The 144,179-nt window shown below is 42.6% G+C and overlaps 1 protein-coding gene across 4 annotated transcripts; it reads right to left on the bottom strand.

Moving 5' to 3' along the window:
• Window positions 1-58,557: 58,557 nt before the first annotated feature.
• Window positions 58,558-138,838, bottom strand: npr3 (natriuretic peptide receptor 3). 4 transcript variants are annotated; one of them, XM_078222114.1, is made up of 9 exons: window positions 137,353-138,838; window positions 115,396-115,518; window positions 112,981-113,153; window positions 77,843-77,978; window positions 73,583-73,677; window positions 70,919-71,057; window positions 68,872-68,956; window positions 61,819-61,874; window positions 58,558-58,690 (listed from the first exon to the last, which is right to left on the bottom strand). In XM_078222114.1, exons 1-9 carry the CDS (start codon window positions 138,002-138,004, stop codon window positions 58,602-58,604), a joined length of 1,548 nt encoding a protein of 515 aa, XP_078078240.1. In that variant the 5' UTR covers window positions 138,005-138,838; the 3' UTR covers window positions 58,558-58,601. The 4 variants fall into 4 exon arrangements, with proteins under 4 accessions (XP_078078240.1, XP_078078249.1, XP_078078268.1 ...); XM_078222123.1 differs by having other exon boundaries at window positions 70,928-71,057; XM_078222142.1 differs by lacking the exon at window positions 58,558-58,690 and having other exon boundaries at window positions 59,096-61,874; window positions 70,928-71,057; window positions 137,353-138,830.
• Window positions 138,839-144,179: the final 5,341 nt, after the last annotated feature.

Here is a 144,179-nt window from a genome sequence, read left to right as displayed (position 1 = left end):
GGAAAGACGTGGAGGCTTTAGAGAGAGTGCAGAGGAGGTTTACCAGGATGTTGCCTGATATGGAAGGGCTTAGTTATGAGGAGAGATTGGGTAAACTGGAGTTGTTCTCCCTGGAAAGACGGAGGATGAGGGGTGACCTAATAGAGGTGTATAAAATTATGAAAGGCATAGATAGGGTGAACGCTGGGAAGCTTTTTCCCAGGTCGGTGGTGACATTCACGAGGGGTCATAGGTTCAACGTGAAGGGGGAGAGGTTTAACACGGATATCAGAAGGACGTATTTTACGCAGAGGGTGATGGGGGCCTGGAATGCACTGCCGGGCAAGGTGGTGGAGGCGGACACACTGGGAACATTTAAGACTTATCTAGATAGCCACATGAACGGAGTGGGAATGGAGGGATACAAAAGAATGGTCTAGTTTGGACCAGGGAGCAGCGCGGGCTTGGAGGGCCGAAGGGCCTGTTCCTGTGCTGTATTGTTCTTTGTTCTTTGTATCTTGAACCATGTGCTGGCCGTATAGTCAACATGAGATTTTTTTACACATTCATGGGACCTGGGCGTCACTGACTAGACCTGCATTTATTGCCCATTCCTAGTTGCCCTTGAGAAGGTGATGGTGAGCTGCCTTCTTGAATCGCTGCAGCCCACGTGCTGTGGGTTGATCCATAATGCCATTAGGGAGGGAATCCCTGGATTTTGACCCAGCGACTACCAAGGAAAGGCGATATACTTCCAAGTCAGGACAGTGAGTGGCTTGGAGGGGAACTTGCAGGTGGTGGTGTTCCCATGTATCTGCTGTCCTTGTCCTTCTAGATGGAAGTAGTCGTGGGTTTGGAACGTGCTGTCTAAGGACCTTTAGTGAATTTCTGCAGTACATCTTGTGGATAGTACAAACTGCTGCTACTGAGCGTCAGTGGTGGAGGGAATAGATGTTTGTAGATGTGGTGCCAATCAAACAGGCTGCTTTGTCCTGGATGGTGTCAAGCCTTTGAGTGTTGTTGGAACTATACATATCCAGGCAAGTGGGGAGTATTCCATCACGCTCCTGACTTCCGCCTTGTAGATGGTGAGTAGGCTTTGGGGAGTCAAGAGATTAGTTACTCGCTGCAGTATTCCTAGCCTCTGACCTGCTCTTGTAACCATTATGTTCATATGGTGAGTCCAGTTGAGTTTCTGGTCAATGGTAACCCCAAGAATGTTGACAGTGGGGGATTCAGTGATGGTTACACCATTGAATGTCAAGGGCCGGTGATTAGAGTGTCTCTTATTGGTGATGGTCAATGCCTGGCATTGGTGTGGCGTGAATGTTATTTGCCACTTGTCAGCCCAAGCCTGGATATTGTCCAGATCTTGTTGCATTTGAACTTGGACTGCTTCAGTATCTGAGGAGTCGTAAATGGTGCTGAACATTGTGCAATCATCGGCAAACATCCCTACTTCTGAGTGAACTGGCCCTCTTGACATAACTATAGAGAACAGAAGTCTAGTAGTCAAAATACCGGGCTAGCAACCCAGTTGCTGGGCTGGGCAGAATCTTACAGACTCACTGGCACAATGGCAGTGTTAATGTAAGCCTACTTGTGACTAATAAATAAACTTTAAAATAAAATGTTGTCACCAGGATTCCAGCCTGATGACATTTTTTTCTATTTTCCTTAACCGCTCACCCTAATCCCACCTCCACCAGCCCTGGAAAATTACACCCCATGAGTTCAAATTCCACGGGCTGAGTTCTGTAGGACATTGCTTTGCTCCAACTGACCATCAAACAGCCCTTGTGAAGACACTCACCATTTTCCAGTAAGACACGAATATAGTAAGAACTAAATGGAGCCGAGGAAGGATAAATCCTGAAGTCCAAAACTTGACTGAATTGTAATGGGAAACATTACTTTGGAGCTTTTTGATCGTAGTCCTCATGCTCCTTCCTGTACAAGCAGCAAAACTCTACCACCTGAATCCTGTTCTCCCCCATTGCTCTGCCCCATTCTCACTTACCGCCACTGGCAATTCCCTCCATGGTCCCACCCCTTCCTACCTCTGTAAGCTTCTCCAGACCTACATTCCAGCCTGTGTGCTTTGGGTATTTGATTCTGGATTCAAAATATCCCTCCCCCTTACCCAGTCTTCCATATTTGATGGCAACGTTTTTATCTGCCTGTGTTCTGCCTTCTTTGCTCTGACACGCCCCACCTTCAATTGGCTTCTCAAAGTCTATATCCGCTACACATTATGATGACCATGATTGGAATATGTACTTGCAAAGAATCTATTTAATATTTCTACCATTTCCTGACTATCTGTAACAGTTTATTCAATTTATCCCTAAACAGACCTATCTGTCCAATGACCTGGTACTTCATCTAGTAACATTGTTTGGTTCCTTTTGTTACTACTGCAATTTAAACCTAAGAGTGACATTTCAATGGGGTTTCTCCCAATCATCTGCTATAAACTTGGCAGAAAGTATTTTCTTGGGTCTCTGCCGATAGAGCTTTGCCTTGGTCCCAATTTCCTAATTGTGCCCAAAGCTAAACTCAATCTTTGTATGTTTATAACACAGAAGGAAGTAATTTAGTTCATCAACTTTGTGCTGGTTCTATGCTAAAGTAAAGTTTACTTGTTAGTCACAAGTAAGGCTTACATTAACACTGCAATGAAGTTACTGTGAAATTCCCCTAGTCGCCACAGCTCAGGTCAACGCACCTAACCAGCACGTCTTTCAGACTGTGGGAGGAAACCAGAGTACCTGGAGGAAACCCACGCAGACAAGGGGAGAATGTGCAAACTCCATACTGTGACCCAAGCTGGGAGTTGAACCTGGGTCCCTGGCGCTGTGAAGCAGCAGTGCTAACCACTGTGCCACCATGCCACCCCCACCCCACTAGAGCATCCAAAACTAGCCCTTTTCACTCATGCTAGTCCTATATATTTTACATATCCCATAGTCCTATATATTTTCTCAATTTAACATATTGTTTTGTTCTTCGTTTAACAACTCTGGTCCTCCTTGCAGCAGGCAACTTTCTCTTTGCACTGTCTCAGTGACAATATTAAGCTGATGACGATTCATCATTAAGATAAAAACAAAATACTGCGGATGCAGGTCACGTACCAACCGACACAAGAACTGCTTCTTCCTTGCTGCCATCAGACTTTTGAGTGGATCTACCTTGTATTAAGTTGATCTTTCTCTGCACCCTAGCTATGATTGTAACACTACATTCTGCACTCTCTCGTTTCCTTCTCTATGAACGGTATAATTTGTCTGTATAACGCGCAAGAAACAATACTTTTCACTGTATACTAATACATGTGACAATAATAAATCAAATCATATCAAATCTGAAACAAAAACAGAAAACGCAGGAAAATCTCAGGAGGTCTGACAGCATCTGTTGGGAGAGTATTGAACCAATGTTTCAAATCTGATGACTCTTCGTGTAGACTCGAAACATTGGCTCTTTTCTCTCCTCACAGATACTGTCAGACATAAGAACATAAGAACATAAGAAATAGGAGCAGGAATAGGCTATCTAGCCCCTCAAGCCTGCCCTGCCATTCAATAAGATCATGGCTGATCTGATAGTGGTTTAGTTCCACTTACCCGCCCACTCCCCATAACCCTTAATTCCCTTATTGATCAGAAATCTATCTACCTGTGACTTAAACATATTTAACAAGGTAGCCTCCACTACTTCAATGGGCAGAGAATTCCAGAGATTCACTACCCTCTGAGAGAAGAAGTCCCTCCTCAACTCTGTTCTAAACTGACTCCCCCTTATTTTGAGGTTGTGTCCTCTAATTCTTGTTTCCTTTCTAAGTGGAAAGAATCTCTCTGCCTCTACCCTGTCTAGCCCCTTCATTATCTTATATGTCTCTATAAGATCTCCCCTCAGCCTTCTAAACTCCAACGAGTACAGGCCCAATCTACTCAATCTCTCCTCATAAGCTAACCCCTCATCTCCGGTATCAACCTGGTGAACCTTCTCTGTACTCCCTCCAAGGCCAATATATCCTTCCGCAAATAAGACCTGCTGATTTTTCCAGCATTTTCTGTTTTGGACTATTCTTCATTTAGTGACTCGAACCTATTATGTTAGAGGTCTGATATTGAAGACCACAAGATCAGTGGTGGTAAACTAATGGAACAGTTTATTACACATCTATCTCCTGGCACAGTGAGCTCAAGATTGCCCAGGCAAGCTCCACCCAAGGTGAAGCTTGAGTCCTGGGTTATCTGATCTGTTCTCTTCGCCACCAACCCTCAGGAACAGCAGTGTGTACTAACTACAAGATTCACTGCAGCAATTCACCAAAGCTCCTTATACAGTACCTTCCAAATCCACGACCACTTCCATCTAGAAGAACAAGAGGAGCAGATACATGGGAACACCAACACCTGCAAGTTCCCATCCAAGGCACTCACTGTCCTGACTTGGAAATATATTGCCATTCCTTCACAGTCACTGAGTCAAAATCCTGGAATTCCCTCCTCAACGGCATTGTGGGTCAGCCCACAGAACATGGACTCAGCGATTCAAGATGGCAGCTCATCACCACCTTCTCAAGGGCAACTAAGAATGGGCAATAAATGCTGGCCAGCTAGCAACGTCCATGTACCATGAATGAATTAAAAAAGGGGCATGCCCCAACATAAATAACAGGATTCTATCTCATACTCATTGATATTTTATTCTTGTGTGAATTTAGATTTGCAAATATTTCAGTTATGGCTAATGCTTGTGTTGCGGAAGTGATCCATACTGTGAAAAAACAGTTGCTTGACCACAAGAGATGTAAAAATTTTGTCGAGCAAAAATACACAAGAAGAGTCAATAAAGAATGCCATGAGCTTGGCTTCCTTACATGATGCTAGTTTGGAGTTAAATATATACCTCAGATATACTAGTGAGCAATTTCACAATTGCACGATCTTAAGGCAGTGGAATTGTGTGTGATTTGATTTGATTTATTATTGTCACATGTATTAGTATACAGTGAAAAGTATTGTTTCTTGCATATTATATAGACAAAGCATACTGTTCATTGAGAAGGAAATGAGATAGTGCAGAATGTAGTCTTACAGTCATAGCTAGAGTGTAGAGAAAGATCAACTTAATGTGAGGTAAGTCCATTCAAAAGTCTGACTGCAGCGGGGAAAAAGCTGTTCTTGTGTCGGTTGATACGTGACCTCAGACTTTGGTATCTTTTTCCCGACGGGAGAAGGTGGAAGAGAAAATGTCCGGGCTGCTTTGCCAAGGCAGCGGGAAGTGTAGACAGAGTCAATGGATGGGAGGCTGGTTTGCATGATGGAATAGGCTACATTCATGACCTTTTGTAGTTCCTTGCGGTCTTGGCCAGAGCAGGAGCCATGCCAAGCTGTGATACAACCAGAAAGAATGCTTTCTATGGTGCATTTGGGAAAGTTGGTGACAGTCATAGCTGACATGCCAAATTTCCTTCATCTCCTGAGAAATTAGAGGTGTTGGTGGGCTTTAATATAGTGTCAGCATGGGGGGACCAGGACAGTTTGTTGGCGATCTGGACACCTAAAAACTTGAAGCTCGCGACCATTTCTACTTCATTCCTGTTGATGTAGACAGGGGCATGTTCTCCACTGTGTTTCCTGAAGTCGATAGTCGATGACAATCTCCTTCATTTTGTTGACATTGAGGGAGAGATTATTGTCACCACACCAGTTCACCAGATTGTCTATCTCATTCCTGTACTCTGTCTCATCATTGTTTTAGATCCGACCCACTACGGTTGGTGTCATCAGCAAATTTGAAAATCGAGTTGGAGGGGAATTTGGCCACACAGTCATAGGTGTTTAAGGAATATAGTAAGGGGCTGAGAACACAGCCTTGTGGGACACCGGTGTTGAGGATGATCGTGGAGGAGATGTTGTTGCCTATCCTTACTGATTGTGGTCTGTGAGTTAGGAAGTTCAGGAGGAGCCGAGGCCCAGGCCACAGAGTTTGGAGATAGGTTTCGTAGGAATAATGGTGTTGAAGGTTGAGCTGTAGTCAATAAAAAGGAGTCTGACATAGGTGTCCTTGTTATCTAGGTGTTCCAGGGTTGAGTGCAAGGCCAGGGAGATGGTGCCTGCTGTGGACCTGTTGCGGCGAATGGTAGTGGATCTAGGCAGTCCAGGAGGCTGGAATTGATTAATGCTATGACTAACCTTTCAAAGCACTTCATAATGATGGATGTCAGAGCCACCGGACAATAGTCATTAAGGCACACTGCTTGGCTTTTCTTTGGTACCAGGATGATGGTCGTCTTCTTGAAGCAGATAGGGACCTCAGATTGTTATAAAGAGAGGTTGAAGATGACTGCGAATACCCCTGTCAGCTGATCCGCGCAGGATCTGAGTGCTCATCCAGGTACCCCATCGGGCCGGTAGCTTTCTGTGCGTTGACCTTCGAGAAAACTGTACTGATGTCTGCATTGGTGACCTCAGATACAGGTTCATCCAGCGCTTCCAGGGTGGAGGGTTTGCTTTCGCTGATCTCTTGCTCAAAACGGGCGTAGAATGCATTGAGCTCATCAGGGAGGGGTGCGTTGGAGCCAGCAATTTTACCTGCTTTCATCTTGTAGCCTGTTATGTCTTGCAGACTTTGCCATAGTCGGCAGGAGTCTGTGTGGCTAGCCTGGGACTCTAGCTTGGTCCAGTGCTGTCTTTTGGCATCTTTGATGCATCTCTTTAGATCGAATCTGGCTTTCTTGTATAGGTCAGGGTCACCTGACTTGTACGCCTACGCCTCAGACCTGGATTTCAACAAGCAGTGGATATCCCTGTTCATCCATGGTTTCCGGTTTGGGAACACACGGATTTGCTCCCTTGGCACGCAGTCTTCTGCATACTTACGAATGAAGTCAGTTACTGTAGTGACGCATTCGTTCAGGCTGGTCGCAGAGTTTTTAAATACTGATCAGTCCACTGACTCTAAGCAGTCTCGTAGGAGATCATCCGATTCCTCAGACCAACACTGCACAACTTTCTTTGATGGATTCCACTGCTTCAGTTTTTACTTGTAAGCTGGGGGCAGGAGCACAGCCTTGTGGTCTGATTTGCCAAAGTGCGATAGAGTGGTAGGCATGTTTGATATTTGTGTAGCAGTGGTCTAGGATGTTTGGGCCTCTGGTGGAACAGGAGATGTGTTGGTGGTAACTTAGTAGTACATTCTTGAGCTTGGCCTGATTGAAGTTCCCGGCCACGATGAACAAGGCCTCGGGATGTTTCGTCTCAAGGCTATTTGTAGTGATGTATATTTCGTCCAGCGCGATCTTCATGTCTGCATGGGGTGGGATGTAAACGGCTGTCAGGGTAACAGAGGTGAATTCCCGCGGAAGGTAGTCGGGGCGGCATTTGAGAAGTTAAGTTTAAGCTCAGCACATTTATGAGAATAGTAGCTTAGTTAAAATATAATTATCTACAACCAAGGAAAATAAACAACCATATGACCTAGCTTCTCCAGCCAAATTATAACTCATCCCCCTAATTTAAGGTTCAGAAATTAATTATCATTCCTACATATTTGTTATGACGAGTAGTAATTAGAACAATAGTTGCAATAATGAAATATATTCCTGCATTAAATGCATAGATCATCTAGCCTTGAAGTGGTTATGCTGACAATAAATTGAAAATGTGAAACATTAAGATTTATTTGTAATCATTTTACTGTGAAATGGTACAAAGATAGAAATATCACACCAGTGCAGTAAGTTCTAGGATTGCAGTTAATATTCAATACCAAGACACCATGGACAATGGTGTGTCCAATTAGTTTGTGATGAAAATTGGAATGAAGATTATATAAACTCTGTTACCAAAAAACAATCTGCCTGTCTCTTGTAAAAAGATGAAACCAAAAAATAATATATAAGGCCAAATTCTAAGTGCCACTCTGCTTCTAATTTTCTATACACTAAGAATGAACATGGGCGGCACTGTAGCACAGTGGTTCACACTGCTGCCTCACAGCGCCAGGGACCCACGTTCAATTCTGGCCTTGGATAAGTGTTTGTGTGGAGTTTGCACATTCTCCATGTCTGTGTGGGTTTCCTCCGGGTGCTCCAGTTTCCTCCCACATGCCAAAGATGTGCAGGTTGGGTTGATTAACAATGCTGAAGTGACCCTTGGTGTCAGGGGATTAGCAGCGTAAATTACATGGGGCTATGGGGATACAGCATGGGTGGGATTGTTGTCAGTGCAGACTCGATGGGCCAAATGGTCTCCTTCTGCACTGTAGGGATTCTATGATTCTAATTTTCATTACACTAAGAATGAGCTCCACATTTCTGGTTTGGACTTCTGAACCTGGCCTCTTCATGAATGAAGAGTATACCTGTTCTCGAGTGCTTCCTCATAGTGCAGAGTCGTTAGAGGAAGCCAAGCAATGTCCCTTTCAATGGCATTAGCCAAGTCTATTACACTGAAAACCTTTGGGATAATCTTTGGGACAGCTTTTCACTGTGTTAATGAATAAGTGCAAGTGAGGTAAATGGGTAGGGTAGAAAAGCAAGTAGGGCTTCAAGGTATTAGGGGGCAAGGTGGGTTTAGTGTTAGTGGGTTCGGCAGCAGGGTGGGTAGGGTGTTGGGGTGATGAGCTAGGATCAGGTCGGGTGAGGGGTGTCAGAAGGTTGGGGAGTGCTTTGAATTGTCAGGTGATCAAGGGTTTAGAGGGTTGAGGGTCATGAGGAGTTGGGGTCAAGGGAGGTTCAGGGGGTCATGGGTCAGAGGGTCAAATTAATAGAAAGACAGGGGAGTTGGAGGGTCGGAGGGTTGGAGGGTTGGGAAGAGTCGAGCGAGGGTGTCAGTGGGGCATTAGGGGTGGTGGGGGAATCAGTTGTAGTTACTCAGGAATTAGAAATGTTTTTTCTGTTGAACAGTTCCTGGGTAGCTATTCAAGTAAATAAGTTGAAACCCTCCGAAGTCTCTGCCTCTATCTTAGAGTCAGAGATGGAGACTTTTTCAGAGGGTCCCAGGGAGTTGGGGAATTGCCCACTGGAAATTGAAACTTCAGAGGCAATTCCCACATAACCTTTGTGAAGGGACATTTGAAAGGACGCGCAGAGCATCCTCCAGGGTACGTCCAACCCTCAATCATCTGGAGACTGGGAGATCTGGACCATACAATTATAAACAGCACAGAAAGAGGCCACTCACTCAAAGTGCCTGTGTTGGCCCCTTGCTTGAGAAATCTAATCCCACTACTTCACTAACTCCTCATAGCCCTGTAACTCTCTTGCTTCATAAATTCATCCACATTTCCCTTAAAAGGTGTAATTGTCCCTGCCTCAACAATTCCCTGTGGCAAAGCAATCCATGTTCAAGCAACCCTTGGCATAAACACATTTGTCCTAAGCTCTCTCGTTAGTCTCTTTGCAAACATTTTCAACATTGCTGATTCCCCAACTGGAGGAAACTGTCTTTCCCTATTCACTCTATCAGAATTTCTAACATTGTAAACAATATTTAAAAGCAAACACTCAAGATTAAGGAACTAAATTAGTTTGACAAACAAAATGTTTATGAAATCCCAAGTGAATGAATATTTAAGGCACAGACAGATACAAAGTTAAGAGAAACTATGACAGAAATTGGGCTCTATTACATTCATTTTGTAGGTGCTAATTAACCTCCAAACGCACACAAAGAGCATACGAGATAGACGCACACACACACTCACACACACACACACACTCCTCACACACAAAGACACACACACTCACACACAAAGACACACACATGCACACACACTCTCACACACAAAGACACACACACACAAAGACACACACATGCACACACACTCTCACACACAGACACACACACACAAAGACACACACATGCACTTACACTTTCATACACAAAGACACACACACAAAAAAACACACAGATGCACACACACTCACACACATGCGCACATACTCACACACAGACACATATATGCACACACACACATGCACACACTCACACACATGCGCACACACTCACACACAGACACATACATGCACACACACTCACACACATGTGCACGCACTCACACACAGACATACATGCACACACACTCACACACACACACACACACACGCACACACACTCACACACACACACATCCAAAGTGAAGTGCACTGGATGCCATCTAAATAAAAAGGTTGTAAGTGATTATGATATCAATCTGTGTGTAGTGCTGATTTGATACCAACAATGCCATTTTGGAATGTCACGCTCCAACTTATCCCCTTGCTTACCCACAGCGAGAAAGAACATTAAATGACACGGAGGACAAACAACCTGGCAGCACGACTTGAAGGGAACATGAAAAACTTAATAAAAACAGAAAAATTCTGGAAATATTCAGCAGGTCTGGCATCATCTACACAGAGGGATGTTGGTGGGCTTACATCAAAGGCTTGAAATGTTAATTTTTCTTCTCCATTGGTGCTGCCGAACTTCCTGAGTATTTCTGGCATTTTCTGTTTTTATTTCAGATTTCTAACATCTGCAGTATTTTGCTTTCATGTTCACTAAATGCACATTAGTTGCTGGGTTATTTTTTCAGGCAGCTGGTGCAATTGCACACAAATATGAAACTTTCCTATTCTTGTTTAAAGACTGAATCATTTGCAGGGTGTGATCTGAATAGTGTCCATGTACTCCTTGGTGATTTAAAACCTCAGGAGCTCTCAACAGGAATTTCCCTTCCCTCAAATTCAGCAGGGGCCAATCCTAGAGATTACATCAAGCAGCCTGAAGTCAATGGGAATCGGGAGAAATCTCTGCATTGACTGGAATCATACCGAGCACAGAGGCAGGTGGTTGTGGTTTTTGGAGGTGAATCATCTCAGTCCCAGAACATCACTGCAGGAATTCCTTAGGGTAGTGAACTAGGCCCAACCACATTTAATTGCTTCACCAATGACCTTCCTTCCATCAAAGGGACAGAAATGGTGATGCTCGTTGATGATTGCACAATGTACAGCACCATTCATGACTTCTCAGATACTGAAGCAGTCCATGTCCATGTGCAGTAAGACCAGGACAATATTCAAGCTTGGGCTGATAAGTAGTAAGTATTATTTGTACCACACAAGTGCCAGGCAATGACCATCTCCAACAAGAGAGGATCAAACCATCTCCCCTTGACATTACCATCGCTGAACACCCCACTATCAACATTCTGGGGGTTGCTATTGACCAGAAACTGAACTGGACTAGCCATATAATGATTGTGGCTATAAGAACAAGTCAGAGGCTGGGAATTCTGCAGAGAGTATCTCACCTCCTGACTCCCCAAGGCCTGTCCACCATCTACAAGGAATATGATGAAATGCTCTCCACTTGCCTGGATAGGTCCAGCTTCAGCAAACTCAAGAAGTTCAATGCCATCCAGGACAAAGCAGTCCACATGATTGGCACCCTATCTACCAACTTTATATGCTCTAATTTTTGTTGGGTCAACTCATTCCTAAATAATCTTGAAAGCTCCCTCTAAGGGTACTCTACTCACTGTACTTAAACATTCCATTATTATATCCAAGTCCACTCTGATGATTTTTCTAATTCTATTCCTTAAGATATCCAATATCACTGCCCCCATTAAACCACTATGGCTCATATTGCCATGTGGACTCAAACATCTTAATGAAGTCTAACCCCATGAAAAACCCAAATGTCAAAGTTTCAGAATTACTACTGCGCCAAAATTGTTTGAACTCCTGCTTTCCTGGTCTTGTCCCCTGCTGGTGATCAGACAAGAAACATAAGGTATGAAAACTCAGAGGAAACTGCTGTTTATATTCCTTAACTCGCCCTTGGAAAATAATTGTCCCTTTTATCCTCATCCTGCTGTGGTTACTGCAAACTGAAGGTTTTGGGCTCTATACTCCATTCTATAATGAGGAAATTCTTGTTGAGATATGACCAAAAAGGACAATCTCTAATTTAGAATGTGTCACAAAGTGCTGGCTGCCTTGAAGTAGCACTAGCCACTCATGACATGAGGCCTTCTACGAGGATATGTGCTCTGAATGAACAATGTGGGGAAGGTGACTGCGCAAAGGTATCTTTTAAAAGAGCAAGTATCAGCAGCTTGACATGATGCCTGCAACATAATGGATGGGCATGGGTTAATCCCAAATGGCAATAACTGAGTGTTTTCCAAATATTCCCCCAAAGTTTTTAGTTCTTCATGCTGATCTGAATAAAAAACGAAAAAATAATAATCGGTTAGTTCTACTGGAGATTATGATTGAAAAATAGTACTGGAAACCATTCTGCACTAAATAATTATAAATAGCTAATATAGCACGCTACTTTTAGATCATTCCTATAGTTAAAAACAAAACAAAATGGGAAGACTCCAAAAAGGCTGACACTGTATCTGTACAAAAGGTTACCCTAACATTCTTTAAGGCCAGCTGGCATAAATTTACATTTCTATTCACTTTATGACCCCGCAATTGGAGACTCAGTTCTCTTTTCAGGCCATTCTGATAGAGATTAGCACTGAATGTGGGTAAAGGGTTATGAAATATAGATGGCTAAAGAGTATTGCAGTGAGAAACAAATGAAGTGGGAGAAAATAATAGCCTTAGATTGGAGATAAAATCGGGAAACATCACAGGAGGTTGAATTCACCCAATAGTAATGCACGCATCTTGGGCGACAAACAATCCTTTCTAACCTTAGTGCTGGTTGTATATAACATCTAACTTTTAAAGAACAGCAGGTTTTGACTCCATGTACAAGAACTAATTTTTAGCCTAGAGGCCTTTGTCTACTTTATTACAAAATGCAAATTCCTACCAATTCAATTGGTGCCATTTGTTGGTAGCTTTGAAAAAATTTAAGCACTGTCATTGATATGAAAAGCATTTATCTTAAGTTTATTTATTAGTGTCACAAGTAGGCTTACATTAACAATGCAATGAAGTCACTGTGCAAATCCCCTAGTCACCACACTCTGGCGCCTGTTCGGGTACACTGAGGGAGAATTAGAATGGCCAATGCACTTAACCAGCACGTTTTTCGGATGTGGGAGGAAACCGGAGCACTCGGAGGAAACCCACACAGATACGGGGAGAGTGTGCAGACTCCATACAGACTGTGACCCAAGCTGGGAATCGAACCCGGGTCCCTGGCACTCTGAGGCAGCAGTGCTAACCACTGTGCCACCATGCCACCCATATAGCTATATAGAAGCAAACAGATTGAAATATGTGAATTATAAAATATAGGATTGATATATTTATAAATATAGATGGATATATGTAAATAATATATAGGAGCCTGAATTGAATTCACTCAAGCATATTAATTTTCACAGAGTTTAAATTGGATCCTATGGCTCTAATACCAGCAATGCCAAAGCATGCAGTCAGGAGGAGGGCATCTCATTTTACTATTGTCAATAGGTGCCATCATTATTAACAATGCCACTGGGAGATAAGGTAAGGTCAGAAGTGGGGATGTTCACTCATGACCTTACAACATGATCTTACAGCACATTTGAAACTTCTCAGATTCCATAGCCCACACCCATATGCAGCTGGACCTAGACAACATTCAGATTTGGGCTGATAAGTGATAAGCAGCATTCACTCCAAACAAGTGCCAGGCATTGTCCATCGCCAACAAGAGAGAATCCAATGATCTCTGTTTGACATTCAATGGCATTACCATTGCTGAGTCCCCACTATCAACATCTTGGGAGTTACTATAGACCAGACACTTAGCTGGACCAGCCATACAAATACTGTGGCTATAAAGCAGGTCAGAGGTTAGGAATTTTGAGGCAGGTAACTCACCAAAGCCTGTCCATCATCTACAAACCTCAAAAACTAAGTATGATGGAATACACTCCATTGCTTGGATGGGTGCAGTTCCAACAAAACTCAAGAAGCTTGAGACCATCCAGGACAAATCAGCCCACTTAATTGGCACCTCAACCACCAACTTTAACATCCGCTCCCTCTACCACTGATTCACAGTGACAGCAGTGAGTATCATTTACATAATGCACTGTAACAACTCACCAAGGCTCCTTGGACAACACCTTCCAAACTTGCAACTTCTACCATCTAGAATGACAAGGGTAGCACATGCATGGGAACACCACTACCTACAAATTCCCTTCCAAACCATTCACCATCCTGACTTAGAACTGTCACTTGATCTTTAGTTTGGTTTTCATTGAGCACTGACCTTTGTTTTCCCATTAACACATTCTGATATCTCATCTTTATGCCACTGTTAGCACCTTACATAGCCCTTCACGCTGCCATTAATGCTTCCTCTGTCTCATGATCTACACGTTATTGTTACAATCTCTCCTAGCTCCCATCTATCACTAACTTTCTACTCTTCGTAAGAGTTTTAACAACACCAGGTTAAAGTCCAACAGGATTATTTGGTAGCAAATGCCATTAGCTTTCGGAGCGCTGCTCCTTTGTCAGATGGAGTGGTTCATTTTGGTAGGAAGAACATGGAGAGACAATTTAAAATAAAGGGTACAATTTTAAAGGGGTGCAGGAGCAGAGGAACCTGGGTGTACATGTGCATAAAGCCAGGGCAGGTTGAGAGTGTGGTTAGTAAAGCATACAATATTCTTGACTTTATCCATAGGGGGGATAGAGTACAACAGCAAAGAGGTTATGATAAACTTGTATAGATCACTTGTTCAGTCTCAGATGGAATATTACATACATTTCTAGTCACCACTAAAACGTAAGTAAGAATGTAAGAGCATAAGAACCAGGAGCAGGAGTAGTCCATCTGGCCCCTTGAGCCTGCTCCTCCATTCAATAAGATCATGGCTGATCTTTTCGTAGACTCAGCTCCACTTACCCGCCCGCTCACCATAACCCTTAATTCCTTTACTGATCAAAGATCTATCTATCCTTGTCTTAAAAACATTCAATGAGGTAGCCTCAACTGCTTCAGTGGGCAGGGAATTCCACAGATTCACAACTCTTTGGGTGAATAAGTTCCTCCTCAACTCAGTCCTAAATCTGCTCCTCCTTATTTTGAGGCCATGCCCCCTAGTTCTAGTTTCACCTGCCAGTGGAAACAACTTCCCTGCTTCTATTTTATCTATTCCTTTCATAATCTTATATGTTTCTATAAAATCTCCCCTCATTCTTCTGAATTCCAGTGAGTATAGCCCCAGTCTACTCAGTCTCTCCTCATAAGCCAACCCTCTCAACTCCGGAATCAACCTAGTGAATCTCCTCTGTACCCCTTCCAGTGCCAGTATGTCCTTTCTCAAGTAAGGAGACCAAAACTGTATATAGTACTCTAGGTATGGCCTCACCAGCAGCTTATACAGCTGCAACATAACCTCCCTGTTTTTAAACTTCATCCCTCTCGCAATAAAGGACAAAATTCCATTTGCCTTCTTAATTCCTTGCTGTAGCTGCAAACTAACTTTTTGTGATTCATGCACAAGGACACCCAAATCCCTTTGCACAGCAGCATGCTGCAACTTTTTACCATTCAAACAATAGTCCATTTTGCTGTTGTTCCTACCAAAATGGATGAGGTCACATTTACCAACATTGTACTCCATCTGCCAGACCCTTGCCCATCACTTAGACTATCTATATCCCTTTGCAGACTTTCAGTGTCCTCTGCATACTTTGCTCTGTCACTCATCTTAGTGTCTTCTGCGAATTTTGACACACGACACTTGGTCCCCAACATCAAATCATCTATATAAATCGTAAACAATTGCAGTCCCAACACTGATCCCTGAGGCACACCACTAGTCACTGATCGCCAACCAGAAAAACACCCATTTACCCCATTCTTTGCTCTCTGTTGGTTAACCAATCCTCTATCCATGCTTTACCCATAACACTGCATCTTTATCTTATGCAGCAACCTTTGGTGTGGCACCTTATCAAATGCCTTCTGGAAATCCAGATACAGGTTCCCATTGTCCACCACGCTTATAATATCCTCAAAGAATTCCACCAAATTAGTCAAACATGACCTCCCCTTCATGAATCCATGCTGCGTATTCCCAATGGGACAATTTATATTCAGATGTCTCTCTATTTCTTCCTTGATGATAGATTCAAGCATTTTCCCTACTACTAGAAGTTAAGCTAACCAATAGTTATAGTAACATTTGCTGTTTTCCAATCTGTGGGAATCACCCCAGAGTCCAGCAAATTGAGACAAATTACCACTAGTGTATTTGCTATTTCCCCCGCCATCTCTTTTAGTACCCTGGGATGCATTCCATCAGGGCCAGGAGACTTGTCTACCTTTAGCCCCCATTATCTTGCCCAACACTATCTCTTTCGTGATAATGGTAGTTTCTAGGTCCTCAACTGCCATAGCCTTCTTGTCATCAATTTTTGGCATGTTATTTGTATCTTCCACTGTGAAGACCGACACAAAATACCTGTTCAATGCCTCTGCCATTTCCTCATTTCCATTATTACATCCCCCTTCTCATCCTCTAAAGGACCAATGTTTGCTTTAGCCACTCTTTTTGATTTTATTTATTTGTAGAAATTTTTGCTATCTGTTTTTATATTCTGAGCTAGTTTACTCTCATAATCCATCTTACTTTTCTTTATAGCTTTTCTCGTGGCTTTCTGTTGATCTTCCTCTAGTTTCCCTCTAATCTTTGCCACTTTGTATGCATTTTCTTCCAATTTGATACCCTCCTTTATTTCCTTAGATATCCATGGCTGATTATCTCTTTTTCTAGTCCTTCCTTATCACTGGTATATACTTTTGCTGAGCACTGTGAAAGATCACTTTGAAAGTCCTCCATTGTTCAATTGTCCCTCCATAAAGTTTTTGCTCCCAGTCTACCTTAGCCAACTCCTTCCTAATCCCATTGTAGTCTCCTTTGTTTAAGCACAAGACACTGGTATTGGATTTTACCTTCTCACGCTCCATCTGTATTTTAAATTCAACCTTACTGTGATCACTTCTTCCGAGAGGACCCCTAACTGTAAGATCATTAATTATTCCTGTCTCATTACACAGGAACAGATCTAGGATAGCTTGCTCCCTCGTAGGTTCCATTACAGACTGTTCAAGGAAGCTTTTGTGGATACATTCTATGAACTCCTTCTCAAGGCTGCCTTGACCAAAGAACAAAGAACAAAGAACAGTACAGCACAGGAAACAGGCCCTCCAAGCCTGTGCCGCTCCTTGGTCCAACTAGACCAATCGTTTGTATCCCTCCATTCCCAGGCTGCTCATGTGACTATCCAGGTAAGTCTTAAACGATGTCAGCGTGCCTGCCTCCACCACCCTACTTGGCAGCGCATTCCAGGCCCCCACCACCCTCTGTGTAAAAAACGTCCCTCTGATATCCGAGTTATACTTCGCCCCTCTCAGCTTGAGCCCGTGACCCCTCGTGATCGTCACCTCCGACCTGGGAAAAAGCTTCCCACTGTTCACCCTATCTATACCCTTCATAATCTTGTACACCTCTATTAGATCTCCCCTCATTCTCCGTCTTTCCAAGGAGAACAACCCCAGTCTACCCAATCTCTCCTCATAGCTAAGACCCTCCATACCAGGCAACATCCTGGTAAACCTTCTCTGCACTCTCTCTAACGCCACCACGTCCTTCTGGTAGTGCGGCGACCAGAACTGGACGCAGTACTCCAAATGTGGCCTAACCAGCGTTCTATACAGCTGCATCATCAGACTCCAGCTTTTATACTCTATACCCCGTCCTATAAAGGCAAGCATACATTATGCCTTCTTCACCACCTTCTCCACCTGTGTTGCCACCTTCAAGGATTTGTGGACTTGCACACCTAGGTCCCTCTGTGTTTCTATACTCCTGATGACTCTGCCATTTATTGTATAACTCCTCCCTACATTATTTCTTCCAAAATGCATCACTTCGCATTTATCTGGATTAAACTCCATCTGCCACCTCTCTGCCCAATTTTCCAGCCTATTTATATCCTGCTGTATTGCCCGACAATGCTCTTCGCTATCCGCAAGTCCAGCCATCTTCGTGTCATCCGCCAACTTGCTGATTACACCAGTTACACCTTCTTCCAATCATTTATATATATCACAAATAGCAGAGGTCCCAGTACAGAGCCGTGCGGAACACCACTGGTCACAGACCTCCAGCCGGAAAAAGACCCTTCGACCACTAACCTCTGTCTCCTATGGCCAAGCCAGTTCTCCACCCATCTAGCCACTTCTCCTTGTATCCCATGAGCCTTAACCTTCTTAACCAACCTGCCATGTGGGACTTTGTCAAATGCCTTACTGAAATCCATATAGACGACATCCACGGCCCTTCCTTCATCAACCGTTTTTGACCAACCTGGTTTGTCCAAGCAACATGTAGATTAAAATCCCCCATGATAATTGCTGTACCAGTTTTACATGCATCAGTTATATTTCTTTGTTTATTTCTTGCCCCACCATGACGTCATTATTTGGTGGCCTATAGACTACGCCTATCAGTGACTTTTTCTCCTTACTATTTCTAATTTCCACCCAAATGGATTCAACATGTTTTCCATAGAATCTAAGTCAGCTCTCACTACCACCCTGATGCCATCCTTAAATATCAGAGCTACACCACCTCCCTTAACTTCATGTCAGTCCTTTTGAACAGTCTGATACCCCTGGATATTTAACTCCCAGTCATGACCATCCTGCAACCATGTCTCTGTAATGGCCGCCAAATCATACTAGTTCGCAATGATTTGTACCATCAACTCATTTACTTTGTTTTTAATGCTACGAGCATTCAGATAAAGTGCCTTTATGCTAGTTTTTGTACCTTCTTTTTGAATCCTGATGCCTCCATTAATAACATCTCCTGAATTCTCCTTCCTTTTAACTTTTTTCATGATTTTCGATGTAGTTGAAACCTTCTCTCCACATGCTAACCTGCTGCTTTGTTTTCCATTAACCATTATACTTCCCATAGTTTTACTCTTCCCTTCCCCCCAACTTGCTAGCTTAAAGTCCTTGTGACCACCCTATTTATCCTTTTCACTTGGTCCCAGATCAGTTCAGGTGAAGATTGTCACAACGGTACAGATCCCTCCCGTTCCAATACTGATGCCAATGCCCCATGAAATGGAACCCCTCTTTCCCACACCATTCTATTAGCCATGTGTTAACTTTCCTAATTTTCTCAACCCTATGCCAATTTGCACGTGGCTCAGGTAGTAATCCAGAGATTATAACCCTTGAGGACCTGTTCTTTAATTTAATTCCTAGTGCTTGGTAATCCCCAAACAGATCCTCTTTCCTAGTCTTGCCTATGTTGTTTGTCCCAATGTGGACCACAACAACTGGATCATCCCCCTCCAATATCCTTTCAAGCTGGTCAGCTGCCCTTGCTGGGTGTTGGCCTTCACTCGGACATGAAGGGTATCTTCTGAAGATCCATTTGCTGGAAGCAGTGATTGCACCTATGCAAATTTTACCCACAACAATCAATCAGCGTCACCCCTCCGCTGCCCTTGCTGGATGCCTGCCTTCATTCGAACACGGAGGGTGACTTCCAAAGGTCCACTTTCTGGAAGCAGGGACTGTGCCTATGCAAATTTTACCCGCAACAGCCAATCAGCGTCACCGTTCTGCTGCCCTTGCTGGAAAATGTGAATACATTGGAGAGAGTGCATTAACGATCCACAAGAATAGTTCCGGGGGTCAGGAGAGATTAGAAAAGGAAAGACTGTTCCCACTGGTTGAAGGATCGAGAACAAGAGGGATTTAAGGTCATTGGCAAAAGAAGCAATGGTGACATGAGGAAAAGATTTTACCTGTAGCCAGTGTTTAAGATCTGGAATGCACTGCCTGAGTGTGTGGTGGAGGCATGTTCAATCAAGGCATTCAAAAAGGAATTAGGTTGTTACCTGAAAAGGAAGAATTCTATGGAGATAGAAGGGGAACGGCACCAGGTGAACTATTCATTCGGAGAGCTGGTGCAAAAATAGTGGACTGAATGGCCTCCATCTGTGCTGGAACAATTCATAAAATTCTGTGAAATCCAGATCTTTAAGGCTACACAGTTCACATAGCCCTGTGATGGCTGTCTGCTCCCATTTCCGTTACAATGTTTATCTGGAGGGCCTCCTGATACCCTTTGCATGGAGCACCTCTTCTCTCCTATCGGACTTTTGGTTAAGATCAAGCATAAGATCATGAGTAATGCCTGTTCTTGTCAGTTTGGATCTAGTGGGGTGAATTTTACCATCCTGCCCACCACGGGAATTAGAGCAGGTGAGGGGTGGACCGCAGAAAGGGCAGTTGACCTCGGGTGGGATCTTCCAGTTTCAAGATGAATGAGTCTGGAAAACCCCACCCTGCATGTCCCTTTTTTGTTGACCATGAATTGAATTCAACTTAATTTGGATTGTTTTTGGCACAGGTAAGGAGATGGATTAGGGCTTGCCCTGTCCATTCTTCTCAATAGCTTTGCAACTCTGAGAAAGGAATGCATTTTTATAAAATATAAGGAAAAAAAATAATCTACCAAGGTCTTCAGTGCTGCATTGGAGAAACCTGGAGCCCACTGTTTGCCATGCTGCGACATTCTTGTGTGGTTCCCAGGTCAAATTACATTCTAGAATACATCTCCAGCCCCTTTAAGAGCTTATGTTTGTTTTTCATAATTTTCCACCTCCTAGTCAGGTGTGCAGCCACTTCACTGCACATTTAGCACTGGCTGGATACTGCAAACATGCAAATAAGCAAGCAGCGCCAGGTTTGCTTTATCAAATGTTGCATTATTTGTGTTTATATATCCCATCCTGCCTTCAGAAACTTCCCAAAATTATTTCCCTTCGACCGAACCTTTGCTCCTTTCTTAAACCTTTCCTTCTTTCTGGAACCTTTTGCTCCCTTGTTAAGCTGTGTAAGATTTTTCTTTGTTCGAGGAACACTGTAGAACAACTGTAAGCTGTAAGTTGCTCGGATAACATCTGAGAGGAACTGGAGCGCTGGCTTACAGAAACTGACATCATTATATAGGCAACAGACATTCATGTCACAGGTTATCCAGGCAGTATGCCTTTTATTTTACACCAAAACATTAATATCATCATTTACTAAATCAGTACTTTGCCTGTGTATGTCTTCACATGAAATAATAGTTGTAGCACTTTGCTTTGGCTCTTGTTCAAGGGACTTGATTTCTTTAGTTTGAAGTCATATAGCACCACAAAATGCAGCATCAAACTGAATGCTATTTGAATTACTGCAGGCATACACAGGAAATAATGTCGAAATGGTTTCCCATACATGATCTGCTCACAGAGGTTACAGTCTGCAGGTAGACAATGAGTCCATTAGCCTTTTACTGCTTGAATGGTTTGTTGCTTCTGATACTCTGGTATGCCTGTCATCTGTTTAAACAGGACAAGCTTTACACAGCAGTACATTGCTAAATAGCAACCGAGAAACCTTACAATACTGAGATGTTTGGGAAATCAAGAATAATTTTTTAAAGGCCAGGCAAAACTGGCAGAAAGGTTTCAGTTGTAATACTCTTACGCTGTTCTTGGGTCAGTGAATATAAAGACCCTTTCATCCAGATAAGCAAAGTCGCCCATTTCCTTGTGTTGAATTAGCTGATCTCAATTGGAGTGGTGGTGAAGAAACTATTGCAGACCTTGATGTGACTGAACTAGAGTCAGGGAAAATCATCCAAATGTTCTTGATTTTCTTCTAGTGAGAAATCAAGATGAAAGACCAAGATTCATAATCCAGGAGACCACCAAGGCAGATAAGAATAAAAGAGAAAATAAGGCAAATCAGACAGTAGTGAGTAAATGAGTCATATAACTTAGACTTTGAAATTCTCACCATTATATTTAACACACATGAAATATGTTGGTCCATATGGCTTGTTTCTTCCACACTGTCACTGATATTTCGGAAACAAATACACTCACTAAAATGAAAGCCTGCTTTGTTCTGACATATAATAGCCTTTGAGCAGACACGACATCTGTGTCAAGTGTCCAGGAAGGCTTTAGTTCAATGACAATTATCTTGTGGGTTTCTTTGAATAGAGCTGGCAACTTTCTTTTCTGAGTTTAAGATTCAAATTTCCTTTGTACTGCTCAAATTTCAAGTATGGCCTCAAAATTATTTGTCAGACCTTTTAAACCTGACCTGGGTGAAGGTGGAGCACATGCAGGTCCGCATGGACTGTCCCACTTTCAAGGGTCAGAGGTACTTGCATGGATATGGAGGGTGCCCACCCCTTTAACAGCGTACCTACAAAGTCAATGCAAGGCATGGGCACAACGTAACAGTGCCAGCTCGAAGCAATTGCAAGGTTAAAAAGTTCTCATTTGTTTGAGAAGCATGTTTTGTACATCAAGCTGAAGGACGTAACTTGTATGAAGCAATATGGATCTTGTGTTTTTAGAATTCATAAATGCTGCAATAGATGTTGTACATATTCTATACTTATGATTTACCACTTTAGAGATTAATTGCTAGACCGGCAATGCATTGATTCCGTGCTGCAGAGAACAAGGTGGAGGTTTTAGTTTGTGGATGCAACTTGCTTATGGAAATTGAAAGTTCACAAAATAAAATATTGCTGAATAAGTCTGACCCTCAATAGTTGTATTTAGTTTCTTCAAACCAAATTAATAATCCTATTTCTTCAAAAGACAAAGAAATGTAGGTCCGATTGATAATAATATAAAGATTTACATGATTAATACTATAGTTTCTAATTCAAAGTTCAATTACTATGTAATGGAATTCAGTAAGTTTCACTAAAATTGGAGTTCTTTCCATAATAGATAGGGATTGTATAACAAGCAATATATCGGTGAATCTGATCTGTTCACTTCTATGTCATAGCTGCTTTGATCAGAAGCCACCATCAGGAACTCATAATGGATATCAGTAATTTGATCCCTGGCTCAGTTGAGTTCTCTGATCTTCTGTCTAGTTTTCACTTGTAAGTGGATGGTGATGCTTTTTTGAAGCAGGTTATTAATGTGAGCCACCTGCTTCTCATTAAACTGATGCATTGCATGCTAATATCACTGGTTTTCCTTTAATCCTCATCTGTTTTACATTTTGAAGCATTTGGGCCAATTTCGTACCAATCAATTCAGTATCTTCTGCAAAACAAACTGTCCCTTTACATGCATCATTCATAACTGTGAACAAGGAACAGTACCGGAGACGGGGGAAAAAAAAACATTTTGCATTTAGTTACAGCATCAAGGGCTCCCAGATAAAATATAGTTGAGAAAAGAGGCAAAAAAAAAGGTTCTGCTGAATATGCCAAAATCTGAATCTCTCGAGAGTATCCATAACATCCATCCGGCACTTTCATTTTCCAAATTGTCTACTTTTGTGGGACTTTGCTAAGTGATGATACACTGATTGTGCCACATTTCAGGACATTTTGTGCTGTGGATTTATGTCCATTTGGAAACGGGCTCAAGTTAGTCAAAACAATCAGAGGGAAGAGAGCGTTCTCCAGTTCCAGAGCTGATTTCAAAGTTAGACTGGTTGTAATGTGATATTCTGTGATTTTATACATGAAGCAATTTTCCTCTTAAACGTTTTAATTAGGCTGGAATTTTCCGGTCTCACACAACCCCCTGCCGCTGCCGCTGTCAGCGAGAACGGAGAATTTGGCATTTAGCCAAATCTCCATTCACTGCAGCAGGACCAGATAATCCCAACCACAGGTGAGGTCGGAGAATCCGACCCTCAAATGAAAGAATTCACAAGAATATTAAGCAATATTAAAATTATTTCAGGTTAATTAATTGAGTTATAGCTTAATTAATGTAATATTAATAACCATGAAACTGATTATTAATTACTTTCTGATACAGCAAAATAAACACATTTGAACATTCTCAGAGCAGAAAGAGGGCACTAATTGTGATGGCCTTGGAACCAGCAGCAGTAACAGTAAGAAAAATTTGTGATTTCACGAAAATGTTTTGGGGAATCTGTAATTGCTTTAAAAATATTTGGAAAAGACTCAATTGGTGGGACAAGTTCATACTAATAGAGAACAGCAGATATGTAGAAGTGGCCTCCCAGCAGACTTCGAAGGGTGAGGGACTGAGGTAACTGGGGTAGGGTGGGGTGTGGGGGGTGAATGTTTCCTTTCTGATTGTCACATGACCCACGTAGGAGTCAAGGGACAGCAGTGATGCCATTGGAGGTTGCAAGCCTCTGACCACCTGCTTGGCCCCAAAAAAGAAATTCTTGCACACTCTTCAAGGGCACCTCCAGATGGATGCACTCGTTCCTTCTCCCTGCATCCTCAGCGATATCCACCTGTATCGGCATGGCACGCTGCCATTCTTAATTGGACAGCAGTTGCAGCAACAGCCTTTTAATTAGTGATCACTGATAAAATTGCCCCCTCTCCTGCCACCAATACAAGGAAGCTCAGGATCCACTTTAATCCTGGTGCTGTAATTGAATCATAGAATCATAGGATTCCTGCAATGCAAAAGCAGGCCATTCGGCCCATCGAGTCTGCACCGAAACTCTGAAAGAGCGTCTGACCCAGACCCTATCCCTGTACCCAAAATATTTGCCCCACTAATCCTCCTAACCTACACATCTTGGGACACTAAGTTGCAACTTGGCCATTTGGTATATATAAAATTCAGGCCTTGCTGTCCAATACATAGTAGGATTTTGTAGGGTTTTTAATCATTTTGTCCCACTACACATAGAGCTTCCACTCTGCTCCCCTGACTGTGAAATCATCATGTACACAACCACCATGCAATGGCAGGGGGAGGCGATGGCCCAGTGGTATTATTGCTAGGCTGTTAATCCAGAAGCTCAGCTAATGTTCTGTGGCCACGGCAGATGGTGGAATTTGAATTCAATAAAAAATATCTGGAATTGAGAATCTACCGATGACCATGAAACCATTGTCGATTGTCAGAAAAACCCATCTGGTTCACTAATGTCCTTTAGGGGAGGAAATCTGCTGTCCTTGCCTGGTCTGGCCTACATGTGACTCCAGAGCCACAGCAATGCGGCTGACTCTCAGCTGCCCTCTGAAATGACTTAACAAGCCATTCAGTTCAAGTACAACTAGGGATGGGCAACAAATGCTGGCCAGCCAGCGATGCCCATGTTCCTCGAATGAACAAAAGAAAATTTTTAAAACACAGTTCAAAAGGTTTACTTGTACTTTCACTTAATATCTGATTTCCACTTGCAAACAGGAAAGAAACTTAAATGTTACAAGTGAGCGTGGGATGCTATCACCAGGCTCACTTGCCTCTGTGGCTTCGCCGGTGGACGTTCTCTCCAATGCGGCAAAATGGTAACATCAATGGGACCAGACGTAATGGCCTCGCCAGTAGAACCGGGAGCTCCGGGTTCAAGTCCAACACCAGGATTGATTGGCCACAGAAGGAGCATTCAATGTGGTCCAATGGGCTGCTAATCAGCTCAGAAATCCTTCCATCACTTCCCCACTATCCCCAAAAAAGGTATGGTATAAAGTTTGTTTATTAGGGTCACAAATAGGCTTACATTAACACTGCAATGAAGTTACTGTGAAAATCCCCTAGTCGCCACACTCCGGAGCCTGTTCAGGTACACTGAGGGCGAATTTAGCATGCAATACACTTAACCAGCATGCCTTTCAGACTGTGGGAGGAAACAGGAGCATCCGGAGGAAACCCACGCAGACACGGAAGAATGTGCAAATTCCATTGAGACAGTGACACAAGCCAGGAATCGAACCTGGGCCCATGGTGCTGTGAGGCAGCAGTGCTAATCACTGTGCCATCATGCCCACCCATATGGCTTTGAAGATACGCTACAATAAATGTCACAGGGACAAAATCCTGGAACTCCCTTCCTAACAGCACTGTGAGGGTTCCTGCAGTAAAACACATGCACTGCAGCGCTTCAAGAAAGCAGCTCACCACCACCTTCTCTCAAGGGCAAGTAGAGATGGGCAATAAATGCTGCTCTAGTCAGTGACACCTACATCCCATGATCATAAAGACCAAATTGCCTCACAGCAGTGTGGTTATTTGATGAGTTAGCAAATGAAACCGGCTTCATATTTCATTCTCTTAGGCCAGAGAACCCACTTCTGTCCATCATTTGCCACATACAGTTTACCCTGCATAAGCATGTCTTAAACTTCTGTACACCTTCTTGGCAACATGTATCGCCTGCTTAAGCCTATGTACCAACTAGTACGGTAAGCATGCGTTTCTGAGGTGAAAAATTGAAGTTAACTCCCAATGCGAATATTGCATGTCTTAGCAGATAAAAGGAGTTGATTTATATGCTGTGTATGGGCCTAAACATGACTTTTGGCAGCAAGAAAATAGTGTTGTCTTATATGCCACCATCTATGGTAATTAATTAAAAACTAGCCCATGTAACATCAGAACTTCTTTCACACTATGTAAAGTAAAAGTATAAAATTATCTAGGAGATTCTAGAGATTCATTGTTATTTACTGTGACTGTGATCATTCCTGCAAAAACAAAAACATTAAATAAAGCTACAATTGCACTATTCTTCACAGCAAATTAAATCCAGATGTTCACCACCAGGAACTGTAAATGGGCTACAGTTGTGTTTGGTGGTGACAAATCATGAAAATCTCTTAAATTCCAATCCCAGTTGGCTAGATTCAACAAACATGGAACATTAAGCCAAGCCATTCACAAAGTAGGTGACAATAAATAATAGAAAATTTAATAGTATTAAAAATTGGACAGAATAATACGATGGAATTCACAGAATGCCATGAAATAGTGTGTAAAACAAACACTGCCTTTCCAAAATATAATTCTTTATATGCTGGAACATACAAGATTCACAATGGGGAAATAAGCAATTTTCCAGCTTTGTTATTGATGAGAAGTTGACTTTTGAAATCCATGATATTAAAAAGAAAGCTTCCCAAGCTTTGCCTACTTAGTACAGTCATGTGGCTGGAATACATATCCGGCTTGCTTACAGAATAGGCATGTTTTGGACATAATCACACACAGATGGGTAAAGTTTCCACTTTGCACACAACTGCCAATTCATGTTCGAATTCTACCCAAAATTGCATCCATTTTAAAAATTGCTTGGGCTGGTATGTGGCAAGTAACATTCAAGTATCAGACAATGACCATCTCCAAGAGAGTTTGACCACCTCCCCTTGACATTCAATGGCACTATCATTCGCTGAATCCCCCCCTTCCACTATCAACATCCAGGGGGTTACCACTAGGCAGAAACAGAACTGGACCATCCTTATAAATTGTGGCTACAAGAGCAGGTCAAAGGCTGTGATATAGACAGGTTGACTGGAATTTTACCACGGGAATTGGAGCAGGCGAAGGGCGGACCTTGGAAAGGTCGTTGACCTCGAGCAGGGTTTTACAGTTTCAGGACAAGTGAGGCCGTAAACTCCCACTCACGACTAAGTGAGTGGGCAAAATCTTGGCAGGAAGAATAGAAAAGCATTATACTATTTAAATGGAATAAGATTGCAGAACTGAGTGGTACAGAAGGATCTAGATGCCCTGGATTCACATGAAGTTATTATGTAGATATAGCAAGTGATTAGGAAGGCAAATGGAATGCTGGCATTTTTTGGAGGAGAAATGACATATAAAAGTAGAGAGGTTTTACTGCAGACGTACAGAGCCTTGATGAGACCCCACCTGAAGTGCTGTGTACAGTTCTGGTCTCCTTATTGGAAAAAATACATAATTGCATTGGAAACAGTTCAGAGAATGTTCAGTCGACTCATTCCTGAGATGAACCAAGATCAAAGAACAGTACAGCACAGGAACAGGCCCTTCGGCCCACCAAGTCTGTGCCGACATAGATGCCTCTCTAATCTAATATTTTATTGCCTCTATGTGGTCCATATCACTCTATTCCCTGCCTATTCATGTATCTATCCAGATGCCTCTTGAACGTTGTTATAGAATCTGCTTCCACCACCTCTTCCGGCAGCATGTTCCAGGCATTCACCACCCTCTGTGTAAAGGGCCTAACTTATGAAGAAAAGTTGAATGAATTGGGCCTATACCCTCCGGAATTTAGAAGCATGGTGATCTTATTGAAACACATAAGATCTAGAGGGGACCTGATAGGGTGGATACCTGTAGGATATTTCCTCTTATGGGAAAGACTAAAGCTATGGGACATAGCTTAAGAATAAGACATCTGACTTTTAAGACAGAGATGAGGATTTTTTTTCTCTCAGTGGGGCGGTTAGTCAGTGGAATTATCTTCCTCAGAAAATAGAACCATAGAACCATAGAAAATTACTGCTCAGAAACAGGCCTTTTGGCCCTTCTTGTCTGTGCCGAACCATTTTATGCCTAGTCCCACTGACCTGCACTTGGACCATATCCCTCCACACCCCTCTCATCCATGAACCCATCCAAGTTTTTCTTAAATGTTAAAAGTGACCCCGCATTTACCACTTTATCCGGCAGCTCATTCCACACTCCCACCACTCTCTGCGTGAAGAAGCCCCCCCTAATATTCCCTTTAAACTTTGCTCCTTTCACCCTTAACCCATGCCCTCTGGTTTTTTTCTCCCCTAGCCTCAGCGGAAAAAGCCTGCTTGCATTCACTCTATCTATACCCATCAAAATCTTATACACCTCTATCAAATCTCCCCTCAATCTTCTACGCTCCAGGGAATAAAGTCCCAACCTATTCAATCTCTCTCTGTAACTCAGCTTCTCAAGTCCTGGCAACATCGTTGTGAACCTTCTCTGCACTCTTTCAACCTTATTTACATCCTTCCTGTAACTAGGTGACCAAAACTGTACACAATAGTGGAGGCTGGGTCTTTAATTATTTCCAAGGCTGAGTTAGACAGACTTTTGATAGACAAGGGAATCAAGCATTATAGGGGTTAGACAGGAAAGTGGAGCTGAGACCATGGATCAGTTCAAGCCATGATCTTATTGAATGATAGTACAGGTCCAAAAGGCCAATGGCCTCCTCCTCCTCCTGTGTCCTATGTTAATATGTTCATATGAATTCTGCAGAGAGTTATTCACCTTCTGGCTCCCCAAAGCTTGTTCACCATTTACAAGGCACAAGACAGTAGTGTGATGGAATACGCTTCATTTGCCTGTGTGAGTGCAGTTCCAACAACACTCAACAAGTGCAGCACCATCCAGGACAAAGCAACCCACTTGATTGGCACCCCATTCACCACCTTCAACATTTACTCCCTACAACCACAGCAATGGCAGAGTACATTATCTAGAAGATATACTAAAGCAATTCACTAAAGTTCCTTCAACAACATCTTCCAAAACCGCAACCTCTACGATCTAGTAAGACAAGACCACAAAATGTGGGCACCGCTAGCTAGACCAGCAGAATCATAATTGCCATTGAGAAGGTGGTGATGAGTCATAAGGCCATACATTCCAATGACTGGCAGATCATATCAAACAAAGTAAAGTTTATTTATTAGTCACAAGTAGACTTCACACTGCAATGAAGTTACTGCGAAAATACCCTAGTCACCACACTCTGGCACCTGTTCGGGCACACTGAGGGAGAATTTAGCATGGCGAATCCACCTAACCTGCACATCTTTGGACTGTGGGAGGAAACTGGAGCACCCAGAGGATACCCACGCATACATGGGGAGATTGTGCAAACTCCCTCTGACGGTGACCCAAGCCGGGAATCGAACCTGGTTCCCTGGCGCTGTGAGGCAGCAGTGCTAACCACTGGGCCACTGTGCCGCCCCAGCACATCCCTTCAATTATTTGCAACAGGCAAAGTGCTGATCATACTCAACCAGCTTGTGCTTTCAAAGCTCAGACCATAGTGTCAAACATTAGATATGATTTCACCATTGAACAGCACTTACTAAACTTACAGTGCTAAGAATTACACTGACAACCAATTGAAAAGTATTAGCAGGGCTCGCATTGTGGCTCACTTACACATGCTAGAATCTACAGATATTCACGCACAGGGCCCTGTCCTTTGCAAACATAAAGAACATGTCCTTGCAATATGCATTTTTCAACCAAACAAAATCTGGGGCATAGCCATTCCTTGGTTCATTCCCCATTACAATTCCTTGATCAATCAGAGTTGATCTGACTGGTAAGAATTTGAACAAAGGCTTGGCAGTTAACTGTTCCCCGGGTATGTGTTCCATGACAATGCCTCTATAAATCAGAGTCCACTTGCCACACAACAGAACCCTCTTCTCAAACTGTATAAATTGATGCTTCATTAGAGATTTGGCATTCTTCGATCTGTTCTGATGAGTGAAAGACAAAAGCTTTGACAGCATGTCTCCATTTTTCAGCAATACTCAAAATTACACTGTTATTAATTATCAAGGGGAGGTTATTAGACTCTCAAAGACAGTGAGAAACTGCAACTTCAGGCACAAAGTGACTTAAATTACTCCGATTCAGGTAATCACACGCATTTTACCCAATTGCTGTACTTTGTGTTTTGGTTGCTATTATTTCCTCGATTCTGCTGTACTTCTCTGCTATCATAGTGCATGGGAGATGAGCAGCTGTTATCTATGCCTGCAGCCATGGCAACCAAGGTAAATGCACTTTTTTGTAATATGTGGTTGATGTTCCAATTAAACGTGTCCCACTCTGGCAGTTTAATGGATCCTATGTGGTTTCCATCGAACCTTATTGTGTGCCTTTGATTCTTAATGGATTTGGCCAAATAGACATTTTATTTCTCTCTCTAACAATATATTATTTGATAAAGCAGCTTTTTATCTTAGGGGATGCAACAGATCTAAATCTCATAAATTTACTTTGCCCTTCAAATGATAAAAAGAAAATTGTGCAACAACGGCAATGAAGACAGATGTGTTATGTTTTTGATTCTGGTGGTTGCTGGGAGCACAAGAAGCTGGCCAGATATTATACCGAGCAATCGATAGTGAAACCAGGAATCTCTCTTTGTCGAATGCCCTATTCTGCAGCCTGATTTAGCTGGCGATGGTTAATTTTGTCATTTGGCCTATTGTGTGTAAGAGGCAGTGTTTCAAAGAAATGTGGAAGTAATTAATGTGTAGGCGAAGCAACTTGTTGCTGGTAATTCATATCCCTGCCCCTCCCTCCCCCCCACGACCCTACACTCCACCATGACTGTGTAGGAAGGTAATGCTCCACCTTGCAACATTTTACCACACCAAAGTTCTTAGAATCTTAGAAACCCTACAGCACAGAAAGAGGCCATTCGGCCCATCGAGTCTGCACCGACCACAATCCCACCCAGGCCCTACCACCATATCCCTACATATTTACCCACTACTCCCTCTAACCTACGGACACTAAGGGCAATTTTAGCATAGCCAATCAACCTAACCCGCACATCTTTGGACTGTGGGAGGAAACCGGAGCACCCAGAGGAAACCCGCGTGGACACGAGGAGAATGTGCAAACTCCACACAGACAGTGACCCAAGCCGGGAATCGAACCCAGGTCCCTGGAGCTGTGAAGCAGCAGTGCTAACCACTGTGCTACCGTGCCGCCCCTCTGGCATCTATGTAAAGTTGTTACATAGATGCCAGTTGTTACGATTGTTATGGAATTCCAACATTCATTTAGGTTGATCCCAGCACTACCTCAAATGGTATGGACACCCGCCACAGTTAGGCAAATAATTTCAACCCCCTGAGTTGGAGTGTGGCTCAGACCAGGGTAGGCAGGTAGGTGGAAGTCTTTCCCTGTCGTATTTCGTGTAACAAAGCAAGGCAGAGTGGGCGGCATGGTGGCAGGCTGGTTAACACTGCTGCCTCACAGCTCCAGGGACCTGGGTTTGATTCCCCGCTTGGGTCACTGTGCGGAGTTTGCACATTCTCCCCGTGTCTGTGTGGGTTTCCTCCAGGTGCTCCGGTTTCCTCCCACAGTCCAAAGATGTGCGGGTTAGATTGATTGGCCATGCTAAATTGCCCCTTAGCATATGTTACAGGGGTTAGCAGGGCAAACACATGGGGTTTCAGGGATAGGGCCTGGGTGGGATTATTTGTTGTCAGTGCAGACTTGATGGGCCAAATGGCCTCCTTCTGCACTGTAGGAATTGTATTTTTGAGCTCCTAAGTCTCAGATCAGATCAGTTCCAGTACTGAAAGTTGGCAAGGCACCAGGGCTGAGTGAGATGCATCCAAGGATATCGAAGGAAGTGGGAGTGGAAATTGCAGGGGTGCTGGTCATAATCTTCCAGTCTTCTCTCAATTCAGGGGAACTGCCAGAGGATTGGAGAATTGCAAATATTATACCCTTGTTCAAAAAAGTTGTAAGGATAAACCCAGCAATTACAGTCAGTTAATTCAACTGCATGGATGGGGAAGCTTCTAGAAACAATTATTTGGGATATAATTAGCAGCCACATGGAAAGAAGGACATGTTGATGGACTTTCAAAAGGTATTCAAAACAGTGCCACACCACAGACTTGTGAGAAAAGTCAACTCCCATGAAATAAATGGGACAGTAGCAATGTGGATACAAAATTGTCTGAATAGCAGGAAGCAGAGAATAATGGTCAATAGATATTTTTCAGGCTGGAGGAAGGTTTGTAGTGGAGTTTCCCAGGGATTGGTATTAGAACCCTTGTTTTTCCTGATATATACATTAATCATCTAGATCTTTGTGTGCAGAGGACAAATTGAAAGTTTGCAGATGACAAAAAACTTGGAAGTACTGTGAACTGTGAAGAGAACAATGTGGAACTTCAAATGGAAATAGACAAGTTGATGGAGTGGGCAGATGGGTAGCAGATGAAGTTCAGTGCAGGTAAGGTTTTGCTAGGAAGAACATGGAAAGACAGCACAAATAAGGTGTACAATTCTAAAGATTCTGCAGGAACAAAGGGACCTGGGGTATATGTGCATAAGTCATTGAAGGTGGCAGGACAGATGGAGAGAGCAGTTAATAAAGCATATGGTATCCTAGGTTTTATAAATAGGGACATAAAGTACGAGAGCAAGGAGTTTATGCTGAATTTGCACAGGGCACTGGTTAGACCTCAACTGGATTATTGTGTACAGTTCTGGTTGCCACACTTTAGGAAGGATTTAGTGCAATGGAGAGAGTGCAGAGAACAGTTCTGTAATTCTGTACAGCATGTGTGCATGTATCAGTCTGTAAGAGATTGTACGTATATGAAAGTGGATGTACATGATTTTATGTCTGTGTTGATGAGTGGGCAGATGTTTCTGTGGCTTCCGTATCACTGTGTGCATTTTTATCTATCTACGTGTGCATGTTTAAATTAGATAAATGCGAGGTGATGCATTTTGGTAGTTTGAACCAGGGCAGGACTTACTCAGTTAATGGTTGGGGAGAGTTACGGAACAAAGAGATCGAGGGGTACATGTTCATAGCTCCTTGAAAGTGGAGTCACAGGTGGACAGAGTAGTGAAGAAGGCATTCAGCATGCTTGGTTTCATTGGTCAGAACATTGAATAGAGGAGTTGAAGTTGTACAAGGTATTGGTAAGGCCACACTTGGAATACTGTGTACAGTTCTGGTCACCCTATTATAGAAAGGATATTATTAAACTAGAAAGAGTGCAGAAGAGATTTACTAGGATGCTACCAGGACTTGATGGTTTGAGTTGTAAGGAGAGGCTGGATAGATTGGGACTTTTTTCTCTGGAGTGTAGAAGGCTGAGGGGTGATCTTATAGAGGTCGGCATGGACAAGTTGGGCCGAAGGGCCTGTTTCCATGCTGTAAACCTCTATGACTCTATGCATTGTGAGCACATATTTCCCACAGAGGTGCGAAATGGGTGCAAGGATGCCCTTATTAATAGAGTTGGAAACATATCCAATTGATTAGGGTGCTGGATAAATATGGTAAGAAGCCTAACACTAGTGTGTCAGATTTGTTTGTTTCAAAGTTCAAAGATCCCTCACCCTGGGCAGAGTTTCCCTGTCTTGCCTGCCACGGGAATTGTAGCGGGCGGGACATGGATCGTGCAAAGGTCCGTTGACCTCGGGGTGAGCGTTGCCATAAAATCCCACCCCTTGAGTGAGAAATTTAGAGGAAGAAGATCATCGAGTGGAGAATCACGATGAACATCACTCAGTGACGCTAGAAGCGGCATCAAAACTCAAATTATCAATGAAATATTCAGCAGTCTGTCCGATTGTACCTATTGCCTCCATACCCTTTTTTTCACATGCACATAAATTCAGATTCCTTTAAATTTGTACCTGTCTGAGAACCTCACCGCATATTGGACTACTATCAGTTTGAAAGACGTGCTGGTTAGGTGCATTAGCCATTCTAAATTCCCCCTTGGTGTACCCGAACGGACATCGGAGTGTGGCAACTAGGGGATTTTCCACAGTAACTTCATGGCAGTATTAATGTAAGCCTACCTGTGACACTAATAAATGAACTTAAACTTACTTGGATCCAAAATGGCCGCACCATCCTTAAATGACTGAACTCAAAATAAGTGCACCATTTATTTTATTACAAGCAAATTGTAGATTAACAAAAGCCACAATACTCCTTTGTTATGTCTTCCCTTTCTTTCTCTTATTAGTTCTTCCATCAGCAGGAGCAGAATGCTTCTCACGAGGGGTGTTGCCTGACCCTCGGCTACAATGGACCTGTGAATCACCTGGTGTCACTTCCTCAGTAATAGTGTCGAGTATCTCCTTTTCCTGATGCGGTGAAATTAAGGCATATGTCACTAAAGAAGTGTAGAGAGTGGTTGGGAGAAATACATTTATGCAGCAGGTTGTTGGAGTGTGGAGTGCTTTGCCACAGGGGATTGTTGAGGCTGATACCATTGCACTAGTCAATAGGAAGAATGGGCAACAATAATGCATTAGAAAAAAAAGATTTAGCAATTTCAAATACTGCTGTCTGGTGTTAATGTCATTAATCAATTGAAGCATCAGAGATGCAGCAAAGTGCTGTGCTGACAGGTGAAAATACTTAATTGTCTCTGTGCTGCTAATGTTTTATTTGGTCTCTTATCCCTAGAAATAATTGTTAGTGTTGGTCTTCATAAGAACATAAGAACATAAGAAATAGGAGCAGGAGTAGGCCATCTAGCCCCTCGAGCCTGCCCCGCCATTCAATAAGATCATGGCTGATCTGACGTGGATCAGTACCACTTACCCGCCTGATCCCCATAACCCTTAATTCCCTTACCGCTCAGGAATCCATCCATCCGCGCTTTAAACATATTCAGCGAGGTAGCCTCCACCACCTCAGTGGGCAGAGAATTCCAGAGATTCACCACCCTCTGGGAGAAGAAGTTCCTCCTCAACTCTGTCTTAAACCGACCCCCCTTTATTTTGAGGCTGTGTCCTCTAGTTTTAACTTCCTTACTAAGTGGAAAGAATCTCTCCGCCTCCACCCTATCCAGCCCCCGCATTATCTTATAAGTCTCCATAAGATCCCCCCTCATCCTTCTAAACTCCAACGAGTACAAACCCAATCTCCTCAGCCTCTCCTCATAATCCAAACCCCTCATCTCCGGTATCAACCTGGTGAACCTTCTCTGCACTCCCTCCAATGCCAATATATCCTTCCTCATATAAGGGGACCAATACTGTACACAGTATTCCAGCTGCGGCCTCACCAATGCCCTGTACAGGTGCATCAAGACATCCCTGCTTTTATATTCTATCCCCCTCGCGATATAGGCCAACATCCCATTTGCCTTCTTGATCACCTGTTGTACCTGCAGACTGGGCTTTTGCGTCTCATGCACAAGGACCCCCAGGTCCCTTTGCACGGTAGCATGTTTTAATTTGTTTCCATTGAGATAGTAATCCCATTTGTTATTATTTCCTCCAAAGTGTATAACCTCGCATTTCTCAACGTTATACTCCATTTGCCATATCCTCGCCCACTCACTCAGCCTGTCCAAATCTCTCTGCAGATCTTCTCCGTCCTCCACACGATTCACTTTTCCACTTATCTTTGTGTCGTCTGCAAACTTCGTTACCCTACACTCCGTCCCCTCCTCCAGATCATCTATATAAATGGTAAACAGTTGCGGCCCGAGTACCGATCCCTGCGGCACGCCACTAGTTACCTTCCTCCAACCGGAAAAACACCCATTTATTCCGACTCTTTGCTTCCTGTCGGATAGCCAGTCCCCAATCCACTTTAACACACTACCCCCAACTCCGTGTGCCCTAATCTTCTTCAAAAAGCACAACATGCATTCAACTGGGAAAGTAATTAGTGCAAATTGGGTCCCCATTTCAAAACAATATCTAGAGCTGCTGTAAGGAAGTCAAGTGTTAAAACATGGTTATAATAAAAGTAAACTATGTGGATACTAGAACTAGGGGTCATGGCCTCAAAATAAGGTGGAGCAGATTTAGGACTGAGTTGAGGAGGAACTTCTTCACACAAAGGGTTGTGAATCTGGAGCGCAGGAGGCTGAGGGGTAATCTTGTAGAGGTCTATAATATAATGAGGGACATAGATCAGCTAGATAGTCAATATCTTTTCCTAAAGGTAGGGAAGTCTAAAACTAGAGGGCATAGGTTTAAGGTAAGAGGGGAGAGATACAAAAGGGTACAGAGGGGCAATTTTTTCACACAGAGGGTGGGGAGTGTCTGGAACAAGTTGCCAGAGGTAGTAGTAGAGGCAGGTACAATTTTGTCTTTTAAAATGCGTTTAGACAGTTACATGGGTGAGATGGGTATAGAGGGATAGGGGCCAAATGCGGACAATTGGGACTAGCTTAGAGGTTTGAAAATAAGGGTGGCATGGACAAGTTGGGCCGAAGGGCCTGTTAAGAACATAAGAAATAGGAGCAGCAGTAGGCCATCTAGCCCCTCGAGCCTGCCCTACCATTCAATAAGATCATGGCTGATCTGAAGTGAATCAGTTCCACTTACCCGCCTGCTCCCCATAACCCTTAATTCCCCTACCGATTAGAAATCCATCTATCTGTGACTTAAACATATTCAACGAGGTAGCCTCCACCACTTCAGTGGGCAGAGAATTCCAGAGATTCACCGCCCTCTGAGAGAAGAAGTTCCTCCTCAACTCTGTCCTAAACTGACCCCCCTTTATTTTGAGGCTGTGCCCTCTAGTTCTGGTTTCCTTTCTAAGTGGAAAGAATCTCTCCACTTCTACCCTATCCAGCCCCTTCATTATCTTATATGCCTCTATAAGATCACCCCTCAGCCTTCTAAACTCCAACGAGTACAAACCTAATCTCCTCATAATCTACACCCCTCATCTCCGGTATCAACCTGGTGAACCTTCTCTGCACTCCCTCCAAGGCCAATATATCCTTTCGCAAGTAAGCATGTTTCCATGCTATAAACCTCAATGAATCTGTGGAATTCCCTGCCCAGTGAAGCAGTTGAGGTTATCTCATTGAATATTTTTAAGGCAAGGATAGATACATTTTTGAACAGTAAAGGAATTAAGGGTTATGGTGAGCGGGCGGGTAGGTGGAGCTGAGTCCACGAAAAGATCAGCCATGATCTTATTGAATGGTGGGGCAGGCTCGAGGGGCCAGATGGCCTACTCCTGCTCCTAGTTCTCCTTGTTCTTATGCTGGAGATCTGAAATAAAAACACAAAGTGCTGGCAAAACTCAGCAGTTCTGGCAGCATCTGTGGAGAAGGAAAGAGTTAAATTTTTGAATCTAATATGACTTTTCCTCAGAATTGAAGTGGGGGGGGGGGGGGGGGGCGGGGGCAGAAATGTGATGGGAGGGATTTTCCGGCTGTGCTCATCCCGAAACTGGAAAATCCCACCCGAGCTCAACGGACCTTTTCATGGTCCGCCCCTCACCCGCTCTGATTCCCATGGCGGGCGGAACGGGAAAATTCACCCAATGGGTTTTCATGCTGTTGAAAAGCAAAAGGAGCAGTTGGAACACAAAAAGGGAAAGTCAGGGATAGGTTAGAGGACAGGGGAGATTCAATTGCAAAGCTATCATGGAACAAAAGAGAGTGGGAATGGTAGTAGGAAAGTAACAAAGCATTGGTTTAGAGTAGGTGTAAATAGCAGAATAAAGATCAGCACCCCATTGCAGGGCCAGGTTGTGGAGGGTGTAGCACACCACCACAATGTCATCACGAGCTCCAATGGCTCCATCGCAAAGCTATCAACAAATCTGTGAGGAAATGGAGAGAGAGAGAGGTTTGTGATCTGCTAACAGGTCCTTTCCATTCCCTGGCCCATTGGCCATCTTTACCTGGGAACAGCCAGGTGTGAACCATTGTCCACAGCACTCACACACTCACTAATATCAATTCCCATCCCATTTCCAAAACCAGGCGGTGATTTAGCCCTCGTCCACTCAGAGGGACAGATGGACAAAGGGACATCACTCCAGGGCAGCCTTCCCTTGCACATGGGACGACTGAAGAATCTTTCGGGAGAGATTTGTGTTTAATCATCACACCTGACGTGGGCATCTGGATAATGAGGTGTGTGCTGGGAAGTTGGGAGGGTCGGGGGGGGGGAACAAGAAACTGTACTCGCGGGAGTTAGTGACCCCAAAGAGATATGAGTCCCATGGTCATTGTTCCCGAGGCACTGGCTGCCAGGCCTGGCACCTAAAGCTGAGCCTCAGCCTTGGATTCCACTCTGTGGGGAGCTGGTGCTGCAAGGGGTTAACTCCTGAGGGCCAATCAGTGTAACAAGCATTCATCTCAGTATTGTAATTGGGCACAAGTGGTTCCTCCTTCAGGGGAATGCAGTGCTAATAGGCATCCTAGTTACTCAAGTGACATGTCAGTCAGCTCACTGCTGCCACGTTCCCAGTTCCCAGTACCTGTGCCAGATCGCTGACTGCTGTGGCACTTCAAGTGTTCACTTGAAAATGTCATTTGGATCACAAGGTCACTGGCCCCTATCATTGATGAGAGGCATAGAAATCATAGAAACCCTACAGTGCAGAAGGAGGCCATTCGGCCCATCGAGTCTGCACCGACCACAATCCCACCCAGACCCTACTCCCACATATTTACCCGCTAATCCCTCTAACCTACATGTCTCAGGACTTTAAGGGGCAATTTTTAACCTGGCCAATCAACCTAACCCGCACATCTTTGGACTGTGGGAGGAAACCGGAGCACCCGGAGGAAACCCACGCAGACACGAGGAGAATGTGCAAACTCCACACAGACAGTGACCCGAGCCGGGAATCGAACCCAGGTCCCTGGAGCTGTGAAGCAGCAGTGCTAACCACTGTGCTACCGTGCCGCCCCTATCCCAGCTGGCCCCCAAGCAGTCCCAGCAGTGGAGGCCCTGTAGGCCGTCAGTGCCAGCCTAGCATGGCATCCTCATCACCCACCAGACCCTAGAATCAGTTCCCCCAGCACCACTCCTCTATCCCCAGGGCTTTGGGCTACATGGTGTTGCCCCCAACCCTCACTCAGTCATGGGCCCAGGCGCCAACTTACATGTGGGGGTTGGAGCTAGTGGACCCCATGCCTCCGACTGGGAGAATGTTGCTATGATGAAGGCCTCCATTACAGTCCAGCCCTACTAGATCCTTGCCACCGTCTATGTTCCTCCTCGACCTCATCTTCCTGGGCCTCCTCCTCCTCATGGGCATCTGCCTGGTCCCCCTTCTCCTGCTCCAGGATGTCTCCCAGCTGCTGTGCCAGGTTGTGGAGCATACAGCAGATCATTATGATGTGGGAGTCCATTGGGGACTCTGTTGGAGCGCCCTGCCAGTGTGGTCCAGGCCACGGAACTGCATCTTCAGGAACTCGATGCATCATTCGATGATAGACCGGGTGGCAGCATGGCCCTCATTGTAACAGGTCTCCACATCAGTCTCGGGGCTTCGCACTGGCGCCGTCAGCCATGACCTTTGTGGGTACCCCTGGGCTGCACCTCGAAGTGTCCGGGGATGTCTGAGCTGTCATGCATGCTCCCTGCTTGTCATGCACACACCTGCATGATATTCGCCCGGTGGTTACAGACTTTCTGGACATTCAGTGAGTGGAACCCCTTCCTGTTGATGAAGGGCACCCTTTGATCATATGAGGCCCATGGGGTCACTAACCCCCACAAGTCTCCTGCACATGGGGCTTCCTGGTGATGGCGGCAAAGCCTGCAGCCCAGGCTTCCTGTTGGGTCTGGCCCATGTCAAAGTGGATGTAATTGGTTGCCTGGGTGTACAGGGCTTCCATCACCTCACGATGCAATTGTGTGCAGAGGACTGCGAGGTGCTGCAGAGATCTCTGCTAGAGGCCTGGAAGGATTTGAGGGTCGCCATGACCTTCACTGTCAGGGGAGCGGGTGTCCTCCTGCCCCATGAGGTGCCAAGTCCGTGAGGATATGACACGGGTACTGCACTGTCTCCTGGATGAAACAGAGTCTGTGGCAGTACATGGCGTCTGGCAGCCCATCAAAGGACATGTGTGTCCTGTAGAGCCTGGATCTCTATCCCCATCGTCCTCTGGCCTCCCCCTCAGGCCGATAAGCAGCCACGTCCTGGCCCCAATGCAAAATCCAAATTCACTCTGCTTGTTGGGGGGAGTGGGGGGGGGAGGCATGTGAGCTCACTAATTGTATAGAAATCCAGTCAAATTCATGGGAATCAGCTGTGCGCTCATTTTGGGTGTGAAACGGTTTGCACTATTAAAAAGGGGCTGGGAAGAGAGCTAACTGTTTGACGCCAGGTCCGAGTGGAATTTTTCATCATTGCACGCTATTTTCCCAGCTCATTACACTGATCGCGGGCACTGCGATGTGGGAAAATCCCGCTTGTTATCTGCATCCATCCTGCCAGGGCCTGTAAGAATTTTATAAATTTCAATGAGATCACTGCTCAGTCTTCGAAACTCGAGGAAATAGAGATCCAGTCTTCTCAATCTCTCCTCAGGAGACAATTCCACCATCCGAGGGATTAATCTGCTGACCCTTTGCTGCACTCCCTCTGTGGCAATATATACTTAACTACGACCCCTGCCTCCATGCGTAAATCCCATTTTTAGTCCATAATCAGCCCTACTCCTTCTACCATCCATTTTTCTATTTGTATGACTACTGAAGACTTTGACATTCCCTTTTATGTTTGCTGCCAGTCTCTCTTTATACTCTCTCTTTATTTGTCGTTTTACTTCCCCCTTTGAACCTTCTATATTCAGCTTTGTTCTCCATTGCATTATCCACCTGATATCATGCCATATGTATGGTTTCTCTTCCTCACCTGAATCTCTAATTCCTTTGTCATCCAGAGAGCTCAGGATCTGTTTGCTTGACCTATCTTTCCCTTTGAGGGCATTTACCTCAATTACCTCTTATTTAAAGCTATCCCATTATTCTGGTAATGTCTTCCCTGTCAATGTTGGATTTCCCCTAATTAATTATTCTTACTCAGGATTGTTCTTTGTCCTTTTTCTTAGCCAACCACACCTTATGATACAATGATTACCAGCCCCTAAATGCTATCCCACTGACACTTGATCCACTCGACCCACCTCATTCCCCAAAACCAGGTCTCACAATATCTCTTTTCTCATTGGACTAAAATCTTACTGCTATTGAAAATTTTCCTGAACACACTCTTGCCCCTCTCTGCCTTTCACACGACTAGAAATGAGAAAGAGTGCAGAAAAGATTTACTAGGGTGCTACCGGGACTTGATAGTTTGAGGTATAAGGAGAGGCTGGATAGACTGGGACTTTTTTCTCTGGAGCGTAGGAGGCTTAGGGGTGATCTTATAGAGATTCATAAAATAATAAGGGGCATAGATGAGGTAGATAGTCAATATCTTTTCCCAAAGGTAGGGGAGTCTAAAACTGGAGGGCATAGGTTTAAGCTGAGAGGGGAGAGATACAAAAGTGTCCAGAGGAGCAATTTTTTCACACAGAGGGTGGTGAGTGTCTGGAACAAGCTGCCAGAGGTAGTAGTGGAGGCGGGTACAATTTTATCTTTTACAAAGCATTTAGACAGTTACATGGGTAAGATGGGTATAGAGGGATACGGGCCAAATGCGGGCAATTGGGACTAAAGGAGGTAAAAAAAGGTGCGGCATGGACAAGTTGGGCTAAAAGGCCTGTTTCCATGCTTTAAACTTCTATGACTCTATGACTATCACTGCTATCCCAAGCTCAATTTTGATAATTAAATCATTATAACTATTCTTTAATTCTTGTGCTTCTCTGCAATTTCCTTGCAACTTTTTCCCTCCACATCATTCCCACTTGTTGGTGGTCTATAGACCACACTGAGCAAAGTAATTGCACTGTTTTTTTTCCATAGGTCCAGCCAAATAGGTTCTGTCATTAATCCCTCTGGAACATCCTCATTCTCTGGAACTACAATGATCTCCTTAATCAATACCGCCACCCTTCCCCCTTTTCTTCCTTTCCTATCTTTCCTGAACACCTTGAATCATAGAATCCCCACAGTACAGAAGGAGGCCATTTGACCCATCAAGTCTGCACCAAAAACAATCCCACCCAGGCCCAATCCCCTGACACTATGGACAATTTACCATGACCAATCAATCTAACTGGCGCATCTTTGGACTCCAAAAGTATTGGGGGAGTTTCTCCCAAAAGTGCTGAATTGGTGGGAAAACTGGTCTAGATCACAACTGTTTTTTCAGTACAACTTCAGACCTGAATCTCCCCACTCTGTGCAATGCAGAGGTCCCAATTGTGAATATCATTAAAAACCCGGGGGGGCGGGGACGATTCATGCCAGAGTCTGACAGCTCCAGCACAGTAGTCCCGATCTGTCAGTCTCCCCATTTACTGGCCAGCTTCATCACTGGCAAGCCCGGGACCCCCACAGTGCTGCCCCTCTATTCCCCCCCACGGCCCAATTGCGGCCCCCACAACAATTCCTGGGCCAGCCCCGACTGCCCCACCGCCCCAGGGTGCCCTGATGTCCAGGCCCCACCCCCCCAGCAGTGGCGATCCCCCCACCCTCCCCTCAGCCCAGCAGACCGCCCCCCCCTCCCCACCCGCTGACACCCCCCGGGGTCAGACACCAGACACCTCCCCCGGGGAGGCAGAACCCACCCCCCGGCATACCACCCGCCCAGCCAGCCCCAATCCACCCCAGACCGATCCCCATGCAGAGTGGCAGCAGGACCCCTCCACCGCCACCAATTGCTGCCTAGGCCCCACCCCCTTGGCACTGCCCGCATGGGCACTTTGCCCCTTGGGCAGTGCCAGGGGGCACAGGCTGGCACTGCCAGGGTGCCCATGCCCAGGTGGCACCACCCCCCCACCGCCCCACCCCCTAGGGTGCCCCAATTGCCCCCCTTCACTCCAGCGGGGTCTCCCGCAAATTCCCTGAACGTGCGGAGCTACTCTAAATCCTGCTGCGCCAGGCCTGATAATCACATATAAAATCCGTTTAAAATATATTAAAAACAGATTTAAATCACTTATCTCTCTTCCTGCCGGTTTCCAGCGTGGTCCCGACTGCGACCGTTCTCCGGCTCTGGAAGACGCGCATGCATCGGGAACACATGCGCGAATCCCACGAAATGGCCGCCACGCGATTCTCCGGACCGGACCCACCAGAAAATGTGCGGATTGCAATGGGAGAATCGCCCCCATTGTATCCAGAAATATTGAACAGCCAGTCCTACTCTTCTTTGAGCCAAGTCTACACGCCAAACTGTGCCTTTAACTCACGAACCTTATTAGCCACACACGGGCCATTTACATACAGGCACACTGACCCAGATTTAGACTTTATTATTTTCTCCCTTATCCTGATCCCACCAACTCCCTTCTCGAGTATTATCTATCCCTCCCGATACTCTGTGCACCTTGGTATTCCTCTGTGATATTTCCTCCTGGTTCCCATACCCAAATTTGATTGGCTTATGTTCTTATGCTTCTCATGTTTCATTTCAGCAGCCTTGGAACTGCTTCTCAGTTTCAGGGACCTGGGTTCGATTCCCGGCTTGGGTCACTGTCTGTGTGGAGTTTGCACATTCTCCTCGTGTCTGCGTGGGTTTCCTCCGGGTGCTCCGGTTTCCTCCCACAGTCCAAAGATGTGCGGGTTAGGTTGATTGGCCATGCTAAAATTGCCCCTTAGTGTCCTGAGATGCGTAGGTTAGAGGGATTAGTGGGTAAATATGAGATAAGGGGGTAGGGCCTGGGTGGGATTGTGGTCGGTGCAGACTCGATGGGCCAAATGGCCTCTTTCTGCACTGTAGGGTTTCTATGATTCTATGATTCTCATAATCAATTAGCTTCACTTTGTCAGGATTTAAGCTAATCCTTATGCCCGTTTCAAGCAAATAAAGGGGATAACTTTTCGACAACTAAAACAATTTCTTTACCCTTCTCAAGAAATAGACAACCAAAATCAAAAATGTCTGTAATACCAAACACCGTGCCCCTTTTGCATCCGTTGGCTTCATGACAAAGTAATTAAACTGGTGTTCAACACTATTGTGTTTGACGAAATGACCTAATGCCCCAGCAAACAAAACGCAAGCCTAAACAAAGTCCTGCGATTCCTTCAGCACAGTTGCTAACATTTAGTGTCATTCAGAAGCACTTTCTTTTTCACAGTGGTGCAAGAATCACAGTATGACTTCAGCTGGACTGGCGTCAGTCTGGGACCAGAGTAAGTACAACTGAGTAAAGCCAAGTTTTTAAACTTTAAAACCAAAGTTTAAAAAGAAGGCAATCATTAAATATTTCATATGAGCAAAGTGAGAACATAATAAGTCAAAAGTTTAATGGTGTTCTTTATTATCTAATACACTATGAACACTGATGGTAAAATATCATTCTTACAGGACCAGTCATAGGTTGCTGCAATATATTTTCAATTAAAGAATTACAGAAGTTTAAAGTGTCTTGGCTTGTACTGTTAGGTGTTGGAGTTACAATGAAACTGTCTATTTATAAAACAAATTATGACATGTAATAAAAATGACTTCAGAGTAGGCCTTCTGGGTTGTATCATAAGTACAATGAGTTGAGTTATTTCTCTGGTGCTCAAGTCCTGCTTTCGGGGCTGAGAGAGGGTGCCAACCTCGTGTCGGCAAGCATTGGCACCCTGGCGAGTCATTTTGCTGGGGGCAGCCAATCAAAAGGCCACTGCCAGGATCAACGTCAAAGTTAAGATTGCGTTTAAGAGTTGCCTGTCCAATCAGCTCAGTAGCACTATCGTTCAGGGTGGTCACTGCTGAGACTGCGAGATGAGGGGGAGGCTGCCTCCCATGTTGTGGTGCCCTCAAAGACAAGGTAAGTTCTTTTCAGCAAGCAAGGGCGAGATGGTGTGTGCTGACAGCGTGCAGGGGAGGAACTGATTTGTTGTGTAGCAGAAGCGTTTGTGCTGTGAGGGCATCTTTTGCCACTGTATCTATGAGCATCCATGAAGGGGACCCTCGGAACAAGATATTCAAGATATCAACAGGAAAGGCATGGTAGATAGAGATAAAGTATTTCCACTGGTTGAAGATTCTAGAACGAGGGACCATTGTCTAAAATTTAGGGCCAGACCATTCAGGAGAGATGTTAGGAAGCACTTCTACACACAAAGGGTTGTGGAACTCTCTTCCACAACAGCAGTTGATGCTTGATCAGTTGCTAATTTTAAATCTGAGATAGATAAGTTTTTGTTCAGCAAAGGTATTAAGGGATATGGGCAGGATTGCCACAGAAATGCTACAGATCAGCCATGATTTCATTGAATGGTGGAACAGACTCGATGGGCTGAACGGCCTACTCCTGTTCCTATGTCCCTATGTCTAATGTAACATATTGAGAGGTATGCTTCCCATATGGTGGGGGCTCTCAGAATGCGGGCATTATGTCCACAGAGCCAGGAAGCGATTCTTTATTGGCCACTCTCGTGGTTCAATTACCCTGCTTGGATGCCTAGCGCTGGCAATATGCCATAGAGGCAGGGAAGTATCAGGTTTCCTTCCCGGGACCTTCCCCTGCTATATTGCCAGTCCCCCTGCCTCCCAGCTCTTGAAAAATGCGCTGTGAAAATTGAGCCCATTGTCCCTGAATAACTTGTAGATATTTAACGTTTTGTTGGCCATTCAAGTTGCTTTAACATTCTGGTTGAATAAAAATTACATTTTAGCCATTTAAAAGATGATACATTGAACCAACCATTTCTAAAGTGGATATCCCAACAAAAATGATTCTACTTTAGACGCCATGAGCAGAAGTGTTTCTTGGCTGTCTTTTTATTCCTGGAAAATCGAGAATTAAAGGCACCCATTTACATATTACTTCTTGCAAATACATTTTAAGGCTGTTTGATCAACCGTGGAATTTTCATTCCAGCACCAAATTGTGAAGTCCCTTTAGCAGCCAGTTCCATCGACACTGTGATTTCTACTGCTATCTGTAAAGTCAAAGCATGCTCGGTAAGCAATCTTCTTTGGAAAACCTTATCTTGGAGACCACAAACTAGACAATCTCGAAGGGTATCTTCTAATGACTCACCAAACACACATTTTTGTGCCAGCCATTAAGGCTGCCACAAGCTGAAAAATGTTTTACCTTCTACTTAATTCCTTTGGTGGAATGTGAACGACGATCTGTGGCTTTGGAGAGTAATGCTTTTCAAGTAATGCTTTTCAAGGATCTTTGTCAAGTCATCAGAAGTTTTAGCTCCTGGTTTTGCTGGATGAACCAAGCACTGGAGAAAATTGAAGATTTTACTTCCTAATGTACTGAGAAAGTTTGGTACAAGCAGCTTGTTTGCAATTTTATTTGCTGGTACAAAGGACTGAAACTGTTCCGCATAAGAAATCCATGATTGACTTTCTTAATTGAAAGGACCCATGGCGCCTAATTGACCCACCATTTCTTTTGCAGGCATTAGTGACTCGAGACTGCTTAGTATATATTTTTTTATTTTACTGACTTCCCAGTACTTCCCTTGTTACCCTGGAGACCAGTGACTCGATGGAGTTTTTTTTAATGGCTCCAGCCGTACAGCAAAGCTTCCCTTCTTTTCAAATATGACAGATAATGCCTGGAATCTTACCCTTCTCTAATCAGAATAACCCCATTTTTCAAAACCATACAGAGAACTTCCACCCTTGTTCAACTGTGTAGTGAGTCTCCCGCTCTGTTGCTACATACTACAACACATGCACGGACTCTGCGGTTTAGAGAAATCTGCCCAATTTATTTCCGGTGAGAAACGCAATATATCTTTTTCTTACTTGGTCTTTCTCCACCGGCACTGAATCTTTAATCCTGTTGTTGATTTTCCCCAGTCTTCTAATATTGGTAGCACAAAGACCCAGGAGGACCTTTTCTCATTGTACTCAACAAAACAAAATCCCAACTTTTGGCAATTGTCTTTTTATAATGTCCTAACTATGGGCCCTCTTTTACCATTTTGATTCTAAGTGCTAGGTGGACTTGAAACTGCGAGTGTTTCAGGTCTAACTTTTAGACCCAAACTCAGGCGCCCCCATACGCACTCTGCCTGCAAAAATATCAGCGATTCTGAATCGTGCTGCACAAACCTGTGGGCGGAGCTTAACAAGCACAAAATCCTGCAGCTCTGATCGGCGTCTCCAACTGCACATGCGCAGAAAAGAAAATGATAAGAATGCTGCTCCCCTGCCACATCCCTCCCAGGCCGGATAATGTCCCCCCCTGACCCCCACAAAAATTGCCCCACCCCCACAACATTACTGACCCCCTTATCCCCCCCCATCATCCAGACTGATTGTGGGCCTCCCCCCTTCCCCTCCAATGATTTCAGGCAGAGAGGCAGCGGACCCCCTTCCCCCAGTGATCTCAGGCGGAGTGGCAGCGGACACCTCCTTCCCCTCCACTGATCTCAGGCGGAGTGGCAGTGCGTCCACCTGATATGGTTTGCACACGTTGATTCAAACTAACAACCACAAATTTATTCTGGAAACTCTTGCCTCTACAGAGTATATTGAATTGTATTGATTTATTGTTGTCACATGTATTGGGATACAGCGAAAAGTATTGTTTCTTGCAAGCTGTTACAGGCAGGACATACCGTTCATAGAGTATATAGGGGAGAAGAAAAGGATAGAGTGCAGAATATAGTGTTGCAGCTACCAATAGGATGAAGAGAAAGATCAGCTTAATGTGTTTTAGGACCATTCAAAAGTCTGATGGCAGCAGAGAAGAAGCTTGAGTCAGTTGGTATGTGTTTTCAGACTTCTGTATCTGTTTCCCGATGAAAGAAGGTGGAAGAGAGAATGTCCAGGGTGCATGTGGTCTTTGATTATGCTGGCCGCTTTGTCAAGGCAGCAGCAAGTGTAGACAGAGTCAATGGATGGGAGGTTGCTAAGCATGATGGACTTGGTCTTGGTCAGAGCAGGAGCCATACCAAGTTGTGGTGTAACTAAAAAGGATGCTTTCTATGGTGCATCTGTAGAAATTGGTGAGAGTCATAGTGGACATGTCGAATTTCCTTAGCCTTCTGAGAAAGTAGAGGCATTGGTGGGCTTTCTTAACTATAGAATTGACATGGAGGGATCACAAAAGGTTGTTTGTGACCTAGAAACATGAAGCTCTCGACCATCTCCACTTTATCCCCGTTGATGTTGACAGTGGCATGTCCTCCATTATGTTTTCTGAAGTTCATGACTATCGCCTTGGTTTTGTTGACATTGAGGGAGAGATTATTGTCATTTCACCATTTCACCAGATGCTCTATCTCTTTCCTGTACTCTGTCCCATCATTGTTGGAGATCCAACCCACTTTAGTGGTGCCATCAGCAATATTAAATTAAACAGTAGACTGTGAAACATCCCATGACATCAGCAACAAGTCATCTGATCAGCTCTTAAAACAATCATGCAATCATTTAAACACATGACAAAAATAGTAGCAAGTGGTGGGTTAGTCATATAGGAGAATACTCTTTTTTTTCTGTCATGAAAACCTTTCAGTCTCCTTCTCAGGCTCCACTACAGAATCAATTTCTTCTTTGGCTCAGGCACTTTTATTATGTTCTACTGCTCTTATTATTTCATGGACCCTGCACATTTGGGACAGAATTTCAGATAGCTCTAATGGCTGGTAGACACTCTGCAGTGCCACATTTCTGGCAAAACAGTGCTGTGGAGCCTCTTCATTGCCTAGAAACTTTTAGACCATATGGATCATTCAACTGATGGAAAAAGAACACTTGGCTCAAAAAAGCTGTCCCCTTACATGGACTTCTAAAGGGCTTGAGTAACTTGAGGACACGTTTGATGTTTGTCACTTTACACATGCAAATATTATTAGAGTAAATCATAACTTATCCTGTGCTTAACTGATGAATACAGTAAGAAGTCTCACAACACCAGGTTAAAGTCCAACAGGTTTATTTGGAATCACTAGCATTCGGAGTGCTGTTCTTTCATCAGGTGAGTGGAGAGGTAGGTTTCACAAACACGGCATGTATAGACAAAGACTCAATTGCAAAATAATGGTTGGAATGCGAGTCTTTTCAGGTAATCAAATCCTTGCAGGTACAGACAGTGGAGAGAGGGATAATCACAGGTTAAAGAGGTGTGAATTGTCTCAAGCCAGGACTCCATATCCTACTATCCTTCATATCAGCATAACTGATGAATGACTAAATGGACAATTTTAATAACCACATTTAAAAATCTGTACAAGTAAAGAATTTGGAAGAAGAAACCGTCACACTGGAAATGTGTATGAATGTTTAAACTTCCAATTTTGATAGAAACCCTACAATGCAGAAGGAGGCCAATTAGCCCATCGAGCCTGCACCGACAGCAAACCCACCCGGCCCCTATCCCCATAACCCCACATATTTACCAAGCCAATCCATCTAACTTACGCATCCCAGGCCACTAAGGGGCAATTTAGCATGGCCAATGCATCTAACCCGCACATCTTTGGACAGTGGGAGGAAACCGGAGCATCCGGAGGAAACCCCCGCAGACATGGGAAGAACATGCAAACTCCACACAGACAGTGACCCAAGCTGGGAATCGAACCCAGGTCCCTGGAGCTGTGATGCAGCAGTGCTAACCACTGTGCCACTGTGCAGTATGTCATATTTGAAAAGAAAGAATGATTTGCTGTACGACTGGGGCCATTAAAAAAATTACATCAAGTCAATGGTCTTCAGGGTAACAAGGGAAGTACTGGGAAGTCAGTAAAATTTTAAAAAATATACTGAGAATTCTTGAGTAGTTAATGCCTGCAAGAGAATTGTTGGGTCAAATAGGCGCCATGGATCCTTTCAATTAAGAAAGTCAATCATGGATTTCCTATGCTAAACATTAGGAAGTAAAATCTTCAATTTTCTCCAGTGCTTCTCACAGAGTTGATGGAAGTGGCTGCTAAAGAACCTTCACAATTTGATGCTGGAATGAAAATCAACAAGTTTTGAACTGCTCATATGAAGTTAAAACAGCAAAAAGCATGTCACAGATGTAGCAAAATGGGCCATTCAGCAAATGAATGCTGGAGCAAGGATATTCAATGCAAAAATTGTGACAAAATGCACCGCATTGCAAAAGCTTGGTGGGCTAGTCCAACTTCCCCTGAGAAGAATATTCAGAAGAAGAATCTAGATACCTACAAGAAGAACAAGTTGATTTGATTTATTACTATCACACATATAAGCATACAGTGAAAAGTATTATTTCTTGCGCACTATACAGACAGAGCATACCGTTCATAGAGAAAGAAACGAGAGAGTGCAGAATGTAGTGTTACAGTCATAGCTAGGGTGTAGGAAAGATCAACTTAATGCAAGGTAGGTCCATTCAAAAGTCTGACGGCAGCAGGGAAGAAGCTGTTCTTGAGTCGGTTGGTACGTGACCTCAGACTTTTGTATCTTTTTCCCGACGGAAGAAGGTGGAAGAGAGAATGTCTGGGATGTGTGGGCTGCTTAATTATGTTGGCTGCTTTTCTGAGGCAGGGGGAAGTGTAGACAGAGTCAATTGGTGGGAGGCTGGTTTGCATAATAGATTGGGCTACATTCACGACATTTTATAGTTTCTTGCGGTCTTGGGCAGAGCAGGAGCCATACCAAGCTGTGATACAACCAGAAAGAATGCTTTCTATGATGCATCTGTAAAAGTTGGTGAGAGTCGTAGCTGACATGCCAAATTTCCTTAGTCTTCTGAGAAAGTAGAGGCGTTGTGGGCTTTCCTACTTATAGCGTCAGCATGGGGGGATCAGAACAGGTTGTTGGTGATCTGGGCACCTAAAGATTTGAAACTCTCGACCTTTTCTACTTCGTCCCCATTGATGTAGACAGAGGCATGTTCTCCTTTACACTTCCTGAAGTCGACGTTGCATTCTACAAAAAGAATTTACAACATGGAAGAAAATAATAATGACTGTGAAGGAGAGAATAGAATTTTTTTATAGGATCCCTACAGTGCAGAAGGAGGCCATTTGGCCCATTGATTGTGGACCAATGACAATCTCACCTAGACTCTATCCCCGTAACCCCATGTATTTACCCTGCTGGTTCCCCTGACACTAAGAGGAAATTTAGCATAGCCAATTCACCTAACCTGCACATCTTTGGACTGTGGAAGGAAACCAGAACACACCCACGCAGGCATGGGGAGAACCCCCATTGTATCTGTCATGAAACTCCACACAAGCAATGACTTGAGGTCGGAATTGAACCCGGATCCCTGGCACTGTGAGGCAGCAGTGTTAACCACTGTGCCATTGGGCTGCCCAGGAATATGATGTAGTGTTCCAACTGAATGCATTATCTATACAGACAGAATCAGATAGATTCTCGGTGATTCCAAAGTTAATTGGTCAATTTATCAGGATGGGCTTTTATACTTGTGCTGCTGCAACTTTAATTCCTGAGACTACATACCAACAAAAGCTGAAGCATCTTCCTTTAAAACCAACTAATGTTATTGTAAGGACATACATGGAAGAGATTGTGTCATTAAAATGTTTCATCATGGTCAATGTAGAGTTGAGTGAACAAATCATGGAGGTGCCTTCCCATGTGGTTTGTGGTCATTTTCCAGCTCTATTTGGGAGATCATGTTTGGAGAAGATAAAGGTGAACTGGAGTGCTTTCAACAGATTATTCAATGTCAAAACAGATCTACAGCACCTTTCAAAGAAACACTTGGCTCAATGAATGGAGTTCAAGTGAAACTCAAGATAAAGCCTAATAGTCAACCATGAGTGACTGGGCTACCCCCATTGAACCTGTCATGAAACCAGATGGTTCAGATCATACTTGTGGTGAGTTTAAAGCAATCATAAATCCAATGTTGTGTGATGATCATTATCTGTTTTCTTTAAGTGAAGATTTGTTTGCTGGATTATCAGGTGGGCAGAAATTCAGCAAGATTGATCTTCCGCAAGCATTTTTACAGATGAACGTAGCCACTGAATCTCAACCAAATCTTAGCGTCTTTACTCATAAAGGTCGTTTTCATTATAAAAGGATGCCTTTTGGAATGACATCCTCACCAATCCTATTCCAAAGTTTAACAGATCGGATTGTAACAGGTCTCTCTGGTGTGCAATTTTACCTAGATGGTATTCTAATTGCAGGGTCCAATGAACAGGAGTACTTGAATAATTTAGAAGCAACATTGGAATGTCTTCAAGCTCATGGACTGCATATCAAGAGAGAAAAGTGTGACTTTTTCAGGTATCAGTCCAATATTTGGGTTACATTATTGATAATAAAGGCTTACATAAAACATCTAAAAAAATGGATGCTATTTTAGAAGCACCATTTCTGGAATGTGACACAATTGAGGCCACACCAGGATTAGTAAATTATTTTGGCCAATTTGTTCCTAATCTAGCTACATTATTGAAGCAATTGCATAATTTACTATGTGTGGAAAAAGTCTTGAGACTGGACAACAGAATGTGAGAAAGCATATAAGGATGCCAAAGATGCTTTGCAGAAGTCTGAAGTATTGGTTCATTTTAATCCAAAGCCACCATTACTGCTTGCTTGCGATGCTTCACCTTATGGAGTAGGGGTTGTCATTTCACATATAATGCCTTCAGGAGAAAAATGATCAATAGCTTTTGCTTCGTGTAATCTGACTAGTTTTGAATCTAACCATGCTCAGCTGGAAAAAGAAGCATTGAGTATAATCTTTGGCGTGCAAAGGTTTCATCATTAATTAAATGGTTACCATTTCACATTATGGACTGATCATCAACTCTTTACCAATTTTGGGCCGTAAAATGACATAACTTTGTTAGTTGCAAGTCAATTGCAAAGATGGTCACTAATCTTATCTGCACACTCTTACAATATATAATATTGTCAGTCAGAGTGCCATGCTTATGCATTATCACGCTTACCTTTACCTATTCAGTAGACACCACCATCTAGTTTTGTTAATATTCTTTATTTTTCACTGGTAGATCATTTGCTTGTGACTGCTTCTCAAGTTCAAAGACTAACCAGAAATGATCCCATGATGGGGAAGGTGATGGACATGGTATTGAAAGGAACAATATCTGGGATGCATCCTGATTTGAAACCATATGTGTCAAGATAACTTGAGTTGGTGTCTAAGGTGGGTGACTATTTTCAGAATCTGAGTGATCATTCCTCCTAGTCTGCATGAAAAAGTTCTTAAACAACTACATGAAGGACATCCTGGTACAGTCGAGATGAAGGAGTGAGCATGTAGTTATGTTTGGTGGCATACATAATTCAATCTGCTCAGATTGAAGAAAAAGTGGGATTGTATCAATCTTGTGCACAAATAAGAAATACATCACCGTTGTCTCTTTTACACTCTTGGGAGTGGCCTAAAATGCCATGGCAATGATTGCATATAGATTTTGCTGATCCGTTTTCAGGTTACATGTTCTTTGTCATAATTGATGCACACTCAAGGTGACCAGAAGTTATTATCATGAAATCTACTACAACTGAACAAACCATTGACAATTTTAATGAACTTTTTTGTAAGATTTGATAAACTGTAACAGATTGTTAGTGATAATCGTTCACCGTTAACTTCACAAGAGTTTGAGGATCATCTCAAAGTAAATGATATTCAGCTCATAAAATCCACATCTTATCATCCATCAACCAATCGATTAGCTGAAATGCATAGAACTCACTACCACAGAATGTAGTTGAGGTCAAAACATTGTGTGATTTCAAGAAGAAATTAGAGATAGCTCTTGGGGCTAAAGGGATCAAAGGATATGCCGGGGAAGGAGGCATCAGGATATTGAATTTGATGATCAACCATGATCAGAACGAATGACGATGCAGGCTCGAAGGCCTACTCCTGTTTCTAGTTTCTATAACACGAACAGGGGATAAAGCTATCCTTCACCCCAATTTTTATTTCCAATGTTCAGACCAACAGAATTATAAATCTATTTGTCAGTTTCTTCATGGGGAGAACCATGATGTTGTGCATGTCATTGAGTTGCAAACTCTGCACAATCTCAAAAGTATTATTCTAATTCAATTCATTGTTAAACTGTGAATCACAACTTCCACATATCTTTACACACCGTATTATTTTTCTTTCTCATGTACTGTTTTTCAGATCCATATCTGAGTTATTTTGATCACAGAATGTATTTCTTGTCAGTGGTGCAAGAAATAGATATGTGGTTCCCACTGATAGATTTTTGTTCAGTTAGACTAAACTATATTTTGTCCCGATTAAATCAAATTCATTTAATTTGCATTTTCTTTTCTGAAGTTCTGCAATGCATTTAGATGATTAGCTTTTGAACAAAATGTATATGTAATTCCATTTTCATTTCTGAGGAAGAGATGCTCTCTCAAACCAATGCAGTCTGTTGATTTTCCTAACAGACATTGGCTGGCCTACTGTATATTTACGGCACTTTCTGTTTTTATTTGTGTAGACCATTATTTCACTTCTATTTGGTCTCATCAAAAAAGCATGGCAGTTATTATTTCAGGAGTTCCAAACGAATATTTTCACAGGTCAATGCCAAATTCTATGGTTTCAACTGATTTAAAAGCAAATTGGTTTCCATATGGCTGATCTGGATAAGGCACATTTCCATTATCATTTACAAATAGTTGCTTGGTGTACAGAACTTGAATATTCCTGAAAAAATAGATTTTTTTGTCAAAGTTTTCCATCTTCAGGACCTTTGCAAGAATACAAGGAAAATCAATAAATTTATACTGTACAAGGAAACAGTGCTGATTGCTTGTCAAGTGGACTCTGATTGGCAGATGTGTTGTCATGGAGAATGCACCAGTTGATGGCGACTGACAGTTGCCAAGCATTGTTTGAAATTTAAACCAGACAGCTTGACTCTGATTAGTCAATTCATTGGCATTAGGAATGGACCAACAAATGGCTATCACTTATTTTGTTTGGGTGAAACAAGCACAATATGTGTATCTCTTCTTTCTGTCTGCAAAGAACAGGGTCCATTGTATAAATATATATATCCTCCAGTGCACGCAAATGCACCATACTCTGAGCCTGACTAACAAAATTAAATTGGCTGTCAGTGTAATTCTTAGCTCGATTCCACTGATAACACTGAGTTCTACTTCACCACCTCGTTCGACCCTTCAACTGCCTCTAATTTGTGACACTTTTGTACAATATCCAATATCGGATGAGCAGAAATTTTCCCTAATTAAATTGTCTTCTGTACTCTCCATGAACTCTTGTTTCCTAATCTCCATCTCAATCCCGCTTCCTGATCGTTTTCTGAAGCTGAATCGGAATGTTCACAATCCAGGTGTTCTTATTCACTGCGTTTCCAAGTTCATATCATCACCAAGATCACCTCCGTAGCATCATCCTTCTCTGTCCTTGCCTCTACTCATCTGCTGCTGAATACCTTATCTGTGCATTTGTTACCCTTGGACTTGGTAATTCCAATGCTCTTCTAGTTGACCTACCATCTTGCATCATCTATAAACTTGAGCTCATCCAAACCATGCTGACGGTATCCTAACTCATATCAGGTTCCATTCATCCTCTTGTGCTCATGGCTAAGAAATCTAGAACATGGCAGTGGAGGTTCAGGATAAGGGATTTATCATACAGAAATGAGATGAGGAGAAATTTATTTGCTGAGAGGCTTGTAGATCTTTACAATTCTCTATCCCAGAGTGCTACAGATGTTGAATTATTAAGTATATTCAAGGCTAAGTTGGAAGGACCTTTGGTCTCTCAGGGAATCAAGGGATATGTAGATTGGACAAAAAAGTGGAGCGAAGACAGCCATGCTCCTGGTAAAGGGTGGGAGCATGTTTGAGGGGCTGTTTAATCTACTTCTGCACCTATCGCTTAAGCAATGTAAGAAACAGGAGCAGGTGTAGGTCATATTGAATGGCAGAGCAGGCTCTGGAACTATAAGATTATGGCTGAATTTCTATGACAAATCTACACCTTATTGACGATTGATGAGGGAAGGGCCATGGATGTCGTCTATATGGATTTTAGTAAAGCGTTTGACAAGGTCCCTCATGGCAGGCTGGTGCAAAAGGTTAAATCTCACAGGATAAAAGGTGAGCTAGCTAGATGGGTGGAGAACTGGCTTAGCCATAGAAGACAGAGGGTAGCAGTGGAGGGGTCTTTTTCCGGTTGGAGGTCTGTGACTAGTGGTGTTCCGCAGGGCTCTGAACTGGGACCTCTGCTGTTTGTGATATATATAAATGATTTGGAGGAAGATGTAACTGGTGTGATCAGTAAGTTTGCGGACGACGCAAAGATTGCTGGAGTTGCGGTTAGTGATGAACATTGTCAGAGAATTCAGCAGGATATAGATAGGCTGGAACATTGGGCGGAGAAATGACAGATGGAATTTAATCCAGATAAATGCGAAGTGATGCATTTCGGTAGATCTAATGTAAGGGGGAGCTATACAATAAATGGCAGAACCATCAGGAGTATAGACACACAGACGGACCTGGGTGTACAAGTCCACAGAAAGGTGGCAGTACAGGTGGAGAGGGTGGTGAAGAAGGCATATGGCATGCTTGCCTTTATTGGATGGGGCATAGAATATAAAAGTTGGCATATGATGTTGCGGCTGTATAGAACTATGGTTAGGCCACATTTGGAATACTGCGTCCAGTTCTGGTCGCCACACTACCAGAAGGACATGGAGGCTTTGGAGAGAGTACAGAGAAGATTTACCAGGATGTTGCCTGGTATGGAGGGTCTTAGCTATGAGGAGAGATTGGGTAAACTGGGGTTGTTCTCCCTGAAAAGATGGAGGCTGAGGGGCAACCTAATAGAGGTGTACAAAATTATATGAAGGGCATAGATAGAGTGAACAGTGGGAAGCTTTTTCCCAGGTCGGAAGTGACGAACACAAGGGGTCACGGGTTCAAAGTGAGGGGGACAAGGTTCAACACAGATGTCAGGGGAACGTATTTTACACAGAGGGTGGTGGGGGCCTGGAATGCACTGCCAAGCAAGGTGATTGAGGCGGACATGCTGGGATCGTTTAAGACTTATCTAGATAGCCACATGAACAGACTGGGAATAGAGGGATACAAAAGAATGGTCTAGTGGGCACATGAGCGGCGCGGGCTTGGAGGGCCGAAGGGCCTATTCCTGTGCTGTATTGTTCTTTGTTCTTTATTCTCAGATCCCTTGATTTCCTTAATGCGCAAAAAACTCAAAATCAAGTCATGAATATACATGTCATCTGTACGTCAACAGCACTTTGGGTTTGAGAATTCTAAAGATTCACAATCCTCTGAGCTCCCATAAGTACTATGTCTGATTTTGTTCTCCTTTATTGAGGAAGAATATACTTACCTCAATGAACGGTTCAGCAGGGTTCGTTAGATTGATTACTGGAATGAGAAGTATTGTCCTATGAAGAGAATGAGTGGACTGCGAATATATTCTTGGAATATGAGAAGAATAAGAGGTAATTTCAACAAAATGCATTCATTTCTTCAAGGGTTTATGAGGCTGAGGGTTCCCTTAGCTGGAGATTCCAGATCTAGGCTTGATAGTCCCAAGATAAGGCATCAGTCATTTAAGACTCATAGAATAATAGAATCACTGCAGTGCAGAAAGAATTTGTATCAGTGTCATAGATGCATCAAAAACCAGTCAGTTTTTGCATAGTGTACATAGTGACCTGCTACATCTCGCTAACAATGGCTGCTTTTCAAACAAGACTCAGGAAATATTAACTTATTGAAGCGATTGGAATGGACTTATAGAAATATCAGCACTTTAGTATTTACAATAACTCTATCAACAGCTAGATGACACTCCAGAATGTTCAGTGGTAAGAACAAGGATGTTGACAAAATGTTCCTTGGAAAAGGGCAGAACCAAGATATGAGTTCAGAAAGTATTTTGACATTGATCAAAGATCTTTTGGTTCAACATAATATTGTGAGAGACATTTAAGATGCTACCTGGCCGGGGTGGTGGTGGTGGGGGGGGGGGGGGGGGGGGGTTGTTTTTGATGGAATGCAGTTGGTACAATATTTTGGAAAGTAGGAATTCACAGCAAATATCTTAATGCATGGAAGTTTTGAAATTTCTCTCATGCAAATATTCCACGTGAAAGTTAAATGCTTTTGAAAGCTGTAAGTCAATGGGCAAGTTTGATCAGTTCTAGGCCTGGAAGCAATGGAACATTCCATCTGAGCTTGAGGAAGAACTGGCAGGGACTGTCCCGCCCTGCAGATGCGCACCTCCTGTTGACCAATTACGGTGCGGTATTAATGGTGCCTATGGAGTAGGTTGTGACCCAGATCATCCCGTGCTCTCAGCTGTAAGAGACACAGCAGTGGGTGGCAGCAGTGGGGACCTAAGGGGATAAAATGGGAAGCATTTACTGCAAGTGACAAATACTGTAAATAATACATTTCTATTAGATATAGGGTCAACAGTAAAGAGGTTACAAAATGGCGACAGGATTGTTAATTTCTGTATAGCATGTGGGTGTAAGTTAGCAAAGACAATAGCATTCTCATTCATACAGTTAAAAGTGATTTATGTCCACGATACCAGTGACACAGTTAGGCCTGAGTACACAATTAGAACAGGTAAACCTCAAGTGGTGCTTAAATATTGCTTGTCCAGGTGCACTGCAGCAATCCTTTGGCTAAAGAGTTTGCAAGCATAGCAGCTACAGCATGCTAAGCATTTTTCAGACAGGTGTGTGCACCATGTGCATCGTTCTACAGAATTACACAGACAAAAGAGCAAAGGTTTTCACTTATACATTATTTTATTGCCAGTATCTGCTTTGCTTTAATATTCTGTGAAGAATATACCATATGTTGGTTTACAGAAAATAAAATAGTTTACAAAGACATTTACACATCATTAAGTTCCTTCGACACTGATAATGGAATAATACAACGCATAGGTAATCTAAAATTGACCAACACATCTTGAATGAATATATAACACAATAGTAATTTTTTTAAAAATCCTCTATCTACAGTTATGAATATTAAATTCTACACAATTGTTAAATAAATATCACATTATATGCAGATATTTCTACTTACGCCAGTATATTATTGTTATAGCATCTGGCACCTTGCATTAGCTTTTGAAACATCCATACCTATCAGCACTCAAATAATTTCTTTTTTTCCAGTATTCTCAAATTGCTAAACGTTGGTAAACATTCTTTCCATTTTTAATTACATATTAAAAACAGCAGCTCACAATCTGAACATTGACAGCACCAGCAAATGCACAATTGTCCATTTCATAGCTAACATTGCTTCTAGTGGTACATGCTAGAAGTGACAAAAATATATAAAAACTCAAAATCTTCAGTAAATAAACTGCTTCTCTTCTGAATTTAGGTGCAAAGCTCTTTCATTTCAATGCAAGGATTTTGTTTGAAGAAAGCCTGATGCAAGCATTCATGCCTAATTTGCAATTCAACTTCAGCACTCCACATTTAATTCCAATATATTTAAGAAGGGCATTTTTTTTCTGTTTGTTATTTTTATATAATGTGTTTCCAATTTTAAAAGCTAGTTTTGATTCTGTTGCAGCTGGTTTCAAAGTTATGCGATAAACTCACAGCCATTATCTGATGGCATAATCCATTATAAAATCCATCAGACATTGGTTAAAAACACTCACGTCGGATGTACACTATTTACACTTGCACAGAGTGGATTCTTGGGACAAATATAGTATCATTTATTTGTAAAAACACATGAATGAACTAAATTGAGCAAAATGAATCACTGTAAATGTGAGGTAAATGTTTATATACAGCTCACAAAAATGTTACAACTAGCTCAAATCTTGATGCTGCAGTTAGAATCTAATGAGGACGTTACAAGGCACATTAACTCATAATCGTCTCCACTGTGACAACTATCATATATATATATTACATATATATATATATATAAATAATTTGTCAACATATGTAACCAATTTCCCTACTTTCCACAAGAAGAACTTTGCAGGATTCATATTTTCATTGCCCGCTAACACACTGATATTAGCATTTAAAGAAATCAACTTGAATTATGTTCAAGAACCTTTCTAAAACAGGCATGGAATGTTCATCCGACCTAGCATTGTACAAGAGCATCGATATTATTTAATATGTACAAAATATTGTTTCACATATTGTTGAAAATACTAGGAATTACTTAATATTTTTTCTTATCATAGTCTAAAAATATTGACTTATTTGTTGTATACCCCTTCAAAATATTATTCCCAAATTCTTAAAAGTAAATAATGCTTATTTTCAAAGTTGGAAGTCAATATTCATTGTACAGTCCATATTGTTTAGTATGAGAAGTATAACTAAATCCTGCATCATAAGTTTCAAAATTACAGCGATTACAATCCTTGGTAAATAAAGCCAGGAACTATTTATGTTAGAAGAAATGACCCTGAGCTGCCAGGGATTTAGCCACTGTTTACAGTCTTACAAATATGGCACAGCAATAAAGCTTACTGGATTAATAGCGCCATGAGCCAGTTTGAACATTAAAAGCGCTATATGAATGCAAGTTATTGTTGCCACTTATCTATTACTGAAGCTTTTACAATCATGTCAGATAAACCAAGATACTTTATATAACACAGCAATCGGCAGCCCAGCTCCAGTAAGCATTCTCTGGCATACGCAGTAATCGCAAAGTACAAATTGCAGTGCTTTACAAACAAAATAGGAAATATATTCACACAGATGAATGCACTGAAGTATATATTTTTTTAACTGCAGAGGAACTGAAATTTCTGTCATCTATGTTTTTGTATGAATCCTTAATACTTGTCCAAAATACTCTTTCTGCTATTTTACTGAAAACTATCTGAAACAAACAGGTTAACACCTCTGTTGTAACTGTCAACTGAGAAATGTATGTGCATTAAGCATTCAGACAACAACATCTCCAAAAGTACGTTTTACCCTATAGTGGCTTTGAAACTAACACAATTTTTAAATTTACACCTGTTAGTATAAATTGTGAATTTCAGAACCTTACTAAGACACACTGACTTGGTTCTAAGATTAATTTTATTCAATAACATTTAAAGATGGAGACTGAACATGTCCCATGTAACATATTTTGGGGTAAACAACCACCTACAAGATATCTTCTTCTGAAGATTCCCTTCAGTTGCCAGTGCAAGTCATTTCTGGCCTCTATGAGACAGGCTGAATCACATTTTATCATCTTCACTAAGGTGAAGCTTCCAGTACAGTGGTGCAGTGTATTAAGTGAATCTTTCCTGAGTTTTCAAAAACAACAAAAAAACTATGACAAATTAATAGCCTAGTCTTCAAAAGAATGCATTTCTTATCAGCCTTTATTTGCAGTGACACCTTTGGTAAATCCCTCTAAAAATTGAAAGTTTATAAAAAAGGATGATTCAGTTCTACAGTTTAAGCAGTCGACAGATTGGATCGGACAGAGTCTTCTCGCAAATGGTGATGCTTACCATTGTCAGCTTCATGCAGTTGTGCACGTCTCTCAATAGTTATCCTGTATTTCTTCCTAGAAAGTAAAGATAACAATGCTAAAAGGTTTATTTTGACCAATTCATTATGTGTTTTAAAAAAAGTATGTAAAGACTCAGGTCCAATTCTAAATTACTTCTCTCCTTCAGATGTTGACATATTGCCTATTTGTTTCTAGTACTTACTTTAGATATCGGAGATCATTACATTTTTTAAAGCAATTGAAAAAAAAGGTCCAGATCAAACGCCAAATTTTGAGGTCATGTTTCACAGTGTTTTCTCATGTTGGAACTGCACCCAACATCATTTTAGTTTAGGTTCTCACTACGCGTTTCTATTGCCCTCCTGAAACAAATGCAGGCATTACTTGGGCCACATTTTTGGCTGCTTTGTCTGTGGTTTAGAAGAAAGAGTTTGTTGACATCCTGAATTATTTTGCAGGTTTCGCTGATTCTATTGTTTTTTTCCATGAAAATGCTTCTGGGTTTGTCCTGATGTTTCCAAATGAGGAACACTGGGAGCAGCAAGCCGAAGATGCAAGTGACCTTACAACATATGACTTTATAGAAGTAGAACGTCATATCTTCCCTGTACGAGGGCGCTAGCTATGTTTCAACAGGGAGGCAATTAGTTACCAGTGCCACTTGTTGGTGAGAGACTTGGAGCCTGACATCAGGACATGTCAGATGTCGACATATCGCCTATTTGTTTCCAGCACTTATTTTATTTTAGACATTGGAGATCATACAATTTTTAGAAACAATTGAAAAAAAGGTCCAGAACAAACGCCAAATTTTGAGGTAATATTTTGCAGTGCACGATCTATGGCAGTAAAGGATGGCATGGCACTAAATGCACGTGTCGCTGGCTACTTCCAAACTGTTTACAGTGGCATCAGAAACAGTTAGTTCGCTTGTTCTGTGCCGATCACTGATGCACTGTTGTTGAGTTGAGAACAGTTCCTTAGCTTTCCTGTGGAAGCTGATAAGCAGAAAGAGGAGAACTGAGATTTTCCTTTACGTTATAGAAATTTACACCCAGCAAACAAGAATATGGTAGTATGGAAACTTTTTAGGACAATTTCGATACTTGCAATTAATAAAAGCTACCATGGCATCTGTCAAAAACATCTTTTGATGCCTCTCGAGCAATGAGATAACCCGACAGGAATAAATTCTGGAAAATATGCGAATACTTGTGCATTATAATGAAACTTAAAATTGAAAAAGAATCTTGTATTCCCCACTTTACATGTAGAGGAAAATATTCCCCTAGTTTCTTCAATGGCTGAGCATTTGAACTGAAGGATCCCTTGAATCCTATTTGTGAAGCTGCAGAAAGAAGTCTGAGTTGAAATGTGAATGCAGGTGTTTTTGACCAGCTTGCTGGAACCAGCTTCAGTCTGTTTGAGCCTAACATCTGTGCTGCAAAATCTGAAACTGCATTTAACTGAACCAGACAGTGAACTGTGCCTAAAATTGTAACAGGTCCGGACTGGACAAATTGGGATAATTCTAAACAGACCCAAATTGGCTTCATTTCAGATCAATCTGAATTTGAAATGACTTCAGAGCACATTCCTGGACAAATATTTGACAGCGGTTGTTTCCGATGTGCTGGGTTTCTTTACTAGAATACTTCCAAAATCAACAAAGCATGCTACAGGACATTCTTAATTTATATAGATGTCTCAAATTATGTGTTTCTTTTTGCATTTTTTACATAATGTGGGGTAATTTTCCAGTGTAGACTGGCAGCAGGGAATCTACCACCAGCACATATTAAAAATGCTGCCTGCGATTTTGCAATATGGGACGGGCAAGGTTGCTCATCACAAGTGCATGGGTGGAAAATTACCCCTTGATGCTCAACAAAATACTCATATAAATTATTTAATGAAACAAAGAATTTATTCACATTTGAATTAAAGATTAATGAAAGCCAGAAGGAAATTCCTCCTTTACCCTTCAATAAGAAATCCTCTGATTGTTATGTGTTAAATGCTTTCTCGAAGATTTGTTTGGTTCAATGTTGCTCACAGAATCCTAAGCACGTCCTTTTGGAATGTGCTTCTGATTTTTGCAGAAATACCGAATAGAACAAATGTTCAAGAAATCAGTTAGAACTGGCCTTGCTTCCTCAAACCTTCCTTTAGATTGTGCATACCATGCCAGACCAGAGAGAAAGGTTGATAATCTGCTGATCCCAGCCCTCTGCTGAGACTGTTCTGCAACTAACTACAAGGACATACATAAAAATTCCTCATGGCTTTTCAAACCATCCCCATGAATTCCACACAGCATCTGACCAAAAAGCCCAGTGATGAATCAGGAAGGCGATTTTGTTAAGCATCCCTGTGCAATATCACTATTTAAGTCACGCACTACTTTTATGAACGATAGATTTTACAAATTAGAGTTTCTGGCATGAAGCCTAGCCTGTCAAGATTGTAAGTTGCAGTCGGTGATAAGAACTGGCGCATGGACCCAACATAGAAGGTCCCACATTGGTGATATGAATGGGAACCATTGGTTTGGGATCCTCATTATGATTTTTCCAATGTAAAATATGTTCCCCGACAGACAGCTCACCAAACTGGATATCAGAAACTGGGTGGCCAGCATCACTACAGAATCCAAGCAGCAAAACACTGTAAATATTGTAAAGTCTAAATTTGACAATCAACTGCAGTTAAAAATAGGGGAAATGGGATGAACTCAGCAACTACAGATCTGTCCAATTTATGTTAGTGACAGAAAAATCTTTACAGACAATAATTTGTAACAAAATTAAAGGGCATTTAGAAAAGTATGGGTAATGACTAAATGAAAGTCAGCACAATTTGTGAAAGTAGGATCATGCTTGATGGACTTAATTGATTTCTTAGATAAAGTAGCAGAGCAGGTTAATGGAATAGGGAATTTAATTTTCTATTTAGTAACTTTAAAAAGGGGAGGCAATGTGCAATGTTATTGTTACTAAACTAGTAATCCAGTGGCTTAAATGGCCCAACAAGCCACTCAGTTCAAGAGAAATTAGGGATGGGCAATAAGTGCTGCCCAGCCAGCAATGTCCACATCCCATGACTGAATAGAGAAAACAGGTGTCTAAAAGTACCACTCAATGGACCTATTAGCAAAACTGAAGCCTAAGAATTAAAGGTTGTTTCTCAGATGGGAGGAAAGTATACTCTAGTTTCTCCCAGGGGTCAATGTTATCTTTTTGATATATATTGATGACCTGGAGGTGGGTATTTAGGGCGTAATCCAAATCTATAGAATATAGAAAACTTGGGAATGTAGTAAATTGGGAGAAGGTTAGAAACACATTGTGAAATTGGTAAAGTCAGGGCAGTTAAAATTTAACACAGGGAAGTGTGAAGTGATGTATTTTGAAAGGAAGGATGAAGAGATGAAATATAAATAAATGATAAAATTTTAAAAGTGGGTGTTGGAACAGAGAACTAAGGATTTATTCACATATACCCTCCAAGATGGCAGAACAAGTTGAAAAGACTGTGGAAAAAACATTAGGGTTCTTTTGCTTTATTAATGGAGGAACAGAGTACAAAAGCAAGGAAATGATGATAAACCTTTCTAAATCTCCGGTTGTGCCTCATTGTCCAATTTTGGGCATCGTACCTCAGCAAACATGTCAAAACCTTGGACAAAGTGCAAAAGACGTTTAATGCAATGGTACCAGGGATGAGGGAGTTCAGTTACATAGGCAGACTGCAGAAGCTGGGTTGCTCTCCTTGGAGTGCAAAAGGACAAGAGGAAGTTTGATAGAGGTGTCCAAAATCATGAAGGGTTCAGAATCACAGAATTGTTATGGTGCAGGATAGGTCATTTGGCTCATTGTGTCTGCACCAGCTCTCCAAACGAGCATCATGACTTAGTTCCATTCCCCTGCCATTTTGCTACACCCTACACATTATTTCCATTCAATTAATCATCCAATGCCCTCTTTTGAGTGCCTCAATTGGTCCTGCCTCCACCACACTTCCAGGCAGTGCATTCCAGACTTGAACCACTGGTTGTGTGGAAAAATTTTCTCACATCGCATTTGCTTCTTTTGCAAATCACTTTAAATCTGTGCCCTCTCATTTTTGATCCTTTTATGAGGGGAGGCATTTTTTTTTGTTCAGAGGATGTGGGCATCACTGGCTGGGTCTGTACTTATTGCCCATCTTTAACTGCGCTTGAACTGAATGTAATCATAAAATCCCAACAGTGCAGAAAGAGGCCATTTAGCCCATCGGAATTGAACCCGGGTGCCTGGCGCTGTGACACAGCAGTGCTAACCACTGTGCCACCATGTACTTCAGGGAGCATTTTTTCAGAGTCAACCACATTGCTGTTGGTCTGGAGTCACATGTAGGTCAGACCAGGTAAGGAAGGCATATTGCCTTCCCTGAAGGGCATTAGTGAACAAGATGAGTTTTTACAACAATTGACAATGGTTTCTTTAGAATTTTAATTCCTGATTTTTTTACTGAATTCAAATTTCACCCTCTTGCCATGGTGGTATTTGAAACTGGGTCCTCAGGGCATTTCCTTGCGTCTCTGGATTACTACTCAAATTACAATATCACTACGCCTCCACCTTCCTATTTACTTCGTCCAACCCCCTCATGATTTTGAACATCTCTGTCAAATCTCCTCTTCGCCTTCTCTTCAAGGAGAACAGTCCCAAACTCTCCAATCTACATTCATAATCAAAGTTTCTCATTACTTGAATCATTCTTGTAAACCTCTTCTGCACTGTTTCCAATGTGTTGACATCCTTCCTATAGTGTGGCACCCAGAACTGTATACAATACTTCAGTTGAGGTCTAACTTGTACTTTAACGCAACATATGAATTAGGAGTAGGGTTAGGCCATTTGACTCTTCAAGCATGCTCCATCATTTGAGAAGATTATGGCTGATTTGATAATGACCTCAGCTCAACTTTCCTGTCTACCCCCTCATTCTTTAACTCCCCTCTTAGTCAATAATCTATTTACCTCTGCCATAAAACTATTCAATGACCCTGCCTCCACTGCTCTCTGGGCGAGAGAGTTCCAAAGACTCTCAATATTCAGAGGAAAGAATTGCCTCATCTTCATCATAGGCCATAGGAAAATCTGCTTCCCATAGCAGAACTAGATGACACAGATTTAAGGTGATTGGTGCAAGTATCAGAGGTGGGAATTGAAATTTATTTTTACACAATAAGTTGTTAGGACCTTTAATAGCCTTTAAAAGAGAATTGGATAATAACTTGAAGGGAAATAATTTTCTCCAGTTGCGCTATAGGAAAGAACAAGGCAGCAGAATTGGATAGCCAGGATAGCCACAGTGGGATGAAGGCACAGCATCGAACTATGATTCTATGAAAATGAATTATAGGACTAGAATATACTAGAATATTGCAGTCCATCTGGCCAGTCAGTAAATGTTCCACTTCTCATACACTTCAATGGCTTCATTCACCCAAAACCTTTGAGGTCAATGAATTCCTTTTAGGCATCCTTCTCCTGTGGATACTTTGAAGAATTTAAACGGGTCTTCTTCTAAGAATAGAGGAAAATATACTTATAAGACAATTTTCAAACCTTCCACTCTCAAAGGGTGAGTCTGCCTACAAAATCCAATAATTACACCGTTAATCTCTAACTTGAACACGTGTCTTCCATTCTATCTCACCAAGTCCTCCAGACCTGTTCATGTTCAGAAGCCAGGATTGGAGGGTTCTTTAACACTGACTAAATTACACTAACTCCCATTTGAAAAAAGAATGTAATCAACCTCTTCTTTTTTGGAATTCTTCACTAAGGAAGCTTTATGATAACTTTTTTGTCTCCCAATACCTTCCCCCTCCTTGCCCTTCCTGTATTAGTTAAGTTGCTGGGAAATACATTACAGTGACAGCAGCATGAAATACTGCAAGAAAGTCTGATTAGTTCAGTCTGGAATAGCCTTTGGCAACTTTGTGGATATGTACTCTAATTGTGTCTACTTCACCGAGACAGATTAGCAGACAGATTTGGAGACCACATTTAATTAAGGATCACTGTGTTAAATCAAACTTCCCTACATTTGCTGACTTGGTTTGGAGACATGGGCCCCTACTTCCGAAAGACATGGTCGATTACATGACGCCTACGTTAATAAAGGAAGAAGAAAGACACAGAAAGCTTATGAACTGGTGCTGAAAAGTGGGAATAAGAAACCCTTGCCTTTTATGCTGCCCTGGTGTTGCACTTTGCCCTCAAATCATAGAACCTCGCCTCAGGCTGTAACACTCTGACCTCCATCAGTAACACTGCATTCCATTGCACTTTACCTTTCACCATTAACACTGGAGTGCGGTATCCACAGGGGAGATGAAATGATAAAGTCAACCCAAGTCATTAGAGTTTAAACACTGGCTCTTCAGAAGACCATGAGAAATGATTTTGCAAAGGATGTTTCCAGTTATTCCTTCTGCTATTTTAGCTCAAAGTAAAACATACAAAATAACTTACTACAAAGAAAATAAAGTCCAGGGAATGCTGTACAGCTCTTTGCTGCCAAATTCATATATATTATTATATATAGTGATAGATGTATTATTTTATATCTTCACATCTATTTCAGAAACATCGCATTTTTTTACCTCAACAGCTGTCCTGGCATGCCAATTACTTGGTGACCTCACTGATTTGGAGGACCTTGTTGTATTCTACAACATCTTAGTTCATTCAAATCAGTCCAGAGATGCAGCCAAAACCTCCTGAACTCAGGAAAATAATACTTGTTAGGGATTCTATGCTCATTGTCATAAGGAATTTGACACTGAACAAAATGCCATGGCACATTTTCACAAACGTACATTTTCTTTAAAAGTACAATGGGAACAGCACTCCAGACCTGAAGTGCTCCTTCCTTAAACTGTCCTTGATCTTTAAGTAGAAGAATAATTCCATGCACACATTTGTTTATAAAAGCAAATACAATGTTTTCATTTGTTTCCCTCTCCCAGGCTCCATTCCCAAATGGCACTTCCTACCTGAACAAGTAAAATGCCAGCAGCAACGCACATCCCAGCAATGAGCCGACTACAATGCCTGTGACTGCAGACTCTCCAAGCCCACCTACACAGAACAAGACAAGTAGTTACTGTTCACGTCAAGTATGTGTTCAAATAAAACAATGCTACCGCTCAGAAAATGCATTTCTTTGGTAATTATTCCTTGCTAACATGTTAAATAAGTAACCTTTTTCATAATTACTCCTTCTGATTGATTTGTTTCACACTTTTGCTGCAAATTAAAAGTACTACTCTGCAATGAACATGTTGCTTGAACTTAATGCCAGTTAAAAACGTAACTACAGATTGATTGCAGTTTGTCTGGGGTAATCTAATACCACTCTTTCAACATGTTACATTGCGATTCTGCTTTAAGAAAAAAAAAAGTGCAATGTGACAATACAGTGCCCCAAATCACCCAGAAATGGTAGAAAATAACATAAGAACATAAGAACTAGGAGCAGGAGTAGGCCATCTGGCCCCTCGAGCCTGCTCCGCCATTCAGTAAGATAATGGCTGATCTTTTGTGGACTCAACTCCATTTACCCACCTGCTCATCATAACCCTTAGTTCCTTACTGTTGAAAAATCTACCCATCTTTGCCTTAAAAACATTCAATGAGGTAGCCTCAACTGCTTCACTGGACAGGGAATTCCACAGATTCACAACCCTTTGGGTGAAGAAGTTCCTCCTCAACTCAATCCTAAATCTGCTTCCCCTTATTTTGAGGTCATGCCCCCTAGTTCTAGTTTCACCTGCCAGTAGAAACAACCTCTCCGCTTCTATCTTATCTATTTCCTTCATAATCTTATATGTTTCTATGAGATCTCCCCTCATTCTTCTGAATTCCAATGAGTATAGTCCCAGTCTACTCAGTTTCTCCTCATAAGTCAACTCTCTCAACTCCGTAGTCAACCTAGTGAATCTCCTCTGCATCCTATCCAGTGCCAATATATCCTTTCTCAAGTGAGAAGACCAAAGTTGTACGCAGTATTCCAGGTGTGACCTCATTGGTATCTTATACAACTTCACCATAACCTCTCTGTTTTTAATCTCCATCCCTCTAGCAAAGAAGGACAAATTCCATTTGCCTTCTTAATTACCTGCTGCACCTGCAAGCCAAGTTTTTATGATTCATGCACAAGGACACCAAGATCCCTCTGTAGAGCAGAATGCTGCAATTTTTTACTATTTAAATAATACTCCACTTTGATGTTATTCCTACCAAAATCGATGACTTCACATTTACCAGCATTGTACTCCATCTGTCAGACCTTTGTCCACTCACTTAAACTATCCATATCCCTTTGCAGACTTCCAGTGTCCTCTGCACACTTTACTCCACCACTCATCTTAGTGTTATCTGCGAATTTTGACACACTACATTTGGTCCCCAACTCCAAATCATCTATGTAAATTATAAACAATTGCGGTCCCAATACTGATCCCTGAGGCACACCACTAGTCACCGATCGCCAACCAAAAAAACATCCATTTACCCCCATTCTTTGCTTTTTGTTAGTTAACCAATCCTCTATCCATGCTAATACATTACCCCTAACACTGTGCATCTTCATCTTATGCAGCAGCCTTTGGTGCGGCACCTTCTCAAATGCCTTCTGGAAATCCAGATACACCACATCCAGATGTTCACCATTGTCGACCACACTCATAATGTCCTCAAAGAATTCTATGAAATTAGTTAAACATGACCTGCCTTTCATGAACCCATGTTGCGTCTTCTCAATGGGACAATTTCTATCCAGATGTCTCGCTATTTCTTCCTTGATGATAGATTCAAGCATTTTCCCCACTACAGAAGTTAAGCCAACCAGCCTATAGTCACCCACCTTTGTCTACCTCCTTTTTTAAACAGTGGCGTCACATTTACTGTCTTCCAATCTGCTGGAACCACCCCAGATTCCAGCCAATTATGGTAAATTACCACCAGTGCATTTGCTATTTCCCCCGCCATCTCTTTTAGTGCCCTGGGATGCAAAATGTTTAATGTTTGAAGATAAATTACATGATTTACAGGTAGCTGCATGGTCCTTCGCAAAGCCACAGCTAGGTTCATCTGGAGGTGGCATTCCATTTTCCCAGAGAAGCCTCACATTTGGCCTGACTGCAAAGGTTCCGTTCAAGCCATAGTAGTCAGCTATTACCTATAATCATAGAAACGCAGATACTTTAAGAATTTGAGCAATTAAAATTCCTTTCACCATGTTAAAACCTACATTTATGTTATGCATTTCATCACAATTATGGTCTGCTATGATATCTTTTGTGTTTTTCTTCTCTGCTTACTTCACTTTATTGTTTACAATTTAGTAGTAAGACCACTGAGTAATTTTCATCCCATAAACAACCACAAAATTTACTTGAAACTACTCATTTTTGTTCTGAGCTGTGACTCAGTCAACAGCACTCTTGATTCTGAGTCAGAATTTCTCTGGGTTCAAGTTCCACTCCAGAACTTGAGCACAAAAAATCAAAGGTGACTTCAATACAATATCAGAGACTCATGGGACTAGAGTTTCACTCCCAGGGCGGGTAGCTAGAAGCAGGAAATTTATTGGCAGAGCCACCGCAGTTTAAAACACTCGGTAACACACAACCTTTGCTCTGGAGAAGGCAGGTGCAGGTTGGAGTTAGACCCACCAACCCCAATCTCATTTGTAATAAAAATAGTTAGGCCCTCCAGCCCTCAGACCCCCTAATTCCCCACCCATTTTCATGGCTCTATTATGTCTTCCATGCCAACTCGTAAACCCCAACCCTGATACTCTCCATGCCAACTCATGCTCCTTCCGTGCCCATTCACCCAGTGTGTACCAGGTACACAATCAATCAATCATATAGCAAATGTGGAACTGCCCTGAAGAAAATAAAAGACCCATTCAGAAATATTCTTTGAAAAAAATGCTCTTCCTACAACTCTATTGAAATGTCAATTGGAGAGATCATTATATTATCAATAACAAAGGCTTGAAATACTTTATAGCTCAATCTTGTCCAAATACACATCGAGACATTAACAAAAGGAATCACAGAACGAAGAACTTATTATAACCACTTAATGGTGTCACTCAATCAAGAAAGATCAACAATTCTCTTCAGTTGTCAAAACAGAACCCATGCTCAGCAAATGCTTTTATTGGCCTGAGCTCACAGCTGGACAAGCAATTTTGGGTGAATAAAACATAGCAACTGATTCTAATACCTACATAAAGCTCAAGATGAACAGTTGGTAGCAATGATTATATATTTCCTATTACCCCAGTATATGCACTGGAACATAGGAAATGAAATGCATGCAATAGTATGCAAAGAACAATTTAACAAATCAGTCAGTACTTTTGGGACCATGTGAGTTGACCTGTTACCCAACAGATACTGGCTGTTAGAATGCATTAACCTATTAACCTCACGTGAGCAACCACAATCCATAAACTCTCTGGCCACCTTGGAAAGGGTGAGGGGAGTTTTAGCGCATGATAAATTACTGAAGAGGTGAGCTGGAAAGACAGACTTGACTTTCTGTCAGGCAGGGGGTATTCTGGATGAGGCTGTAGGAGAGCAGGTAGGTCTGATCTCTGACCTGGGTTTGCGGGCGGAGTGGAGAGTGTGGGGAGGAGTGGAAGAAAGGGAGGGGGGTGTGACCCTAAGAGGATAGAAGAGTTTGCAAGGGAAAACAGTCTAATTGTGTGTTTGGGGAGGGGGGGGAAGCAATTCAGCTCCTTCTTACTCTTGTCTTCTCTCTGAGGGTGTCTTTACTTCGCTGTAGCTGCCAGGTTTACAGAGGCCCAGGAAACCAGCTGGACTGAGTCAAATTCAAGGTTTTCAGCCTTATTAATATTTGAAATGCCAATCTGCTCCCAGAGAATGGGCAGCAAGGTGGCACAGTGGTTAGCACTGCTGCCTCACAGCGCCAGGGACCCGGGTTTGATTCCCGGCTTGGGTCACTGTCTGTGTGGAGTCTGTACATTCCCCCCATGTCTGCCTGGGTTTCCTTCGGGTGCTCCAGTTTCCTCCCACAGTCTGAAAGACATGCTGGTTAGGTGCATTGACCTGAACAGGTGCCACAGTGTGGCGACTAGGGGAATTTCACAGTAACTTCATTGCAATGTTAATGTAAGCCTTACTTGTGATTGATAAATAAACTTTTTTTTAGTCTGAACATATCTCAGTAAAACGCGAAAGTCAGCAAGTTGAAGTTGAGCTCACGGCGCTCTGGGAATTTTTCTCCTTTAACCTACCCAGTCGCCCATGTTAAAATCTTCCCCCAACTCTATTACAAAATTAGAGAACATTCAATAAACTACACACAAACACCCACTGTCTGAGTTTAAAACATGTTATTAAACCATCAATTAAACGAACACATCTGTCTAAAACCCAAAATATTGTTGCTGACCTTCAAAAATTGGAATGCTGGAAATAACGTTTCCAGCAACATTTACTTTGCAACAGGTTTTCTTTGCAATTATTTAAATGAAATCATTTGAAAATACAAACAATGAATTGATGAATATTCCAATTAGCGAGGAATTGGATTTTTAAATCAACTATACTGAATTGTACATATACAGTAGCTGAACTTTACAGCAAACCATTCTTATGCAAATATTTCTAATAGTTTTTGATACACACCACATCTATGGTACGGAAAAGTAACTACTTTAGTTACCTCTTGCGTTCCTGTTCCAGGTTCAGTCATCGCTATCACAGAGAAATCTCCATATCTGTCCCCATTGGCATCAATTGACACCTGGCCTGCTATGCCTGATAAATGGAATGCACCAAATGATTAAATCAATTAGTTACAAAAGTTCTTCAATTCCAAATGAAACAAAAGATGATTCAACAGATTCATGAAGAAATATACAACAGGAAATCCCATTCTTCTTCCAAAATTTTTGTTGGCATTCCCAAAGAAATTGTCATTCTTTTCCTAAAGTCTGCATTCATTCCAAATACCATATTTTTTTCTAATTTTGCTAACGGAACGTTAGATAATTCCAGCTATTAGAATACATGACTTTTTAAACAATAATTAACATTAGAGGCATTAAAACTATTTTGCCATTGTTTTCTTTTAGGCATAGGGATTCTGAATAGAAGCCAATTCAAATACAGATTTGTCTGAAATATGTTTGGACAGACAGAGAAAATTCCACTACAGTCCCTCTGGTCTACTGTGATGTGTTTCTCAAACAGGCCATGAACTGTGTCCCTTCCAAAGTTCAGTTGTTGAAGAGTTCACCAAAAACTGTAAGGACAACTCAACAAGTTGCCTATTCTGAGATGGTCAGATCTCTTGGATGATATCACTGATGCCCAGGTATTCTAAAGTGACAAAAACCTGCCATCATAACATATCAACATCTCATCAATTCAAGAGAACTTTACCAAATAGCCATATAGGAAATGGAACTGGCAATTCAATTTATCACTTGATAATTTTACCGAACAAAAATCCATTTCCACCTTGCAAGTTAAAATTGTTTCAACTCTCACAGCCTTTTGGAGGAGATAGTTCCAGATTTCTACTCTCCTTTGGGTGAAAAGCTGCTTCCAGATTTTGCTCCAGAATGGCCCAGCTCTAATTGTAAGAGTTTGTCCCCTTGGTCTTGAGGAAAAAACTTCTCTGCATATATTAAATTCAGATCACCCCTAAATCTTGTATACTCAAAGGAATATAAGCCAAGCTTATGTAATGTGTCCTCATACTTCAGCCTTCTGAATTTGCATTGCACTGCAAAATATGTTGCTGATATTTCATCTGATGAGCTATCTAAGAAGATTCAGTTAGAAATGAAGCAGCCTTGTACACTTCACAGGATCACACAATTGTGACACGCAGGAAGCCATTCCGCACACTGGTTCTCCAAAGGAATTAGTGCCAATCTCCTGGTTTTCCCCATACTCTTGCATGTTATTTCTGTTCAAATAATTATCCAATGCCCTCTTGAATATCTTGATTGAACCTGCCTCCACCAGACTTTCAGGCATTGCATTCCAGACCTTAACCACTTGCTCTCACATCATGTTTGCTCCTTTGGCAAATCACTCTAAACTCTGCCCCTTCACCAGTCGGAACAGTTTCTCCATATTACTCTGCCTGGCTGCCTTTTGATTTTGATCACCTCTATCAAATCTGCTCTCAGCCTTCTTCTCTCCAAGGAGAACAGTCCTATCCTTTCCAATCTATCCTTCATAACTGAAGTTTCTCATCCCTGGAACCATTCTTATAAACCTATTCTGCACTCTCAGCTGCTTAAATATTCCCATTAATAAGTATCTTTGGAAGGAAAGTAGATTAATCTGCAATAAACCTGATCCAGTGATCCTGCTGCTGTGATCTTATAGCATTTAGATTTACAATCATTTTTATAATTTGTTCATAAGATATGGGCGTAGCTGGTAAGGTCAGCATTCATTGCCTAAGCCAAATTGTCCTTGAGAAGTTGGTGGCAAGTCATCTGCTGTAAGTATACCCACATTGCAGTTAGGTAGGGACTTCCAAGTTTTTGACACAGCCATGATGATGGTACAGCAATATGTTTCCAAGTCAAAATGGAGGGAAAATTGCAGTTGGTGGTGTTCCCATGCACCTGCTACCCTTGCCCTTCTAGTTGCCAAGGTTCAGCAGTTTAAAAGATGCTGTCAGAGAGCCTTGATGAGTTGCTGCAGGTCATCTTGTATATGGGGCACACTGCAGTGGCAGTGTTCCACTAGGAGAAGATGTGCATGCTTAAGGTATAGTTCAATGTGAGGAATTGATTAACATGACCTCTTGTCCATGCTTTTTGCCCCACCAGTTTTCTTGCAAAATATACTGCCTTTACACTCTATATTAATGACTTGGATGAAAGGATCAACTGTTTTGTCAGCAAATTTGCTGATGATACAAAGGTTGGAGGGAAAGCAAGTGGTGAGGTTACTTCAGAGTCCTTGGAGGGTACATAGGCTAAGTGAGTGGGTAAAAAACTGGCAGATGAAGTATAACGTGGGGAAATGTGAGGTTATACACTTTGATTGAAGGAACAGGAAAACAAAATATTTAAATGGTGAGAGACTACAGAATATGATGGTAGAGGGATCGCTGTGCTCTCCGTCTATGAATCACAAATATTTAGCAGGGTGGTTCAGCATGTAAGTAAGAAGGGCAGTGGAACATTGCCGTTTATTGCAAGGGGGATTGGAGTATAAAGGAGAGAGGCCATACGACAGCTGCACAAGACATTAGTGAGGCCACACCGAGAACCTATATTTGCATTGGAGGTTGATTCCTGGGATGCAGGAGCTGGCTGATGAGGGAGAGGTTGGGTCTATACTCATCAAAGTTCAAAAGAATGAGCAGTGATCTTATTGAAGCATCTAAGGTAATGAGGGCGCTTGACAGGGTTGATTCCTTTATGTGCTACATGTAGTGAATTTCTAAACTTGTTCCCAAAAGATGAGGCCTGTGATTTTGGTACCCATAATACACAAAGGAAATCTTCCCCCAGGGTTGCTATGTTACATGAAAATCCCTCCCACAAATCAATCATAAACAATTTGTGTTATTCAGCTCTTCTGGTGCACAGTTGACTTATAAAAAGTCTAAAGACCACTGATAGCTGGTACACACTTTTCAGAATAGTGTAATATGGATAATGGTCCATCACTGTCATTTCTCAATTTTAAAAATGCTTTGCAATTAACATCTTGTCAATCTAATATACCATTATTGCACACTATTGTATGTCCTAGTGGGCTGAGCATTTTAAACCTTTAGTTGTGCACTTTTTAAATTCAAGCTCACCACTGTGAATTCAGATTTATTGGGCAGAATTTCAATAACAGCCAGAAATGTGTGTTCATAACACTCTCAACTGGCTAGCAGAACTTCTCCCTTGATTTAATGGGTGACAGCTCATTCAAATAAGTTGTGGCCAGGTTTATCGCTTTGTGCAAGATGGTTGCAGAGTCATAGAGAAATACAGCACTGAAACAGACCCTTCGGCCCAACCCGACCATGGTGCCCTTCCAGTTGCCTCTCTCCATAGAGCTGTCAGCCCATTCAGAGGCCAGGCAGCTCAGCAGTGCCACAAAGAATGGTCACCTCTGGGTATGGAAGAGGCCCCCTGGTACCTACATCAGGTAGGCTGAAGAAACTAAAAAAGCTAATCACTGGGACTGTGGGGGTTGCCTGCAGTGCCTTTGAATGAAAAGAAATGCCCCACCAAGCTGTCACTGGGAGCTGCTGGTGGCCTCTTCACCCATCAGAGGTGTAGGGGAGGGTTATTTCACATGGCAAAATACTAATAGCCTGGTAAAATGGTAAAGTTATTCCCCTTCATGGGACACTTGAACATTTAAATTGTTTTCTGCCTACTTGTGGTGGGAAGCCTGTCAGAAGCCAATCCTGCCATTGGTATAATTCCCTGGGGGCAGGTTATTGCCATTATCCATCACTGCTGCCCCCCACGTTGATTTTAATGCCCTCTGATTTTAACGATCCCTTCCCCCATGACCCCACCTTGTGGGAGTCAGTAAAATTCTCCCTATTGTTTGTGCAATTGGCTTTTTAGCCATTTTCAATATTATTTGCACACCTTTTAGTGCCCAAGCCTGGGAAGGTCTGAATTAGCACCATTAATGCACACGGGAGAATGACAATCTTTGAATTCACTAGTGAAAGTTATTTGAATTGCCTGATATAATTTCCATTCAGAAATTACTCCGAAGCTCATTATTGCTGATCTGAATTCAACCTGTTTTGGTTCTCTGATTTCTATCAGAATTCACTCTTTGTACATTTGCATTAACTTTCATATTTCACCTTCTCAGATTATGAAGTGGTTTTTACTAAAGTTTGTATTCAGAGATGTTTTGTTTTTTTTCTAAACAGAATGCAATGGTATGTTGAGATCGAAGTCCTTATACTTAGTTATTTCTTTACCTTCGAAGGTCGTATTCCACATCTTTTGTAGAATTTTTGATCCGTTGGTTTTGCTATATCCTCGCGTCAGGACTTCTTGAAGTGCTTTTGCGTACAGCACAATGGCATCGTGAAATCCCTCAACAAACATGTTCACCTGCAAAAGACACAAGCAGTTTTAAGAATCTACTGATGACCATGAAACCATTGTTGATTGTTGGAAAAACTCATCTGGTTCACTAATGTCCTTTAGGGAAGGAAATCTGCCGCCCTTATCTGGCCTGGCGTACATGTGACTCCAGAGCCACAGCAATGTGGTTGACTCTCAACTGCCTTCCAAGGGCAACTAGGGATGGGCAATAAATGCTGGCCAGCCAGCGGCGTCCATATCCCACGAATGAATAAAAAAAAAGTTGGTGCAAATAGAAAAGTGGGATATGGGTGCAGGTTTTCCGAGATCTAACATAACCTTCGTTTGCAAATAAAGTTCAGAGCTCTCTTCCACCCTCTGAGCCATGTTAAAACTGGATTATTTCTGTTATTGTTGTGCCAAAAATATATTTAAACTCTGTATTATATATCAAAAGTTAAACTTCTCAGTTTTTCTTTCACTATTTAGTGGCCGAGAATTTTATTTTTAAAATTTTGCACATTCGTTAATTCATGCTTTTTCCATTGAATCAGGATTAATTCCCTTGGCTTGATGGTAATAGTAGAGTGAGGGATACACCGAGCCATGAGGTTACATTGTGGTAGTATACAATTCCGCTGCTGCTGATGGTCCACGGCTAGAGTTGCTAGATCTGTTTGAAATCTGAAAGACGTGCTGGTGAGGTGCACTGACCCGAACAGGCGTCGGAATGTGGCGACTAGGGGAATTTCACAGCAACTTCATTGCAGTGTTAATGTAAGCCTTACTTGTGACTAATAAATAAACTTTAACTTTGAACTTTATCTTTAACATTTAGCACTGTAGTGATGCCACACAACACAACGGATGGTATCCTCAATGTGAAGACAATACTCTCCTTTATGGCCTCCATAATAAAAGTTTAGGCCTCCTGGACCCTAGGCATCTTCCCTTACCCTGATCTCAAGGGTCACGAAACCCTCTCTCACTGCAAAGTGCCATTCCTTCAGTCCCTAACAATGATCTCCTACTCCCAGACATTGTGTTCCGACCACTTTTGGACAGCAGGCTGACTGGGGTGTGCAGGAGTTAAAGACTACCTATAGTATAACTCATCCGAATGAAAAACGACACAATCAGATCGGTTGTTCATTGAACACCAATCTGAAGCCAATGGAAATTGCATGTAGAAGAAGCAACTGCTCACTTTCCCAATAGAAATGTTAGAAGAAAGATCCCACCCCTCCCCCCAACTCTCCAAGGCCTCACACTGTAAATGTTAGGAAGGTTTGCCACCCTCCCCAACCCCCATCTATTTGATCTGCAACTAAGTTAAACGGTTTCTGAATTTTAACTGTAAGATAAACTGTAAGATAGAAATCCTGATCCTCCCCTTTAAATGAGTTAATGACCATATTTAAGTAACACAGAGAACCATCTGACACGGGAGTATTACTAATTAGAACAGCACTGATAATTTCCTGCCATATGCCTCATATCTGGATATCATATAACCTGCTATGATTTGAGATTAAGATAAGTTTCTAATGTTTAGAATATGTGATCATCATGCTGCAAATCATCCTATCATCTATTTCTAAAATGTAAACGATTTTTTAACATATTAGGCTATTTGAATGAGATCAATACATTTTTCTCAGTCTTTTTGACTTTCATTGTACACTTGATCTTATAAAACGTGACCATCAGAGGACTCCACACTTTGAAGATTTTCTTTCAAGCATCAAAGCCATTTTTAAACAACTGTTTATTCAGACCTCAGTGGGACTACTTGTTTCATTTCTAATTTACTTAGTAATGGAGCCATTGAGGCAGCGAAGAATTACAGAATGAGTCAAGATAGAATATGTGAGCAGACAAATAGAATTTAACACAAGTGTTAACTAGTTGCAAAGTTAACAAAGGTGATAGGAAGTGTTTTAAAATAAGCAGTGGGGGCAAGGGAAGGAAAATGTGATAACTTAAAGAGCGAGGAGAAGGCAAGAGGAAATTGATCATATGAGTGTGGCAGGAAGGAACAGAGCATACAAACTTAAGAGCGCAACAGCAGAGAAGGAGCGATGGTTGCGGAAATAATAAAAATGAAAAATTGAAGGCACTCTATCCGAAAGCACACAGCATTCACAAGAAAGTAGATGAATTGATGGTACAAATGGAGGTAAACAGATATGATCTCATTGCCATGTGGAGACATGGCTCCAGGGTGACCAAGTTTGGATACCGAATGATCAGGATATCCGACATGTATGGCAAAAAGGGAAAGGAGGTGGGGTTGTGCTATTAATAAAGGAGGAGCTCAGTACATGAGTGAGAAATATTATATTAAAGAAAAAGACTTATAAAGTCACCAAAAAAAGTCGGAAGCCTGAGTGTTGAAAGAGGTGGCTGTAGAGATAGGGGTCAGGATTGTAAGAACTCGCTGGAGCGAGGTTCGTAAAATCCCACCTGAGGCCAACGGAGAATTCCCTTCGTAAAAGCAAATTATTGCGGATGCTGGAATCTGAAACCAAAAGATAAAATGCTGGAAAATCTCAGCACGTCTGGCAGAATCTGTAAGGAGAGAAAAGAGCTGATGTTCCGAGTCCAGGTGACCCTTTGTCAAATCTTTTGGTTGGAGAATTCCCTTCTGCGAGCCTCGGGCAGGCGTGCTTGTAAAATACCAATTAATGAATGTATTGGTGGTCATCCTCCAAAATTCTATAGAATCATAGAATCTCTGCAGTGCAGAAGGAGGCCTTTCGGCACATCGGGTCTGCACCAACTCTCCGACAGAACATTCCATCTAAGCCCTATCCCGTAACCCCACATATTTAATCCACTAATCTTCCTAACCTACATATCTTTGGACAGTAAGGGACAATTAGCATGGTCATTCAACCTCACCTACACATCTTTGGACTATGAGAGGAAACCGGAGCACCCGGAAGAAACCAATGCAGATAAAGAGAGAACATGCAAACTCCACAAAGACAGTCACTCAAGGTTGGAATTGAATCCAGGTCCCTGGTTCTGTGAGGCAGCAGTGTTAACCGCTTTGACAAAGGGTCATCTGGACTCGAAACGTCAGCTCTTTTCTCTCCTTACAGGTACTGCCAGACCTGCTGAGATTTTAAAAACATAAGAAATAGGAGCAGGAGTAGGCCATCTAGCCCCTCAAGCCTGCCCCGCCATTCAATAAGATCATGGCTGATCTGATAGTGGTTTAGTTCCACTTACCCGCCCGCTCCCCATAACCCTTAATTCCCTTATTGATCAGAAATCTATCTACCTGTGTCTTAATCATATTCAACGAGGTAGCCTCCACTGCTTCAATGGGCAGAGAATTCCAGAAATTCACTACCCTCTGAGAGAAGAAGTTCCTCCTCAACTCTGTCCTAAACTGACTCCCCCTTATTTTGAGGCTGTGTCCTCTAGTTCTTGTTTCCTTTCTAAGTGGAAAGAATCTCTCTGCCTCTACCCTGTCTAGCCCCTTCATTATCTTATATGTCTCTATAAGATCTCCCCTCAGCCTTCTAAACTCCAACGAGTACAGGCCCAATCTACTCAATCTCTCCTCATAAGCTAACCCCCTCATCTCCGGTATCAACCTGGTGAACCTTCTCTGTACTCCCTCCAAGGCCAAAACATCCTTCCGCAAATAAGGGGACCAAAATTGCACACAGTACTCTAGTTGCGGCCTCACCAGTACCTTGTACAATTGCAGCAAGACCTCCCTGCTTTTATACTCCATTCCCTTCGCCATAAAGGCCAACATTCCATTTGCCTTCTTGATCACCTGCTGCACCTGCAAACTGAGTTTTTGCGATTCATGCACAAGGACCCCCAGGTCCCTCTGCACAGTAGCATGTTGTAATTTTTCACCATTTAAATAATAGTCCATTTTACTATTATTCCTTCCAAAGTGGATAACCTCACACTTGTCAACGTTATACTCCATCTGCCAGATCCTCGTCCACTCACTTAGCCTATCCAAATCTCTCTGCAGACTTTCCGCATCCTCCACGCAATTTGCTTTCCATCTTTGTATCATCCGCAAACTTTGTTACCCAACACTCGGTCCCCTCCTCCAGATCATTTATGTATATGGTAAACAGTTGAGGCCCCAGCACCGATCCCTGCGGCACGCCACTAGTCACCAACTGCCAACCAGAAAAGCACCCATTTATTCCAACTCTCTCCTTCCTGTTGGATAGCCAATCCTCAATCCACGCTAACACTTTACCCCCAACTCCGTGTACCCTAATCTTCTGCAGCAACCTTTTGTGAGGCACCTTGTCGAACGCCTTCTGGAAATCCAAAAACACCACATCCACAGCGGTGTTCCCCTCTGTCAACCGCACTCGTTACATCTTCATAAAAACCCAGTAAATTCGTCAAACACGACTTTCCCTTCATGAATCCATGCTGCGTCTGCTTGATCAAACCATTTTTTCCCAGGTGTCCTGCTATTTCTTCTTTAAGATGATCTTCTTTAATGATGGATTCCAGCAATTTCCCAACTACAGACATTAAGCTAACCCGGCCTGTAGTTACCCGCCTTTTGTCTCCCTCTTTTTTTAAACAGTGGCGTTACATTAGCTGTTTTCCAATCAGCCGGCACTTCCCCAGAGTCCAGCGAATTTTGATAAATTACAACCAACACATCTGCTATTACTTCTGCCATTTCTTTCAGTACCCTGGGATGCATTCCATCCGGGCCCGGGGACTTATCTACCTTTAGTCCCATTAGCCTACCAAGCACTACCTCTTTAGTAATAGTAACCGTTTTAAAGACCTCACCCCCACGACCCATCAATTTTCGGTAAGCTATTTGTGTCCTCTACCGTGAAGACCGACACAAAAAACTTGTTTAAGACCTCGGCCATTTCCTCGTTTCCCATTATTAAATCCCCCTTCTCGTCTTCTAAGGGTCCAACATTTACTTTAGCTACTCTTTTCCTTTTTATATATTTGTAAAAACTTTTACTATCAGTTTTTATATTTTGTGCTAGTTTAGTTTCATAATCTATCTTTCCTTTCTTTATCGCTTTCTTAGTAGTTCTTTGTTGTTTTTTAAAGCTTTCCCAGTCTTCTAATTCCCCATTAGTTTTGGCCACTCTGTACGCATCGGTTTTTAATTTAATACTCTCCTTTATTTCCTTAGTTATCCACGGCTGGTTATCCCTTTTTTTACATTCCTTTTTTATCACAGGAATATATTTTTGCTGAGTACTGAGAAAAATTTCCTTAAAAATCCGCCACTGTTGCTCAGCTGTCCCACCAACTAGTCTGCGCTCCCAGTCTACATTAGCCAATTCTGCCCTCATCCGATTGTGCTCCCCTCTGTTCAAGCAGAGGACACTGGTTTGGGACCCTACTTTCTCTCCCTCCATTTGTATTAGAAATTCAATCATATGGTGATCACTCATTCCAAGAGGATCCCTCACAAGAAGATTATTAATTTTACCTGTCTCATTACACAGGACTAGATCCAAGATAGCTCGCTCCCTCGTCGGTTCTGTAACATACTGTTCGAAGAAACTATCCCGACAGGATTCTAAGAACTCTTCCTCAAGTCCACCGCGTCCGACTTGAGTCAACCAATCAATATACAGGTTAAAATCCCCCATGATAATTGCTGTTCCATTTTTGCACACGTCCATTATTTGCTTGTTTATAGCCCGACCCACCTCAAAGTTATTATTTGGGGGCCTATAGACCACGCCCACCAGTGACTTTCTCCCCTTACTATTCCTTATCTCCACCCACAACGATTCCACATTCTGCTCCTTCGAGCCTATATCATCTCTCACTACCGCCCTGATGTTATCTTTAATTAACAGAGCTACCCACCTCCTTTTCCTTCCTGTCTATCCTTCCGAAATGTCTGATACCCCTGGATATTCAGTTCCCAGTCCTGGTCACCCTGCAACCACGTTTCTGTAATGGCCACTAGATCTTACCCATTTGTACTGATTTGTGCCATCAACTCATTCACTTTGTTTCGAATGCTACGTGCATTCACGTAAAGTGTCTTTATGCTAGCCTTTATATGGACCCGATTTGTTAGTGCATTCTTTTGATTGCACACTCTGTCCCTACCTGTCTCAAACTGGTTATCCTTCCCCAGACCATCTCCTTGCACTGCGTTGACCAGCATTTTCCAGCATTTTCTAGCATTTTCTCGTTTGGTTTCAGATTCCAGCATCCACAGTAGTTTGCTTTTATCAAGTGTTAACCAATAGTCTGGAATGCGTCATTTCATGCAAGAAAACCGGTATGATTCATGCCAGACATGTCAGCAATTTTTCCACACATAGGGCCCAGTTTTACTACCGTGTAGCACACGTTTCCGGGCGTAAAAACTTGGTAAAGTCAGGCATGAGGTGAATAGCGAGATCCATGCCCACTTCCATGCCAGTTCCCCCTTTACCAAGGCCTGAAAATGGCCACCATCAGGACTGCGCCCGAAACAGATGCGATGGCCATTTAGATGCATTTACATGCATTTAAATTGACTTAATGGGCTGCACGGCCAACCTTACCGGCACTTCCCCCTTTACCAACGTATTCGCCCATCCAGATTCAGCGCAAAACAGACATGCTCTACAAAAGCCTGACTCGGGTGCTCCAGCTAGTGAGGAGGTAAGTGCTGAGCACCCAACGACTCGCTGCTTGAGAACGGTAAGTTGGAGAATACCCCCTCCCCTCACTGAAGGAATGTTTACCCACCTCAATAAAGATTGCCAGCAACAGGGCACTGGGGCCCTCCCACACATGACTCCTCACTATATTCATAACAATCTCCCCCTCTATCATGCCCTAGCCCCTCTTGCCCCAGCCCCTCTGGCACTGCCCTGGCACCCTGGCAGTGCCCATCATGCACTGATTTGGCACTGCCAAATGGAAAATGCCCAGTCATAGCACAACCCCAAGGGCTTAAACGGTCTCTGACCCCCCTGGTGTGACCATCATGTTTGGTCTCCATTTATAGAGACAGTAGCGATTCTTGCTGGGCTCCAGCTGCGCCCGAAAGGAAATCCCGAGAGCAGGGAAGATCTGGCCTTGAACGGACTTAAATGAGCATTTAAATATGCTGATCTAATTTCAGCCCTTACTGGTGGGAGCTATGGGTGGGAAGATACTAACAAAGTTTTGTGCAGACTCAAAATGCGCTAAACCACTCATCCGTGCTTTTCTTGTCCCGCTCCGTTCGAACATTCTGTGCCAGGCACAGTGCAGCCTATATCAATGATTTTGATATGGGCACAACTATAATATTTCCAGGTTTGCTGATAAGATGCAACTAGATAGAAATATGAGGAGGATACAAAGAGGTTTCAAGGGGATTTGGACAGACTATGTGAATGGGCAAGAATGCAACAAATGAAATTTGGGCCAGGATTCTGTAGCCATTCATGCTCTACCACAGCTGCCAGCAAGAAGGGTGAATTTGGTGCTCAGCCAAATATCCATTCACTGCAGCGGTACCAGAGAACCCAGCCGCGGAAGTACAGCAAACATTCACTAGAAGGATATCAGGGTTAATAGGGTGATGTTGAGAGGGCAGGTTGGAAAAAGTTTGCTTGTATTCCCCTGAGTTTACATGCTTGAGTCATGATTTAATTTACTGCCTTTAAGATTCTAAAGGGAACAGATACATACTATTTAGAGAGGCATTGTTAGAGAGACGACTGATATCGGGAAACACTTTCTCACACCAAGGGCCTGATTTTACCACGGGCGCGAAAACGTGGTAAAGTCGGGTAAGAGGCCATTAACGCGATCCACGCCCGCATCCGCGCAGATTGCCACTTTACCGAAACCCAGGAATAGCGGCGGTTCGATTCGCGTCCAAAATGGGCGCAACGGCGATTTAAATGCATTTGCCAATCCGGAACCACGCCGTAATGGACCTGCTAAATAAAAGTCTGATTCAGGCGCTCCAGCTGCTGAAATGCGAGTTCAGAGCTTCCAACGGCTCTCTGACTCAGATCAGTGGTGGGGGGGAAGAGGGAGGTGGGCCTGATCATTCTCTGGTTAGGGGGGGGGGGGGGGGGAGGGGGGAGGAGAGTGAGGCCAGATCATTGCCTGGTTTGGAGGGGGGGAGGCTGATCGTTGTCTGGTGGGGAGGGAGAAGGAGGCGGGTCAGATCGTTGTCGGGGTGGCGGGGGGAGATGGGTAAGATATATCTCAGGCGGGGGAGGGGGCCGATGGATCTCTGGTGGGGGTGGGGGTTGGGCAGACGGATCTCTGGTGGTGGGGGCAGATATATCTCTGGTGGGGGCGCGGGGGGGGGGGGGGGTGGAGCTGGGGGGTCCACTGCCACTCTGCGGGCAATCGGTGGGGGGGGGGGGGGAGTGGGGCAGGGGTGGCAATCGGTCTGGGTAGTGGGGCAGTGGATAAGGGGGACAGTGATGTGCATGGGTAGTGGGGGGGTGGATAAGGGGGACAGTGATGTGTGTGGATAGTGGGGGGGATGGATAAGGGGGACAGCGATGTGTGTGGGCATTGGGGGGTGGATAAGGGGGACAGCGATGTGTGTGGCTAGTGGAGGGGTGGATGAGGGGGACAGTGATGTCTGTGGGGACCATCGCTCCCGCTTTTCACTCCCGGGCTGCTTTCTCCGCTTTCTGCAGCCCGGGAGTGATCTGACACGGGCGCGCTTTTTCAAATTTTTTTCTAACTGCACATGCGCAGTTCAGAGCTCCGATCGTTTTGGCCGTGCTAAGCCCCGCCCACAGCACGAATGGGACCCGCGATTTTTATTTCCGGCTGAGTGTGTATGGGGGCGCCTGAAAGCAGATTTCCAAGTCGGATCTGCATTACGCCCAGGTTCAGCACTTAGAATGAAAATGGTAAAATCGGGCCTCAAGAGTAATGAAGACCTGGAGCTTGTTCCCACAAATAGCTGTGGATGCTGGATTAATTGAAATGTTCAGGATGGAGATAAATTTTTGTTGCGTAGGAGTTCAAAGTTACATCAAAGAAAATAGCCAAGGTACAAATCAGTCATAATCACAGCGAACAGCAGAACAGGCATGAGCAGCTGATGGTCTTCTCCTGTTCCTATGTCCCTATCCATTACTGGGGGATTTGCAGGAGAAAGTCACAAGGCTGACCCCTAGTGTTAGGGGTCTGAGTATGATGAAAGCCCTGGCTTTTCAGATTGGAAAGGAGATGTCTGAGAGATGGTCATATGGAAGTATACGAGACCATTAAGGCTATAGAAAACATTAACCCAAAAATATTGGGCGAGATTTTCCGGCCTCCCAGCCGCGTATTTCCCAGCAGCGGAAGGTGACATGCTGTTTGCTTGTCAATGGATTTCCCATTTCCTGCTCTGACCAAGACTGCAAGAAACTACAAAGGGTTGTGAATGGAGCCCAGTCCATCACGCAAACCAGTCTCTCCCATCTACTGACTCTGTCTACGCTTCCCACTGCCTCGGAAAAGCAGGCAGCATAATCAAGGACCCCACACACCCTGGACGTTCTCTCTTCAACCTTCTTCCATCAGGAAAAAAATACAAAAGTCTGAGGTCACATACCAACCGACTCAAGAACAGCTTCTTCCCTGCTGCCATCAGACTTTTGAATGGACCTACCTACCGCGGAATAAGTTGATCTTTCGCTACACCCTAGCTATGACTGTAACACTACATTCTGCACTCTCTCCTTTCCTTGTCCCCTATGGACTCTATGAACGGTATGTTTTGTCTGTGAAGCATACAAGAAGCAATACTTTTCACTATATCCCAACAAATGTGACAATAATAATTCAAATCATTGATGTCACCACACTCGGAGGCAAAACTCTCGGGCGGGGGTGCACTGCTGGAAGGACCAGAGAATCCCGTTGGCTAAAACAGCCAGAGAATTCCGGCCATTATGTTTAATTCAACTGTGGGATACATTAAGGTGGAAAGTGATCAAACTAGTGAAAGCTAATGTTTGGAGTGTTAAAAGGATTTATGTTTCCTCACACCAAGAGTCATCAGTATGATAACTGGATAGTCATGGCAAAAAAAATCCTCAGACTCGTTCAACAATTATAAGTTGGGATAAAAACTGAAAATGCTGGATAAACTCAGCAGGCCAGGCAGCATTTGTGGAGAGAGAAACAGGGTTAATGTTTCAAGTCCATATGACTCTTCTGCATAACTGCAGAAGGACAGAAATGTAATGAATGATAGTTGGAGCACTGGGTGGAGGAGGTGGAGCAGAATAGAAGGTCAGGAATAGGGTGGAGCTAAGGAGAGATTGACAAGGATGTCATGGACACAACGCGAAGGGGGCGTTAATGGTGGCATTAAGGACTAAAGAAGGTGTTAATAGTAGCATAAAGGTAAGATAAAATAATGTGTTAATAAGGGAACAAAGATCAATGCTCAGTGAAAACAAAACTGAAAACAAGTGACAGATGGCCATGTGCGGGTCGGGTGAGTGGGGAGGGAGGCAAAGGGTTTGGATTGGGACAAACCAAGGAAACAATAAAAAGGGGGATCAAAATGGAGGGAAAAATTCACAGTCTAGGATGGAGCCTGATCCACGTCTTCCATCCCCTTCTCTGAATATATGATTCATAATTTTCTAACGCTCATCAGTTCTGAGGGAGTCAGGTGGACTTCAAATGTTAACTCTGTTTCTCTCTCCACAGATGCTGCTGGGCCTGCTAAGATTTTCCAGCATTTTCTGCTTTTATTTCAGATTTCAGCATCCATGGTATTTTGCTTTAATTATAAATTGGTGTTGGTTAGTTCAGTTGACTAGAGTGCAATGCAGAATTATAGCAATGGTACAGGCTTAGTACCAGTCCCAGTCGTGGTAGTTCATGGAGTCCTGCCACTTCGCCTTGGCCCATGCTTATAGAATGGTGCTCCTCAAGCTATAGATGACCAACTGTCTCTCTCTCTCTCAAATGGAGGGAGATGTCTATGGTCATTTGTGGACTATGGCTAATTACCTAATTATATATTACAATAGGAGGGGGAAGAATTTAGGATCACTGTGGATTGATGAATTACAATGGAATTATTTATCTTCTGATTTTATTGATATATACCTCAGAGAGAGTGAAAAGTGAAGAAAAAACATTCTTAATGTGCTACTAGGATTTCTCCTTTCATTTTGTTCTGAAATGCCATTGTCAGTTTTCATGAAAAGTGATTGCAAACTGAACAAGGTTGGGCATTCTCTTAGATGCAGTATATATGGAGACAAAAGATCTTATGGAAATAATGCTCACAAGGAAACTAGGTACTTTTTAAGCCCAGAGGATCGTGAAATCGGTCATCGATTACTAAAATAAATTAGTTAAGAAAGAAAAAATAGTTGACAGTAAAGCACATGTCAGAAGCAAGTCAGTCAAGATAATGGCTTGTGTGAGTGATACTTGAATGATATCTGCCCCTGAAATACCAGTGAAACACTCAGGAGGATCAGTAACATGTTGAAAAGGTACCACCAAGCACAGTCTGAAAATAGAGAGCAACAAAGAATCCAAGAATTATTTTAATGGCATTGAGGCAGTTTGTTATTTTTTAATTGGCGAAGTCAGGCTGTCTTCCAATGTTTTTATAATAACATAGCCTGAGAGAATACATTCTGTTTTAAGAAGCAAGTCTCTCATTCTTGGAAATTAATTGAATACTTCTAATTCCCCGGCTGCTTGTAATGCCAATTCTAATCACAAATCGCTTAAAAGAATGGCCAGCATGGAAGCCACTGTACAATAAGTCTGGGTCTTAGCAATTATGTCTAATGTCCACAAAGACATTGCGTACATTCCTTTAGCATGGTCTCCACACTTGTGCAATTTTCATGCCAAATTCAAACCTGAGGCCTCTGTAGTATTATCTAACAGAGGAAAATACATAACTTCCAATTTTTGCTGCCGCCTACAATATTGTGTCTTGCTTTGGCATGTATTTATCAAATAAAAAGAAAAATGTAGCTGTGTGCATTGTAATAATAGGAAGGCAGAAATTCATCTTGGGCAATGGTGCATAACAGGTGAGATTGGGCACCGTGTTACACACGTGCCCAATATTACAGTCATTCCATCGCAGGGGATGGCCAAACTGATATTGCCCATTTTCCACCATTGCCCAACACAAATTTGTCCCTATAGCCTTGTGCAAATACTACCCCTCTCACTTAGTTTCCCCTCAACACACCATTCTATTCAACTAATGACAGGCTGAGTAGGACTTCAAAATTGATGCTTTACATCAGTCAGCAAGAGAGAAGTTTATCATGAGATGAAAATTTAGTTCTTTCCACCGAGATATAATTTGATTTGGCCTCTTGGGTAGAAATGGAAAGTTAGCATCCCAAATTTTGACAATATATGGGAATAGGGAATTTCAACTTCACCCTAAAAGGGGCACCAAATTGGGCATCATTTGAATTTGATCAGTGAGCTGTGGGCATCAAATGGGCAATCAGGTGCAGCTCAACAATTGCTGATAGAGGAAAGTCTGCAACTTCTGCTCGGAGCCATTTTAATTTCAAAACGGGGCAAAAAATGGCTGATGGTTAATAGTGACATTTAGTACTGTTGCAATAATGATAGAACCCCAACCATTAACATTACAGAGACACAATAGCGCTGTTACAATGGAACTATAGCATGTCTTGTTTTTAAGTATTAATAGTTGTGATCAAGCAGATGGTGCCTGAATGTGCCTGGCAGGTTTTGGTGTTTATTCCACAGGCTAACTGGATTTGGAGAAGTCACTTTCCAAATTTAGTGAACAGAGAATAATGAATTCCTGACTTAAAGGAAATATTTATACTTCAACAATATACATCAATTTTTACTAATATCTTACAAAGAGGTTTGAAATGGCTAAAACATTTAGTGTTGCTTCACCCTATTTCAGACAGGGATTTCAGAATGGGACCAGGTCAGATTAATTGATAAAGATACCGGACTTTTGTTCCAGCTTCAAACTGAATTCTACACGATTATTAACAAATACTTGAATGATGGATAAACAACTATTGGAATGTTGTATGCTCAATTTCCGGAGAACATTGTGGGTCGAAGAGTCTGTTCCTGTGCTGTACCGTTCTATGTTCTAATTCTACTCGTGTATTGTTAATCTCAGGTATTTGACAATCATGATTCAAAACCTTTGAATGAAGTAAGTACCAAGATATTATCCCATTTTAAAGATTTAGAGCCTGACAATCTAATGTGAATGGTGGCTGCCAGATCGGAATCAGATGGAGGACACCAAATGAGACAGGATTTATTGGGGTGCTGAAACCAAAATATAAGAGGGCCTGCATGGAGCAGGCAGAACTTCTGTCCAAAAATGATTTAAGATATCAGAGGGGGGCAAGGAAAAGATTTACAAAGCTCACACCATCATCAGCCCCAGGCTCTTTAGCACCCAGCAACCTGGACACAGGGATGACAAGCAAATGATAAAGGGACCAACTGAGCTAACCAGCTAATAATGTTCTATTAGCTTTCATAGTTACTTGCTGTAACTGCACAGTAGCCTTTTGTGATTCATGCACTAGGACAACCAGATTCCTCTACACATCAGAGCTTTGCAGTCTCTCAATATTTAAATATGTTTTTTTAAATTCTTCCTGCCAAAATGGACAATTTCACATTTTCTCATATCATACTCCAGTTGCCACATCTTTGTCCACTTACTTAACTTACATATATCATTTTGTAGCCTCCTTACGACCTCTTCACTACTTACTTTCCTATCTATCTTTGTGTCATCAGCAAATTTGGCCACCATCCCTTCATCCAAGTCATTTATATAAGTTGTAAACAGCTGAGGTCACAGCACTGATCCCTGTGGAAAACCTCTCGTTGCATCGTGCCAACTTGAAAAAGACCCATTCATTTTAATCACCACCACTGGTGGCTGAGCATTCGGTTGCTAGACCCTAAACTCTAGAATTCTTCCCCTCCACCTCTTTGCCTCTCTACCCCACTTTCCTTCATTAAGATTAACCACAAAATCCACCACTTTGACCAAGTTTTTGACCTAATACCACTTGAAATGACTCGGTGTCATAGTTTATTTTATAATTCTCCTCTGAAGCACCTTGGGATGCTTTATTAAAGATGCTACCCAAATGTAAGTTGATGCTTTGTTGTTGGAGCAAAGGCTGGACAATGACCTCTCAATTTCAACAATAGTTTCTTTCATGCTGCATTTGCATCTTTGGACTCTTACTGTAGCTCGCCCCATTCCTGAAGAGTAATCCTTTGTGCCAAAATGGAACATTATTCCCTGTTAAAATTCATTCCTCTCGTTAAACTTCGAATGACAATTTTTATGAGGTACTTTAACAGTCAAAAGTTCTAAAAAAGTTTGAAAAAATATTTAAACTTTCAACATTATAGAATTATTCGCAACCTTAGTCAAGCACTAATGTCAGAATTTGTATTCTTACCTCAAAAAAATTACTGCCAATAAAAACGGAGCATCCGCAAACATACTATTCACTTCTGCCCCAATATTCCAATGACATTAGTATCAGCATGCAAAAACAATCTGAATTTGGTTTGCTGCCTACGGGAGGAAATCTGTGTAACTGCTCAGAAGCAGCCACTGCTTTAATGAACTCTGTCCTTGCTGATTATGAACTTGATCAATGCTGTACAAACAAACAGAAGACAATAGGAAACATATCCACTGTTGTTCATTGTAAGTCTGTTTTACTTTTGAGTGTTGTGATTTTTGTAAAACTGGAAAACACAGCTAAATAGTCCAAATTACGGGAAATTTCTTTGTTTGAAGAATATAATGGTTGATCACAAAATTTCACTTTTTTTTCAGTTTCTTATTAATGTTCTATCCCCTTTTGGGCTCCTGTTCCATCACACATCAGATATATGGACAATAAAATCTCCTTTGCCGTGCTGGCGTAAGGTTCAACAGATGCACCACATTCCACATCCTGCTAAAGGACCATTCTCCACGTGGGAATGTGAGAAATGAAAACTGACCAATATTAGAAATATCATTGCCGGGCATGAGTCCCTCCTTGACTAATGTCCTCACACACACTTTCATTCCAACATTGTTAATGGATAGCAATCATAAGTGAAAACACTGATTTTCTTTCCATTCCTTACTCAGTGTGTTGAGGGCAGTGTCAACCCTCCAGCCATCACCAATCATTGAATTTAACACCGACTGGGGATCAAACCCGACACATTCCTAAAGCTTATGATTTAGCAACTTACTGGACGCCACACTTGCCAGCTAAGCCATTAGGGGATCTGAGCTATGTGAGAAATATAAGGATTAAGCATTTTTAACTAAAATGAAGGGAGGTTTTTAGGTATCTTTTGTCCTTGTCATGAACCCTCATTCTTCCACAGAAGAATTTAAATTATAACATGTCAAGAATCTGAGAAGTTTAACAACACCAGGTTAAAGTCCAACAGGTTTATTTGGTAGCAAAAGCCACACAAGCTTTCGGAGCTGCAAGCCCCTTCTTCAGGTGAGTGGGAATTCTGTTCACAAACAGGGCATATCAAGACACAAACTCAATTTACATGAATAATGGTTGGAATGCGAATACTTCCAGCTAATCAAGTCTTTAAGATACAAACAATGTGAGTGGAGAGAGCATCAAGACAGGCTAAAGAGATGTGTATTCTCTCCAGACAGGACAGCCAGTGAGACTCTGCAGGTCCAGGCAAGCTGTGAGGATTACAAATAGTGTGACATGAACCCAATATCCCGGTTGAGGCCGTCCTCATGTGTGTGGAACTTGGCTATCAGTTTCTGCTCAGCGACTCTGCGCGGAAAGGAGATTTTCTTCCTTTGGACTCATGGTGAACAATCACTGAAACAACTATATGATGCACCTCAATATGCCAACATCTTCATGCACAGGTTCGAACAAGACTTCTTCACCGCACAGGATGTTCAACCGATGCTATACACTAGATACATCGATGACATTTTCTTCCTTTGGACTCATGGTGAACAATCACTGAAACAACTATATGATGACATCAACAAGTTCCATCCCACCATCAGACTCACCATGGACTACTCTCCAGAATCGGTTGATTTCTTGGACACACGCATCTCCATTAAGGACGGTCACCTCAGCACCTCACTATACCGCAAGCACACGGATAACCTCACGATGCTCCACTTCTCCAGCTTCCACCCTAAACACGTTAAAGAAGCCACCCCCGACGGGCAAGCCCTCCGTATACACAGGATCTGCTCGGATGAGGAGGATCGCAACAGACACCTCCAGACGCTGAAAGATGCCCTCATGAGAACAGGATATGGCGCTCGACTCATCGATCGACAGTTCCGACGCGCCACAGCGAAAAACCGCACCGACCTCCTCAGAAGACAAACACGGGACATGGTGGACAGAGTACCCTTCGTCGTCCAGTACTTCCCCAGAGCGGAGAAGCTACGGCATCTCCTCCGGAGCCTTCAACATGTCATTGATGAAGACGAACATCTCGCCAAGGCCATCCCCACACCCCCACTTCTTGCCTTCAAACAACCGCACAACCTCAAACAGACCATTGTCCGCAGCAAACTACCCAGCCTTCAGGAGAACAGTGACCACGACACCACACAACCCTGCCACTGCAACCTCTGCAAGATGTGCCGGATCATCGACATGGATGCCATCATCTCACGTGAGAACACCATCTACCAGGTACACGGTACATACTCTTGCAACTCGGCCAACGTTGCCTACCTGATACACTGCAGGAAAGGATGTCCCGAGGCATGGTACATTCGGGAAACCATGCAGACGCTGTGACAATGGATGAATGAACACCGCTTAACAATCACCAGGCAAGACTGTTCTCTTCCTGTTGGGGAGCACTTCAGCGGTCACGGGCAGTCGGCCTCTGATATTCGGGTAAGCGTTCTCCAAGGCGGCCTTCACAACACACGACGGTGCAGAGTCGCTGAGCAGAAACTGATAGCCAAGTTCCGCACACATGAGGACAGCCTCAACCGAGATATTGGGTTCATGTCACACTATTTGTAATCCCCACAGCTTGCCTGAACCTGCAGAGTCTCACTGGCTGTCCTGTCTGGAGACAATACACATCTCTTTAGCCTGTCTTGATGCTCTCTCCACTCACATTGTTTGTATTTTAAAGACTTGATTAGCTGTAAGTATTCGCATTCCAACCATTATTCATGTAAATTGAGTTTGTGTCTTTATATACCCTGTTTGTGAACAGAATTCCCACTCACCTGAAGAAGGGGCTTAAGGCTCTGAAAGCTTGTGTGGCTTTTGCTACCAAGTAAACCTGTTGGACTTTAACCTGGTGTTGTTAAACTTCTTACTGTGTTTACCCCAGTCCAATGCCGGCATCTCCACATCATGAGAATCTGTGAACCAGAGGAGAGATGAGGGGTAGTGACTGCAAACCAAACTGAAAAGATGGCCATTGAGAAAGTTACTATAGGAGAAAGAAGTATAAAAGTGGAGGGGTTCATGGAGGGTGAGTGTGTGCTTTCAGTGTTACCTTGCCACTTAACACCACGTTCTATGAAAAAAAGATAAAATTTCACTTTGTTTATTTATTAGTGTCACAACATTAGCACTGCAACAAAGTTACTGTGAAAATTCCCTAGCAACCGGAGGAAACCCACAAACAAGGGGATTGTCTTTCATTCAACTCTCAATAAGAAGACCGCCTATTATCATTATCATGGTCAGGTCAATGCTTCCCAGAGCAGTGTGCCCTTGTAATGTCCTAACTATGATCAGGGTTGTGGGTTTTAAACAAAAAGAAAAGATGTGGTTTGCACATGTAGATTCACATTAACTACAACAGATTTATCCTGGGAACTCTTTCCCGTACAGAGTACAATCTGAAAGTAAAACAGCTGCCTGTGCAACACCTAATGACATCACCATCAAATCATGTAACTGGCTCTTAAAGCAATCGTGCAATTCAGGGTGGCACAGCAGCACAGTGGTAGCACTGCTGCCTCACAGCGCCAGGGACCCAGGTTCAATTCTGGCCTCGGGTCACTGTGTGGAGTTTGCATGCTCTCCCTGTGTCTGCGTGGGTTTCCTCCGGGTGCTCCGGTTTCCTCCCACAATCCAAAGAAGTGCAGGCTACATTGATTGGCCATATTAAATTGCCCCTTAGCATCCTAGAATGTGTAGATTAGGGGGATTAGCAGGGTAAATACATGGGGTTATGGGGCCCGATAAGAGACTGCCAGAGAATCAGTGCAGATTCATGGGCTGAATGGCCTCCTTCTGCATTGTAAGGATTCTATGATTCTAACTACTTAAATATATAACCCTTTTCACCAGAATCTTAAACTTCTTGAGGCTCCGTTGCCTCTTGCTGCTCAGGTTTTTGCTCCTCCTGGCTCTGTGCCAACCCATGATGGGCCCTACTTCTCATCTGGATGTGAGCAATCACCAAGGCAGGCAGCATGCAGCCAGCATCATCGATGCCTCAGTGGATATGTCAACAAACTGAAGTGATACATAAATGAGCATGCCTTTTACAGATTTTCCTCCATCTCAAAGTCAACAAGCAAAAGCAAGACTTTCACCTGGCCTCTGTCTAGACATGACTTTCCATCCACCTCTCCCTTTCCAGGTAATGTACATCCCGAAGGACAAAAGATGGGTATTCTCCAGTTCAGACATGAATGTTTTTGAAGACCTTGCGCTTTGTCCAAGATGACGAGAGCCACGTGAAAGAAGCCTGACGCCGGCACTTTTCCATTTGTCTCCACTGCCCTTGAAACTCTATAGAGAGACCATTGCCTTGGCGGCATAGAAAGACTAACCGCCTGATCCATTATCAGCCATGACCATTGACCTGGAAAGATGGAGGAATGGAGTCGCTAACTGGCTTCCCTCTACCAGCAATTTTCCTTGGAGGCATCTACCTCCCTCCCTTCCTTCATCCCCACCTCTGACTGAAGATGGTGTCAAATAGCAGAGAATGAATGGCTTTTCCACAGATTGCTGGGATCTTGATGTGATGAGACCCATGAATCGGGAACAAACCAGCTGCTGTGTGGGCTTCACCTTAGAGAGAACACTAATGAGCATCTTCCGCAATGGGTTATCTCATAATTATTAGGAAGTCCCTTTATTCAGCTACCTGTACTGACCTTGAACCCCACCCAACCAAAAAGGCCCTCCACCCACTTAGAGATCTCAGTGACTAACTGTGTGGTCCAGGTCAGTTTGGAAAAATGGTGCAGGTCACCCACAAACTCATTGTATCAGCTTCTCCTGTCAACTACCAACTTCCCTCCATCACCATACATTACCCAATGTCACCATTCCTTTCCCCTCTGTCACCTTTAATCCCCCTTCCCCCACAATTACCCTGGACCCTATCATGATCCACCTTCACAAGCCTTCCCTCCCCTCAGAACCGACACCTGCTACTATCCCCATTCCCACCCTGAACAATCCTGATAGCCAAACCATCTGTCTTGTCCCCCTCTGTGAGCCCCCAATGAGATTTTCGCCTACCATACTCTCACCCTGAACCTGCCAGCCTACCGCATCCCACTGCCCCCTCTGACTGACTGCTCACACCTACCACCAGTACCCTGAGCTCTCCCCCCATCAACATCATTGACCACACCCATCCCAGACATTCTCCCTCCCTCCCCCGGCTTCTGGGCTCTCTCTCTACACTTCCGCATAAGTCTGCTCCCCTATCCAGCTATCAGTCCCCTATCAGTCCCAATTCTATCCTACGCTCTCCCACTTTCCAGACTTCACCTACCTCCCTTGTCCAGCCTTCGCACGGTGTTTGCTAACAGCACTAGAATGAATTTATGCAATTTCCCAAGAAGCAGAAAACAGCATCTATGGACCTCAGAGTAATGAAAGATGTGAAGTTTGCCCAGTGCACACTACTTATATACTGTCATAAAAATATACATTTTCAATTCTCACTGGCAGGAACTTAGTTTGGAGGATGAACTTAATTCTGGTCAAGGTAGCCTTTAAATAAGCAGGCATGAGATTCTGATGCATGCATATGGGGTTCCCAACATTATCCAGCAGGAAGCCTGACCCACCTTTCTACTCCTCCCCTGTGCAACACAGCCAACCGTGGTGCAACAAACTGGGCTGTTGCTGCTTTTTCCTGAGAGGCCATTCACCTCAACAGAATGCAAAGCTATAGATCTGTTTTGCAAGGGAATGGCCACAGGAGATTCCTGCACTGCCCACCTAGCCCTCTTGATCTACCTGGTGGTCACCTGTTGCCTTCCTGTCTGTGGAGTTTGAGCCTGCACTGTGACCACCTCTCTATATGTGTTATCCATGATACTCTCTGCCTCGCACTGCTCCAGTGTCCCCAGACATCGCTCCAGCTCCAAAGGCCTGGCTTCTAGGAGCTGCAGTTGTTGACACTTCCTGCACACATGCTGGCCCCAGGGATTGGAAATGTTCCCGGTTTTTCACATGGAACATGAGAAGTACACCACAGCTTTGAGCTCTCCTGCTATGACTTACCTTTTTAAATTAAACAATTTAGCCGATGCTTAATATCAACGAATATCAGTTACTCTAGGGCCCTTCTTCCCTGGCCCATGTTACTACAGAATATAGTCCTTACAAACTATAAACCACAAAGAAGACTTTACAAGCTATAAGCAATGAAAGTATAGTAAGAAGTCTCACAACACCAGGTTAAAGTCCAACAGGTTTATTTGGAACCATGAGCTTTCGGAGCGCTGATGAAAGAGCAGTGCTCTGAAAGCTCGTGATTCCAAATAAGTCTTTTGGACTTTAACCTGGTGTTGTGAGACTTCTTACTCTGCCCACCCCCAGTCCAACATCGGCATCTCCACATCATGGAAATGAAAGTAGTAAATACTTGCCCGACCTTACCCACTACTTACCAATCAGATAGCGAGCGGTATGATCATCCATGATCATGCAGGCTCAAAGGGCTGAATGGTCTACTCCTACTTCTATTTTTATATTTCTATTATGTTTATAATGAAGCAGGAAAGAACTGTATGCATTTGCGGACTTTTGTGTGAGAATCAATACCTTCTCCCATTGATTGAGGATATGTTTGCCAGTCTAGCAGGAGGACAAAGGCTCGGCAAATATCGACCTATCGCAGGCCTACCTGAAAATGAATGTCGCAACTGACATCTGCTCACCATTATAACACATAAAGGTCTATCCCACTATTTGAGATTATCTTTCGGTATAACATCAGCAACCACTTTATTTCAAAGTTCCATGGACCAGATTTTGAGCGGCCTACGGGGATACAACGTTATTTTGACTTCATATATATCCCTGGCACAAACAAACAAGATCACTTACATAACCTAGAAGCCACATTGAAATGCCTTCAGACACATAGGCTGGAATTCTCTGGCCATTCCCGCCCTGCCGTTGCTGCCAGCGAGGACGGTGCATTTGCCGCTCAGCCAAATCTCCGTTCACTGCAGTAGGACAGGTGAATCCAGGTTCCAAGTGAGATCAGAGAATCCGGCCGGTGGTCTTTGTGTCAGGCAAGATAATTGTGATTTTTTTTCAAGCATAAATACAATATTTAGGCCATGTGATTGTTAGCAAGGTTTACACAAGGCAGCTAAGAAGATGGAGGCTATCATGGAGCCTCCACGACCAACGAACATAACACAGTGAAGATCATTCCTAGAGTTAATTAACTACTATGGAAAATTTGTCTCAAATTTAGCAACCCTGTTTAAATGATTGTATGTACCAAACAAGTATAGCAATGGACACCACAGTACAAAAAAAGCATACAAGTCAGACAAAGAAGCACCAAGTCAGAAGTAATGGTATATTTTAACTTCAGGTTACCACTACAACTTGCCGATGATGCTTAGCCTTACAGATTTGGAGCAGTGGTGACATACATACTACCATCAGGAAAGAAAGACTTTTGCATCGCGTACCTTGACAAATGCTGAATCAAATTACGACCAGATGGAGAAAAAGGCACTGAGCATTGTCTTTGGAGTGGGGAAATTTCACCAACACTCTGTGGTCGTCACTTCACATTGTTGACGGACCACTGTCCTTTGACAGCTATTTTTGGACCACACAAGGATATTCCATCACTTGCTGTGAGCAGACTGCAACAATGGACTTTAGTACCATCAGCACATTTCTATGAGATCAAGTGTCGGCAGTCCAAAAGCCATGCCAATGACAATGCATTGTGTCAATTGTCTTTGTCTGCTGGTCAAGTACCACCCAGTAGTGTTTCTAATATCGCAGATAGAACACATCCCAGTGACTGCAATTCAAGTCCAATGTCAGAACAGGAATGACCCCGTGATGGGGAAGGTACTGGAAATGGTGTGAAAAGCAAGGATAGCAGGAACACATCCCGAATTAAAGCCATATGTTTCCAGAAAATTCAGGTTGGCAGTACAGAGTGAATGCCTGTCATGGGGAATGAGGGTAATAATTCCTCCAAAGTTGTGACTAAGAGTATCAGAACAAATTATACGAAAGACACTCAGGTATAATTTGAATGAAAGAACTTGTGAGGAGCTACTACTGGTGGCCTAGACTTGGTGCTCAGATTGAGAAAAATGCAGGACTGGTCCAGGCATACGTGTGGATAAAGAACTCCCTGCCATTGTCCCCATTACATCTGTAGGAGTGGCCTAAAATGGGTTGGCAACATCTACCTATAGGGCGGAATTTTATAGCCTTGGTCAACCCAAATCTGCAAAATCCCGGCCGAGGTCAACTGGCCTTTCTATGGTCCGTCCCTCAGCTGTTCCGATTCCCGTGGCAGGCGCAGTGGTAAACTTTCAGCCACAGACTTTCCAGGTTCATATGAAGAACACATGATCATGGTTGTCAGATATGCACACTCCAACTGGCCAGAAGTGGCCATAATGAAGTCAACAACTGCAGAACAAACCATTGAAAAGTGCAATGAGATTTTCACCAGATTTGGGAAACCAGGACAAATTGTAACTGATAATGGACCACATTCATGGCTCAAAAGCTCAAAGACTGTCTAAAGGTGAGTGATATCCCACACACAAAATCAGCATCATACCACCCTTCAATGAATGGTTTAGCCGAAAGTTTTATCTAGAGCTTGAAGCATTCACTGAAAGCCAACAAGGACCAAGGTTCATTAAATCACCATCTAATCAATTTCTTGATGTCATATCACAAGACAACACATGCAACTACTCAGAGTTCCCCAGCTTTACTATTACTGAAGTGAAAGCTGAGAACTCCCTTTGATCTACTCTTACCACAGGAGAAGTCCAAGATACGAGAACACAATCAGCAGTCGCAGATCTTGTGAAGTGAAGGTAATTGCAAAAGATGCTTACTTTGACAAGGAGAGCAAGGTTAGACGTGTAGCTACTCCACCAGTGAGAAGTGGATTCCTGCAACTGTATTGGCACAAACTGGCCTATCTCCTAATCTGAAGATGAGATAGTGTGGAAACGACACACAGATCAGTTGTTAGCTACATGCACCAATGTGTATGCCAGAACTATCTCAGGATGAATCATCATCCATACTCCCAGATACTGTGACTGCGACTTTGGGTCAATCAGCAGAGACCAAGATTGCCGAAGAAACTTTGACTGTTCATAGTCTTTTTTCTGCAAAAGTAACTGCACTTCCATGGTAGAGAAATCCTCAGAAGATCCTGAGGCTATCGCTAAAGGTCAAGAACAACCAAATCCCTGAAGCTCACAACCAGTGCAGAATAGATGCCCACCAATTTGTCTTTCCTATTAACTGTTTTATTAGTGTTTAATGATTAGTTGCCTGTCCTTGTATATGTGTTTTCATGACTATGTCAAAGTACATAGTTATTTGCTGCTATGGGACCTTAGAAGTAAAGGGGGAGGGATGTTATATATTTAAGTAAATATTGTGCTGCCACTTTAAGAGTCGAGTCATGTGTTCAGTTCAGCTGCTTCACAGAGTTTTAGTCAATCTGGCCCAAGCCTTTGTACAGTGAACAACATCTCAATAAGCCTGCCTTGTTGACTGCAATCAACCCTTGAGCTGTGATTCCACTTTCTTTTATACTCACAAGAGCAACATAGACAACATCTCCCACAAGGGGAAACATCCTCTCAGCTTCCACTCTATCAAGTCCCCTCAGAATCTTATGTTTCAATAAAGGTCACCTCCATTCTTCTAAACTCTAATTGATATAGGCTCAACCTGTCTGATGTTTCCTCATAAGATAATCCCTTCATCCCAGGAATCAGTTGAGTCAACCATCTCTCAATTGATTCCAATGCAAGCATATGCTTTTTTAAGTAGGGGAGACCAAACTGTACACAGTACTCCAGATGTGGTCTCACCAAAGCCCTATACAACTGCAGCAAAACATCCCCACTTTTATATTTCATTCCCCTTGCAATAAATGACAACATTCCATTTGTCTTCTAAATTGCTTGCTGTACCTACACACATTTGTGGGTCATGTACCAGGACACTCTTCGATTCCTCTTTACCTCAGAGTTTTGTAATCTCTCTCTATTTAAATAATATACTGCTCTTTTATTCCCTTGCTAAAGTGAACAAGTGCACATTTTCCCACACTACACTCCATCTGTCAAATTTTTGCCCAATCATTTTACCTATCTATGGCCCTTTGCAGACTGTGTATGCCCTCTTCACAATTTACTTTCCTATATCTTGGTGTCATCGGCAAAGTTAGTGACCATACATTCAGACCCTTCATCTAAGTAATTGGTGTCATTGAAGCAGCAACATGAAGATGACAAACAGGAGTTACTGTTCTTTCGTACTGTTGACAGGAGTCTGCTGAAAGTTTGTCACACATGGATGAAAAGAAGTTAAAACTCTGCAATAAATATTTTTTGAACACAAGTACATTGCAACCGTCAAGACACTTTTCTATGCTTGCACCTTTATACTATTCAGCCAAGAATACATTAACTTAAATCTTCAAGAAATAGGAGCTAAATCGGGATGAATGGGAATGCTTAACTCAGTGTTCTTGTTAAGTTATGGTTGAAAAGATGAGATTAATAAGCAGAGAACATGTTCTCAGAAGTTTACCGTTTCAGGCAGGACTGTACTTAGTTCACTTTATTTATTACGCCGTTCCTTCAAGAGTACTCTGACTACTGAATAGAGCCATTCATTGTGACAAATTATCCAGTGTCATACTCAAGCATTTCTTCCTATTCCTAGGACTGCAGGAGACACAAAGGCCTGTCTATCAGTAGTCGGTGCTTGGCTAAGCACACTAAAGAACAAGTCAGGCATTTATAATTCAAAATGTTTCTGCATTATTTGGAACAAATTAGCTACAAATGAAGTTGTAATTTATTCGCACACCTAAAGTTCCCATTTATCATCAATGGCATTGAAAAAATCAGCATGATATAATGTTTGCCACAGATTCCAAGAAGTTCTAGTGCTGACTGATGGTATGTCTTAAGTTACATCACAAGATGGCAATCACTTGTTAACTTTTTAAAAATTCGACACGTACTCACCCTTGCTTTTAACAGCTGCTTCTAGTTTGCTTTGCATGTTGTTTCTGCTTTGCTTCTTCAGGGTTTTCTCTATGCTTAGAAACTGAACAAGTTATTGTCACTGACCTTCACCCAAGGGCGGAAACTTATGACTTTGAAATCTTTCTGCTGTTGGGACTTCTCTGATTTTAGCTAGCCACATGACATCACAATCTCACAGGAGGCAGCCATTTAGAGGTCATCTTCGTGTTCACCATCCAATCAACAACAGCAGATGTTTTCCTGAGGCAGGAGGTCCAATTGGAGAGCCTGAAGCTGTGGATTGCTAGCAGCCCAACTGGAAAAAGTGGACACTGCTGAGGCAGGTAGGAGACCACAAGGGTGACTCAAATAGGAAGTGCTCTCTGAAGCCTTCTGATAATTTACAAATAAAACATGGCCACAGCTGTCAGGCTATCATTGTAAAGGGGATGCCTCTTCACTAAATTGCTTGTATACGCGGTTGAGGCCTTCTCATAACAGAGCCTCTATGGTGGGGGATTTGACAGAGGGCGAAAAACGTCCCCTGGCTTGCTGCCAGGGAGCCACTTCCAGCATCAGCAGTAGCTATTCTGATGTTGGGAAGATCCTGATGAAGACAGCAACTTGCCCCAATTGATCCCTTCATTGGCCCATTTAACTATCCACCATTGTGGGGTGGGCAGGTATTACCACAATGAATGAAATGTTGAGACTGCAAAAAGCAAAATGACTTGAATATTATCATGTCTCTAAGCACATGGTTCGAGGGGTACGGTAAAGTAATATTTTGGTAGCGAACTAGAGGCAAACAACCCAGAACTTATGAGTTCAAATCTCACAATCAGAAGGTATGTAATTGAGTTGACTAAATCTTGTAATTTTATATAACTAGATCAGGAAATAATGGCCATAAAAGCTGCTGAATTGTTATTTTTTAAAAAAGACTAATTCACGAATGAAATCTCTATCTGTTCCAGTCTACATGCGACTTCCATCCTAAACTGTATTGTTGACACATTGTTGTCCTATGAGCTGCCCTACATAGCCACTCAATTCATAACCATGACTACCAACACCTCACGAATTAAAAATAGTATTGCCAAAGAGAATAAACTTCTGAACAATGAATTAGTCTGAAGTGCAGGAACTGCAAAATGCAAAAATTGGCAGCCATTTTGCTCATGGCAGGATCCCACAGACAGCAGTGGAATGAAAGGACGCTTCATCTACTTTCAGTAGAGTGGATCAAAGGAGGAATGCTTGTCAGAACACCAAGAGATCTTCCTGCACTTCTTCAAGTTGGTGAATCAATAGAATACATTTGATGGGCAGGCAGGTGAGACAATCGAGCAATAAGGTGAGTGGATGCAGAATTGTTGGGGATGCACATTGCAATTTCTGATATCCACTCACAGGTGGACAGGCATCTGTACCAGTTATAGAATTACATGAAACTACACCTTACTCTCAGTGCAATAGGAAATGTCTTTTTTTTTTGGTTAACCTTTTTATTTTTCTAATTTATGTGTTCTCCCACATTTTTTTCCAATATGTACCTTCTGTGTCAATGCGGATGAACTGCAGATCAATATTCCGGCCTCTGTCATGGCAACTGGGATACATACCAGAATGGCGCAAGATTGATTGGCCCTCCGACATTTCCTCCCTTCCTGTCAGAAAGCAATTGACCTTCTCTTGAGCCTCAACAATTTCAGCATGACTAAGATCACTGACTCACCTAGTTAAGTGTTTAAACAGTACAGCTTCATCCTCATTCTCTGGATTTCATAGGCTTTGGCATCCTTTAGTGTGTTTCTGAGAGATGCATGTATATGTGTGTATATCTGTGTGTATCAAATACACATGTATTTATACACGTGTAAACCTGTAATGTGAAACACAGTTGATGCTATAATATCATTCCATCATGTGACCGTGCTCTTTTCTGCATATGAACTGTATGAAGTGTTGCATAGCTTACCATGGCAACAACACTTGTTAGAACCCAGGCACTGGTTTGTGTGATAGAACACTTTAAACCTATGGCCTAGTGCGAATTTCAAACTGTAAATTATTAATAGATTATTGGTACTTGCTTCTAGCCTTTTGCTTTGGCTGGCAATTATTTTTTCACTCAGCAGTAGCAACTGCAGTAGAATCCGAGGCATTATCATCACAAGTGACTCAATTGAGCAATTAGTTTTCCACTTCTCTCTGTTTCTCTGGTGAAAACAAGCTGGATATAGTTGAACTGGTGCTGGATGCTCCCGTAGCTCACAGAAGCAAGGAAGCATTTGAAGGGAAAAGTAGTCAAATTGGGCAAAAAAAAAGGAGACTGCACCTCACTACCCCAGCCTGAGTTTCCCATGATCTTATTTCTGTCAGGTTATCATTAGTTGCATCTTTCCTGACCTCGCCTATGCGAGGTGACTATTTTTCTCCCTTCCATCCCTGTACTGGCTGATCCCGGAACTGCCAAGTGGCTGCGGTAGCACTAGTTCCTGGGCCACGATGGCAAAGTCAAGTCTGAGGGAGGGGGTGAAAACCTGGCTACAATCTCCTGCTCTCTCTGCTGGCGAGCCTGGAGGCGGGAAGGGCATGTAATCAGGCTGGATGGTGGCGTACTTCAACCCTGCTGGATGGGATGGCCCATGGTTGCCACCTTGCCACCCCACCACCCAGTTGAGGCCCATTAAGTAGCCAATTAATGACCGTTTCAAGGCCTCATCCTGTTGCCACCGGTATTAGCCCAGCTACAGGTGGGCCCTGTCGACATGCAGTATGCACAACAGCTCAAACCGTGCAGCCAGCTTCTTACTTCCAGGCCGGGAAGTTCCTCAATCAAAGGCACTCATGGGTGCTGCGCGTGTCTCCCCAAGTCCCACACTGCAGAAACCCCCACCCCATTACCAACCTGGTTCTCGACCCCGAGACTTGATAAGTTTATTTCCTGCAGCCTGCAACCTCAGCATGATGCTGAATACCAAGAACCTCTCAGTACATATGAGTCTTCCACACATCCACCTACCCCCTCATCCCCCAGAGTCTTGATTTTAGGGGAAGGCCCATTGGTGACCTTGCCACGGCCTGACTGGCTTGTGAGGCAATGTGGATCTCTCGCTGGCTTTCCAGTAGATGGCAAGACCCTCAATGCCTGCACAACATTCTGCTCCTTGCAGCAGCCTCTTCTTTGTCTATTTTAAACCTTGAGCATATCTGTTGATCAACCTCCATAGTATTTATCATATTGAGTTCCCTTCAAAGCAACTACACCACCCTCCTTTACTTTACTCTTAAAATTCAATTTTTAAATAACAATCTGCATTTAGCTTTTCTACACAATTCATTATCATATATTTCTTATATTTCTTGGTCAGCAGCCCATGTTTCTCTTGCCTTGTCTCAAAATGGCTGCTCATCCATTTGTAGGCTTGCTTGAATATGACATTAGATGGACAAGCCAAGGTACATCCCTTGCATCATCCCTTCTCCGCCCCCACAACACAGACAATTTTCAGCTTCAGGATACTAATTTTCAAGGCACAAATTGAAGGTTGAAGATGAGTTTCCTTCGCTTTTCAGTCACCAGAGGTGCTCAATGTCTGGTTTGGGGAGGCCATCATACAATTTGATAGCAATTTCCTCTGACTTGTATCTTACTGTTCAGTTAGGCAGTTCAACATTTGTTGTTTTTTCACACTGCACTGGTTAACCATGATTGACTGAATTTAATGGTGCGGCGGTTGCTCCATCCACCAGCCAGAAAGCCAGTGGCAACTCAACCGCACTCAATTCTGGGTGCCCTGATGGGACTGAATCCCTATCAGGCCTGCTGCTGGGGTTTCCAGGGGCCCTCAGGACGAGGATCCACCCTTCAAGGCGCTGCTGGACAATCAGATGGCTGGAAGCTCTTCGGTCCCAGCAGCAGCAACTGGAGCAGTGGACGCTGCTGGGACAGTAGCCGGCTCGGGACCAGGAACAACCCAGAGTAAATGGAACTGGTTCTGCAGGCAGTTCCTGCCTCCTGCTAACACTCAGCATCACTCATTGGGCGCCAACGTCGCCCCCTGACCCAATCAGCGCATTTACACTTCAAAATAGCATCGCAGGATCAAGACCCGGAAATTAACCCAGGGCGGGAGCTTGACCTGAATTTGAAAATTAAGCCCTATATTACTTAGTTCCTTCTCTGTTAAAATAAAATCACCCAACAGTCTCTGAATCAAGCTGGAATTGATTTCTGGAACACCTAATTTCTTAATAACACAAGTCAGAAAGAAAAACATTTTGGATATTTTAACTCCTACATGTATATTAGGAAGAAAACTGCTTCGTGACATCTGTGGGATGTTAGGTAAGTGAAGGTTATATTTAATAATTCTGATGCAATTGTAATCATCATGCGTCAGCTACAGAGCTGCAGGCAGGCACAAGCTCTCTCCATCTGCTTTTAAATGTATTTAAATCTAATTGAAATGAAATGGTTGGAAGCAGCACTTAAACTGCACCACTTTTTATTAATCTACAGCCTAAACTGAATGCACAGTTCAAATGGTCTTAATTGATTCTTGGCGTATTGTTTTATTTCATGCATTTACTTTGGTACTGAATTTCTTGAATTATCACAAAGTTACAAATCAACTGTCTGCTCGGCCTCGGGGCTACGGCAAAGGGTGGAGGCACAGCACTGGGATGTTAGATCAATTCACAAAGTGAATGACTACTTTGTTCTGTTCATTTTATTGAGTGGTAGAGTCTTTTGAAGCTTTCAGTTTGGTCAAATGAGCTGCATTACTGTCGTTTGTCCTGTGGATACTGCTGAGCCTATTCAAAACCAGTTACTCTATTGATGCTAAATGACGTTGGCACTGTTGGTATTTCATAATGTTAACTTTACTGTCAGGTCAGCTTAATCCACCACTGTACTTACGAGGTAGTATCATGTGATACATTTGTTTGGGAGTCTTTGTTTAATAGCAGATCATAAGATTGTAAGGTAATGACTGGATTTTATAATGCAGTATGTACTCCACCCACTCCACCCCTCCATGCCTACCCCACTCTCCCCCTTCCCCAACTAAAAGATTGGTCACCCACCCACAAAACAGCCAGCTGCTGCATAGCCATTTTATGCTCGGTGAGGGTTAACTGGTTCAGGGCGAGACTTCCGTCTGCATCTGAGGAGGACGTTCTGCCTTAGAGAGCTGCCCATCAATCAGATTGGCTAGCAGTTCTGTAGTCCCAGCAGTGCCAGGCCAGGAGCAGAGGGTATGACCTGGGAGGAGTGGGGGAGGTGCCTCCGATGGGCACTCCCAAATGGATGCTCCATCTCGGCCTTACCTTGAGGTCCCCAGCATCACTGCTTTCAGTCTTTAAGCAATTCAATTCAAGAAATGCAAATGCAAAAAGATCCGGACAATATCCAGGTTTGGGCTGACAAGTGACAAATAACATTCGCGCCACACAAATGCCAGACAATGACCATCACCAATAAGAGACATTCTAACTACCGCCCCTTGACATTCAATGGTGTAACCATCACTGAATCCCTCACTGTCAACATCCTTAGGGTTACCATTGACCAGAAACTCAACTGGACTCACCACATAAACACAGTGGCTACAAGAGCAGGTCAGAGGCTAGGAATACTGCAGCGAATAACTCACCTCCTGACTCCCCAAAGACTCTCCACCATCTACAAGGCACAAGTCAGGAGTGTGATGGAATACTCCCCACTTTCCTGGATGGGTGCAGCTCCAACAACAAGAAGCCTGACACCATCCAGGACAAAGCAGCCCACTTGATTGGCACCACATCTACAAACATTCAATCCCTCCACCACCGATGGTCAGTAGCAGCAGTGTGTACTATCTACAAGATGCACGGCAGCAATTCACCAAAGATCCTTAGGCAGCACCTTCCAAACCCATGACACTTCCATCTAGAAGGACAAGGGCAGCAGATAAATGGGAACACCACCACCTGCAAGTTCCCCTCCAAGCCACTCACCATCCTGACTTGGAAATATATCGCCGTTCCTCGCAGTCGCTGGGTCAAAATCCTGGAATTCTCTCCCTGACAGCATTGTGGGTCAACCCACAGCACATGGACTGCAGCAATTCAAGAAGGCAGCTCACCAGCACCTTCTCAACGGCAACTAGGGATGGGCAATAAATGCTGGCCAACCAGCGATGCCCATGTCCCACAAATGAATAAAAAATAATGACTGAATGCACTTGTTATTCTAAAAGGCTACAGGCCCTGACAAAATTCCAGCAACAGTACTGAAGACTTGTGCTCCTGAATTAGCCGTCCCCTTAGCCAAGCTGTTCCAGTACAGCTACAACACTGCTATCTACTCAACAATGTGGAAAATTGTTCCATTAAAGCAGAACAAATGCAATCCGACCAATACCACCCCAACGTTTTATTTTCCATCATTGGCAAAGTGATGGAAAGTGTCACCGCCATTCCTTCACTATCACAGATAAAATTGCTGGAACTCCCTCCTTAACAGCAATATGGGCTGCAGCAATTCAAGGAGACACTTGATAAGTCCATACATGGACAAAAGAGCTGAACTCAAGAGCTGAGTAATTTCCTTGACATCAAGGTGGCATTTGACTGAGTGTGGCCTCAAGGATCTGAGTCTATGGGAATCAAGAGGAAGCTCTCCATTGGTTGGAGTAATGCTAACACAAAGGAAGGTGATTGTATTTGTGGGAGGACAATCATCTCTGCCCCAGGTCATCACTGCAGGAGTTCATCAGGCTAGTGTCATAGGTCCAATCATCTTCAGCTACTGCATTACTGATCTTCCCTCCATCATAAGGTCAGAATTGGGATGTTCACTGATGATTGCACAATGTTCAGCACCATTCATGACTCCTCAGACACTGAAGCTGCTTGTGTCCATATGCAGCAAGACCTGGATAATATTCAGGCTTGGAATGATAAATGGCAAGTAACAGTCATTCCACACCAGGCAATAATCCTCTCCAAGAAAAACAAATGTACCCATCTCCCCATGACATTCAATGGTATTTACATTGCTGAATCCCCAACTGAACTGGATAGAACAGCAGGTCAGAGACTGGGAATTCTGTGAAGAGTAACTCTGCCTGACTCCCTAAGCTTCAACACATCTAAAAGGCACAGTGTACCAGTTCCCTTACCACTGGCACACAGTGGCAGTAATGTGTACCACCTACAAGAAACCCACAAGTCTCCATCAATCACACCTTCCAAACCTACGACCTCTATCACCTAGAAGGACAAGGACAGCTGACACATAGGAGGAACACAACCATCTGCAAGTTTGCTTCCAATGGAATTATATTGCTGTTCCTTCGTTGTCGCTGAGTCAAGCACCTGGAACTCCCTCCCTAACAGCACTGGTGTACCCACACCATGTGGACTACAGCGGTTCAAGGAAGCAGCTCACCACCACCTTCTCAAGGGCACTAAGGATGGGCAATAAATGTTGGCCTTGCCTGCAACACTCAGATCCCATGAACAAATATTAAAATTTCTGGAGAAGGTCATTGTGATTTTTTAAACTGTCTTTCTGAGAATGAGATTGGTCTAACGTGGCTCTCATGTTGACATTAGCAATTCTATTTCATTTATGGAAAAGCCAGACAAATTTACATGGAAATATTAAATAGAAGTTTATGTTGACAGGGTTCCACGAAGAAGGGTGGAAGGAAGCTGGTGTTGAGAATGAACATTGATATAAACCAGCTGGGCCAAATGGTCTGTTTGTGAGCTATCAATTCTGTGTAATTATATGTAATATAATTTTGGTAATGTTCTGTGGAAGACTGGGGAATCCGATATCTAAGCCAGGACCAGTGGAGTAGAAAGAAGATTATAAACCAGGCAAGTTAACTCATTAGTTAGATTGCACCGGGTGTACAGTTTTACTCTACTAATTTAAGGAAGGATAAGAAGTCCATTAGAAGCAGTTCAAAGCAGTACTTCAAATGTCCAGACTGATTGAGAACAGTGTTAATGCCTCGCTTCTGCCATCCTTTGACTCCTTCCACCCTTCTCAACTGAGTTTCCAGAATTATCATTTGTAGCATTTACCCTAAAAAGCCTTCAGCATGCAGCTTAATGGTCTGGATGACCAAGTATGGGGCTGAAAATGCAAAGTGGTACCTCCAAGGCAACAGGGAAGATTATTGAGCCAGGCATTTAGTTCAGATGCATTTAATATCTTAAATTCTATTGTACAAATAGTTGAGCCAAAGCACCTTATCTTACACTTTCAATCTTACTTTCTCAATAATATCTATTGCTATTCTATGCTGGGCTTTGGCTAAAACTAGGACATGTTGTATTACATATGGTGGTGATGCCAGGTTTGTCAGCCTTACATCCCAATGACTGGTGGATCGTGATAAAAAACACATCCCTTTGGCTGATCACAACAGACAAAGTACTGACCATACTGAACCAGCCCATGTTTAAAAAAGAGAAAATATTAGATGCTATTCTGCAACTAGACAACACTTCCTAAACAATCAATTTTTGCAGTGTGGCTCACTTACACATGCTAGAAGCTACATATATTGACACACAGGTCCTTTGCAAACAGAATTTTGTCCGCACATTGCACCTTTTTGAAATAAGCAAAAGCTTGGCATCAGCCATTCCTGGTTCATTCCTCATGGCAATGCTTAATCGGGGTCAACTTACTTGGTTTGAATGTAAACTAAAGCTTGGCAGTTAAGTAATTTCTGGTACATTCTGCATGGCAATGCCTCTACCAAACACAGTCTATTTGCCAACCAATCAGCATTATTCTCTCATGCAGTGTAAATTGTTGTTTATCTGTCCTGACGAATGCAAGACTCAAAGCTTTGAAATGATGTTTTTCTTTCAGCCATAATTAACAATATCAATCAACCTCGTTCCCTCAGCTTCCATATGTTCTATTTTACATTTAATTTTACTGAATTGACCATTTGTGAGCTCAGTAAACTTTCTTAAATTGTCATAACTGGAGTAACAAAGTAAGTTATTAACAAAAGTTGTTTAATGGAAGTAGGTGATCACTTGACTACTTTGCTGTCATATTCAATTCAAAATGGTGTAGGAGTGAGGCGACTTCTTGCGAGCTGTCCCCGGCATATCCTCCAATTCTTTTATTCTCACGCTCTTAAAACTATACTCTAAGTCCTTTAAACTCTCTAATCATGTTCTATATAAATCTCTTACAGATTTGGTGATCCTTGGACTCCGAAGACTTCTGACACAGAAGTGACCCAGATGACTGTGACACTATATTCTACACTCTATCCTTTCTTTCTCCCCTATGTACTCTTGAACGGTATGCTTTGTCTGTATAGTGCAAGAAACAATACTTCTACTGTACACCAATACATGTGACAATAATAAATCCAATCAAATCATTCTCTTCAGCCAATCCTTCGCTTGATCACTACCTCCCAGATTTAAGTGTAACCTGATCTGAATTGACAATTATTAAGTGGCTCTTTTTAAATTCTACACCAGACTTACATTATCATCTTCAGAGGTCAAATCATAATGATGACGTGATCTATTTCTCATGTCAGCAGCGAACTTGTAAAACTCTGGCTTCGCTGACCTCAGTAGAGTCACGGTTTGAAGTGACTGGTATGCTTCTTTGGCTTCAAGATCAAATTTATCTCCTTGCTTCCATGAGCCATTTCCTAAGAATAAAATAGAAGATTTAATGTTGGTTAACCGTTTACAATAATGCCGTCATGTTTCCTCAAGTTCAGATATGATCAGCTGTTTTTTGTTTGCTTTCTTGCTTACACACAATTGCTTCAAAAGGTCCTCATAGGTGAATGTTATAATTGCTCCTAAGAAGCAGTTAAAGGGTCAATAAAAATGCCAATGAGTTAACACTTTCAGAAGCAAGTGCAGTTAAATATAGTCAAAAAAAATCTCCTCATCCCACAAGACGCTCAGTAAGGTATATTTCAGCAGTAGAAATTGGTTTTCAAACATTCGAGATGCTCCACACTAAAAGCTCCTCACTTCCATCATGGTCATGTATTCCTGACAGTTTCTATGCCTCTTTTGATTTAGTCTAAATTTCCAAAAGTACAGTAGAAGTGCAGATCCAGGAAACTTTCATATAATGCCATTGGTCCTCTGACATATGTAAATGAGATCAAGAGGCCTCCCAGCAACACCTTCACCCAGAAGCAAAGTCAATCTGGACACTGAACGCTACCCTGAACACTACCCCATCCCACAATCACACACTGCCGCTGAGCTAAATGGGCTGTAAGTGGGACTTCCACCCCTCAGAAGGGAGGACATCACACCCTCAGGACCTGCCAGCAAATTGGATTGATCAGCAGCTCCAGCGGTCCAGAAACACCAAGAGCACATTAGTGGGTGCCAGCAGGACTGCAAACAGGTCCAAGAAAAATGCCTGTGGATTTTAGAGCCAAGGAAATCCAGAGTCTTGGGACTGCTTGCGAGGTGAGCTGGTGTGCCTTATAGAACAGGCAAGTAGGAAGAAAGAGTAGGTACTATCTTAGTACTTATCTGAAATGCAAAGGACACCTTTTTTCCCACCCTTTTAAAAAGCTTTTGACAAAGGCAGTCTGCCCACTTGTGCCTGACTGCACACGCTAAACATGTTTTGTAATGAACAACATATGATCAACAAACATGTTAGCAAACGTGATTGCTCCTTGATTATTTGTTTAAATATGGCTGACAGACTGCTGATTTTGCCGCCCTACACAACCCTCCTCTTATAGGGATGATCTCAGGGGTTGGCACCCGCCCTATTTTATCTGCCCCTCCCTGCAAAAACATGACCAGAGGGGGCATGCAAAATTCAGCCCCTGGTCCCTACCTTTATGGTCCATTCCCCTTGCAATAAACACCAACATTCCATTTGCCTTCCTAATCATTTGCTGTACCTACATTCTGACTTTTCTTGTGGTTCATTGTACCCCAGACATCCAGATCCCTCTACCCTTCCAAGCTCTGCAATCTCTCTTCATTTATATAACATGCTGCTTTTCTATTCTTCCTGCAAAAGTGGACAAGCTCACATTTTCCCACATTATTTTCTCTCTGTTAGACTTTTTGCCCTTTCACTTAACTTATCTTTATCCCTTTGCAGACTCTTTACTTCCTCTTGGTAATTCACTTTCCTACATTTCTTGCTATCATCGACAAATTTAGCTGATTATAGATTGTAAATATCCGTGTCCCCAATTCAGATCAAAACTGTCAGCAGAGATATAAAGAAAAAGCAGTAAAATTCCTCATTGAATCTCCAAGTTCCTAAATAAATTGAAATGCAGCCAAAGTAACACCAGCAGCAGCACACAAAATGAACTCTTCAATGTGATCTGTGCCTCAGCCAACATTTACGGTCACTTCTACTGCCACTTAATATGAGTTAATTATTTGAGGTGGCCTGAGTTCTAAGATTAATGGAAATACACTGAAGTATTTGGCCACATCCTCTTGACCCCCATTTACATGAGATGGAGTGGGCTTTCAATGGGCACAAAATGAGACTAATGCTTTCTTTTGTATAATTAAGATGCAGATTTTTTTGCAGTGACCTCAAAGAGCCCACTCTACTCCATTTATCACCACAGAATGGGTGATTGTTCAAGGGAAAATGTAGATCAAATTCAGATGCATGCATTAAGAAAGACCAACTGGCCAATGTGCTAGAGAGTAGCTTCACACCTAAGCACCAGTCAATGTTTTCAGAAGTGTAGAGAAGAAAGTTAGACAGGGAATAAAATAAAGTGTTCACTGTATTTTTTTTAAAATACGGGTTGCTTAATTGTGTGAACTCTGCGTTATATCGCAATAACAAGAATAATCAGAATTGAAATACTAAGGGAAATCATCATTAACACTGTATAAAACAGCGGAATTCTTGGGAGAAAAATATATAATTACCATATAGGCTGCTGTTGAAGAGTTCGATGTTGAAGAATACATAGTCTCCGCTGGTCATTCCCTGTCGGTGTGCTGCAAGCATGATTTTCCGTATGGTGTGACTACTTGCACACATAATCACAACTGGGGATAAAAAAGCACCTTTTTAGACAAGGAAAAGCACATAATTAACACTGACACATCTTCCAAACAAGCATCTGAAGTGTTACCATCTTCCTGATTCTCTGCTGGTGATAGTGACTCATACTCGGGTTCAGTTACACAGGTGCTCTCCCAAGTCACCACTCTTCAAATGACAGCACTGACTGGGCTACTGGCAAACTATTCAACCAAGGAAGTCATCACAACCAAGCTTGGTTTTGTTCCCCTCCAATGTCTGTTGATGCACACTTTTCAGTAATGGTCACCGAATAACTAAATGATGGTGACTAACAGTCAGCAGAAAGAAACCCCCTACCCTTGCCTTCAAGCTCCCTCCTGTCCAACTGCTGTAACCCCCATGCAGTGACCCCCATTCTGCCCTCACTCACCTGTGGTCTGAACCTTTGATCCTGGGCCGCTGCTGGGTGCATTGTTAGCTGCTGTCATTGCTTCAGTACTGGCAGTGCTGGCATTTGTTTGACTATAGCTCTTGAGAACCAGTGGGGGGTAGGGGGGACTAGGGGTGTGCAGGCTGGGAAATGTTGCGGGGGGGGAACTTGATTCCTGTCCCTGAGTCCTTAATCCAGGGACAAGGCCAGGTGCTGACCAGTTAAGAGCCTGATGGGCACTTAATTCTGGAAGGCTGTTCCCAATGGAGGTGATGTGGGGCTTCCACCCATCCTCAAGCCAGAAGCCGAGATGCCCATCACAAAAAACATCCCATGTCCCCATCTTGGCTAAGTGTTACCCTAGTTAATATAAACATGTCAGAGGTCAGCAATTGAACCTCAAATACATAAATACATAAGCCTTAGTATCATTAAAACTTCAGCACAAAGGAGTCATGTGCTGACTTTACTTTGGAACTACTTACTCTCATCCCATTCTCTATTGCACCTTGGAACAATTTTCTTCCTCCAATATTTTCCAATAAAACAACTTGTTTAACAGCTCACCATCCCAAGGACATCACAGAAGAATTATGAAATAAAATTTGACGTCACACCACATAAGGAAATATTAGACAGACTGCTAACAGCTTAGCCAAAGGAATGGGTCTAATAGGAGAGCCTTAAAGTAGGAAAGAGTGGTCGAGAGAGGCAGAGAGAGATTCAGAGAAAAAGAATTCCAGAGCTGAGGGCCTTGGCAGCTGAAAGCCTAACCACTACTAAGGCATAAGTTTGGCAGGGTCCCCATCCTCCTGTCCAATTAAATGCTCCTCCTCCCTGCCCCCCCCCCCCCCCCCCCCCCACACCCACACACACACAACCTCACCGGCAGGATGGCATTAAATTCTGCTTTGGGTTTTTTAAGTTAAGAGTTGGATGAGGTAAGTGATCTCAGAAGGTTGTCGGCTGGAGGAGGTTAAAAGAGAGATTAAGAGGCAAGGCTAGAGTGGAATTTGAACGCAAGGATGAGAAATTAAAAAAAACAAGGCACCGCTAAACCAAAAACCAATGTAGCTTAATGAACAGCGTCGGGTGAATTAGGACATGGGTGATGATGCCTTACATGGGGTCCAGCCATTAAAATGTTTAAAATGACGTACTTCAACATCAATTGACTTATGGTGAAGCATTCCATATTTTCTTTATTCCACATGATAAGGCATTCTTACAACATTCTCATCAATGTTACTAGCAACAAATTGAACACATATTATGTATTATATTGGGTACTGTATTTATCAGGAGAGGATACTGAAATAATTTCCAAACTCATGCTCCATCTTCTTCCTGCTTTCTCATCCACACTCAATTTCAAATCAAGTTTCATAACAAGACCAACTAAATGCAAAGTATTAACAATAATTTGTGCATGTCTTGTGAATAATTTAGCAATTTTGGGCTGTGAGATAAAAAGCAGCTTTTTGAGGAATGCCTACACCTCAATAAAAGGAACATATGAAACCAATAAATAAGGACAGATTTTTTTGACTTTTAGCTGATCATTCCATAGATTAAATCCAACCTATTTCATATTCTGAGCTAACAAGGAAAGACTAAGTCTACATACTCATTAGTGCTTTAAGATAATTAATCAGAACATGCATTAATCTTCATACTTCCTTGATCCATTACTTCCGCTGTCCTTCAGACAACCTTTAAACTAAACCCATAAAACATCTGTAAGGAGAGAAAAGAGCTGATGTTTCAAGTCCAGATGACCCTTTGTCAAAGCTGAATGCAGAGATTTTCCAGCATTTTCTCTTTTGGTTTCAGATTCCAGCATCCGCAGTAATTTGCTTTTATCCCGTAAAATATTTGATCATTATTTATTTTTACACAGGGCCATATAATGAACATCTCCAAAAAGAGAGAATCCAACCATCTTCCCTTGACATTCAATGACATTAGCATCGCTGAATTCTTCACTATCAACATCCTGGGGGGTTAACAGAAACTGAACTGGAAAAGCTAAAAACAGTGGCTACAAGAGCAGGTCAGAAACTGAAACCTCTGGTGTAACCTCCTGACTCTACAAAGCATGTCCATAATGTGCAAGGCACAAGTCAGGAGTATGATGGAATACTCTCCACTTGCTCAGATGAATGTAGCTCCAAAATACTCAAGAAGTTTAACACCATCCAGAACAAAGCAGCCTGCTTCACCGGCACCCTTTCAAAATTGATCTCCCTCCACCGCCGATGCACAATGCATATAATCTATATGATGCACTGCAGCACTAGCCAAGCCCCTTTCGACAACATCTTCCAAACCTACAATCTCTGCCACCAAGAAGGACAAACACAGGAGATGCATGGCAACACCACCACCTGCAAGTTTCCCTCCAAGCCACTCACCATCCAGGCTTGGAAATATATTCCTGCTCCTTCATTTCATTGAGTCAAAATCCTGGAAATCCCTCAGTAATAAAATATAGTGGATGTCCCCACACCACATGGACTGCAGTAGTTCAAGAAGGCAGCCATCACCTTCTCAAGGGCAATTAGGGACGGGCAATAAATGCTGATCTGGACATTAATGCTAACATCCCATGAAATAATTTTTTAAATGTTCACTTTCTGGAAATGAAATTTCTGCCAGGGTCTTGTACATTATAAAAGTAAAAGTTAAAGTTTATTTATTAGTCACAAGTAGGCTTACATTAACACTGCAACGAAGTTACTGTGAAAATCCCCGAGCCGCCACACTCCGGCGCCTGTTCGGGTACATTGAGGGAGAATTTAGCACGGCCCATGCACCTAACCAGCACATCTTTTGGACTTTGTGGGAGGAAACCGGACCATCCAGAGGAAACCCACGCAGACATGGGGAGAACGTGCAGACTCTGCACAGACAGTGACCCAAGCTGGGAATTGAACCAAAGTCCCTGGCACTGTGAGGCAGCAGTGCATATTGAAAAAATATAAATATTTATATTTTAAGTTACCAATGTTTCACTTGTTTGCACCAAAACTGATTTAACATATGACATCCTAATATTTCAAAGTCCTTTGTTGCCAATGAGATATTTTTTCCAGGTGTTTTTAAAAATATTTCATGTGATATGGCATCACTGGCAAAGCCAGCATTTGTTCTCCATCTCTAATTGTGCTTGAACTGAACATTTCAGAGGGCAATTAAGAGTCAACCATATCATTGTTGTGGGTCTGAAGCCAGACTGGATAAGGACAGTAGATTTTCTTCCTTGCAGGATGTTAGTCAACCAGATGGGTCTTCACCACACTCGATAGTTTCATGATTACCATTGCCAACCCTAAATTTATACTCCAGATTTATTAATTGAATTTAAATCACACTTGATGCCATGGTGGCATTTGAACCCACACTCCCAGAAAATCAGCCTGGGTCTCCGGATTACTAGTCCAGTGGCTGTAAATTGGGAGAGGGGAGTGTGCAGAGTGACCTGGGTGTCCTTGTGCATCAGTCACTAAAGGTAAGCATGCAGGTGCAGCAGGCAGTAAAGAACGCAAATTGAATGCTGGCCTTCATTAAGAGAGGGTTCGAGTACAGGAGCAGGAATGTGTTGTTGCAATTATATAGGGCCTTGGTGAGGCCACACCTAGATTATTGTGTGCAGTTTTGGTGTCCTTTTCTGAGGAAGGATGTTCTTGCTCTCAAGGGAGTGCAGCGAAGGTTTACTAGGCTGATTCCGGGGATGACGGGACTGATGAATGAGGAGAGATTGACTAGGTTAGAATTTTCTTCGCTGGAGTTCAGACGAATGAGGGGGGGGATCTCATGGAGACTTATAAAATTTGAACAGGACTAGACAAGATAGATGCAGGGAGGATATTCCCAATGGTGGGGGAGTCCAGAACCAGGGGTCACAGTCTGAGGATTCAGGGTAGACCATTTAGGACGGAGATGAGGAGACATTTCTTCACCCAAAGAGTGATGAGCCTGTGGAATTCATTACCACAAGAAGTAGTTGATACCAAAACATTTAATGTATTCAAGAGGCGGCTGAATATAGCACTTGAGGCAAATGGGATCAAAGGTTATGGGGAAAAAGCAGGATTAGGCTATTGAGGTGGAAGAACAGCCATGATCATAATCAATGGCGGTGCAGGCTCAAAGGGGTAAATGGCCTCTTCCTGCTGCTATCTTCTATGTTTCTATGACATTACCACTATGCCACCATCTCCCTGGGAAACATGAAACATAGCACATTGGGCCTCATGGTGGCCCAGGGACCAGGGACCCAGGTTCAATTCTGACCTCGGGTCACTTTCTGTGTGGAGTTTGCACTTTCTCCCCATGTCTGCGTGGGTTTCCTCCAGGTGCTCCAGTTTCCTCCCTCAGTCCAAAAGATGTGCGGGTTAGGTTGATTGGCCATGCTAAATTGTCCCTTAGTGTCAGGGAGATTAGAAGGGTAATTACGTGGAGTTATGGGAATAGGGCCTGGGTGGGATTGTGGTCGGTGCAGACTCGATGGGTAGAATGGCCTCCTTCCGTACTGTAGGGATTCTATGATTCTATGTATAAAACAACAACAGTGACCAGACTTCAGAAAGTGCTTCATTAGCTGGGGAGCCCTGAGGTCAAGGAAGACAATAGATTAATGCAAGTTATTTCCTTTCCTTCAACACAATATGAATAAAACACTACTAACCTGACTCTTGTCTTCTCTCCCTAATTTTAATGTACAAATTTGAATCACCTCAATAAGAGCAGAAAGCCAGGACAAGAACAATGATAGACATTTAAACAGAGCATTCAGCACATAATAGACATCCTAAAGGACTTTTAACATATCAAACAAATGAAAATGGAGCAAAGTTATCAGGGCAAATTCGACAACTTGTCTCCTGTGTCATACAATTCTACTGAGTGGAAAGACAGAAAATAGAATGGATTGAAGAGACAAAACTAGAAAAAAGTTGGAAATAATTCTGTTCGTCCTTTGAAACAAATGTTACACCCTTATTCAATAAAGGTGTAATAAGCCCAGCAAGGCCAGTCATTTCACTTGGCTGGTGAGGCAACTTTAAAAACAATAAATCAGGACAAAATTATTCACATAGACTAATGCAGGCCAATTAAGAAAATCCAACATGCTGGCAAGTTGGTGGCATGGGAAGAGAAATGGCAAATGAAGTTTAATGGAGAGAAATATTAAGCGATTAATTTTGGTAGGGAGAACATGGAAAGACAATATAAAATAAAGGAAACAACTCAGAAGGGTGACATTGGGCCTCACGGTGGCACAGTGGTTAGCACTGCTGCCTCACAGCACCAGGGACCCGGGTTCGATTCCGACCTCGGGTCACTGTTTGTGCAGAGTGTGCACATTCTCCCCATTCAATTATATCTTGGTTGATCATCTGCCTCAACGCCACGTTCCTGCACTACCTCCGTATCCCTTGATGTCATTAGTATACAGAAATCTATCAATTTCTGTCTTGAACATGCTCAGTGATTGAAATTCCACAGACCTCTGGGGCCGAGAATTCCAAAGTTTCACCACCTTCTGAGTAAAGAAATTCCTCCTCATCTCAGTCTTAAGTGGCCGACTTCTTATTCTGAGATTATGTTTCCTGGTTCTGGTTTCTGGAAGCCAGAGTAAGCATCCTATCTAACTTTGTAAGTTTCAATGAGATTACCTCTCATTCTTTGAAACTCTGGAATACAGGCTCATTTTCCTCAATCTCGCCTCACTCGTACAAGACAATAATTTGGCCTCAGCTGGAGTATTGCTTCTTGTTCCAGGTGCCACACTTTCGGAAGGATATGAAGACATTGGAGGATCACTGATGACAAGAGCTTTTTGTTCATGTCTCTTGTTTAACTCTGTGGTGATTTCATCGTTCTGCCACTGAGACTTGGAGAATTTCCAATTCGTTCTCAAATTTCCCATCATCTCCACAGGAGCATGCATTAGGATATTCATAGCTATACTGACTTACCTGGCAGTCATGTCCCACACAGATTTGAAGACTGAGATTTTCATTATCCCCTGCTGCTTCTTACACTAACTGCTTCTCCTACACTAACAAAATTTACTCAATTTCAGCTGCACACGGCTGACACCATGTTCCAAGTGATGGATAAAATGCCTTCTGCTGTCATGCTCTTAATGCGAAGGATGACACCGGAGGTCACATGCCTAAGATTAGTTTATGTCTAGCCACATGCGCAAAGGCACTTCTCCAAGCAAGTTGGTTTTTATTTTAGCTCCAATAATATTTTCAAATTGTGCCAGATGATAGCTGATGCCCACTTGAAAAGTGAATAAAGCCTTGGTTTAATTTCGCATATGAAGTACAGCACCTTTAGGAATGCAATACTCTTTGTGTAATGCATGAAAGTGTCAGTTTAAATTAAATGAGTATTGCTGAAAAAAGACAATCTGTCGAAGCTTTTCTGTCTTGTGCTCATCACAAGAATACCAATGTCAGGCGACACAACAACTTCATACCGTATGAAAAGCGAGTGCCCGAAATAGGGCCCGAAACATTTGCTCACTATGGAAGCTTGATGCTGAAGTAGGATGCATAAAAGATATCCTGTGGGATAACGGCTACCCTGATCAGATCACTTTGCGCTCTCTATCGAACAAACTCATGAATGGACCTAAGGCCATCACTTCTGGCCATGAAGAGTGCACAGTCCACTTCAGATTACCCTGGAAGGGCAAGGTATCTCAAAAATTGAAGCAGCAAGTGAAGCTAGTTCTTTCATTCTGCTACTGTGCAGTATCGACATGTGTAGTATTCACCACCAACAGGGTGCTGCCGCCAACCCAAAAAGACATTCTGCCTCTCACACAAATGACTAATGTGGCATAGGAATTTCAATGCCAGTGTGGTGCTTGGGATTACGTCCCAAAGACTGGTGGATCATTTCAAACAGTTTCCATAGTTCACAGCAGGCAAAATACTGACTGTATCTCACCAGCCTGCGCTTGCAAAACGCAAAACACTGCGTCCAACATTCGATCTGATTCCCTATTAGGCAAGATTTATTAAATAATCCACAATGTGCTAAAAATTACACTGTAAAACGGTTTTAAATCATCAGTCAGAATTGCGTGCACTGGAAGCTATGTGAATTACCACAAATGAGCCTATTACTTGCAGACAGAAAGAACAGGTACACACACTGCACCTGTTCCAGATAAACAAAATAAATGATCACTATTCACTGGTTCATTCCACAAAGCAATGCTTGACCAATCAGAGTCAAGCTGCCTGGTTTAAATTTCAAACAATGTTTAGAAGTTAACTGTCAGTCGCCATTAGATGGTATATTCTCCATGGCAACACATCTGCCATTCCACACCAGTTGCCAATCAATCAGCACTCTTTTTTCATCAGTGAGTGCTGACTCCGAACGGGAGAGGGGGAAGAGCCCCTGAGACCTCAGTGATGGCCTGGGGTGAGGTTTGCCTAATTGGGGTGCCCTTTAAACAGGACTCCCTGATCTCAGTGCAGCCGGGCTTTGAGGCCCTGCATCCCCGAATGACAGAGTGAAACTCGCCCAGCTGTCTTTTTTGAAAGAGTTTGGTAAGATTTGGAGAGAAAACCAACCTGCTTCCCTGGAAAGAAGCATGCTGTTTTTCTAGCCAGAACTAACATTCTGCCAAATTCTGGCAAGATTGCCCCTTTCACCTTTTGAGTGTTTTGCACTGGTTCTGAGTTGCACAGGACCTAAACATGCCACAAACTCGCCTTCACAGAGATCAGGTGTCGTTTTTAAAGAGCGTCCCATTCTCAAAGTGAAATTGAAGCCCTCCCTCCCCACATGGCCACTGGGGATTCTCCCCCTTTCATTGAAAGGATGTTTCCTCACCCCTCCTACGCAACATAGACTGGGGTAATGGGTCCTCTTTCATTATCTCCTCCAAGCCCCCCCTTCATGCCTCCCCCCAACTCCTCAGGTTCCACCTTCCCTCAGACCCCACTCCATGGCATATTCTAATCTGGGTTCCCGCCCAGTGCTAGCTGGAAGGATTCCAATGAGGCTTTGCGCTGTCGCTGAATGCACTAAACCCCTCACCCGTGATTCTCCAGCCCCACTCTGCTCTAACACGATCTGTGCCGGGTGTGACACAGTCGGAAAATCGCAGCCAGTGTCTTTTATAACCTCATGCCATCGCAAAGGGTCTGAAAATAGATAAATCCCCTGGTCCGGATGGGATTTATCCAAGGATTCTCTGGGAGGCAAGAGAAGTGATTGCAGAGCCTCTGGCTCTGATCTTCAGGTCGTCGTTGGCCTCTGGTATAGTACCAGAAGATTGGAGGTTAGCAAATGTTGTCCCATTGTTTAAGAAGGGGAACAGAGACTTCCCCGGGAATTATAGACCGGTGAGTCTCACTTCTGTTGTCGGCAAGATGTTGGAAAAAATTATAAGGGATAGGATTTATAGTTATTTGGAGAGTAATGAATTGATAGGTGATAGTCAGCATGGTTTTGTGGCAGGTAGGTCGTGCCTTACTAACCTTATTGAGTTTTTTGAGAAAGTGACCAAGGAGGTGGATGGGGGCAAGGCAGTGGACGTGGTATATATGGATTTTAGTAAGGCGTTTGATAAGGTTCACCATGGTAGGCTTCTGCAGAAAATGCAGATGTATGGGATTGGGGGTGATCTAGGAAATTGGATCAGGAATTGGCTAGCGGATAGGAAACAGAGGGTGGTGGTTGATAGTAAATATTCATCATGGAGTGCGGTTACAAGTGGTGTACCTCAGGGATCTGTTTTGGGGCCACTGCTGTTTGTAATATTTATTAATGATCTGGATGAGGATATAGTTGGGTGGATTAGCAAATTTGCTGATGACACCAAAGTCGGTGGTGTGGTAGACAGTGAGGAAGGGTGTCGTAGTTTGCAGGAAGACTTAGACAGGTTGCAAAGTTGGGCCGAGAGGTGGCGGATGGAGTTTAATGCGGAGAAGTGTGAGGTAATTCACTTTGGTAGGAATAACAGATGTGTTGAGTATAGGGCTAACGGGAGGACTTTGAATAGTGTGGAGGAGCAGAGGGATCTAGGTGTATGTGTGCATAGATCCCTGAAAGTTGGGAATCAAGTAGATAAGGTTGTTAAGAAGGCATATGGTGTCTTGGCGTTTATTGGTAGGGGGATTGAATTTAGGAGTCGTAGCGTTATGTTGCAACTGTACACAACTCTGGTGCGGCCGCACTTGGAGTACTGTGTGCAGTTCTGGTCCCCACATTACAGGAAGGATGTGGAGGCTTTGGAGAGGGTGCAGAGGAGGTTTACCAGGATGTTGCCTGGTATGGAGGGGAGATCCTATGAGGAGAGGCTGAGGGATTTGGGATTGTTTTCGCTGGAAAGGCGGCGGCTAAGAGGGGATCTTATTGAAACATATAAGATGATTAGAGGTTTAGATAGGGTGGATAGTGATAGCCTTTTTCCTCTGATGGAGAAATCCAGCACGAGGGGGCATGGCTTTAAATTGAGGGGGGGTAGTTATAGAACCGATGTCAGGGGTAGGTTCTTTACCCAGAGGGTGGTGAGGGATTGGAATGCCCTGCCAGCATCAGTAGTAAATGCGCCTAGTTTGGGGGCGTTTAAGAGATCCGTAGATAGGTTCATGGACGAAAAGAAATTGGTTTAGGTTGGAGGGTCACAGTTTTTTTTTAACTGGTCGGTGCAACATCGTGGGCCGAAGGGCCTGTTCTGCGCTGTAATGTTCTATGTTCTATGTTCAAAGCACTTCACAGGCAATCAAGTACCTTAGAAATGTAATTGTTCTGTCAGAAGCATGCTAAGGAGTGAAGGAATTAAGACCTTATAACAGGACTGTGTGGTACAAAGTTGTGAATGATACCAAACTACTGCTAAAGCAATGGCAACTTAGTGAGAGGGATAATTCAGTGCAGAGGAGAAAGGCAAAACATTAGCATTGCTTACATCTCAAAAAATACGAAACAAAATGGGGTGGAAGAGTAAAGGCATCTAGAAACCCTGATGATCAAAACATTAAAAGCAGGATCACTGATTCAGCAAAGCAATTAAAATGCTAACAAAAGTCTGGGATTCATTTCCAGGAGTATAGAATTCCAAAGCACTGAAGCTGTCTTAAACTCATACAGATCTGGGAGCAGACTTTATTATGAAAGGATTGGATTTGACAATTTAGGTGTGCAAAGATTTTTTCCACTCATGGGAGAATCTAGAACTAAGGGCTATATGTACAAAATAGTTACTAATTAATTTAAAAGAGGAAACAAAAGAGGAAATGTCTTTACTTAAAGACTGGTTAGAGAGTGATTGAGGAAGTTAGCCCGGATGCTTTGAAAAGGAAACTGGAGAAGAGCATGGGAGCAAACAGAATAAAAAGAAATGCTAAAAGGCTGTGAGAGGTAGCAGCACTGAGAGGAGGTACATGTTCAGTATAAACACCAGCACACACAGCACAGCAAGGGGCTGACTGACCTCTCGCTGTGCTGTATGTTATGTATAATTCTACGTAATAACACTCACAAATGTAATGCTTTCCTGTAATATTCACAGATATAATCAATGTTGCCTCTAAGCTGTGGGGCTGAGAACAGGCTGGTCCCTGTAAGCTACTGCAAGTGTGCAACTGCCCCAAAAGATTCAAGGACTGAAATGAATACATCCAAAAAAATAAATGAAAGGAAATGTTGGCAATAATGCTTTTTTGGCTGTGGACCAGCACTGATGATAAATCCCAAACATTCATTTTGACCTTTCACCATTATTCAAGTAACAAGGTGAAACTATGGCCAAATCTGAATTATCATTATAATTGTTAGTACTATATATATATATATATACTACTTTGCCAAATTGGTGGCATAGTGGTATTGTCACTGGATTAGTAATCCAGAGACTCAGGGTAATGCTCTGGGGACCTGGCTTCAAATCTTTCCACAGCAGATGGTGAAATTTGAATTGAACAGAAATCTGGAATTAAAAGTCTAATGATGACTGAAACCATTCTCAATTGTCGCTCTGGTTCACTAATGTCCTTTAGGGGAAGGGAGATCTGCTGTCCTTACCTAGCCTGGCCTACATGTGACTCCGCAGCAATGTGGCTGACTTTTCAATGGTTTCTCAAAGGCAATTAGCATTGGGCAATAAATGCTGACCCAGCCAGCAACGTCCACATCCCTTGTAAGGATTTTAAAAATAAGGATACGGTGCTTCAACTACAGGCTGACATTTACAGTGCTGATTTACTTTTCTTTCATTTCCTCTAGTAGAGGAACTGTAAGGGGAAGAAATCCTAATAGGTTAGTAAAGATTTTAAAACATTAGACATTAAGACACCGACAGAACTACCAGCATTGAGTTAAATTACTGTAAAACAGACTTATAAGCTAACAAGAAAGCAGTTTACACACATATGAAATGCAGTAAGAGATTTAAATAAATGATTATGACTTAAAAACATTTATGCTGATATTTTGAATGTATTAATGTATTTTTAAGAATCATTGTTCACTTTAGCCAAAGGCAAATTGCTACAAAGCATCATGGTAAAGGACATTAGGACAAAGCCCTATTCTAAGGGGATATGGTAAATGAGGGTTACAGGATTAGAGCCTGGGTGGGATTGTGGTCAGTACAGACTCAGAATGGCCACCTTCTGTGCTATAGGGATTCTATGATTCTAATATTGAAGCCTTGGAAATATGCAAAATTTTATCAGCAGAGTTTCTAATGGTGAGAACATTCAGGACACTTAATCAAATTAAGTAGGGTTTATTCACTGTCCAGATAAGATGGATGCATGCCTAGCCATGCGATCACATGTTAATCTGATTTGGCAGTGATCTGTAGAGGAACGTATGGGAACGTATACTTTGAACCTTGTGGGTGACACCTGGTTACTAAGGGATACAGGATGTTGAATTAGACAAAAGAGTAGGGAACATCCAGATTCTAAGGACGAGTGAAATGCCATTATGCCAGAGCATAAAATGAGATTAGCTAAGGTATATGACAAGTACTATTGTTGATTTATGTATATTGAAGATGATTGATTTAAAACTAATGAAAGGCGGAGTAATTGATTTAAAAGTCTATAACTGATCTGTTTTGAATTGTATATGTCAAAATTCCTTGGAGAGGCCTAGCTGCTGTATCTCGGGAGCTACCCTGACCCTTTCATAATTTCCCCTAGTGGCAAAATAAAGGTTACGTCTTTAAACTGAGACACTAGCTTGATGAGTCTTCTATTGTCTGAAATTTCGAATGGTACCCGGCCACCTCAGAAACCCCACCTCGAAAATCCCACCAAAAGGAACTGTGTGGATTTTACTTCGTCCCAACAGTTTTACATGCTCAATAGTTAATGCATGCACTGTCATTTCTATATTTATTTTTTAATCAACAAATTTATTTCACTCTATAGTGTTCTGTTAATGCATCCACTGACAGCTCTTCCAAACCCCCACCCACCTCCTGCAGTAATTTCATTCCTTGTTGCCAGATTCTGATAAAACTAATGCTGTACCATGTACCCGACTCTTGATCACTGCATTGTAGCCTAAGTCTATAAGACCATTCGACCCATTGAGTCTGCTCCGCCATTCAATCATGGCGGATATGATTCTCATCCCCATTCTCCTGCCTTCTCCCCATACCCTTGGTCCCCTTATTGATCAAGAACCTATCTATCTCTGTCTTAAAGACACTCAATGACCTGGCCTCCACAACCCTCCGTGGCAATGACTTCCACAGATTCACCACCCTCTGGCTGAAGAAATTCCTCCTCATCTCAGTTTTAAAGGAGTGTCCCTTCACTCTGAGGTTGTGCCCTTGAGTTCTAGTCTCTCATACTTGTGAAAACATCCTCTCCATGCCCATTTTATCTAGGCTTTTCTGTATTCTGTAAGTTTCAATTAGATTCCTCCCACAGGTACGTGGACATCACTGGCAAGTGCAACATTTGTTGCCTATCTCTAATTGCCCTTGAGAAACAGTCAACATGATCAGTACAGAGGTGACAATTAATTCATGTTTATGCTTGACAATGTTATTTAATTCCAGAAACAACTTTGGTGATATAGATATATCCTCGCACTCACATCATTGCTGTAAAGTAAAACATTTTCAAGCTTTCTTCAGAAACCAAGAACAACAAACATGAAATAATTTTACCTTGTATCGTTTTTTGGAAGAGGCTGAAAAGGAAAAGGATTTGGGAGTGATCAGTCAATGTGGGGCAATTACAAAGCCAAAGAAAGGTATAGGGGTGGGCCTCAAAGTGTTGCACAAGAGGCAAGAACAAATTATACTGACATTGTAGGTTAATGATGAGTCCATTTATGGAGAAAGCTGCATAATGTTGGTCATTCAAGTACGAACAGAATGATTCCAGAAACTGGACCCGAAGGGTCATCTAGGCTCAAAACTTTGGCTCGATTCTTTCCTCACAGATGCTGTCAGGCCTGCTGAGATCTTCCAGCATTTTCTGTTTTTTGTTTCTGATTCCAGAAACTGTGGGGCTAACTTATAAAGTAAGGCCCAAGTAGCTAAGTATATTTTTTAGAGAAGCGAATGAGGGAAGGCATGATACAAATCCTTGAAATTATAAGTTTAAAACTATTTACAGGAGTGTGGAACTAGAAGGTATCAGGACAACATTCAGAAGCATCAATCATAATCAGATGAGAATTCCTGCGAAGGTCAACATGTGAAGGCATTCCCAGGCATTCGATGATTTTGCACCTTTTTGAAAAAGATTTGGATCAACATTTGAAGGACAGGCTTGAGGGTTATAGAAATAGTTGACAACATTGTTTCTTTGCAGGGTGCAGGTGATTCTTTGAAAGGGGGTCCATGTTTAAATCATACACAGGGACTGGGTAGAACAGGCCTGTTAGGCTGAATAGCATTTTCTAGCTCTGGATTTTCTTGTATTTTTTACATATTTTGCTTTATGAAACTGATTATGCAATTGAGATTTTAACATTGGCCATAATGTGAGCTGCAAATTAGCTTTGATTTCTTCATACATGACTGCCATATCAACTTGTGATTATATGTGATTTGTACATTTTGAATGCAGTAGTATAGATGATTATGATCTTGGATGTTTAATTGGAAATCTGCGGCTTTTTGAGACTTACCTCTGGTTCTTTAAATATAGTGCTGTTTTCTAATCTCTATCATATTCCAAAATCTATAGATAAATATTGTTATCATTCCTTTCAAGTGATTATGCACTGAATATAAACCATATGTTATGAATGTCTAATTTTATGATCTATATATTTTTGAAGTATAACTTTTGGTTGGAAAATTCAAATTTTTATAATATAAGATTCAATGAAACCACCTGGCTTGAGAAATTGAAAACGGACATAAAGTCATTGCAAATCAAATGGCGGTCTCTGTTTATTTTATAAGGTCATAGTGGGAAGTATTGGAAAATAAATCACAGGCTATTTCTTTGAGCTTCTTGGTGGAGATGGGATATTCACACCTGTCTCAATAAGGAGTTTAAAATGTTCATATTTTTCCCAGAAAAAGCAATGAATAGGGAATTGGACAAAATTAGTTTAAATCTCCACCTGGGTCATCCCAGTGGTGCCACGATTCTGTGTGGATAGATTGCAGGGAGGTTTATTTTTTGTTCTATCTGTGTGATTGAAGCCTGGGTCTGGAACAGTTTGGAAGAGTTAGAGAAAAAATTCTGCCAGGAACTTATGGACCGGTTATAGAGGGCTATCAGGACTCGGGGTGTTTCTGAGTTGGAGTCACAATGAAATGAGGCCAATGCTTGAATTGGGGAGTCCACAATCATGAGGTGTTGAAGTAGATTTGGAAGGTTTGCTTAGCCGGATACTAATGAAGGATCACAAGACATCTCATACCTCGAAAAACAGCAGTATCACTGAGGAGAATCAAAGTGAATGTTTAGAGATTGCACACACCTTGGGATCAAGTGAAGGAACCCTCAAGATTCTGTAAAATATAGGGGAATTCTTGGGTGGAAATAAAAGTAGAAAAGGGAGTGTCCTGTTGAGATTTTCAGATTTAGTGTTTATGTTGTTAAGTTGGTAGTAGTTTGCATTGTTTAAACTCTTATACAGTAACTTATACAGTACAGGGCAGCACAGTGGCACAGTGGTTAGCACTGCTGCCTCACAGTGCCAGAGACCTGGGTTTGATTCCCGGCTTGGGTCATTGCCTGTTTGCACGGTCTCTCCGTATTTGCGTGGGTTTCCTCCGGGTGCTCTGGTTTCCTCCCACAGTCTGAAAGATGTGCTGGTTAGGTGCATTGACCTGAATAGGCGCCGGAGTGTGGCGACTCGGGGGATTTCACAGTAACTTCATTGCAGTGTTAATGTAAGCCTTAATTGTGGCTAATAAATAAACTTTTTAAAACTTGTCAAAAGTTTTGTTGAAAACAGGAAATCTTGTGCAATTCTCTGTTATTAACTGGGAGTTTGAGTTTCTTTTTAAAAGCTAATGGTCTCTACTGAAATCATAACACATAATTTTAAGAATGTGAACATGTGGAAAACATATTCCATTATTTGCATTTCTCTAGGTTATTCCAGCAGATAGCAGAAAAACAATGCTATAAATTGTAAATCAGCTCTATGAAAGAAGATCTATTGGGTCTTCAGCTGGATTACTTAAAAGATATTTGTTAAACTAATAATATTTGGTAACCTATACAGTTTTGCCAGCATCCAAAGCATTGATGTTCAGTAGACTTGGCCTGGGCCTAAGCATAAACCTTATTTTAGAAACACTAATCAAGAAAAACTAGCTGTACCAATGGAAAGAGTGCACTAGGTGTACATTGATTGGGGCATAAAATAGATGGAGAAGAACAAGAAAACAAAACTGAGAGGAGTAATTGTCTCAGGTGTAGTATTCACCATTCAATAAAGTCCTTCTTGAAAACGTCCTTCCCTCAACCCCCTTAAACCTCCATGTGTTTGAGGTACAGTTAAAATAAATCAAATACTCAATTGATAACTGTATTTCCTGTACTTCTGGGACCAAGAAAATATCATCAGTCGTAAGCAACTTTCCATGGGTAAGTAGTGAAAACAGGAACATGTGAACAGAAGTTCTTGATTTTATTTAGATGTCAAGGAGAAACTATGTACTGCTTTCCACCTAACAAAGAAATGAGAATTACAATGAAGACAGTACAACTTTCATTTATTTAGCTACTTTATCACAATAAAATGCCCCATGGCTCTTCAGAGGGGCAAGTAACAAATAAAATTTCTCACCAAAACCACATTATTGTGCAAAGAGATAGGATTGATTAATTACCATATAGTAATGGTGCCCCTAGGTAGCAGTAATCATATGATTGGATTTTACATTCATTTTGAGAGAGAGAAGAATTGGTCCAAGATGAGTATTTTGAACTTTGGCAATTATGAGAGCATGAAAGCAAAGCTATTGAAAGTGAACTGGCAAATTTGGTTCAGGGTTAGGTCAATAGATGCAGTGGCGGACATTTAAAGGGATATTTCAGAATACACAGAATAGATATATTCCAATAAGAAAGAAAAATTCCTAGGGAGGACCAACCATCTGCCATTAACTAAAAAAGGTAAAGATAGTATCAAACTTAAAGAAACAGCAAAGAATGACGAAAGGATTAATACAGAAGGAAAATTAGTGTATGAGCGAATGTTAGCTAGAATTATAAAGATAGATAGTAAGAGTTTCTCTGTATCTTTAAAAAAGAAAAGAGGTAACAAAGTGAGCGTTGGTCCAATAGAAAGTGAGTATGGACAATTAATGATGGAAAGCAGGGATATGGCAGTTGAATTAAACAGGTATTTTGTATCTTTCTTCACTATAGAAATAGCATCTCAGAAATAGCAATAAGCAGGAAGGTAGGGAGGAACTCAAGAAAATCACGATAACCAGAGACGTGTTACTGAGCAAACTGTTGGAGTTTCAGGCTAACAAGTCCTTGTTTCCTGATGGACTTCATCCTAGGATCCTAACAAAAGTGGCAAGTGAGATAGTTGATGCATTGGTTTTAATTTTCCAGAATTCCCTAGACTCGGGAAAAGCTTCATTAGATTGGAAAATAGCTTTATTCAAAAAGGGAAGCAGGGAAGCAAGAAACTGCAGGCCAGTTAACTTAGCATCTGTCTTAGGGCGGGGCACTTCAGTAAATTCAAGGCAATCTGGCAGAGCCAATATGGTTTTGTATGAGGGAAATCATGTTTAACCAATTTACTGGAGCTGTTTGAAGAAACAAACATGTGTTGTAGATAAGGATGTGCTTGGATTTCTGATAGGCATTTGATAAAGTGCCAATTCAAAGATCGCTGCAGAAAATAAAAGCTTATGGTGTAGGGGGCAACATATTGGCATGGATAGAAGATTGGCTAGGAAACAGAGAGTAGGCATAGACCATTTTCTGGTGTGCAACAGGGACAGCGCTGAGGCCTCGACTTTTTACATTTTGTATAACAACTTGGATGAAGAGACTGAAAGTAGTATTGCTAAATTTCTTGATGATACTAGATAGGTAGGAAAATAAGTTGTGAAGAGGACATACTAGATTGATACCAGGAATGGGTGAGTTGTCTTGTGATGAAACATTGGACAGGCTAGGCTTGCATCCATTGGAATTTAGAAGAGTAAACGGTGACTTGATTGAAGCATAAAATATCCTGAGGGGTATTGACAGGGTGGATGTGGAGATGAATCTCTATTTTATGGGAGAGTCTAGAACTAGGGGTTACTGTTTAAAAATAAGGTGTCACCCATTTAAGGCAGAGATGAGAAGAATTTTCTTCTGAGTATAGTGAGTCTTTGGAACTTCCTTTCTCAAAAGGCAGTGGAAGCAGTCTTTGAATATTTTTAAGGCAGACATACATTCCTGACTACCATGGAGCTGAAAGTTTATTAGGTCCAATTGCATTTACACATGGTCTGCTTCAGATCTCCAAATGGCAATCTTAAAGGAGAAAGCCACAATGGAATTGTCATGGTGAGGAGAGATTGGGAAGCAAGAGGTGCATGTTTACACAAACTGCTGCTAGTGGATCAGAGTAATTGAGGATGAGGGGGAAGTGGGATGTGAGAAGGAAATTTAGATATGAGTAAGCCTGAACCTTTGAAGCTTTCAGTCCCACCACTGTTCCCGCTGCCACAGCCATGGCTATACCAATGATGATGACCAGCACATGCAACTATGTCTGTCCCCCACCATTTAGGGGCTGCTGTTTGTGGTTATGCACCACCTTATCCTGCATGGGAGAGGGAAATGTGTCAGTGAGTGTGCTGCAATGTGGTTGGGTAGTGCACCTGTCATGGTTGAATGACTGGCAGCTGTGTACATGCTATGAGATATGGGTGTGAGGCTTGCTGCAATGCTAATTCTGTGAGAGTGAAATGTCAAGTGTGAGTGCTGGTTATTAGAGATGATTGGTGAATTGAGCAGTGTGTGAAGCTAGTCATTCAGCTGTAAGGATACAGCATTTGAAGTTGAATTTGCTGACCTTGACCACTTGTGTTGAGGTCTTCCGGCACTGCATCCAGGAGCTTTGAGGATACTACTGACATTGTCTGAAGCAGCTACCTGTTCCCATTGCTTTCACTGTGTCTGTCTGGCGCAGGTGTTCTGTGGGTAGAGGACCTCTCTCCACCAGTCTATCTTCTGCACTAACCCCTCCAGTGCTGAATCAGAGAACCTTGAAACATGCTCTCTGCCTGGTTGCAACACCTTTTACTACTTTTCTGGCTCAGAGTGTCTTTTCCAGTCACGACCAGCACCTGCTGCAGCTAGAATGCAGATTCCCTTTAAAAGGTGTAGCCTGGCTTTCAGTGGTGCAGATTAATTGTATTGGTGCTAACCTTTCATGGATTTTCCGCCCTTTGCTGAGAGGCGAGCAGCAATGCAGCAGCGTACTGGTGTACAGGTCGCATACTGCAATCATGTACTGAGCAGGCAATGTAAAGTTTGTGTGTGTTCTACATTGGAAGGAATGAGCATTAATTAATCACACTCAGGATATAGGCAGCAGAGTTACAGTTGAGCTCAAATCTACGGAGTGGGAGGCTGGCCAGCGGACAGTTAATGCTTAAGAAATTAACAATATTTGGACTAGTTGAAACTGTTTAACAAAGCAAAAGTCATGATTTCATATTTGTCTCAAGTTGAGCTCCTTTAGGGGAATTTTTAAGATTAGGTCATTGGATGTTGAGGCTAAATGATATACAGTCCCAGTGTCGATGCATTTTACGCAATAGGACAATATCAGTTCAGTGTAGGAGTCACTACAAAGCAAGAAATAAAATGAAACAATATGACAGGAATGAACTTTCAATAAATTTAGCTCAGTTGCTGAATGCAGTTCCTTAATTCCTGAAGAATCCTATAAAGCTCTGATGATGTACAGTTGCTGTTCTGTAAAAATGGGAAACAATGATAGTGTTGATGATGTAGTGAATAGTCTGACACACACTGCTGCATTATCCTGGTACACATTTTCACTGGACTACATGCACATTCTGAATGCTTCCTTGCCTTGTGGTCAATATTCTTTACAAAGCTTATATTTTAAATCCTGCTTTTCAACCTTGCATTTCTCACCTTGCTTCTATGATTTGTTGTTTTCTAATTTGGAATGCACTGTCGAGTGTGTTGTGAGTATTAAAGGACACAGAAATAAGAGCCAAAAGTGTTCCAATTTGTTTTAAATTGGATATAATACACCGTAGGGTCTGCCTCACTCCAGGGAAATAAATCCAGGGGAATCCAATCTCTTACAACACTTGCAATAGTTTTGGCAAGCAACTTTGATCAAGCCACAGGATCATGCAGGTTTTTATAACTCGTGAAACGTCTGAGTGCCAATGAATTTCTGAATATGGATCTATCTACACCTATTGGGTCGGTTAAATACACTGGACAGGATTTTCCAGCCGCACCCACCCCAAGACCAGAAAATCTTGCCCGAGGTCAACGGATCTTTGCATGGTACTGTCTTGCCCGCGATGAGTCCTGTGGCAGGTGGGACAGGAAAATTCCAAAATTCCGCCCATTATCACATTTGAATTGCAATGCAATGGTATCTTCTAATGTTAATGATGCTTTGCAGTGATAATGGAACGGGAAACTGGAACTAAACACCTTTCAAAGGTTAGATGCTGAGTTTCGTATGGCACATTTTTGGTGAGGAAATGCGGCTTGAGTCCCTTGTTGCACAAAGTGTATGTTCCAAATGATGCACAGCTGAAATCATTGGATAAATTAAATGCTAATGCATTACATTTCTCTGGAACAATGTATCAAAATAATCTGCCGTTGGCAACCCTTGATGCTTTTATTTGTGTAAAGGTTTACATTTACATAGCACCTTTCAAGACCATTGGATATCTCAAAACATTTTACAACCAATAAATTACTTTTGAAGTGGAGTCACTGCTGCAACGTAGGAAACAAAATCCATGTGTGCACAGCAAGGTTCCACAAACAGCAATGTGATCATGGTCAGATAATCTGTTTTTGTGATTGTAGATTGAGGGATAAATATTGACCGGGACACTGGGGATAACTCTCCTGCTCTTCTTCGGAATACTGCCACCATGGGATCGTCTATGTGCATCTGAGAGGGCAGATGGGACCTCGTCTTAATGTCCCATCCCAATGACAGATAAAGCGAGATGTGCACATGTTCACTTGGAGGAGGCAATCTCAACAAAGTTTCATTTCTTCTCCCACTCTCTTCTATGGCATCCCAGACATTCAATGCATTAAACAAACGAGTGAAAACTTCATTTATCTTGCATGACATCTATTTGTTGTGCAGATATGGAACCGCTTGAGTACTTCAACCCAACTGGTATTAAGGCTTGCAGTAACCTCTTCCCCCCGCGCACCCTCATCTAATATGTCCCCTTCTAACAATAGACCGTAAAATTCGTGTGAAAATTTCTTATCTGCCGGACGTTTGAGATGTAGATTTAGCGCCTGTTTAATCTGACAGTCCTTTAATCTACCTGGTAAATCCCTGCGTCTGCCAATCCCTGTTCCATTTGTGCTACTCATGTACGCGCCTGTACACTTACACCCAAACTGTCCTTTTATTTAGTCATGATGTGGAAATGCCTTTTATTTAGTCCCATCAGTTTTCTACAGGTGGCGCGGTGTAAATGGACTGATCAGAGTTTCCATTGATACATCTCCATACATCTTCTGTGTGCGCGTTAGGTACTGTGTCTAAAGTTAAGTTTTAACCTATTTATATGATGTGGAGATGCCACATGTGGACATGGACTACTGAACCTATTTACAGAAAGCGCACCTTTACCCCAAATCATCTCTCCTGAGTAAACGGTGCAATGCATGAAAACAATAACAAAAGAAAAAATGCATGGATTGTGAAAGGTGTTAACAAAAAGTAGACTCACTCCTGGCTTGATCCTGGATCTGCTGCGCGATGTGGTCGAACTCGTCCTCCTCCTCCTCGTAGATGACGAAGGTGTGCATCTGGTAGTCTTCTCCCAGAAAGGCGACATGGACTCCCTCCATGGTGAAGAAGCAGGTCCTCTCCTCGAAATCCTCGGCGTACACCAGGGCTACCCTCTTCCACCTGTAGCGCTGGAACATGGCCAAGAACATCTCCCCCATCTTGGAGTAAGACGGGGAGACCCGCGTGAGGTAGGAGTACTCGGGCACTTTGTTGGCGAAACCCGAGGCGAGAGGTCCGGCGGAGACCATGGGGATGTTCCAGTGGGACGCCAGCCGGGCGACCGGGGCGGCCGCGTAGTCGCACACCGGCCCCACGATCACATCGGGCTTCTGGAGCATGCTGATGTCCACCAGGTGAAAGAGCGCCTTGTTGCCACACTCCGAGTCCACGTAGCGCACGCTGAAGTTCAAGCGGCTCTGACCCAGGTTCTGGATGGCGTAGTCGATGGCGGGTTTGACCCTGTTCATGGAGAAGAGGTAGGAGCTCTCCACCGGCAGCAGCACCAACACGCTGACATCCACCGTGCTCCCTGGAGCCAGGAACAGCAGCGTGGAGTACAGGCACACACGGGCGGCTGATACAAATCGCATCTTGGACAGGAGGCTGATGTCTTTGGAAAGATTGAGGGAGGGAGAGTGGTTCTTCCTCAAAGTGGGGGGGAAAGAGAACAAGAAAAAGCAAAACTTTGGGGGGGGGGGGGGGGGAAGAGAGTGGAGGAGGGTAACTTTGCAAAAGTTAAGAGGAGGCGATTGCTCAATGTGGAAAGGCTGATAGCTTTGAATGTTGGAGTCTGTAAAGCTGCCGTTTAAATAGTGTGTTCGCCAAGACTGTACCACAGAGAGCCACAGGGAGGAGGGCTTGATCTTCCAATTGGTTCCTTACCAAGTCAGTCCTGCTTCATCTCTCTGGCTCGGGGTTCCTTTTTTTTTGTGTATATTATACATACACCATCATTTCTCACCCCGTGAGGACAAGCGTCGACAATCAAAACTTAAACTTCCGGAAAAAAAAGAGGAAAGGATATATTTATCTCCTCCCCCTCCCCCTCCCCTAGTGCGGTTAAAAGTTACTGTCATTTAATTTTAAAAATAACATTGAAAATTTCTTCAGTGAGTGAAGTTGCAAGAGTTGCGAACAGGTCCCGGTGTTTAAATCAGTCGCACACTGAGGGCAGTGCACTCCTTGGCGGGAGGGCGGGCAGTCCACAGGGATTCTCTCTCACACACACACACACCATCTGTCGATGTGGGTGGCGCTGGGTGTCAGTCACCCGGCAGCTCGAGCAAGGCTTTCCCCTCAGGCGACCCTTCATTTCCTGCTTTTCACATCCCAAACTCCTTGCAGGCAGATGGAATTCGCTCTTCTCCACCCCAAGACGGGCTTGAGTATTTGCTCAATAGTGTGGCCTGCCACGAAGGGTTAATATTTTTGTTTAAAAGGTGAGGTGAAAGAAAGGACTTCTTAGCCCTCTGGTATTGTCTCCAAATTCTGGCTGACTGCCTCAGGGCACATGTGCTTACCCGGGTTTATATCATTGTTCCGGCTGCTGATGGCCAGCGTCTCCACCTCCCCCCCCCCCCCACACACACACACACACACTGTCACAGAAAGGTGATTAGAAATAATCTCAGAACTTTTTTTTTAACAGTCCTGCAATGCACGGAAAAAATATTCTCAAGCGGATGCGTTGTTTCCGTTTTCCCACGTTACAGGCACTAAATAAAGTTTAGTGGAGAGAGAGAGAAAAAAAAGCCAGGTTTTAAATTGAGTCGTGAATCTCTGGAATTCTCTGTCAGGGACGGGAGCAGACGCTATTGCGGCGGGGGGGGGGGGGGGGGGATGTGAATTATTTCTGTGTTGGGATTCTGCAGAAGGACCATGAAAACTGCGAGGAAAAATTTTGTTGAATTCACTCCCCACTCCCCCACACACCACCACATTGGCTTTCTCCTTCAAGATAAGGTAAACAAGTGGGAGATCCACTCTCTATGTAAAACATGCAGGATTAGATCTGGTTATGGGGTGAAAGATGGTGATTAAAATCAGATTAGGACCAATTACTTTCATGGGTGGGGAGGGGGGGGGGGGAGGAGGGGGGGCACACTGCTGCCTCACAGTGTGTGGAGATGCCGGTGTTGGACTGGGGTAAACACAGTAAGAAGTTTAACAACACCAGAGGTTAAAGTCCAACAGGTTTATTTGGTAGCAAAAGCCACACAAGCTTTTGGAGCTCCAAGCCCCTTCTTCAGGTGAGTGAGTGCCAGGGACCTGGGTTCCTCACAGTGCCAGGGACCTGGGTTCTATTCCCAGCTTGGGTCACTGTGGAGTTTGCACGTTGTCCACTCGTGTCTGCGTGAGTTTCCTCCGGGTGCTCCGGTTTCCTCCCACAGTCTGAAAGGCATGCTGGTTTGGTGCATTGACCCAAAAGGAGCCGGACTGTGGCGACTAGGGGAATTTCACAATAACTCCATTGCAGTGTTAATGTAAGCCTTACTTGTGACTAATAAATAAACTTTACTTTTGAAGTTTTATAGAATATTTCATCTGTGCACTGGTTGAAAGCATGCTAAAACTAGTCGATGTAACACTACATTCTGCACCCTCTCCTTTCCTTCCCTATTGAGTGCAGTGTGCTGAATGTAAAGCGCACAAGAAACAACACTTTTCAATATATACCGATACATGTGACAATAATCAATCAAATCAAGGACTGATGGCCAGAAACATAAAGAAATTATTCATTAGGTTTTTGACAACATTGTTAAGATTAGTGATATTTCCAAAGATAAAATCATCTTCATGCAAAACCTTTCAAGTCATTGGGGCAAGTTTTCCTCTTTTTCACATTTTAATTGCATCTAATTAAAAGGATATGTATTTCCAATTTTATTTCAACCCAGCTTCAGCCAACATGTATTGTGAAGTGGGAATGGTAATTAACTGACACACCTATAATAGAAGGCATTTCACATTCTTCCAGGTACACAGCTAGCCAAATGGTTTGCTCATCGGGCCGTGGGCTACACAAGGTATCGTAATTACCCAGAGTAATATAACCTTAAAATGATGGAAACACTCAGCAAGTCCATGCAGCGTCTATGGAGACAGAAACAGAGATGACGTTTCAGGTCAACGATCAGCCCTTCTGATCAAAGATCATCGACCTGCAGCATTAACTCTGTAATTACCTCTTCAAAGATGCTCCCTGTTCTGCTGCATGTTTCCAACATGTTTTTGTTTCAGATAACCAACAGCTTCAGTATTTTGATTTCAAAATAGTAATGCTCAATCCTGGTTTATAAGACTGGGAGATCTTGTTATATAATTTGTCTAAAATGAATGATGGCGCAGTCTGTTTTGGGGCCTAACCCAACTTCCACTGACAACTCTTACTTAACAGGAGGGAATCCAGCTGCCAGCACTGACTCAGCTTGACCCCTGCTGGGAACTCACACATTTAACTGAACAAACATAGATAATATATCAGGCACTCCTAATATAGAGAGGGTGAACACATATATGGTGAAAACAGAGGTGTTGACATTATCTGGTTAATTAACAGGAAGTTGCAGCATTTTCTTTCAATCTACTACAAAACCTTTTTATTAAGTTCTAGTTATCCAAACCTTCGGTCTATTCCTCATGGCGGGAATGCAAGTCCCAATTTACACTACAATTCCTCTTGGACACTGTATGGTTTTAGTATGATTTTTTTCTACAAAGTGTTTACAGCCCTTAATAAACACTTGGCAAGAATTTTTGGTTAATGACATTTCAACTCATTTATAAAGTTTATTTATTAGTCACAAGTAAGGCTTACATTCACACTGCAATGAAGTCACTGTGAAATTCCCGTAGTCGCCACAGTCTGGCGCCTGTTCGGGTCAACGCACCTAACCAGCATGCCTTTCAGAATCTGGGCGGAAACCAGAGCACCCGGCGGAAACCCATGCAGAAACGGGGAGAATATGCAAACTCCATACAGACAGTGACCCAAGCTGCGAATTGAACCCGGGTCCCTGACGCTGTGAAGCAGCAGTGCTAACCACTGTGCTGCCATGATATGGAGATGCCGGTGTTGGACTGGACTGGGATAAAAGTAAGAGCAAGCCACAGCGTAGCAATAGAATTGGAAAAAGCAGCTTAAAACACAATGGTCATGAGTTCAAATCCCAACATGGCAAGTGATAAAATTGAACTCCATCAATCTGGTCATTTGTGAGCTAGCACTGGAAGAAATTAACATGTAGCCTGCTGGATGTGAATGACCTTTAGTGCCTTTGGAGAGGGGCAATGGTTAGCACTGCTCCCTCACAGTGCCAGGGACCTGGGTTTGATTCCCGGCTTGGGTCACTGTCTGTGTGGAGTGTGCACGTTCTCCCTAAGTCTGCATGGGTTTCCTCCGGGTGCTCCGGTTTCCTCCCACAGTCCCAACGATATGCTGGTTACGTGCATTGACCATGCTAAATTCTCCCTCAGCGTACCCAAATAGGTGCCGGAGTGTGGCGACTAGGGGATTTTCACAATAACTTCATTGCAGTGTTAATGTAAGCCTACTTGCGACACTAATAAATAAATCATAGAATCCTTAATGTGCAGGAGGGAGCCATTCGGCCCATCACACCTGCACCAATAACAATTGCACTCAGGCCCTATCCCCTTAACCCCCACATATTTACCCTGCTAATACCCTTTTCACTGATGGGCAATTTAGCACGGCCAGTCAACCTAAGCCGCACATCTTTGGACTGTGGGAGGAAATAGGAGCACCCGGAGAAAACCCACGCAGACACGGGGAGAATGTGCAAATTCCACACAGACAGTCATCCAAGGCCGAATTTAACCTGAGTCACTGGCGCTGTGAGGCAGCAGTGCTAACCACTGTGCCACCGTGATGCCTTGCCAGTCCATATACCATAAGATAAAGAAAATATAGCTTTGGTTCTTTTCCACTCATCACAAATCTTGCTGTTACTCCTACACTTACCCACTTCCTTAAACAATAGACTTAATATGGGGTAAAGAAGCAGAGGGACCAAGGTATGCAGACAAAAGGTCAACAAAATGGCAACACAAGTAGTTAAGGACTCAAAAAGGCAAATTGATTGCTTGAATTAGTACAAAAAGGCAAATTGATTGCTTGAATTAGTATCCAGGGGCATAGAGTATGAAAATAAAGGGCAATGTTTAATTTGTTCAAGGCTTTTGTTAGATGGACTTAAAAAAACTATTATCATTAGAAATGAAGAGGTTAGTGAGTAATCTATTTGAGATCTTCGAGACTATGAAACACTAAAGAGTAAGATAGTAATGAGAGGTTACCAATTTAGAATGGTCACATAATGTATTACAGTTTAATGAAGTTCCTTAACATGAAGCGTAGGTCAAGCGGAGAATTATTGACTCTGAGGCATAGCAAAGCAGAGCCCATAAATTCTCCTTCAGTTGGAATGAGACTGTTGACTGAAATACAGGAATATTAAAGAATAAAAGCATTAAGAAGGAAAACAGGATTCATCTAGATTTGTAATACTCAATCGACCAAATAACCTGTTTCCATGTGGTATATTATATGATTCTATGATCTTGTTTTCCAGGTAGAGGAAATTTTAGTCCACTTGTCAGTCATCATCATGTTTTTATTTTTGCTGAATCTATACAACATTTAAATAAGATCAACCAGGAATTTAAATATGAATGAAGATTTCAAGAACCTGCAATCCATTGGTGTTGAGGTCTCATGTAGAAGAGTCATATTGGCCTCAAAACAGTAACTCTCTTTCTCTCTCCACAGATACTGCCAGATCTTCTGAGTTTGTACAGCATTTCATGTTTTTATTACATGTTAATTGTTTAGACAGCGTAGACAGCAGAATCCATATTTTCTAAATATTGATAGTAACTACAGATAGGTTTAAACACTGTCCTGGTAGTCTCAGGGAGCCCTACATAAACTATTATTTGCTTTTACACCATACTGCATTTGTACTTCTGGGCAGATATATCATCTTGTAGAAGATGAATAGATTAACATATGGTCACCGTGACTCCTGGGCTGTGACCATCTAGTTAGAGAGGAATTTTCCCAAATATAAGCGAAATACTGTGCATGCTGGAAATCTGAAATACACTATAGTCAAACATCCTAAGAGTGCCTTTACAAGCCAGAAGTTTAGTGACAGCATCACAATGTACATTTGGTGTTGTCAATCCGTGAACAAGGCTCAAATTGACGCTGAAGGAAATAACCCACCCAACACATCCCAAATTAATCAAGCTTACTTCACATTGACCTGCTGTGATTCAAGCTCAGATGCTGGAATCAGACCATGTTTATAGATTGTAGCTTTGATGCAAAGGCATGGGTATGAATGCACTTTCAAATTCCTGATGTTTTCAGGTCCAATTTATTTGATCTTATTTGATTAGATAATAAAACCTATTGTTTTTAATATACAGCATTTTTGATTTATGTTTTATTGAAACACTTAATGTGTCAAATAAACAGAGGCAAAACATAAAGGGGGGAATAAAAAATCCTAATTGTCTCTGAGGGATCTTATCGCATCAAACTAACCGAGAGGCTGTGTGCATGAATGTATACCATTGAATTTACAGAATTGAAAGAAGGATTCCAGTTTTGTGAGTCATTCTGTCAACAATAAAGCCCTGAATATTCTTCACCCCAAAGGAAAGCATTGCAGTGGTGGTTAAAGTGAGAATCACTTCTTGCAAACGTCCTGACTGCCCTCTATGGGAGACAGA

The sequence above is a fragment of the Mustelus asterias genome, chromosome 1 (assembly GCF_964213995.1).
Source record: "Mustelus asterias chromosome 1, sMusAst1.hap1.1, whole genome shotgun sequence".
Taxonomy (NCBI): Eukaryota; Metazoa; Chordata; class Chondrichthyes; order Carcharhiniformes; family Triakidae; genus Mustelus; species Mustelus asterias.
Note: the sequence above shows the minus strand (reverse complement) of the source record. Positions and strands in the feature narration are given on the sequence as shown.

Excerpts from the sequence above, each read along its gene's own strand:
- npr3 (XM_078222114.1), bottom strand. The coding sequence starts at position 138,004 with ATGCGATTTGTATCAGCCGCCCGTGTGTGCCTGTACTCCACGCTGCTG. Across the intron at positions 73,678-77,842 it reads GTGGAATACGACCTTCGAAG|GCATAGCAGGCCAGGTGTCA; the intron begins GTAAAGAAATAA and ends TCCATTTATCAG. Across the intron at positions 71,058-73,582 it reads CTGGAACAGGAACGCAAGAG|GTAATAGCTGACTACTATGG; the intron begins GTAACTAAAGTA and ends CTATGATTATAG.